The 125,161-nt window shown below is 50.4% G+C and overlaps 1 protein-coding gene across 1 annotated transcript; it reads left to right on the top strand.

Annotated features, from left to right (window-relative positions):
* The first annotated feature begins 2,333 nt into the window (after positions 1-2,333).
* On the top strand, positions 2,334-92,330 carry ZBTB7C (zinc finger and BTB domain containing 7C). The gene is made up of 3 exons (XM_051642521.1): positions 2,334-2,387; positions 84,725-85,918; positions 91,694-92,330. The coding sequence occupies exons 2-3, from the start codon at positions 84,741-84,743 to the stop codon at positions 92,328-92,330; spliced, it is 1,815 nt and encodes a 604-aa protein (XP_051498481.1). The 5' UTR covers positions 2,334-2,387; positions 84,725-84,740.
* Positions 92,331-125,161: the final 32,831 nt, after the last annotated feature.

Genomic DNA, 125,161 nt, shown 5'->3' on the forward strand with positions numbered 1-125,161 from the left:
AGGGGAGAAGCGAGAAGGCTCCGTGCAAACATCTGGAGCTGCTGCTTGTACAAATCCTGGTGCAGAAATAATATAAAGGAGCCACAAAGGGACTTGTGGGACAACTGGTCTTGGAAGTGAAATCAGCACTGCCAGCTTCTCACCCATATCACCTGCAGCTGCCTCTTAAGAGAGCTTTACTGGGTTTTTTTATATATCATAGAATCCCAGACTGGTTTGGGTTGGGGAGGGACTTGGGACAAGGGCAGGGAGGGAGAGGACAAGGGGGGATGGATTAAAACTGGAAGAGGGAGATTGAGGTGAGACATGAGGAGGAAATTCTTTGGTGTGAGGGTGGTGAGACCCTGGCCCAGGTTGCCCAGGGAAGCTGTGGCTGCCCCATCCCTGGCAGTGTTGAAGGGCAGGTTGGATGGGGCTTGGAGCAACCTGGTCTGCTGGGAGGTGTCCCTGCCCATGCAGGGGGGCTTGGAACTGGGTGATCTTTAAGGTCCCTTCCAACCCAAACCAGTCTGGGATTTCCCAGCTGAGGGTGTAGTTTTTTTGAAGAAAGCTCAGTTGAAGTTTCCTACACCCTTTTTGGGCGAAAAAAGCTCTATTTAGGGTACCTGTTTTTCCACAGTATCCCTGAGGAGGACCTGTGCTTTGCCTGGGTTGTCCCTCACCTCCAGCATGACTGGAATGCAGCAGTGAGGTTGTCAAAAATCCCACCTCTGCTTTCCAGAAGGAAGAGTTTCCATTAAACCTCAGGGAAATGACTGGTCTTGTTAACTAGCCTAGAAGTAATGAAGCACAGCAGGGTTGCTGGAGAGGTTTGGGCCCTGCCTTTGTAAGGCTTCATTGTTTCTTGTAAATGAGAGAAATCATTTAAGGAAACAAAGGAAGAAAGAATTTCTGGAAATGAAAGGACGGGATGAACGGGATGATTTGCTCACCCTGGGTTTAATAGGAGCAGCGCAGTGAACAATTGCACGGTCGACCTCAGAAATCTATCCATGGTAACGAGTCACAGGAGAGAAAAATAGTCAGGCTGCCACTAGCTTGGTGTTAAAGTTATATTTTCCATTTTTTTTCCACAGTTGTGGGCCAGTCAGGGACTTTCCATGAGCAACCAGCATGGAAGAAATCACCTCCTGCTTTGTAGCAGCTCCCGCTGCTGAGCAATGAAAGGTCTGATGCTGGTTGTGGCTTTTGTGGGTGTTGGTCCCAGTTTCCAGTGGGATGATTCTGGGGCAGACCCTGCCAGCCAGTGGACCAGGGCTATGGGTGGGTGAGGTCCCCCTGTCCCATCCATCCCACAGCCAGGGCTTGCTTGTGATAGGGTCTGGGGGAGGAACCTGGTCTTTGGTTCTGTTGCCTCTACAAGGTGCTGGATGTTAAATCCTGGAGTAGGTTTGGGGGTCTGTGCAAGTCCTGCATGATCCCTGCAGCTCTGGTCATGTCCTGCAAGAGTTTGGAAGATGGAAAGACACTGCTAGGCTCTGGAGTTCATCCAGAAAGAAAGAAATCCTGGGCCTTGGGGCACCATCGTCTGTTCCTCAAAAGACATTTTTGGAAGGGATCACTGTGCTTTTGTTCTTCCATTAGGCAAGTGAGGAGAGAACATTGTTTTCCTCCCCTCATCCGTTCCCCTTATAGGGGAAGAAGAAGGAGGACTTGGCCACCGTGAGCTGAGCATCTCAGGGGACCTCCAAAAACAAAGGGTCACGTGGAGAAAAGTGCCGTCATCCTGTCCCTGTCACCCTCTCTCCTCCCTTCATGCTGCTCTTGGCACGGTCCTGCCTGCCACGTGTCACTGCCAGCTGGCCAGGAGCATGGAGGGGTGTTCCTAGGCTTCCTCCTTGGAAACCCAGCAAGCTTCTCTTTATCTCCAGGTTTATCACTTCCTGTAGACTTGGCAAGACAACCCTGGAGTTTGCCTTCTGCCAGGGAGGTGTGTTCGCTCCGGGACGTCGTTGACACCGTGTCCACGTGTGATGGCTTGGATAAAACAAGCCTCCTGAGGGACATCATTTGGATGTTCCTGGATATGGACCAAAGCTCTCTGGATGCATCCATCCTGGTGTAGTTGCTCTCCCATGTGCTTCAGGCTTCCATCCCTGTTCTGCAGAGGATGCCTGTTGGTTGGAGAACATCTCCCCAGGCATGGTCTGCGTCACCCTCACATTAGCTCCCCATGCAGGAACACTGGGCCAACACCTGGAGCTGGGATGGGTTTTTATGAAATTAGAGGTTTTCTAGGTTTTTTTACAAAAGACTGGACTAAAACCAGCCTGTCTTGCTTTGTCCAGGCTCCAAGGCTGACCCTGCTGAGAGCCCTTGAGATACTGAACTCCCCAGGAGAAGAGACCACTTGACTGCACTCAGCACCTTTCAGGATCAAGCCCTAGGTAATTCTTCTCCTCTTCTGCTTGGCTTGTGGGTGAAATTTGATGTTCTGGGCTATGCAGACCACCTGGAAAGATATTCCTAGTTGTCCATCCTGTGAACCCAAGGATTTTTTTCCCCCTGAAGGTTGTCACTCTGTAGGTTCACAATACAATAACCACCAGTGTTCCCTCAAAAATAAAAGTGTATCTACTTTGCTTCCAAAAGAGGAATCATGGAATGGTTTGGGTGGGAAGGGACCTTTCAAAGCCATCCAGTCCAACCCCCTGCAGTGAGCAGGGATATTTTCAACTAGATCAGGTTGCTCAGAGGCTTATCCAATCCGACCTGGAATGTTTCCTGGGATGGTGCATCTCCCACCTCTCTGGGCAACCTGAATTTGCTGGATCACTCTTCTGGCAGTGGTCACCAGCTTCTCTGCTTGGGAAGTTCTCCTGGACTTAACTTGCAGAAAACTTAAAAAAGAAACCAAAACAAGAAGGGTTTTCATTCCCATCAGAAGTAACCAAAGGCTTGAAAATACAGGTGTTTGTTGGTGAGGGTGTCTGTTCAGGTCAGACTTTTGAGAAGGGCTCAAAACCTAGAGCTGCAGGACCTTCCTTTTGAAAATGATGCCACAGAAGGAGAAATTGTGAACATCCTCATGCTCATCAGCTGCATTCTCTCCTTCAAACCTGGCCTTGTTGTTGGGCCTTTAAAAAACTGCCTCATCATTTTTAAATATTTGCTCCCGGGTGGACACATGGAAACCAAAGAGCTTTAGAACCAAGTAGTGTCCTGCTCTGCATCCTTGTGGAGATGCAGTGTCAAATCCAAGGGGAGCATGGGCAGGATTTGCCCCAAGATTTGTTCTTCTGGCCCAGTAGGACCAACTTAAACTCAAAGCATGAGCTTGAGAAATGAGTATCTGATTTGAAGGGGAGTAAGGAGGAAGCCAGCCGGATGCTGTGGATGTTACTCTGAAGGACCGAGGGTGAAGGATTTCCTGTAGGGTTGGCTTCCTGAGGGAGGTTTTATTCCTTTGCCCATAAAAATTCCAGTTCCCTCTGCTGGATTTTTTTTCTCCCAAAAAAAACAGTTACCCCACTGATTTTGGCAGAGGTTAAAGCCCAACTCTCTAGGGTGGAGTCAGGGTGGATGGTGTGTGGCTGGAGCATCTTCTCTCTCTGAGGGAAGAGAGGACCATTCTCCATCCCTTGCAGCTCTCTATGGTGACATTTTTGGGAGGCAGACCTGAGGACTTTGGTATGTTTCCTGTTTTGACAATCTCAAATCCTCTCTGCACAACATTGTGCAGGGAGTTTTTTTTAAAAAAATAGAATTCATCCCGTATCCTTCTCTCTTTTGGATGTTGTGGTGGGTGGTGGGGAGCTAAGCTCACCTTCTCAGTGGGGAGGGAGAAGACATGGATGAAGAAACAGGCTCAGGATATTCAAGAGAGGAAAATGAAGGATCATAGAATAATGGAATGCTTTGGGTTGGAAGGGACCTTAAAGACCATCCAGTTCCATCCCCCTGCATGGGCAGGGACACCTCCCACCAGACCAGGTTGCTCCAAGCCCCATCCAACCTGTCCTTCAACACTGCCAGGGATGGGGCAGCCACAGCTTCTCTGGGCAACGTGGGCCAGGGTCTCACCACCCTCACAGCAAAGAATTTCCTCCTCATGTCTCACCTCAATCTCCCTCTTACAGTTTTAATCCATCCCCCTTGTTCTCTCACTCCCTGCCCTTGAAAAAACTCCCTCCCCAGCTTTCCTCTAGGCCCCCTAGAATGAGAAGAAAGAAAGAAGTTCAGCATCAGGGCTGAGGTGGGATATTTTCCCCCATCCTCTTTGGATGTGTTGGGATGGGTGCTTCCTCAGTGCTGAAGCTCATATGCTCTGTGTTTAAACCCCTGCTGTCAAAGCTTGGACAGTAACTACAACAAAACTGTCAGGGATCAACTGGATGTTTTCCAGTTGACCAGAGTGTAAATCCTGAGGAAGGAAATAAGCCACCAAACATCCACCAGCCGTGGGTCTGCGTCCCCCATCACAGAGTCACAGAGTGGTCAGGGTTGAAAGGGATCTCTGGAGATCATCTAATTCAACCCCCCTGCTAGATCAGGGTCACCTGCAGCAAATCCCGCAGGAACATGTCTGGGTGGGTTTGGAATGTTTCCAGAGGAGACTCCACAGCCTCTCTGGGCAGCCTGTCCCAGGGCTCTCATAGTAAAGAAGTTTTTCCTTATGTTTAACTTGAACCTCCTGTGCTCCAGTGTGTGCCCATTGCCCCTTGTCCTGTCACTGGACACTGTGGAAAAGAGACTGGTCCCATCTCCTGACACCCCCTGTAGATATTTATAAGCACTGATGAGATCCCCCCTCAGTCTCACCTTCTCCAGGCTGAACAGCCCCAGCTCTCTCAGCCTTTCCTCATGGGACAGTTTCTCTAGTCCCCTCATTATCTTTGTGGCCCTGAGCTGGACTCTCCAATAGTTCCTTGTCCTTTATGAACTGGGGAGCCCAGAATTGGATGCAGGATTCCAGATGTGACCTCACTAGGGCAGAATAGATAGGGAGGAGAACTTCCTTTGACCTGCTGGCCACACTCTTCATAATACCCCCCAGGATGGCATTGGCCTTCTTGGCCACAAGGGCACAGTGCTGGCTCATGGTCATCCTCCTGTCCACCAGGACCCCCAGGTCCCTTTCTTCTACCCTGCTCTCCAGCAGGTCAACCCCCAGCCTGTACTGGTACGTGGGGTTGTTCTTCCCCAGATGCAAGACTCTACACTTGCCCTTGTTGAACTTCATCAAGTTTCTCCCTGCTCAGCTCTCCAGGTGTTGGCTGTTGGTGGCAGGTCCTACCAGCACCTGAAACTTGGTGGCTGTTCTGGGCAGTCAGCTGCCTGCCTCAACATCCTGAAACCTTCTGCAAGCAACGTACTCTCCCCAATCAATTTTTGTGCCAATAAAAACAGGATCAGATCCACATTTGATCTGGGTCAGCGATTAGGAAGATCAAGAGGTTGCTTCAGGTGAACATGCTGGGAGAGCAAACATCTGCCTGCTGAGGAGCTTGGGTTGGAGGCTCCTCCTAAGCCCTTGCAACACATCTTCAGCCCAGGGCTGGGCTTTGCTGCTCTGAATTTGGAGTATTTGAAGAGGCAACCCTGCCTGGGGAGCATCGAAGGGAACGTGTCGCCCCATCCCTTGCAAAGTGCCCCCGAGGTTTCGGTGGGGCCCGTTGCTCTTCGGTGTGTTGGAACTTGAAAAGAAGGGTAGAGAAAGGCAAGATGTTCTGGGAGAGGTGCCAGAAAGGCTCTGAATTATCAAGAGATCCATATCTGGGTAACGGATTTATGCTGTTATAAAAAATCTTCTAAGAGAAAAGGCAGAATTTGCAGGGTCTGGATCGGAATCATCCTAAGAACCAGAGCTCTCCTTTGGACATATTATTGCTTTTATTATGATCATTTTAATAATAATAATCCCACAATTTCTCCCCATCGAGCCATATAGAAGGATTTTATTTGTGTATGAAGTGGAAATGAACCTGAAACAATCAACATCATTTTTTTACAGACGTTGGAAAAGGTGCAACTATCCATCAGCTGAAGGCTTGGGGAGAAAATAATTAGAAATCACACAACCATAGCAAAGGAAGATTAGGGATAAAATTAGAAGCTAGAAAGTTGTTTTTAAATCAGGTTGGAATCCAGGCAGGTTGTTTTATTGTGCTGTGATAGTTTGGAGAATGCAAGTTGAGAGGTGTGAAGTGCCTGTGTTGGGTTGTTTTTACTATGGAAAATTATCTAGGAGATGATTTTTAGGGAAATCCGTAGAGAATGGAAGGGTGGTGATTCTTCATCTCTCCTCTGCTCTCATGAGAACCCACCTGGAGTGATGTTTCCCATTCTGGACAGCACAAGAAGAACATGGAGCTGTTGGAGAGAGCCTAGAGGAGGCCACAGAGATGCTGGGAGGGCTGGAGCAGCTCTGCTCTGGAGACAGGCTGGGAGAGCTGGGGTGTTCAGCCTGGAGAAGAGAAGGCTCCAGGGAGACCTTAGAGCACCTTCCAGTGCCTGAAGGGGCTCCAGGAAAGCTGGGGAGGGGCTTGGGACAAGGGCAGGGAGGGATGGGATGAGGGGGAAAGGATTAAAATTGGAAGAAGGGGGATTTAGGTTAGACATGAGGAGGAAATTCTTCACCATGTGGGTAGGGAGGTGCTGGCCCAGGTTGCCCAGGGAAGCTGTGGCTGCCCCATCCCTGGCAGTGTTGAAGGGCAGGTTGGATGGGGCTTGGAGCAACCTGGGCTGGTGGGAGGTGTCCCTGCCCATGCGGGGGTTGGGAATGGATAATCTTTAAGTTGCCTTCCAACCCAAACCAGTCTGGGATTCTTTGAAAACCAGCATGAGAGATACTGAGCTGCTGGAGGAGCTGGGTTGGGTGCTGGGTTCTTCCTCCCACTCCCTGGGAACGTTCTGTAAGTTTGGTTTGCTCCCATTGTTTTTTCCCATGGTTGTAATGACCAAATGCTCATGTTGCATCCATAAACTGTGGTGGGATGGCCAGGGTGGGTGCAAAAGGGTTTGTACCTGTTACTGGGGTGGCTGCAAGTTGGAGCTGCAGTTGTCCCAGGACCTGAGCTGGCTTTTTGGGGCCAGACAGCAACATTAGATGAGGCACAGCCCATGCAGCTCTATCACCTCTTGCATCTGCTGGAGTTTCTTATGCATGAACAGGTGTGAATCCTCTATCAGAGAAGGCCATGGAGATGATCAGAGACCTGGTGGTGGGAGCTGGGATGATGGTTGAGATGCTGAGGTTATTCAGGGCATTCCTGGTTTGTTTTTTCAGGGATGTTAGATTTCTAGCTGGCATTTGGGTGTGTGCTGAAGGTGGGTCAGGCAAGACCTGGCTGTGATCCTTCTGTTGTCCTGATGCTTTTGTGTCCATAGCTGAGGTGTATGTGCTGTGTGTCCATCAGAGATCTGGGCTGAACATGGTGGGGAAATGTGGGATAAATGGGAGTTGTTTTGGAAGGACAAAGCAGCTTGAAGCACCTGGGACAATGAGATGGGAAGGTGGGATTATTCTTTCTTAAAACAGGTTGCCCGGAGAGGTGGGAGATGCCCCATCTCTGGAAGCCTCCTAGATCAGGTTGGATGGGGCTCTGAGCAATGTGGTCTAGTTGCTCTTGTCCTTCCAACCCAAACCTTCTGATGATTTGATGATCCTATCAAGACCTGACTGTGATTCCTACTGTTGTCCTGATTCTTCTGTGTCCACAGCTGAGATGTGGCTGCTGTGTTTCTATCTAGCAGCAGCCCACCAGTGCTCTGGGCTGGGCATGCTGGGGAAGTGTAGGATAAACAGGTGTATTTTGGAAGGACAACAAGAGTGGCTTGAGGCACCCAGGACAGTCTGTGAGATGGGTTTATTCTTTCCTTCTTGAAACTGTGCAGAGGTCTCTAAGTGGCCCTCTGGATCTGCTCATCTTGGCCTCACTTAGAGGGCCAGGTATCTTGGCCTGAAGGTCTGGGAAAGCCTCTCCATGCTCTAGCTTCCAAAACACAAGGATCTGAGCTACTTCATCCTCCCAGGAGTGCAGCAACCACTGTGGCTGGTGCTGTGGATTTCCCTGGTCCTCCAGACCTGCAGGCCCTTCACGTGGAGGTCTTCACTCTTGATGGGCTCAGTTTCTCTGCCTTTCTTGGATCTTTGGGGAAACAGAGGTGGAGAAACACGTTGTGACTGATGCGACAAGCCCTTGGCACAGCTGGGATAAACCTTGGCCTCCCAGGTCACTGCCTGGTCCTCTAATCTTGTGGTCTCCCTGACAGTTTCATGAAGGCCCACAAAGACCTTCAGCTCTTGAATGTGAGCCAAACCAGGATAGTCCCAGCAGATCCCTTAGTCCCAAGCCCTTTTCTGACCTAGGGTGGTTGTTTCTTTTGTCCCTTGCAAGGAGAGGAAAAAGTTAATTGCATATGTTTTTTTTTCCCTTCTCTTGTTGATTTTCAATTGGAAGAGAGGAAATCGAGGTGCCCACCCCACCCTGAGGGGACTGCACAAATCTGTCAGCCCTTGGTGGGTGGGGGCAGGCAGCTGGGCTGCATGAAGGAAGTCACCCAGGGTAGGGAAGGGCTTGGGGACATGGGTGGGGGGGACCTGGCTGCCTGCCCGGGGCTGCAGGCAGGGGAGGGATGATGTCCTCAGGCTGTGTTTGGAGAGCTCAGGCTGTGACGTTCTCTGCAGAGCCACAGGGACTTGGGATGGATTCATCTCACCCAGGGCTGGAAGGAAATGATCTGCTGCAAAGCCTGGTGTGGGGTTAGAAAAAAATGAGCTCTGGGGTGAGGAAGGAGATCTTGTGAGACCCCACCTGGGGTAGGGTGTCTAATTCTGGAGGCCCCAACGGAAGAAGGATGTGGAACTCCTCAGAAAATTCCTGACAAGACCACCAAGATGCTGGGAGGGCTGGAGCAGCTCTGCTCTGGAGACAGGCTGGGAGAGTTGGGGTGTTCAGCCTGGAGAAGAGAAGGCTCCAGGGAGACCTTAGAGCACCTTCCAGTGCCTGAAGGGGCTCCAGGAGAGCTGGGGAGGGGCTTGGGACAAGGGCAGGGAGTGAAAGGACAAGGGGGAATTATTCTAAACTGAAAGAGGTGAGAGCCTGGCCCAGGTTGCCCAGGGAAGCTGTGGCTGCCCCATCCCTGACAGTGTTGAAGGGCAGGTTGGATGGGGCTTGGAGCAACCTGGGCTGGTGGGAGGTGTCCCTGCCCATGCAGGGGGGTTGGGACTGGATGAGCTTTAAGGTCCCTTCCTACTCAGACCATTCTAGGATTCTATGATTTTATGACTCTTCTCCAGGGTTGGAATAAAAGACCTGCTTCAGAGCCTGGTTTGGGGTTAGAAAAATGAGCTCTGGGGTGAGGAAGCAGATCTCAGACCTTCTCCTGTGTGACCTGGGTCCTTCACTACACCAAAGTTACCAGGTTCCTCCTGGCTTTGCTGGAGGACCACGCTGGGTTGGTGTTGGGTTTCTTGCATCTTCCCCATCCCAGCAGAGAAAGGAGGATAGGAAGCAGACTGAGATGATTTGGAAACCTGGATTCTCCTGGCTTCTCTGTCTGTGTTTCCGTGTGGTCTGTGCTCCAAATGGGTTGGGCTGATGTCATGGCAAGACTTCCTTTCACAGGCAGTGGCCTTGGGTGCTGTCATCCTGCAGTTGATTTGATGGTGTGCAGATGGCTTTGCTGTTTCCTGCCCATCTGAGGCTGGTTGGCTCTGCTGGCCAAGCAGAGGTGTCTCCAAGGTCTGGTTGAGTGGCAGCAGGAGCAGAGGCAAGTTCTCCATGATGACCCAACCTTGTGTGGGTGTTTTGGTGCTGCTTCTGAATTAATGCTCAAAGGAATAAGAGAAAGACCCAACATTTTCAGCTTCTTTGGGAGCTGATTGCAATAAAAATGAAGTCTCATGTGGTGAAACCAGGAGGTCAGAGTGAAGTAGAATCACTGACGTTGAAAAGACTTTTAAGATCATCCAGCCCAGCCATCCCCCCAGCTCTGCCAAGGCCACCCCTGCCCCATGTCCCTCAGCACCACATCTACATGGCTTGGAAACCCCTCCAGGGATGGGGACTCCAGCCCTGCCCTGGGCAGCCTGGGCCAGGGCCTGACAACCCTTTTGGGGGAGAAAAAGTGCCCTTCCTTCAGGGAAGATGTGGTGTCTGGGTTGGAAGGGACTCTCCCTGCCCCCTCCAGCACAGCTCTGGTGCAGGAGGCTCATCTGGCTTTATCAAGGTGGGTTCCTTTACCTCCTGTCTGGGATTCACCATCTGCTGGAGCTTTTCATATCACTTCATTCTCCCTCCCTCCATCCCACACCCCTGGCCCAGATGTGTTTGTTTAAGTGGCTTTAATTAACTTACATTTTCCTCTCCCTGACAGCTCCTTGAGGTTTTGGTAGCTGTTTTCTGTCCTACCACAGTTGTCACTGACATGTTGCACTTTCCCTGCAGACTGACCTTCAAACCTACCCTGGTGGGGTTTGGGGTTTTTTTCCTCCCTGCTCTGCAGAATTATTTTAACACACTGGAAGGAAATGGTTTCCATCTGAGCCTTGTTACACACACTCAGTGGATGATTAGGTGTGATTTTCCTGATCCCTGCTGGTATCTACCAAGGATTTTGAGCCAGGAAGCCAGAGGGGTGTAAGATGATGGTTTAGGTCAGATAGATTTATCTTCACGAGTGACAAGACAGATGTCTCTGGAGTGGCATGGCTACAGGTGTTATCATTTGGGTGTCTCCTCAAGGGTGAAGGTTAATGTCTTGCCACTACTGATCCATCACAGTGTTATCCACAGGATTTATGGGTCTTCTTGTGCCTTCCCAGGGCTCAGAGCAATGTACCTGCTCCCTGGCTGTAGCAGCAGTAGAGGTCACATCAGCAGACCCTTCCTCTCCTGGGGCCTTTTTACTTTTAGACCAAATGTTAGGAACAATCTCTGCTTGTTACTGTGGAGTTTTGAACTTCCCTGGTGAAGGGAGGTGGGATGGGTGGGGACAAGCACCATGTTTGAGTGATAGAACCATAGAAGATGCTGAGCTGGAAGGGACCCATCAGGATCATCGAGTCCATCTCTTTTCCCTGTGTAGGGCACCCCAAGAATCACCCCATGTGCCTGAGAGCATCATCCAAATGCTTCTTGAGCTCAGGCAGGTTTGGTGCTGTGACCACTTCCCTGGGGAGCTGGTTCCAGTGCTCAGCCACCCTCTGGGTGAAAAACTTTTCCTGATATCCAACCTAAACCTCCCCTGATCCAGCTTCCTGCCATTTCCCCCAGTCCTGTCACTGGTCACAGGAGTGAAGAGACCAGGACCTGCCCCATCTCATCCCTTCATGAGGAAGCCACAGAGTGCAGATCATCCAGTTCCCACCCCCCTGCATGGGCAGGGACACCTCCCACCAGCCCAGGTTGCTCCAAGCCCCATCCAACCTGCCCTTCAACACTGCCAGGGATGGGGCAGCCACAGCTTCCCTGGGCAACCTGGGCCAGGGTCTCACCACCCTCACAGCACAGAATTTCCTCCTCATGTCTCACCAAAATCTCCCTCTTCCAGTTTTAATCCATCCCCCCTCATCCCATCCCTCCATGCCCTTGTCCCAAAGCCCCTCCCCAGCTTTCCTGGAGCCCCTTCAGGCACTGGAAGGTGCTCTAAGGTCTCCCTGGAGCCTTCTCTTCTCCAGGCTGAACACCCCAACTCTCCCAGCCTGGCTCCAGAGCAGAGCTGCTCCAGCCCTGCCAGCATCTCCGTGGCCTCCTCTGGACTCTCTCCAGCAGCTCCATGTCCTTCCTGTGTTGTCCAAAACAACCAACAGCCAGCCATGGCTTTTCTGGGCAACCTGGGCCAGTGTCTCACCACCCTGAGAGTGAAGAATTTCCTCCTAATGTCACACCTAAACTTCCCCTCTTATTTTAAAATCTTATTTTATTCTATTTTATTTTGCCTGTTCTTTCTAGAAATTACTTCATATCAGGGTCACACACAGAAGGGATCCCCTTGCATTTTCTGCCCTGTCCTTGTCTTCTCTCTTCCTTTTGGTATCAACTGCATTGCTCTGCTGGGCAGGGCTTTGTGTGATCTTCAGTCCATGTTTGACTCTGAGGTGGTTGTAGGTGGCTGCAGAAGCACTTAGAGTGGTGTGCAGGGACCAAAACATGACCTAACACCTTTTGTTCTAGCAGTTAAGTATCTAAGGATGCTAATTTTAGAAAGGGAATTGAGCTGGAGTTGCCACAAGTAGTGGATGAAGCCTTGATGTTCCCTTCAGCAGAAAAGTGTTGAGCCAACAAAGATCTCTAGAAGGTTTATCCTGACAAGGAGGTTTTATTTTTTGGCCCTGTATTTTGGAAAGGCTCCTGATGAACCATGTGGCCCATGTGTGAACAGAGCTCCAGAGTTGGAAGCCTCACCCCACAAACCCACCAAGCTCTCACCTCCAAGGCAGACTATGAGCACAGCTTTGGACAAGTAGGTCTCTTCTCTAAGAAAACATGAAAGTGAGTGGTGTGCTTGGAGAGTAGAGGGATCCAGGAGGGACACTGTGTGTGTTCATAAGTGGGTTGTAGGACACTCAGAGAAGCTGGGTTATAGAAAAGGACATTCCTAAAAGCTTGATCCCAGATTTCTCAGGTAGCTTCTCCTTCACATACCTCTGTATTTGCAGTGATTTCTGTCTCTGGTGATCTTAGGAGGCCACATCAGTAGATGGCTTCTGGCAGGGGGAGAGGGACAGGTCCTTTGATGTACAGGAGGGATGGACCACCCCGTGTATGCTGCAGCTGAGGAGAAAGGCAAGGCCTGTTGATGTTGGCCATGGCATGAATCTCACTTCTACAGGAAAGCTGGGGAGGGGCTTGGGACACGAGCAGGGAGGGATGGGATGAGGGGAATGGATTAAAACTGGAAAAGGGGAGACTGAGGTGAGACATGAGGAGGAAATTCTTTGGTGTGAGGGTGGTGAGACCCTGGCCCAGGTTGCCCAGGGAAGCTGTGGCTGCCCCATCCCTGGCAGTGTTGAAGGGCAGGTTGGATGGGGCTTGGAGCAACCTGGGCTGGTGGGAGGTGTCCCTGCCCATGCAGGGGGGTAGGAACTGGATGATCTTGAAGGTCCCTTCCAACCCATACCATGGGTTCTGTGATTCTTCTGGGGCATTTTTCACTTGTGTTTTGCCCTCAGCCTTGCTGCAGGGTTGGGCTGGCCAGGCTCTTGGAGTGCTCTGGAGTGATTCTGCTGATGGGATCTGACCTGGTGGCTTTGCATGTTTTAAGTAAATTAAACCCAGCTGGGAGGAAAATTCAGGAACCTTAAGAGCACCGTGGCTCCCTGGTCTGCACTGTAATTACAGCAGCAACTGCCTAGAAGTTCTACTTTCTGGTTTCTTTTTAAATAACATCTGAGCTACCCTTTGATCAACTGCTTCATCCCTAGTCCTGCCTGTCCTCTTCCCTCTGCTGGGTTTAAGTCTTGCTTCTTCATCAAGCTTCCATCTTCATAGAATTATAGACTGGTTTGGGTTGGAAAGGGCCTTCAAGATCACCCAGATCCAACCCCCCTGCATGGGCAGGGACACCTCCCACCAGCCCAGGCTGCTCCAAGCCCCATCCAACCTGCCCTTCAACACTGCCAGGGATGGGGCAGCCACAGCTTCTCTGGGCAACCTGGGCCAGGGTCTCACCACCCTCACACCAAAGAATTTCCTCCTCATGTCTAATCTAAACCTCCCCTCTTCATGGGTGACTTCTCCAGGATTCTGCCCTATCTGAGGCAACACAGCAAGGCTCAGGCTCTGAAGTTCATTAGTTGCTAGAAACGAGGTTTTTAGCTGAGCAGAACATTTTCTGGAGAGGTGGGATTCATCTGTCTGTGTTTAAGGGGGTATCAGGATGGTAGCCACCTCTTTCCCACTTGCCTGGGCTGACTTGACCATTGATGGAGAACAGTAAGCAGAATTTCAGTGGTGTGGTTTCTCTTCTCCTTAGGTAGATACCTAGTTATGATCTGCTGGATCCTGCTGTAGCTTCTCTCCTTTGCTGATAGACTCTAGCTAACTAGAGGGTGGGGCCTACAGGAAAGCTGGGAAGGGACATTTTACAAGGGCTTGTAGTGAGAGGACAAAGAGTAATGGATTAAAACTGGCAGAGGGGAGATCTAGGTGAGACATGAAGAGAAAATTCTTTGCTGTGAGGGTGGTGAGACCCTGGCCCAGGTTGCCCAGGGAAGCTGTGGCTGCCCCATCCCTGGCAGTGTTGAAGGGCAGGTTGGATGGGGCTTGGAGCAACCTGGGCTGGTGGGAGGTGTCCCTGCCCATGCACGGGGGTAGGAACTGGATGATCTTTGAGTTCCCTTCCAACTCAAACCACTTTATGATTGTATGAACTAGCCCCATCTAGCTCACTAGCATTTCTCTGCAGGGACACAAGGGGTCTATGACCCTGGCTGTCTCCTTCCCACCACACATTACACTATTTCAACAGAAATCCAAATAGCTGGAAGGAGAATTATTCCCAGAAGGCAGCATAGGTTTTGCTCACCCATTGTTGTGTGGTCTGGTGTTGCAGCATGGCCTGGTTCTCTGATTGCACTGCAGGTCCTGACACACCGTGGTCAGATGTCTTCTTACCTACCTTTGTGCACCTCCAGAAGGGATGGGGCCACCCCATTCAACCCACCTGACCAAGGAGCATTGCTAAAAGCAGCTGTAACTTCATTTTTTAGGTGGCAAAGGAGCCAGTATGTCATTTCATTGCCACTAGGACACCTCAGACACTCAGGCTGGGCTGAAAAGGAAGCAGTTCATAGTTTTCTTCTGATCTTCACTGAAGCCAGGGTTGACCCTCCTTTGTGGCTGGTGTTTTCCTGCAGCTCCATGTTTTACCTGCCAGTATTAATCCTGCTAGAAAACAGTTCTGGCACCTTCTTGGCTCACTAATGTGTCTGGTGAGGTCAAAGACTCTTGAGAGCAGATGAAGGAAATGAAGAGAATCCTCCAGGAGGAGCCTGGAGCAGTCACCCAGGCATGAGGAGACATGTGAGATGAGCTCTTCCCAAGACTTAAATTCATTCATTAAAGCTGAATCACAACCAAGTTTTATGACGTTTGGTTTTCAAAGATCCCAAGAAGATGAAAAAAACAAACCCCAAACAAACCAGAAAACAACCAAAAAGGTTGCAAGTTCCTAGGGATTTTAAAGTTAATCTGTGATGGGGATTTCTTGAAGGTGCTGTGATGGAGCCTGTAGCAGCATCTGCTTTCCAGATGAGCAGAGGGGCTTGCAAACAACGCTTTGGAAGCAAGCTCCAAGATAGTTTGAAAACTAGAGAGCAGATTCCATTTGGTGATTGATTCATGGCATGGATTTGCTTTTCAGCTGTTCCTTCCTCTTCCTGTGTCTAATTTCTCCTCCTCAGTGATAGGGTGCAGGTGGCACCCAGATGCTGGAACCATCATGGAGGTGTTTATGGAAGATGCCTAGAGAAGCTGTGGCTGCCCCATCCCTGGCAGTGTTGAAGGGCAGGTTGGATGGGGCTTGGAGCAACCTGGGCTGGTGGGAGGTGTCCCTGCCCATGCAGGGGGTTGGATCTAGATGATTTTGAAGGTCCCTTCCAACCCAAACCAGTTTCTATGGTGCAGGACTGGCCATGCATCACAGCAGAGTCCTGAGAGCTCAAAGCTGGAGGACATCTAATGCAAATGGGGTTTTCTTTGAAGCTGTTGAAACTTAGATCAGGAGTTGGAGGTGGCCTCCAGTGGAAGACAAATATATGAAACAAGATAAAAGTATGAACAGGCTGCCCAGGACAGGGGTGGAGTCCCCATCCCTGGAAAGGTTTCCAAGCCGTGTAGATGTGGTGCTGAGGGACATGGGGCAGGGGTGGCCTTGGCAGGGCTGGGGTGATGGCTGGACTGGATGATCTTAAAGGTCTTTTCCAACCAAAACTTATCTTTGATTCTATGAACTTGATGTCTAATATTCTGTTACAGCCAGTAGATGTTTGGTCAGTGGAGTCTGGAGAGTGTTTCACACCCTGAAGTAGATACTGATGCTTGAGTAACTGAAGAGCTCTTGCAGACCCCCCAGTCTGGGCTGACTGCACCCCCATGGACTGATACAAGAGCTGGGACAGCCACCATACGTGTAGTTCATGATTCAGCTGCTAGACCTCTGTGCCCACTTTTACCCTAAGACATGTTGTGCTTTTGCTAAGAAAGGCTGGAGCAGATGATCCTTGAGGTCCTTCTGTGATTCTGTGATGTTGCTCATTCTCCAGCTGTCAGTCAAGAGGGATGCAGGTCCAGGGTTGTGTCTGGCAAAGTCACACTCAGGTCTTGGATAAGTTAGGGAGTCTTAACATGATGATGGGAACCCAAGTTTGGGCAACTCCATCCAGGATGTGCAGGTGGGCACCGAAATCTGGCTGTCAGATCAGGGCTGCACTTCAGAGGAGCTAAGTTCTAACTGATCAGGGCTCAATTATCAAAGGACTCATCTGGGGATGGTCCACTGGGAGTATGTGAGTGCTTGTTCTGTTGAGGGTAGGGTTGTCCCCAGTGTAGACGCCTTGGAGAATGGCTGTTTCTTCATGTGGGGTTGACCTCAAGAGCAGGACAAGCATTCCCATGCCTGGGAATGGTCCTTCCCAGCTCCACAGCTCACCTTGCTAAAGAGTGGCAGAAGCTCCTCTTCTAGAGACACGTGGTGGGAGGAACCCACCCACAAGTGAGCTGATGTGGCATATCAGTGATGTATTCAAGGAGGGTAATTAGAAACCTCAACGTCATATCCAGGAGGGTGTGTTGGTGTCATCTAGAAACCACCCCAAGAAGCTAAAAGGGACTTTGTGGCTGAGGGGGAAGCCATGGAGAAGCCTGTTTGCTTTGTAGCTTTTCATCCCACGTGTGTTTTGGGAAGAGGAGAATGAAGCCCAGGCTGCTCTCTGCAGTACCCATCCTGGTTTGGAAACTGCTACAAGGGCACCAGAGCATCCTCCCTGGTTGCTTGGCTCAGAGGGTGGACCATGAATGTGGTTGTCCAGAGACATTGTTCTTCAGGCCCCCTGTTCATAGAATCATTTTGGTTGGAAAAGGCCTCTCAGAGCATCCAGTCCAACCATTCCCCCAGCCCTGCCCAGGCCACCCCTGCCCCATGTCCCTCAGCACCACATCTACACGGCTTGGAAACCCCTCCAGGGATGGGGACTCCAGCCCTGCCCTGGGCAGCCTGGGCAACCCATTCATGGCAAGGGATGAGTGAGGCTGTAATTGAGGTGCAGCCTTTGCTTAACCCAGAAACTCCTCATCCCATGAGGACCCTCCTGAACCTCCATCAGTGATTTTTTTGGTAGATGTTGCCTTGCAAACCATTGCCTCCTAGGGTTCCTCTTGCCACGGGATGAAGCCACAGTGCAGGACTCTGCCTGGAGAGAGAAGGAGACAACTTTAAGTAGAAGTTCAAGCTGAAGCCAGGGTCGCTCAAGGGAGCCCCAACGTCGGGAGGAGGTTGAGCATTGACCTTAGCAGAGCTGATGAGCTCTGGCCTGAAGCCAGGACACTGCAGGATTTTTCCAGCCTTCCCTGGGAATTTTGCCCAAAATGAAGAGGAAGGTTCTCACCCACGTGGGCATGTTGGGAGTGGGTGGCATGAAGCTCTTTGCCCCCCTGGCTGATCACTTTTGGCTGTTGAGCAGCAAACGAGCCATTAAGTCCTCAGCGGTGGTGGTTACTCAGCAGCTAATGATCTGAACTGGGGTCAGGGCTAAGGAAGGAGGTCACATTTAAGTGCAGAAGGTCAGAGCAGCTGGATGCTCTCAAAAGCAGGTGGACTCATTAGCTGCAGAGAAGTCACCTTCTTGGAGCTGATTATGGCCCTGGAGCTTGGCCAGCCTGCACAGCTTCAGTCACCGGGCTGGGACCATCTTGTGCTCCCCCCACTGCTCCTCTGCCTACATGTCCTCCTACTCGTGGAAGCTCAGAAAGGAAAAATACAGGCCACCACAAAGGTTACCTGCTGTGGTTTTTCTGTTCCTTGAGGGTGCACACACAGCAATTATCTTCTGGATGAGGGGATGGAGGGCACCCTTAGTCAGTTTGCAGCTGACGCCAAGTTGGGCAGGAGTGCTGATCTGCCTGAGGGTCAGAGGCTCTGCAGAGGGACCTGGATAGCCCGTATCCATGGGCCAGGGACAATTGTGTGAGGTTCACCAAGGCCAAGTGCTGGGTCCTGCCCTTGGGTCACAGCAACCCCAGGCAACACTCCAGGCTTGGGGAAGAGTGGCTGGAAAGTGCCCAGAGAAGGACCTGGGGGTGATGGTTGAGAGCAGCTGAATATGAGGCAGTGTGTGCCCAGGTGGGCATGAAGGCCACCAGCATCCTGGCTTGTGTCAGCACTGGGGTGGGCAGCAGGAGCAGGGCAGGGATGGTCCCCCTGTGCTGGGCCCTGGGGAGGGGGCAGCTGGAATCCTGGGGTCAGGTCTGGGCCCCTCAGGACAAGAAGGAGATGGAGGGGCTGGAGCGTGTCCAGAGAAGGGCAAGGGAGCTGGGGAAGGGGCTGGAGCACAAGTGTGAGGAGGAGCAGCTGAGGGAGCTGGGGGTGTCCAGCCTGGAGCAAAGGAGGCTGAGGGGAGACCTGCTGGCTCTGCAGCTGCCTGAGAGGAGGTTGGAGCCAGGGGGGTCGGGCTCTGCTCCCCAGGAACAAGGGATGGGACAAGAGGAGATGGGCTCCAGTGGTGCCAGGGGAGGAGATATTAGGAAATTCTTTGCTGTGAGGGTGGTGAGACCCTGGCCCAGGTTGCCCAGGGAAGCTGTGGCTGCCCCATCCCTGGCAGTGTTGAAGGGCAGGTTGGATGGGGCTTGGAGCAACCTGGTCTGGTGGGAGGTGTCCCTGCCCATGCAGGGGGGGTTGGTACTGGATGATCTTTAAGGTCCCTTCCAACCCAAACCAGTCTGGGGTTCTGTGATTTGCAAGTGGTGGCCAGGAGCTTCTGCAGAACTTTGTTTTACCAAAGTTTTTCCCAAGGTAAGAGGGGTGGAGGACTTGGATGGGCAGAGCTGTGGGGATGTCAGCCCCCTGCACCCTTCACACCATGCCCCTCTGAGCCCCATCAGCTGCAGGACCTGAATTTTTTTCAGGAACCACTGTGAGTGCCACCAAATGACCACTGAGCTACCACTGACAGGAGCAATGGGTAATCCCAAAGGGATCAAGATGTAACGTTTAGCTGAGGGGAGGGTGTGGAATGGGTGAAGGAGCCAGTGCTGCTTGGATGGGATCTGTTTCTGGACTGTCCATCTCCCAGCTGTCAGAGGAGGAGATGTGATACAGTGGGAGGATGGGTTGGTTTTGCACCTCCATGGCAGTGTGTTGCTAGGTGATCTTGGGAGGGTGAAGAGCAGAGAAACCACTTCACTGACCATGGAAAAACAGTTGGGAGGAGAGCAGGAGCAGGCCTGGTTCAGTGGCTTCTCATCATCCCAGCAGGAGGTTTCTCCAGAAGTTCAGTTCTGGATCTGATGAAGATTTTTGTTCCTCTCTGTTGTTCCTTAGGAGATGGTCAGAGGAGCAAAGGGAGCATCTCCAGAGATTTGAAACGAGAACAAGGGGACTGGTGAGTATGTGTTTGGGTGTGCTGGTGGCTTTGTGGGGAGAACTGGTGGCTTTGTGGGGAGAACTGGTAGCTTTGTGGGGAGAAGTGATGGCTTTGTGGGGAGAACTGGTGGTTTTGTGGGAAGAAGCGATGGCTTTGTGGGGAGAAGTGATGGCTTTGTGGGGAGAACTGGTGGCTCCTCACAAGCAGGACATGAGTTGAGGAGTATGAAGTGGCTTCCTTAATGTCTTTCTGGCATCTTGGGGGTCTGGTCCTGCCCTTCAGATACTGGGGACTCCTGTGGGAGAGGAGATAGTTTGTGGTGTGATGGATCAGCACAAATCAGTATAATTCCACCACGAGCGTCTGCTGTTGTTGAGGCCCAAACTGCTGGTTGCTCCTTCTGGAAATCTATAGAAGATGCTCTCAAAAATGTATGTTCCTGGTGCTGCAGTGGTGGGAAGAGCAGGCAGCGGGTATCTGCTGGCAGCTGCCCAGGAGTGCAGTGGGGGGACAATATTTGTTGATGCCTGGAGTGCTTCTGGTTTTTGTTGTGCTTGGCCCTGTTGCAGACCCAGTCATGGGACTACGATCTGGGTGACATTTCAAGGTCCTCTCCAGACCTGTTTTCTGCAGCTGTCAGGCAGGAGGTTGGGACTTTGGTGTTTGCCTGGAGGTCTGGAACAGGAAGAAAGGAACAGCCTTTTTACATTGTTGTTTTAGCTTTGGATGTGCCAGAGTTGGTGATGCTGAACTGAGTTATCTTGTGTTGCAGCCAGTGGGAGGGCTTGGTCTTTTCACACCATCTTCTCATGAACCACTGCCTGGTTTGCACTGGGCAAACCCTTAGCAGAGCTATGCTGGGAGTCCCCACGGGTCCCCATCCATCAGGGACCAGATCCCCACGTCTCTTTCCTGGTCCCTGCACTGCACACGTTATGGGTGCTGTGGAGCACCTCAGTGCTAAGTTATCATGGAATCATCAAACGTCTGGGTGGGAAGGGACCTTTCAAAGCCATCCAGTCCAACCCCCCTGCAGTGAGCAGGGACATCCGCACCTAAACCAGGTTGCTCAGAGCCCCATCCAACCTGATCTGGAATGTTTCCAGGGATGGGGCATCTCCCACCTCTCTGGGCAACCTGGGCCAGGGTCTCACCACCCTCACAGCAAAGAATTTCTTCCTTATATCTAGTCTTGGGTTTGTGCTGTAGCCTGGACTACATGGGCCTGCAGGAGCTATAGTGGTGATGGGTGGGTCTTGGGGAGATGAGGACTCACCTCAGCTCCTTAGAGTGTAGGTATGAACTTAGATGAAGGGAGAAGGTGACCCAGGCAGACACGAGAAGGGGCTTTGAGAAGGACTTTTCTTCAGACATCTCATAGAATCATAGAATCCCAGAATGGTTTGGGTTGGGAGGGACCTTAAAGATCATCCAGTTCCAACCCCCTGCATGGGCAGGAACACCTCCCACCAGCCCAGGTTGCTCCAAGCCCCATCCAACCTGCCCTTCAACACTGCCAGGGATGGGGCAGCCACAGCTTCCCTGGACAACCTGGGCCAGGGTCTCACCACCCTCACACTAAATAGTTTCTTCTAAGTGTCTCACCTAAATCTGTCCTCTTCCAGTTTGAAACCATTCCCCCATATCCTCTTACTCCCTGCCCTTGTCAGAAGTTCCTTCCCAGCTTTCCTGGGGGGAAAACAGCACAAGATGTCCTTCAGAGTGAGCATGGGCATTTTTAACCCGTATTACATCTGCTCTGCTTTGGACACCCACCTAGAAGCCTCTTCCTTTCCTCTGGCTGCAAGAGGAGCCCAGGTGAGGGGACAGTGTGTCTGTAGTGTCACCTCCTGGCAAGGCAGGTGGGGAGGATGCTAAGACCCAGCTTCCCCCAGCACCCTTCTGAGCAGACAAGCCTGGAAGCAATGCTTCGTTCCCAGGGATCAACACTGACTCCAAAACAGGTCTAATCAGGGCTGGGAGCAGAGACCAAACTCCTCTCTGGTTCTCACACCTCCCACTCCCTCCTTTTTGTCTCTCTACAATCAGCTAGAAAATAAACTCAGCTTGTTTTTCTCAGGAGCTGCCAGGACTTTTCTGTAAACAAGGGGGCCTGGAAAACCACTGACCTTGATCTCCAGCCTGGAGGTGTTGGACTGTGCCCCCCCACCTCAGCAGCCCTTGCATTCATATGTTCCCAAAATCCACCTGTGTTCCCCCTCCATGCACCCCAATCCCTGCATCCCTGGTGGAGATGGAGATACCCCTGGGGACCTGGAGCTCAGGGTGGTTTAAAACATGGACTTTCCTGATTCACACCAGCAGGAGGGTTGTTCCCTTGAGCTCCTAAGATACTGGAGTGATTCAGCTTCTTAAATGTCCATTTGCATCACCCTTAGCATTCATTAATTGGCTCCTCAGCATATTTGAGTTGGAGCGTATCTAATGATCTTGTGAACTCTCCATCAGACTCCATTCCCATCTCCTCACTCCTGCACCAGCTGCCTTGTGTTGACTGTGCCTGAAGTTTACAAAGAGATTTGGTTTCTCCTCCAGTTTTCCTTCTTTTTTCCTTTTTGTCTCTCTCAAAGGAACAGTTTGGGGGGCTCCTTCCAGTTTGTGTAGATGTGGCTGTGACATCCTCTTTCTGTTGACTTGGGAGGGATGGGTCCCATCCTTGTCCTGGCTCCTCTTCTGCCAGAAACCCCACGCAAAGCAAAACCCCTCATTTGCCAGAAAGAAGTAGAACTGTGACCTCAACTCAAAAGAATTTCCTTTCCCAACCTGCAGACTGATCAACCATCACGTTGTTGGAGCTTGGAGGACACAAAATTGTGACCTGTCAGCACCTCCCTGCTCACGGCTTAGACAAAAACCTTGGCTGTCTTGGTTAGGATGGTTCGGAAGGCTCCTCAAAAGCTTCCTGAGCAGATGGATAATCTGTACCTGTGATGGGAGGGATGCTCAGCACCCCTGCCAACCAGGCTTGTGTTCATCTCCCCAGATCCTCAGCATCGTGGAGGAGGTGGATGGGATGGGAGATGAGATCCCTGTGGATCAGGTTTGCTTTTTGAGCTAATCCCACTGGAATCAGGGGCTGCAGTCTGAGATGTCTCCCCTCTTCCCAGGCTCTGGAGCTGCTGCTGGATGTTTTGCTGATGTTGGGAGAGACTCTTTGTGCCAAATCAGCTTCTTCCTTTTTATAGAGCTTGAGAACTGATCTTCCTGGTGGAACACTGGGATTATGAAGACACTGATGGATGGTTTTAGCTGGGATTGAAGACATACCAGGTTGTAGCTCTGGGGCAGGCAAGGGGAGGCATAAAAAAAAGGACCTGTCCCTCATCCAAACATCTCCCTATGTCATCAGAACATTCCATCCTACAGACATCTTTTGCTTCTAGGGTATAAGACACTCAAGGCAAATTCAAGCAGCTTCAACCCATTTAGGAGCTTTTCAGGCCTCACCCTGAATTTTATTTACCTCTGAATTTTGAGATCACCCTTTGAAACAGCTTTCCTAGTTCTAACCTGTCAAGAGGAGATTGAGAAGAGGACATTAAGGTCCTAAAATAGCAGCCTGCTACTTGTGGAAAAAACATGTCAGTGCAATGTCTAAAGGACAAAAGCATTTAATTTTGTAGTAAAATGTGTTCACTTTTGCAGGGATACGTTTTGACTTTACATCCTTGCCCTGAGTATTTTTGGGCAGGGGTCACCTGTGGGTTAGTGAGCTCACAGTGTCACCAGGGAGAACAGAAAGTGGATTTAGTATCATAGAATCCAAGAATCATTTTGGTTGGAAAAGACCTTGAAGATCAATCAGTCCAACCATTAACCTGACTCTGCTGACTCCACTGCTAAACCTCAGCACCACATCTACACAGCTTTTAAACACATGCAGGGGTGGTGATGCAGCCACTTCCCTGGGCAGCCTGGCCCGGGGCCTGACAACCCTTTCAGGGAAGAAGTTTCTCCCAAGATCCAATCCAAGCCTCCCCTGGCACAACTTGAGGCCATTTCTTCTCATCCTGTCACTTCTTACTAGGGAGAAATTATGGAACAAGAGCAATTCGTTCTGGTTAACAGGTGGAGCAGATGGATGCTGGGTGGTGTAAAGTGACCCACCAAAGTCCATGTACTTTCATCAGAGGCAAAGACCTGGTTATCTGAGACATTTGCAGTGGTCTGAAAGCTTAGAAAAAAGCTTTAAGAAAAGCATATAATTTTCCTTCTCCAGCAGATGTGACAGGGCTCCAAGTTAATGACATCTCACCAGTTTCTGTGCCCATGCCCTGATCATAGAATCCCAGACTGGTTTGGGTTGGAAGGGACCTTCAAGATCATCCTGTTCCAGCCTCCCTGCATGGGCAGGGACACCTCCCACCAGCCCAGGTTGCTCCAAGCCCCATCCAACCTGCCCTTCAACACTGCCAGGGATGGGGCAGCCACAGCTTCTCTGGGCAACCTGGGCCAGGGTCTCACCACCCTCACAGCAAAGAATTTCCTCCTCATGTCTCACCTCAATCTCCCTCTTCCAGTTTTAATCCATCCCCCCTCATCCCATCCCTCCCTGCCCTTGTCCCAAGCCCCTCCCCAACTTTCCTGGAGCCCCTTCAGGCCCTGGAAGGTGCTCTAAGGTCTCCCTGGAGCCTTCTCTTCTCCAGGCTGAACACCCCAGCTCTCCCAGCCTGTCTCCAGAGCAGAGCTGCTCCAGCCCTCCCAGCATCTCCGTGGCCTCCTCTGGACTCTCTCCAGCAGCTCCATGTCCTTCCTGTGCTGGGGACCCCAGCCCTGGCCCCAGCCCTGCAGGGGGGTCTCAGCAGAGCAGAGCAGAGGGGACAATCCCCTCCCTGGCCCTGCTGGCCACACTGCTGGGGATGCAGCTTCTTGATGGGTGCTTCTTTTGATTTTGTTACTTTCCCTCCTTTGCAGATTCACATAATGACATTCATGGTCAGACACACACACACACAAAATACTTTATAGAAAGAAAACTGTTCTGGCTTCAACCAGCTCTCACTTCCTGCTGTGGTTGCCTCCAGACCCTGTCTCACCCAGGGTGAAATGAAAAGGGGAGTTAATGTAGCGGGGTCGTTTCTCGTTGCTGAATTGGTCAGTCAATTTCTGCAGCTTTTTCAGTGGCTTGGCAGACCCCTGGGTAATATTCTCCCTGAATAGAGCCTCGAGTTTTTTCAGCTGGATTGCTGGGAATGGCTGTTTCATCCCTTGCATCCGAGATTTCAACCCATCAGACGTGAAGCAGGTCAAGACTCTCCAGCCATTGTGCGCGTCGGAGCGAAGAGAAAAGAATCTGCTCGATAAAAAGGAAAGACTTAAAAGAAATGTTTCTTTAGACCTGCAACTTTCAAGTCCCACAAAGCATCAAAGACCCCCTCGTGTAGACTTTGAAAAGCATTGCCTAATATTTGGTGGAAATGAATAAAAAAGCAGCCCAAGTGCCTGGAAACTAATTTAGGAGTGCACCTTGCACTGTCTTGTCCCCACTGGATTAGAGTTGCTAACAAAAGGTGTATAAAAAAGCAACAACCAACCAGATTATATTTGGAGAGCAACTTTTCTGCCTTGAAATGCCCCCTTTTTTTTTTCCTGGTAAGACTCACTTCTGAAAAAATGAAATGCAGCCCGTGCTGCAAACACCAAGTCTCAAATGAAGCTCAGGAGGTTTCCCACCGTTCCTTTCCCCATCGTAGCCTTTTGTTCCTTCCTGCTGAAAGAACTTCTTGCAGGACACCACCTGCCCGTGGAGTTTAGTGATGTTATGGGGAAAAAAAACCCCAAAACCCAACTTGTTTGTGAGGTCTTTGCTTTTGCCTTCTGGGATCCCACCTGGAGTGCAGCTGTGTCCAGTTCTAGAGTCCCCAACATACAAAGGACATAGAGCTCAAGTGTGTCCAGAGGAGGCCATGAAGATGATCAGAGGGCTGGAGCACCTCCCCTGTGAAGACAGGCTGAGGAAGTTTGGGTTGTTCAGCCTAGAGAAGAGGAGGCTCCGTGGTGACCAACATCTGAAGTGGGCTACAAGAAAGCTGGGGTGGGGCTTCTTACACAGGTGTTCAGTGAGAGGACAAGGGGCAATGGTCTGGAGCTTAAAGAGGGGAGATGCAGGTTGGACATTAGGAAAAAGTTCTTTCCTGGGAGGGTGGTGAGACGATGGAACAGGTTACCCAGGGAGGTTGTGGATGCCCCCTTCCTGGCAGTGTTGAAGGGCAGGTTGGATGGGGCTTGGAGCAACCTGGGCTGGTGGGAGGTGTCCCTGCCCATGCAGGGGGATTGGAACTAGATGATCTTTAAGGTCCCTTCCAACCCCAAAAATTCTATGGTTCCAGCAAAACCACCTTTGGGTAGAGTTGGAATGGGTCTGTTGATGACCTGTTGCTCCTCTCAGCAGGAGCTGGGAGCCTGGTACCATGCTGAAGGTACCACTTGTGGTTCTGGTGTCACCAGGGATGCTTAAGGTGTGTTTCGGAGTTTGAGAAGTTTCTTGGCAGCTCTTGGTTTCTTAGATGCAATGGTTCCTCATACAGTGGTCTCCACAGTCAACAAGGTCTCCACAGCCAACAAGGCTCCATCACTTGGTTTCCTAGGTCCAGTGGTTCTTCATGTGATGGTCTCCAAAGCCAACAAGGCTCCTGGGAGACTTGGGAGCTGCAAAGTGTCTGTGGACTCAACTTCTGCCTTGTATTGCGAGATGCTGGGTCAGGTCCTAATGTGGCTGAGGGAGGTCCACCCGTTTGGGACTGGTGGTATTGGAGTCATGGCTCTGGGAGCATGAGATTAAACTGAGAGGAGGTTTTCCTCACTGGGATAACCTATTCCGAAGCAGGTCTTTCACCTGAGAATCAAACCCTGTTGCATGCAGGATTTCTCCAGACCCCACGAAGTGATGGGAGATGAGGACAGATGAGCATCCACAAAGAAGTTCTGTCAAGAAGGGCTCTGCTGTCCTCCTGTGTCTGTCCCTGCTGCCCCTGCTTGTCACATGGAGCTCCAGTTTTACCATCTTGTGGAGAAGCAGTTAAATTTCAGTGCTTTCTTACCTTCTTCTCCCCCAGGCCATGGTTAATTGAGGCCAGGAGGGCCTGGGTAACGTTGACAAGATGAAAGGGATGTCAGTGGGTCAGCAGGGCTGGATAGGGGTGGGAGGGATGGAGATGATGGGAGTGGGGAGGCTTTTTTCCCCATCCCTGGCCTGGGGGTGATTAAAACCACAGCTTTGCATCCGAATGAATTAAAACTTCCATTAAACCCCTGGACTGGAGCTGTTGTTGCTGTGGGACCTTCTGGGGTGGGAGGATGATGAGATATTGGAATGGGGAGGGTGTCTTTGAGTCACTGCAAGGCTGGAGTTTGGAGGTATTTTAGGAAAATGTTGGGTTTCCTCACTGGAGCTCAGCCCAACAGCCCTGTTTGTGGGGAGGTGGTAGATGCCCCATCCCTGGAAACATTCCAGGTCGTGTTGGATGGGGCTCTGAGTGACCTGATCTAGTTGCAGATGTCCCTGCTCACAGCAGAGGGGGTTGGACTGGGTGGCCTTGAAAGGTCTCTTCCTACCCAAACCATTTCATTATTCTAACCAGCATTTCTCCACCATGTCCCTCATCAAAAGGGTGTGCTCAGGGTGCTGATGGTCTCAACCACAAAGCCCAGTTAGATGAGGCACAGAAAGTGGTGTAGAGGAGGTGACACACCAGCTCCCAGCTTTTCCACTGCCTTTTCCCCTAACTCTGGAGAACATCTCCTGCTGGAGAAGCAGTCAGAAAAGAGGACCATTTTCTGTGGAAAGGGCACTTGGCAGCAAGGGGAGGTTCATGTCCTGCCTTAATGATCCGTCAGCATCTGGGGACTTCTCAGCCTTGTGCTGGGTTTTATGATCCATGTCACTTCTCTTGTAATTTTTATTGCTACCTTTTAATTTTTTGATACCTCGTTGGCCAGAGGTGGCTCTGCTCACACTGTCACCTTGTGGCTTGACCTCTTTTTAAAGCAGGGGCAGAGAGGACGTGGGCTCATCAGCTTCTCAGTGATGTGACACCTCTGCCTGCACCAGCCATGCAGTGATGCCAAGGGCAGCTACATCTGGCTGGGTGACCCCCCCTGGACAACCTCTTAAACGTGGGCTTGGACAAAGGGTCACCCTGAAATCTGTGCACCAGCAGAGGTGGGAGGAGGAGCTTGGTCTGGGTCTTCTCTTGCTGTGTGGTGGCTGTTGAGTTCATGGTGTTGCTTTGCTGCCCTGATCTTCAAGCAGAGCATGGCAGGATGTGATCTTTTCCTCTGCAGAACATCTCAATCAAGGGGCCTCTGGTCCATGCTTGGGTTCTCAGGACATTGTAGAGCTGGGTAAGCAGGCAGGGACTGCTGCTGCTGCTGGCCCTGGTTTCTTCTAGCTACAAGACCAGATGATGTTTGCTTCTCTTCTGCTCATGTCACCTTTGCTGTCGTCCTTTTTCTGGTTTGCTGCCTGTTGTGGAGGGAAATAAAATGTCCTCTAACGTCACCCTGATAGATAAAGGTAGTAAAATATGGAAAACTATGAGGTTCCTCTGGAAAAACTGAACATTTCAGAAGCACAGGGGATCATCCTCCCTCTTCTGAACAGAAGCCCTGAAGTCCTGTCCCCACAGGTCTGCTGGTGCTCTTGTCTCAGAATAGCTCTGGATAAGATCCTAGAATCCCAGAATAGTTTGGGTTGGATGGGACCTTAAAGATCATCTAGTTCCCTGTCAGGGGAAGGAAAGGGAAAGGATTTATGTAGCTTGACTGGGAAGCAAACTTTGTGTTCATGGGGTGACTTGTGTTAAGGAGAGACTTGGGCTGGACTGGTTGACATGTTGGTGTGAAGGGACAGCAGCCCTGGGTGACTCCTGGAGCTCACTCCAGGCCAGCTGGTAACACAGTGCCATTTAGGAGGAGTTTTGCTCCTTGCTGCTCGATGTTCCTGCCTGGTTCTTCAGGGCAGATCCAACCCCCCTAGGGCAACCTTCAGCTGTCTCCATCCTCCCGGAAAGAAGATGTGACACAACCTCCGTGGAGTGGTTTATTCCTGGTGACAAGTGCAACTTCCCCAGTGACCTTTCACACCACCAAACTGAGGCAAGGAGGTGCTGGTCCCCTCCCAGGCAGGCTGAGAGCAGGGCTGTCAGAGTCAGGGAGCTTGCAGGCCGTGAAGAGAACTTCTCCCTGCAGTACCCAAAGGACCCAAGTGTGGGTTCGAAAGGTTTCGAAGCCCTGTCAGCTCCTGTTTGGAGCTGCTGCTCTGAAGGGAGATCCTGCCAAGAGGGGTCACAGGCTGAAACAAGCTGAATTTGAAATTATTGTGGTTTGAAATGATCTTCTGGGTTTGTCAGCTCTGACAGAATTTCACTCATAAAAATGCAGCCAGGAGCTTGGGGTGCTTCGGGTTGGGCAACCATCCAGCCAAAGATGGGCATGCAGGCAGGTGACCCAGCTGGACCCTGTACTTTCTCCAGCAAGGCAGTGCTCCAGTCATCTGCAGCAAGGGAGAAAGTGCTGGGGCCACAGGAAAAGAGGGGACAAGATCATCAGGCTCTGCATTCAGTTTGCCGTGGTTTGTGCTGAGGTCACTCTGATGGCAGCAGAGTGGTGGAGATACCTCCCTCTATGTTATAGGCTTACAGGATCACAGACTGGTTTGGGTTGGAAGGGGCATTAAAGATCATCCAGTCCAAACCCCCTGCATGGGCAGGGACACCTCCCACCAGCCCAGGTTGCTCCAAGCCCCATCCAACCTGCCCTTCAACACTGCCAGGGATGGGGCAGCCACAGCCTCCCTGGGCAACCTGGGCCAGGCTCTCACCACCCTCACACCAAACAATTTCGTCCTCATGTCTCACCTCAATCTCCCTCTTCCAGTTTTAATCCATCCCCCTCATCCCATCCCTCCCTGCCCTTGTCCCAAGCCCCTCCCCAGCTTTCCTGGAGCCCCTTCAGGCCCTGGAAGGTGCTCTAAGGTCTCCCTGGAGCCTTCTCTTCTCCAGGCTGAACAGCCCAACTCTCCCAGCCTGTCTCCAGAGCAGAGCTGCTCCAGCCCTCCCAGCATCTCCGGGGCCTCCTCTGGACTCTCTCCAGCAGCTCCATGTCCTTCCTGTGCTGGGGACCCCAGCCCTGGCCCCAGCCCTGCAGGGGGGTCTCAGCAGAGCAGAGCAGAGGGGACAATCCCCTCCCTGGCCCTGCTGGCCACGCTGCTGGGGATGCAGCCCAGGACACGGGGGGTTTCTGGGCTCCAGCGCACGGTGCCGGCTCATGGGGAGCTTCTCATCACCCAGCACCCCCAAGGCCTGCTGCTCAGGCTCTTCTTGATCCATTCTCCACCCAACCTGTACTTGTGCTTGAGATTGCCCTTAGTCTTTCACAGTTCCAGACTGTGGGCATCCTTCCCCACGCACATCCCTCTCCCTTCTTCTCAACAGATCTGACGGGGCCTCCATTGACTTCCACAGCACAAGGTGAAGCTTGCTGTGTTTGTCTGCCATCCACACCTCCTTTAAAACATGACCAGCTCATGGATTCTCTTGCGGAAGGTGGATTCTTCATCAAAACCCTTTTTAATGGAAATTGGAGTATAAATAGCAGCAGAACCTGGCAAAAAAAAAAAAAAAAAAAAAAAAGGGAGAATGTTTCTTGGTATGAAAAATATCCCTGGCAACCATGAGCCAGTTTATTCTTGTGGAGTGGAGACAATCCAACTACCTCCCTTTTGTTTTGCACTTCACAGATCTTGTTACATTCACACCTGAAATCTTTCACAGAAAATTCTGCCTCAGTTCTTCCCCTTTTGCCCTGGGAACTGGTAGATTTGAAGTGGTTTCATCCTACCAAAATTGGAAGAGGGAGATTTAGGTGAGACATGAGGAGGAAATTCTTTGGTGTGAGGGTGGTGAGACCCTGGCCCAGGTTGCCCAGAGAAGCTGTGGCTGCCCCATCCCTGAAGTGTTGAAGGGCAGGTTGGACGGGGCTTGGAGCAACCTGGGCTGCTGGGAGGTGTCCCTGCCCATGCAGGGGGTTGGAACTAGATGGTCTTGAAGGTCCCTTCCAACACAGACCATTCCATGATTCTATGATTCCATGGTCATGCTCATCATGTCTAGCTCCCTTCTCCTTGCAGAACCACCTAAAGCTAAACCATATGACTGAAAGCATCATCCAGATGCTCTTTAAACTCTGGCAGGTTTGCTGCCATGACGACGTCCCTGGGGAACCTGTTCCAGTGACTGACCACCCTGTGACTGAAGAACCTTTTCCCAATGTCCAATCTGAATTTCCCCCTGATGCAGCTTCATTCCATGATCACAGAACATCATAGAATCCCAGACTGGTTTGGGTTGGAAGGGATGTCAAAGATCATCTAGTTCCAACCCTCTGCATGGGCAGGGACACCTCCCACCAGCCCAGGCTGCTCCAAGCCCCATCCAACCTGCCCTTCAACACTGCCAGGGATGGGGCAGCCACAGCTTCTCTGGGCAACCTGGGCCAGGCTCTCACCACCCTCACAGCAAAGAATTTCCTCCTAACACCCCATCTCAATCTCCCCTCTTTTAGCTTAAAGCTGTTCCTCCTTGTCCTGTCATGCCTTGGCTTTGGCCATGGGGCTGTCACCTTGCTGGGTGGCAGAGCTCATGCCCCACATCCCGAGTGCCAAGTGGGTCCCCTGCAGCCCCCAGCTCCCCATGGCTTTGGGTGGGAAGGATGCAGAAGCACAGAGAAGGAAGTGGCTCTGTGGGAAGCTCCTCTGCAAGGCCTTGGGCTTCCCTGGAGGCTCCAGGCTGCTGGGACTGGGCTCTGTGGAGCTCGAGGAGCAGCTGGCTGCTGGGTTAGGAAAGAAACAGGACATTTTGGGAGGCAGGAAAGAGGTCATTTATCCTGTTGCTGCTCATCCTTGCTAAGTCATTGTTTCCATGAAAAGTTTAGCACTCAGCTTCTTCATGAATGAACCCAGTGTTTGTGCCTCCAAAAATAACTTGGTCTGGTGAAAAATGAGAGTTGCTTTCACCTGCTGCCTGGTCTGCCATGCTTGCTTTCTTCTCATTTTCTTCCCTTTGCATCCATCCTTCCTGGGTTGTCCCCATGGAGTGGGGCTGGAGCCCAGGGGCTGGAAAAATGGAACAGTTTAGGTTGGAAGGCACCTTCCAATATAAGCAGGGACATCTGCACCTAGACCAGGTTACTCAGAGCCCTGAGCTAGAATGTTTCCAGACATCTCCTACCTCTCTGGACAACCTGGGCCAGGGTCTCCCCACCCTCACAGGAAGGAATTTCACCCCAGGGACTGCTTCATGAGCATAGCAGAGCCCTCCTATGAAACCTGCAGACACCTCCCATGATTTGCTGGGCTGGGACCACAGAGGCTTTCACAATCCAAAGAGGATGGGAAATACTCAAGGAGAAGTTTGGAGAGGGGTAAATGCCTCAGTTGCATGGCTGGAGGGACATCCAGGAGGACAAAGGGTGGAACTGGGAGATCCAGGTAGAGCTGGGAGGCTTTGGGTGAGGGGCAATGGGGATGGAGTGTGACCTTGCTGCTGGGATGGGACTGAGAAGTTTTCCAGTCATGGCAGGGAAGGAAACCTTCTTCCAGAGGGCTGAAGCACCTCTTCTCTGGAGACAGGCTCAGAATTTTGGAAGGGGCCTTAGACCTCCTTCTTCAGAGTTCAAAACAACTCTGTGCAAACTGTGGTTGATAAGAGCACCTTCCTTTAGGCCCAGCTGGGCTTTGGTGCATCTGCTTGTTGGTGTTGGGCTGTTTAGGGCAGTTGATGCACCTTGGAATTGGTCAAAACCCGTAATGCCAGGTTGCTTGAGCTCTTCAGATCATTGCTGGTGGTCTCCATGAGGCTCTGCTCCTTGGGATCCTGCCAGCAGGGAGAGCAGCCTTGAAACTCTTCCCAGAGTAGGAAAGAAACGAAGAGAAGAGCAGATATTCCTAAGAGTCATCTGGATGGTCATGGAATCCCAGAATGGCTGGGGTTGGAAGGGATCTCTGAAAATCATCTAGTCCAACCCACCTGCCAGAGCAGGATCACCTAAAGCAGGTTGCACAAGACGCTGTCCAGATGGGTCTGGAAAGTCTCCAGAGAAGGAGACTCCACAGCCTCTCTGGGCAGCCTGTCCCAGGGCTCTGTCACCCTCAGAGTAAGACACTTTTCCTGATGTTTAGCTTGAACCTCTTGTGTTCCTCTTGTGGTCCATTTGGTACTCCCCAAAAGGCTGGTGAGGTGGCAGAACATCAAGGAATGCTGTGAAAGAGGGAAGTGGAGTAATCAAAGTAGAAGTTCAAGAGTATCTTCCAAGGCTTGGAGACCTAGGAGCAATGCTGTGACTGTGGAGAAGGAGGAACAGAGGGACACGTTGGTGTGACAAATGGGTGGAAATAAATTGGTGTATAAACCCTGTGATGTTTGTTTCCCTCATCTGAAGGTGACCGCTGTGATTGGGCCTGGTCAGGATGATATTAATGATGTTTGCTGAGTTCCTGCATTTTTTCAGACCCATCTCAGTGTTGGATGGCCCTGCTTATCAGCTGTCCTTCTCTGTAATGTCTCCTGGTGAAAGGAAAGGTGGACAGAAAGGGGGAGAGATGCTGATTTTCTGACCTCTGGGTACATTGTTTGGTGCCTCTTTTCTCCTACAGCCCAGGAGCACTGGATAGGGAGAGGGTGGCTGAAGGGAGTAGAGAGCAGAGCAGAGGTGGACCTACTGGGTCACCTTGTCTCAGATGTCTCCAATTCAGCAGTGTCACCCCAACTCTGACCTGGTGTAGGCTGCAAGAATCCCCAGAGCCCATCATCCTCCTGGGGCTCTTCCCAAGGGCTTCTTTTCCCACAAGGAGTCTTCATGTCTCCCCCCTCTGCATCTCACCCAACTACAGAACAAAGTCCTCCCTGTTAACGAAGCTCATTAGTCCACTCCAGGTGGGGGAGTGGACATGCAGATCCCCTCTACATCTCTCCTTCCCTCCTCCTGACTGGTTTAGCCATTGCTGCCCCAGCCTTCAACTGGGACAATGCCAGGTGTGAGGAGGTGTCACAATGAGGTGCCACCTGGCAGGTCCCCACCATGAGCAGGTGCTGTCTTCAAGGTGGTGGAGAAATACAGACTGCCATCACCTCCTGGTGGGATTTGGAGGCAGCTGGGGGCAGATGCTGCCCCAGTTTTTGGTTCCTACTCCTCTGCTGAGCTGTCTCATCACAGCCACCAACTTTCTAGCTTGAGCAGCCTCCAGGAGTAGGTTGTGTATGTGACTTGGGTGTTTGAAGAGGTCAGACTTGGTGTTGAAGTGGCTTGGAGTTGCCCCCATGTCCTGCTGTGGTTGTGGCTGATCATGGAATCACAGAATGGTTTGGGTGGGAAGGGACCTTTCAAGGTCATCTAGAGCAACCCACCTGCAGTGAGCAGGGACCCCCCTGATGGGGGTACCTCTGGCCCATGCTGGTCTGCTGTGGGATATGAGCCCTGCTGCCCTTCCCTGGGGACCCACCACAGCCTGGAGCAGCTGATGTTTGGGTGTGGGGTGGAAGTCCCAGCTCACCTGACCAAGCCACCCCACCACCATCACATTGGGTTTGAGGGCTGAGCTGCCATCTCCTCCACAGGGAGCTGAGCGTGACCCAGGTGCAGAAGCCTTTAGAAAATCCAAGTACTGCAAAACAGCTTTTCAACCTGGAGTCCATCTCTCCTGATTACACTCCCCAAAGCAAATACTTTTCATTTCCCACATCTTGACCTAAAGACCTGTCCCGGCAGGAGAAGATCAGGTAGAAATCACGATGCTCTCCTGCTTCTGTAAAGCTCCTGATTGCCTTTTTGTTTCCTCCCTGACTTTCTCTGTTCCCATTATCTCATGATGGGGGAGTTTTTTTAAATAACCAGCTTTGGGAACAGCAAGGCCATGGAGATAAGAGCCATCTCCTGCGTGCAGAGATTCATTACCTGCTCCCATCAAAGCCAGGAGAGAAACCAGCCTGGATTTTCTTTTCCTTTTTGTTAATAAAAATAAAATGCAAGGCCAGGATTTTTTTATTATTATTTATTTTAGTGAAATCAAAGCACTGAAAGACTTGAGAAAGTGTGGGGGCTACAAACCAGAAAAGCCTCATTAAATGAGAACTTGTTGAGGAGAACAAACTGGAATGTCATGATAGAAAGTGTCACCAACTCATTTTCGTTCCGCTGGGTCTGTCCTGGGCTTTGGCTGCACATGATGAATGAGTCAGTCCATCCTCCTCCTCCTCCTTTTAAGGGGGGGAAGAGGAAATATGCAAGTAGAATTTCAACCTGTTGAAAAAATCTAGTCCCTCTGCAGTGGTCAGAGCTTGGGGGAGTTTTGAGGGTGCTGGGATTTGGATCCTCATAGAGCCAAAACCTTGGCCTCCTTGGGTGACCGATGTGACTCAGCACCCGGGTCTTGCACGTCTTCCTGAATGTCAAGTCTTGATCCCACCCATTGATTGAAATCTGGGCCACCTGGGGGGTCTCTGTTGCTGAACTGTGCTGCAATGGGGTGCTCACACCAACCCTTAGACAACCCCCTGCTTCAGCAGCAACACCTGGTGGTGGTGCCAACCTGCCCAATGCACCGGCTGACATGGCTTGGAAGACAAAAAAGCCTTTGTCTGCTCCAGTTATTTCATTATTTTTATTCCCCCCCCCAGCTCCCCTTTCTTCTAAGTAATTTGCTCTGGCTGCCAGGGGGGATGTTCTGCCCCATCAAGTGTTACTTGAAGCTGAGGAGAAAGACACTGGCTGAGCAGGGAGCTGGGGTGGGGGTGAGGACGAAGGTGGGAGTGGAGGTAATAGCTCTTTTGGAGGGATGGAGGGTTTGTTGTGTTCCCCTCCTGGCCCCAGCTGCTCTTGGAATCAGGGCCAAGGAGGAGCTGGGATCCTTTCTAACCAACGTAGGAGAGACAGAATAAGCAACCAAAATTGTTGGCTTTTTGGGGAGATGGATTCAAACTGGAGCCCAGGAAGTTCCACCTCAACACGAGGAGAAACTTCTTTCCTGTGAGGATGACAGAGCCCTGGGACAGGCTGCCCAGAGAGGCTGTGGAGTCTCCTTCTCTGGAGATTTTCAAGACCTGTCTGGATGCCTTTCTGAGTGATCTGCTCTAGTTTTTTTTTGTACTACTCTGGCAGGGAGGTTGGACTCGATGATCTTCAGAGGTCCCTTCCAACTCCTGTCATGCTGTGATTCTGTGATTCTCGAGCTGCTGACAGCTGGGGTGATGCCATATGGGGATGGTGATCCTGGGTTCCAGGCCTGTGGTTGGTACCCATCATGTCTTCCCAGTAGCATTCACAGCCAAGCCCTCAGGTTGTCTTTTCTGAATGAGCAGTACCTTGCATCTGGGCAGCCCAACAAAGTGACTTCAGCTTCCTTGAAGAAGGCTCACCCATCAGTTTGGATCATAGAATCCCAGACTGGTTTGGGTTGGAAGGGACCTGAAAGATCATCTGGTTCCAGCCCCCCTGCATGGGCAGGGACACCTCCCACCAGACCAGGTTGCTCCAAGCCCCATCCAACCTGCCCTTCAACACTGCCAGGGATGGGGCAGCCACAGCTTCTCTGGGCAACCTGGGCCAGGGTCTCACCACCCTCACAGCAAAGAATTTCCTCCTCATGTCCAACCTAAATCTCCCCTATTCAAATTTGAATCTATTTGCTCTTGTCCTTTCACCCCAAGTCCTTGTCAAAAGTCCCTCCCCATCTTTCCTGGAGCCCCTTTAGGTACTGGAAGGTGATTTTAAACCCAACTGGCTTTTATTATCTTTTTTTTTGGCCCAAGTTGGAAACATTTTGTAATGTCCCACATTAGATAAGACTTTGATTTAATGCCTTATCTCCTGACTTCACCTTCAGCAATAACAATGTATTCTGATCTTCTGCTCAGGTGTTGATGGATGGGGCCTGATCGGGTTAAACATCTGAGATCTGAATTGTTGATCCCTTTCTGGCCCTGAAGCAAGAGCAGTCAGAGGAGCCCTTGAGGAACGTTGTGAGCAGCAGGTTCTCCATCACTGCTTGGTGGCAAAGTCAAATGGAAACGTGAGGCCAAGGGGCTGAGGTGCCCTTAGCCAGGGTTTGTCTCCAGGTCTGAAGTTTTAGGACACATGCAACGATGAGAAGCCCTCTGCAAATTCTAGCAGATAGAAAAAGGAGGCTGGAGGTTAAATTCTTCCATTAGTGGGTTTCAGGAGGACAAAAAGACATAAGGACAAGAAAGTTTTGCTTTTTTGTAAGGCTTTTTCCAAGAGACCATTGTCCACCTCCACTGGGTGGTTGCATCTGGAGCTGAGTTACCCTTTGGGCTTGTCTTAGGCTGGGATTAGGGAGCAAACCTTCCATGTCCCTCTTCAGGGGCCCAGTGGGGTCCTCCAGAATTGGACACAGTCCTTCAGGTGGGGTTTCACCAGAGCAGAGGAGGAGTAGTGTCCAGTTCTGGAGCCCCCAACACAGGAAGGACATGGAGCTCCTCGAGCGTGTCCAGAGGAGGCCACGAAGATGATCAGAGAGCTGGAGCAGCTCTGCTCTGGAGACAGGCTGAGGAATTTGCTTCCAGATAAGAAAAAGCTGAATCCTGGGGCTGGGATTGAGCCTTGAGAAACCCCCCTGGAAACAGCCCAGTTCCTCTCTGCTGGTTCTTCATTGGGGTCAGCTCTGAACCCCCTGCAGATGGACTTTCTTCTTGGAAATGCTCATTTTTTAATCATGGTCAGAAATAAAACACCCTGCAAAGGCCCATGTATATGATCTCCAGGCAATTATCTTCATTAACCAACCTTGTCATCTCCTCAAAGAACAAAATCAGCTTTTGTTTGACACGCAGAACCTCTCTGAGGAGCATTAACTCTGTTCCTGTCCAGTTTTCTTCTGGCTGACTCTCAGGAGGGTTCCCATTATTTCACCCATGACTGATGGCAACCAAGCCAACCTGTTCACCAGACCTTCCCTCTTGCCCCTTTTCCAGATGGGTGCAGCTGTCAGGATTTTCCCTGCTGTTCCAAAATTTCTTAAAAATGAACATCAGAGAGCTTCTCAGCCAGCTGTTGGAGAGCTCTTGGGAGCAAGTTCTCCAAGCCTGCTGATTTCAAATTGTTTATCTCTAGTAGATGCTGTTTAACAACCTCCTTGGTTACTAATGGACTGGAACGTACTTCATCCTCCTCGTGTGATACAAGCATCTCATCTTGCTCCTTTCCAAATGTGGAGCAGAAATATTAATTGAACATTTCTGCCTTTTTCTGCATCATTACTTTTCCCCCCCAGCTGAGGCTGCTACTGATTTCTTCCAAGGCATGGTCATATTTCCAGGATTACTTCCCATCCTTTTCCATATGCAACTGAACATCTCATTACCTTTGTGGCTGCACACAGAGCAGAGGGTTGGGCTGTGCTCGCCCTGGTGCTGGGAGATCCCTTCCTTTCTTCTTTTTTGACACACTTAGGACCCTGGAAGGTGGCTGAGGAGCAGAAATTGTTCTCCCTGCCCTGCTTTGCTCTGCGTTGATTAAGGAGGAGTTATTCTGGAGCATCACAGAGCTGTGAAATGGCTTGGGTTGGGAGGGATCTTAAAGAACATCTAGTTCCAACCTCCCCTGCTCTTAGCCCCTCCATTGCTGCTGATTCAGCAAGGTGAGGGGCCATGAAGGGGCTCTGACCTGCAGTTGCACCTAGGGTGGGGCAATCCCAGGCACAAATCCAGGTTGGGAGGAGAATGGATCAAGAAGAGCCTGAGCAGCAGGCCTTGGGGGTGCTGGGTGATGAGAAGCTCCCCATGAGCCGGCACCGTGCGCTGGAGCCCAGAAACCCCCCGTGTCCTGGGCTGCATCCCCAGCAGCGTGGCCAGCAGGGCCAGGGAGGGGATTGTCCCCTCTGCTCTGCTCTGCTGAGACCCCCCTGCAGGGCTGGGGCCAGGGCTGGGGTCCCCAGCACAGGAAGGACATGGAGCTGCTGGAGAGAGTCCAGAGGAGGCCCCGGAGATGCTGGGAGGGCTGGAGCAGCTCTGCTCTGGAGCCAGGCTGGGAGAGTTGGGGTGTTCAGGCTGGAGAAGAGAAGGCTCCAGGGAGACCTTAGAGCACCTTCCAGTGCCTGAAGGGGCTCCAGGAAAGCTGGGGAGGGGCTTGGGACAAAGGCAGGGAGGGATGGGATGAGGGGAATGGATGAAAACTGGAGGAGGGGAGATTTAGGTGAGACATGAGGAGGAAATTCTTTGGTGTGAGGGTGGTGAGACCCTGGCCCAGGTTGCCCAGAGAAGCTGTGGCTGCCCCATCCCTGGCAGTGTTGAAGGGCAGGTTGGATGGGGCTTGGAGCAACCTGATCTGGTGGGAGGTGTCCCTGCCCATGCAGGGATGGGGCAGCCACAGCTTCTCTGGGGAGCCTGGGCCAGTGTCTCACGACCTTTACCTTAAGAATTTCATCCTAATGTCCAGCCTCAATCTTGAATAATAGAATGACTATTTGGAGGAACAGGCAAAGGAGGCAAAACATTGTAAAGTCTGGGACACCAAGGGATGGGGCTGCTTGGGGAGCGAAGATGCCAGGCGGAGAGGAAGTTCTCAAAGGTAGATGGATTGATCGTTTTCAAGATTGTGTGCAGCTCAGGTCCTCCCTCCATGGAAAGCAGAGGGAATAAAAGCTTGGCTTTTGCTGAGGAGAAGAATGACCCCCCAGTGTCCATTTTCCTGCGGGAAGAATGGCTGGATTCAGCAGTGGTTGCCTTTTTTCCCTCGGTCCTGCTGCAACGCTCGGTTGCGTGGCCGGACGGATAATGAAGCTGCTGAAAAGTGGTTCCTGAGAGAGCTGAGATCATTATACCTGAGGCTCTTTGTGAGCTTTCCCATCGAAAGGGGCATTTCTCAGAAGGTTGTGGTCATGACATAAACAGTCTCATTTCAGATGAAATTTCCTCTGGCAAAGTCCTCAGCCTGGGAGCAGTTTTAAAAGACGTTACCGAGGAGGTAAATCAGGTCAGCAGCACGTACGAGGTCTGTTTTCTTCCAGGTAGGAGAAGTAAAATGGTTCATTTGCCTCTCACTATTAATGTGATGTTCAGCAAGGAGCTGTGGCCTGATCCACAGCTTTTAAAAGGAAGTGACATTTGTTTTTCCACCTCCATCAGGCAGCTTCTGCTGAATCATTTATTCCTGGAGAATTTCCGAGATAGTGGAAGTGAAAGCAGGTGGTCTGGGCAGAGGGTTGTCAACACCTGGAGGCTGGTGTGGTGGTTATGGTGGGCAATTTTCCTTGGTCATCCCTAGCCCATCCATGGGTGGGATGGTGTGAGCAGACCCAGCAAGGATTTGTGGCTCATTTGCAAAATAATAACCTGTGGAGAAATCGGGGTGTAGGGAATGTGTTTCAAAAGGAACTGGCCTGGGGCTGGGGCAAAAGTGGTTGGAGTAGAAGTCAGGCTGAAATCTGCAGCCACCACTGGAGGCTGGGCCTCTGCTGGTGCTCTTCACCTCCTCCTTTTCATCCCCCAGCAGGTGGTATTTGTGTCACTTAGGTTTTTTACCTCCCATCTTAAGTTTGCTCTGGGGCACTGGGAAGGTTTTTTTGCATTGGGGGTGGGAAAGTAGATGTTCAGAAGCCCCAGGTGGTCTGAAGCTCCTTGGAGGTCTTCATCTCACCCAGCTTCAGCTGCCCTGGGGTGGTGGGAGAGGTACCTCCAGTGAAACTCTGTGCTAGCCCATCAAATTCTGCAAAGTTGGAGGGGAGAACTTAATGTTCTCCACAGCTCCCTGCACGGTGGTTGTAGAGAGGCAAGTGCTGGTCACTTCCCCCAAGTAACAAGGAAGAGGATGAGAGGAAATGGCCTCAAGTTGTAGCAGGGGAGGTTTAGGCTGGATATTAGGGAAAATTGCTTCACAGAAAAGGTTGTTGAGCATTGGAACAGACTGCCCAGGGCAGGGCTGGAGTCCCCATCCCTGGAAGGGTTTCCAAGCCGTGTAGATGTGGTGCTGAGGGCCATGGGGCAGGGGTGGCCTGGGCAGGGCTGGGGGAATGGCTGGACTGGATCATCCTAAAGGTCTTTTCTAACCTAAAGGATTCTATGATTCTATGACTCTTTGATCCACATTTTGCCTTTAATTATGAACATCCATTTGTGTTTAGGATTCATCCTACCATTGTTTCTTTCTAATTGTCCTGGCCCAGTCCCAGCCCTGCACAAACACCAGCTGAAGTGGACTCCAAAATCTTTCCCAAAGAAAACAAAGGGAGGACTGAAGCATTAAACCTGAACAAAGTGACCTGGCTGCATCTGTCATCTAACCAAGTGATCAAGGGATACATCAAGTGTTTGTGTAGGCATGGGTACAAGGAGGAAGATGTGTAGATGTGTTGCAGACTTTATTTGCCCAGGGGAGAAGGAAGTGGTGTCATTCCCTCCTTGCTGGTTGTTTCAGGGCCAAGATGAAGTTCCTGGCCCCTGATCTTCAGTGTTGGGAAAGGCTGTTATCTCAGATCTCTTGGCTATGGTTTTATTTTTGGACATTGAGGAGGATTTAATGGGTTGAGCATTACAGCACCTCTCTAAGGACATGTCACCATGCCTGCCATGTCCTAATCTGCTGCCCTTGGCTCTCTCTTCCACCAAGCAAGAGACTGCACAGGCAGAAGCTCTTCTTGGTTTCATCTTCTTTTATTAGACTGAGAATAAAACCTAGTAGGGAAAGGTGATGTTTTCCTAGGAAAATACAGCTTTAATTCAGAATTTCTGTGGAAGTTGGGTGGTAGTATTGATCTGCCTGAGGGTGGGAGGCTCTGCAGAGGGACCTGAAAGGCTGGATCCATTGATCCATGGAGCCAGTGGTGTGAGGTTCAGCAAGGCCAAGAGCTGGGTCCTGCCCTTGGGTCACAACAACCCCAGGCAACACTCCAGGCTTGAGGAAGAGTGGCTGGAAAGTGCCCAGAGGAAAAGGACCTGGGGGTGTTGGTTGAGAGCAGCTGAACATGAGCCAGGGTGTGCCCAGGTGGGCAAGAAGGCCACCAGCATCCTGGCTTGTGTCAGCACTGGGGTGGCCAGCAGGAGCAGGGCAGGGATGGTCCCCCTGTGCTGGGCCCTGGGGAGGGGGCAGCTGGAATCCTGGGGTCAGGTCTGGGCCCCTCAGGACAAGAAGGAGATGGAGGGGCTGGAGCGTGTCCAGAGAAGGGCAAGGGAGCTGGGGAAGGGGCTGGAGCACAAGTGTGAGGAGGAGCAGCTGAGGGAGCTGGGGGTGTCCAGCCTGGAGCAAAGGAGGCTGAGGGGAGACCTGCTGGCTCTGCAGCTGCCTGAGAGGAGGTTGGAGCCAGGGGGGTCGGGCTCTGCTCCCCAGGAACAAGGGATGGGACAAGAGGAGATGGGCTGCAGTGGTGCCAGGGGAGGCTGAGATGGGATCTTGGGCAGCATTTCTTGCTGGCAAGGGTTGTCAGGCCCTGGCCCAGGCTGCCCAGGGCAGGGCTGGAGTCCCCATCCCTGGAGGGGTTTCCAAGCCGTGTAGATGTGGTGCTGAGGGACATGGGGCAGGGGTGGCCTTGGCAGGGCTGGGGGAACGGCTGGGCTGGATGCTCTGAGACGCCTTTTCTAACCCAAACAATTCCATGACTCTGTGTCTCTCTGAATCTACACACACAGATGTGCACACCTGTACAACATCATCTTGGCTGCATCCAGCCCTGATCCTCCATAGAAATCAATCCTTCATTTCTCAACAAAATCTCTGGGTAGCAGAAATGATCTTGTTGCCACTGAAGACACTGGAGCCTCAGTGAGTTCCACCCTCCACCTTAGGCAAAGCCCTGGAGATCCTTGAGAATTGATCTGAATTATGACCATTAAGGTTCCCAATGTGAGATCACTGGGACTCGAGCTCGATTCTTGCAGCAAAGCACTTGATTGACACTGGCTTTCACTGGTTGGCCTTATAGGTTTTTTGGTTTGTTGTTTGGGTTTAATCTGGAAGCCTGGACCAGCATATCTGCCTCATCCATGGGGTGGGATTCAGCCTCTTGCTGGAAACCACAGAATCATAGAATGTTTGGGGTTTTGAAGGACATCCTGTCCAGCCCCCTCTGCAGTGCAAAAAGGGACTTTTTTGATTAGACCCAATTGCTCAGATCCTTGGCAAGCCTGACCTTGAATGACTCCAGGGATGGGGCCTCCACCACATCTCTGGGCAACCTGAGCAAACCACTTCTCATCTTCTCATCTCATGGGGGTACTAGCAAGGAAATCCCCTTCTCATCTCACCCATTCACTCTTTCCCAATGTCCACCTTTTAAAGATGAAAAACCAGCAGCTCTTACCCAAACTGGGAGCACATAGACCTTGTAAAACCAGATGGGTTGTTTCTCCATCCTCCTTCCTCCTGACCTGGGGCACCTCAACGATGAGGGTGGGCATCAAGGTTGTGGCTTCACATCCTTTCCCTCAACTTAATTTTTTTGCCTTTAAAACATGTGGAAGCACTTTGGGAAGGCTTAACTTTATTGCCTGGAGAACAACGTTGAAGTTCAGGCGGATTCTTAGCAAAATTAACCTGCACTAAATCACTCCCCTCCTCTTTTTTTAAATTTATTTTGTTGGCTTTTACTAACAGGCTTGGGCAGTAAAATTGGGAAGTTTGAAGAAGAAAATGAAAAAAAAAAAAACAACTCAGGGTCGAAAGGAAAAATTGAAAAAATGCCAAAAATACAGTTTTTTAATGATTCATTAAAACCCACAAACCCCAAGAGGTGTAGAAAGCAAAACTGTGTCAAAATTTGTCTTGCCCATGAAAATCTTTAAATGTGGTGATCATTTTTAAAAGCTGAGAGGGTTGGGGGTGTTCAGCCTGGAGAAGAGAAGGCTCCAGGGAGACCTTAGAGCACCTTCCAGTGCCTGAAGGGGCTCCAGGAAAGCTGGGGAGGGGCTTGGGACAAGGGCAGGGAGGGAGAGGACAAGGGGGATGGATGAAAACTGGAGGAGGGGAGACTGAGGTGAGACATGAGGAGGAAATTCTTTGGTGTGAGGGTGGTGAGACCTTGGCCCAGGTTGCCCAGAGAAGCTGTGGCTGCCCCATCTCTGGCAGTGTTGAAGGGCAGGTTGGATGGGGCTTGGAGCAACCTGGTCTGGTGGGAGGTGTCTCTGCCCATGCAGGGGGGCTGGAACTAGATGATCTTTAAGGTCCCTTCCAACCCAAACCAGTCTATTATTTATTTTGCTGATTGGCCAGGCATCTCTCATGTCCTCTTTCTTCTGGAAGGCTTTCAGTTCAATCGAGACATAATTAGAGCTTTCCTGACCTGGTACCAGGAATCTTTACAACATCTTCTCTTATTTTTTTTTACTAGGTGTTTCCTGTTGTGCTTGGGAACTGAGGTGGGGTCTGGTACAACTCTTTCTTGTCTTCTCCTGTTATTCTTACTTCACACCCTGTTGGGAGTAGTTTAGCTTCACTTCCTTCGTAGTCTAAACGTCTCTGAATGTCGATCAAAGATTGGGAACCAGTGTCACATGGAGAATGGGAAATAATTTTTAGGATTTGGTGGGCACCTATTGGTCTACAGTGGTTTTGAACTGAAAGTCGTTGCTGAGATGTTTCATTTGTCACTGTCCTGTCACCGTCCATTAACCCCAGCCCTGCCAAGGCCACCCCTGCCCCGTGTCCCTCAGCACCACATCTACACAGCTTGGAAACCCCTCCAGGGATGGGGACTCCAGCCCTGCCCTGGGCAGCCTGGGCCAGGGCCTGACAACCCTTGCCAGCAAGAAATGCTGCCCAAGATCCCATCTCAGCCTCCCCTGGCACCACTGCAGCCCATCTCCTCTTGTCCCATCCCTTGTTCCTGGGGAGCAGAGCCCGACCCCCCTGGCTCCAACCTCCTCTCAGGCAGCTGCAGAGCCAGCAGGTCTCCCCTCAGCCTCCTTTGCTCCAGGCTGGACACCCCCAGCTCCCTCAGCTGCTCCTCCTCACACTTGTGCTCCAGCCCCTTCCCCAGCTCCCTTGCCCTTCTCTGGACACGCTCCAGCCCCTCAGTGATGTTGGGGCAATTTCCAGAAATGCATCTGGTGAAGCAGCACCGTGAACTTTGTTAACATGGGATGGAAGTCATTGTTTCTTCACAAGGTTGGCTTTGGTGCATTGATGGGAACAAGCCATTTTGATGGGAAGAAGCCAAAACAGTTTTTTAGGTAAATGAAGAATCACTCTGTTTTCTGCTGGGGATGGGGATGGGTGGTTGGATGGGTGCCCCCAACCCACAGGTGGATGCCAGCTGGGGGAATACCAGGAAAAGCAGTGGGTGGCAGTTGGTGTTCCTCTCCACGCTGGCTTGGCAGGCGCTGGATGCTGCCCAAGTTTGATTTCACCCTTATCTGGGGCCAGACATATTGTTCACACCAACTTCATTTACTGATTTACCCAGACACTCCTTAGAAACCTAGCAGTCAGAGGAGTTGCAGATAGTGGTTTGGGTGTGGGGATGGAAGCAGCCTTTTTGTTTTGTTTTGTTTTGTTCTTTCCTACAGACCAAGAAAGTGTGTAAGAAAAGTTTCAAAAGTAACTTCGCTCTCAGCATGGAGCAATTCCAAGCTGTGTCTGGGAGTGCCAGGTTGCTCCAGGCTATCTTACACTTGATTTTACCTCGTGCTTCAGAAAGATTTCCCTTGTATAAACAATTTTGCTGGTGATTTGGAGTTGGGTATTTTTTTCATGTGCTTCTTTAAAGACGTGTAACATATAACTCGGTGTCCAGCTCCTCTCTTTGGATTTATTGTCTTAACAAAAAAATCTCTATTTCCTCATGGTCGTAATACCTGTGCCAGAAAGGAACTAGTCTTTTATGAAATGGTCAGAGATAGGTCTGCTTATTTTGGGGCAGAATGTTGAGAAGGAGGTGATCCTTAGTTCACTCTATGAGGAGAAGAGGAGGGACCTGTTATTTATTGCTCAACACAACGGCCAGCCCTTCAGGGTTGCATGCGAACTGGGCTCAGCGGGGTTAGGCTGCTTGTGGAGGTGGCATGTTCTGCTGAGCCAGGTGACTCCTCTGCTAGGGCCATCCTTGTGGACAGGGACTGTAAGAGGTGGGTGCCAGACAGGGTCATTGTCCACATGGGTGCAGCTGAGGTAGCCAGGAGGTGGCTTCCAAAACCAGGGGGTGGGGCTTTGAAGCCTCATGTAGGGCACTTGAGAAGGGTTTCAAAGTCAGTTGTTTGTTGGATTGGGTACTCAGTTTGTCACCTGGGAAACACAGTCAGTGGGGACTTGGGTAAGCAAACCCCCCTTTGAAGACACCTTGCCTCCATCTTCTTGCTTACTGGGGTCACAGAATCATCAGAGTTGGAAGGGACCTCTAGAGATCATCTAGTCCATTTGTCATTCCTGCCCAAAACCTGATTTTTTTTATTTATTTTTTTTTTTAAAGTTAAATTCTATCCAGTTCTTTTCAAAACAAAGTTCTTATCCACCCCACCCTCCCCCCACAGGTTTACCTTGTCTCAGCTAAACGGGTGGATGGTTTTCAGGGGAAGTGGAGCAGATCGGTAGGAAAGTCACTGTAGGAATCAGCGCCCGGTCAGGGGTCACCGCTTACACCAGGGAAGGGCTGGAGTGGAAAAGAGAAAGGATGCAATAAATCTGCTGTAAGAAAAATGAGATTAGCACGCCCCCAAAAAAAGCAACAACCACAAGAAAACACAGCAACCCCCCAGGTTTGTTGTGGTTTTTTTCCCCCCAAAGAACTCGATGTGCTCATTTCAAAAGCAAAGATAAAAAAAAGATGCCGGTAAAAATCGGTCCATGTCCCACGTGTTGTTTAGACCTTTAAGAGCACAGGTGGACGAGGAGGGCTCCCTGCCAAATACTTTTGGTTGAGAGGGAGTGGTGGGAGTGAATTCTCCTCACTGCTCCTAGAAAGGCTGAACTTCCCGTGCACAAATCAATGACACTCTCCTGGGCTTCAGGCGCCCACGGAACCACGCTGCCTGATTCCCCGCGCAGCCGAGGGCACGACCAGGGTGGGCACCCGCAGCAGGAAGGTGAGTCAGATGCTCTACTTTCAGCTTTTGAAAGATGTGAAATTTTTGTTTGTTTTTTTTAAAATTGATTTTCCCTCCTTTTAGGGTTTTTGTGGTTGATTGAGGTGGGGGGGGGGGGGGGAGGGTGCTTGAATTTCGTGTTGGTGGTAGGAGTCTTTGGCGCATCGTAGCGATCCTCCGTGCTCATCTGTCTCCATGTACAGGCTTTTGAATTGTTGTTTCAACTCCAACCCCTGATTCTGATTTCTTTGCTTGTTATCTTGAATCTTTACCAAGACCTGAGATTTTTGCTGTGGATCAACAACTGTACGATACAACCTCTCAATTTGTGGGTTTGTTTTGGGGGGGTTTTGTGAGTCCGGCTTAGTTATTTGGTTGTTTGCTTAGATAGGAAATACCAGTATGAAAACACATCTGCAAACATCTGCTGGGTAGGCAGGAGGGCTCTGATGATTGAGGCAGGTGATTAATATTTAGAATAGATTAGAATAGAATAGATCTTTTAAATATTTATTAGCATTTGGTTTGAAGTAGGTTTTTTTTTTTGTTGTTCTTGGCATAAAACTTGCAGGGGGGGGTGTGGAAAAAATCCCCAACTCTCCTCTGAAATGGTTAAAAAGTCTCAACAGATTTAATTCTGGCAGAGAAATGATGATTAAAGGCAGGCTGGGAAGGGTGGTTGGGATGAGGCTGCCACTCAGTGCAGGGTTAAGCCCAGCTCAAGCCAACCTGCTCCTCGCTGCCCGTGCTGCAATCGGGGATGGCACCGGGAAAGCGATTTATCACAGAATCTTAGGGGTTGGAAGGGACCTCGAAAGATCATCTAGTCCAACCCCCCTTTATCTGCAGCTCCCTCCCCCAGAGTTTGGTTTTAAATCTCAGGAACTTTTTGTTTCTTCACTAGCAAAAGGGACACACAGCAGGATGATATGTTACACCCGGTAGAAGCTTGAATATTTTTTAACGGCTCCTTCTTGAGATGAAATGCTGTGTCAGCAGCACAACCCCCCTCTCCGGCTCCCCCTGGTCCTGCGAGGTAATTCCCAGAGCTAAAACAACAGCCGTGGTTTTGTTTAAGGTTGGGCTGAATGAAAACAGGAGGGGAGGAATGTGCTCAGCAGAGGAGGAACCGGAGCTCAGTCATCCCACCGTTGCTTTCCGGAGCGTGTCGGGTGGAAGGAAACACTTGGCGCGGTCGTGTGGGAACCTGCAGCTTGTTCTGCCCTTGGAAAGGGGATGTGGCAGCCACCTTCCACTTAAGCCAGGTACAATATTTGGGGGAATGAGGTTAGGTGGGACTTCCCTCTCCTTTCTGCTTGGTGGAATTGGATGGAGGTTTCTCCTCCTGGGAGGATTTGGAGGTCGGGAGAAGCTGGGTCTATCTGAATCCCAGTCACAGGGAATGGATGTGGTGAGTCCAGGTGCACCAGTCCTTGGTGCCCTCAACATCTCCCACACTCCACACCAGAGACATAACCTTTTATGGGCTTCTTTACCTGTATCCTGGTGTTCCCACCCCAGGACAGCCCGGCAAATAAAACCTGGAGAACGAGATGAGATGCTGTGATGTCTTTCCCTGATCTTCCAACACCTCCCGTCGCTGCCACCACCACAAAAAGGACATTTCAAACCCCTGCTCTGGAGCAGGCAGCATTGAACACCCATTTCATGGTTGTGCTTGATGCTGTTTACTTCAGGTGCCAGGAGATGAGGAGTCAGAGCCGGCATGTTTGAGCACTGAGCCAACGTTATCCATACAAACCTGGGATTTTCCAGCCAGCCCGGGGCTGTCCAGCACCTAATTCCCTTCACCTCCTTTGAAATTCCTCCCCTAATTAATAAATAAGTGGCAAGTTTCACTGACATAATTTCAGAGCTATTGCTCTTAATTAAGTCACAAGCTCTTAAAATAGTTTCCAGACACCAAAATCTTCCCTCCCCAGCTCGTCCTCCTGCTCTTATTCCCATTAAGTGCCATCCTTGGAATGGCTTTCTTGATCTGGAAGTAATTAGAAAAGGTGAAAGATCTCAGACCACATCCAAATGGGGTGTCATCAAGTATGGGTGATCCTAGGAAATGGGGCAACCATGGGAGGGCTTAACCCTGTCTGTGTCCTCCTTGGATGTGAAGGCAGCATCACACCAGGTCCAATCCATGCGTAGATATTTTTAGATGTATATATAAAAATACTATATATATATATATAAAAGTACATATAGTTAATATATTTGCATAATGTATAATAAACATTATAATGTCCAATATTGAATGCTATTATTATATAATGATATATTATAGTAAATATTATCCACTCCTCTATTACCATATGGTGGTGAGGAAGGGGCACCCAGCTCCACCACGTTGTGGGTCAGGTCAGGAAGGTTTAGCCACAGGTTTTCTTTTCTTTCAGTGATGAATAGAGGGAGGGGATCCAGGGCTGGGATGTTTCTGCCAAGAATGATTTGGAGGCCTCTTTCCATTAGTCAGAGCTTTTTGGTTCCTTCCTGGAAGCCTGAGAGGAGCCTCGTGCCCGACGGCAACGTTGCTCACAGGTCTACATGGTTTCCATGTGTGGCTCCTGGGAGCAGCTTGACTTGATTCTGGATTTATTTCTTGCTCCTGGTGGATGGCTTTGTTCCTTGTTCCTCAAAAAAAATGTTCCTCGGCCCTCAAAAAGATGTCCCTGTCCCTAAGGGATGGGTGCATGGTGGTGGTCACAAGTGCTTTTTTGGAGGGGTGAAGGAGGTCACATCCCAGATGATTATTATTACAAGGGGCTTGATGTGCTTGGCATCTGCAGAAGAGAAGGAGGAGGAGGAGGAGGGGGTGTCCCACACCATGATGGCTCTGCACCATCTCCACATGGGTCTGGGCAGGCACATGGATGTTGAGGCCATCAAACCACTTGCACCTCCTGTGGTGTGGGGAGAGGCAGCAACCCAGCCTTGCTGTCCCTTGCTCTGCCTCACAGGGAACCAGTTTGGGAAGTGCCTCTTTGTCGTGGATGAGCCAGCCCAGGAGCAGGTAGGAGACCACTTTGGATTGAGATCCCAGCACCCCTGGGAGGAGGCAGGGTGGAGGGATGGAGACCAGCCAGATTCCTAACTATGCAAACAACCCACACCCATGTTCGGTGTTTATCCCTGCCGAGCCCGTCACTATGGTATCTGGGCACCTTTTGCCAAGATGAGTTGAAGCTGATGGAGCAGATCCTCTGTCAAACCCCAGGCTCTCTAGGCATGTGCCTGGGAGGTCTCTTAGATCAGCTGGATCTTCTAGAGTTACTGTTGCTGGGAGAATCCCAGTCGTTTTGCTGTTGCCTTTGGACCTCCTGCTGCCGCCTGTGGTCCCTGACCACCTCCTGTCTACCATGAGGCTTCTGAGGTCCTCAAAGCACCTTCACCACTGCTGTGGGGTTTCCATGCCCCTTGTGCTGGAACTGCTGCTTTGATGCCAAATTTGGGCCCTTCTCCCTGGTGTGACTCTGGGCTGCTAGGGAGTGATTCTAAGGCTGGTGTTGCCTTCAAGGACATGTAGGATTGGGCTGGGGGTCCAGCTGGTGGTCTGTCATGTTCATGTTCTCTATCACTTGTTCTCCTGTGGTTTGGGGCAAGTTGCTCCATCTGCTACCAGCAAAATGGAGGTAGGAATATGTGATGGAAACTAGAGAAGAGAGGAGGTGTTGCTTGATGTTGCTTTTATGGAAGAGGCAACCTTTGTCATGGACAGGAGAGAGGTCTCAGGCCCTCCAAAGTTCTACGTGGCTTTGAGAGCTGCAAGGGTACTTGAGAACATCTGATCATCCCAGGGCAGAAAAAAAGGTGATTTACATCCAGGCCCAAGCTTGGTTCAATTCTGGCCACTTCTGCCCTCCTAGGCCTGCCTGAAGAGACATTCCAGTGATTAGCACCTCTGTGCCTTAATTTCCCTGGATGTAAAATAAGTCAGGAGTCACCTTCCATGGGACTTGGTCTGGTATTGGGAGGATCTTGAGATTTCCCTGGATGTAAAATTCATAGAATCATAGAATGGTTTGAATTGGAAGGGACCTTAAAGATCATCTAGTTCCAACCCCCCAAGTCAGGAGTCACGTTCCATGGAGCTCAGATTACTTTTGAGAGGTCTTGGAGATTTCCCTGAGGCAGGAATCACCTTCCATGGCTCTTGGTCTTGAGAGGACTTGGAGATGCTTTGGATATAGGGCAGTAAAATGAATGCCAAGTGGGATGTTGAAAGAGGATTGAAGATTTGATGCTTGTGGCTGCAGACGAACAGGCAGGTTGCAAGATTCCAGCCCTTCCATCGTGCACAAGCACTTTCCAAACAGTTTTGTTGCAATTAATTAGGGTGTAATTAAAGCCCAACGACAGTGCTAACTAAGGGCAAAATCTTGTGAAACAAATAGTGTTTCAGCTGATTTTGTAATTGCCCCAGGTTCCTCAGATACAAATTAGACTGTCAGGGCTCCTGATTTATGGCAGAACCAGATACACACAAATAACTCAAGGCAAGAGCTCCTTGCATGGGTTGCAGGTGTGGAGGTCCATGCCTCACTGGTTCTCCTTGTGGGTGACCTCTGAAGCCTGTGGTTCTCCTTGAAGTGTGGGTTTTCCTTGATGTGTGGGTCCTCCTTGGTGTGAGGGTTCTTCTTGAACTGTCCCATGGTCAGCCGGATATTGCTGGCACCAGCTGGACCTCTCTGCTGCATCCCCAAGGCTTCTCTTGGGGTTGCCTCACCAGGGAAGTGGCAGTGCTGCCCTGGGTCCATCCTGAGCAGAGGGACACAGCTGGTGGCAATCACAGAATCCCAGACTGCTTTGGGTTAAAAGGGACCTTAAAGATCATCCAGTTTCAACCCCCCTGCATGGGCAGGGACACCTCCCACCAGCCCAGGTTGCTCCAAGCCCCATCCAACCTGCCCTTCAACACTGCCAGGGATGGGGCAGCCACAGCTTCTCTGGGCAACCTGGGCCAGGGTCTCCCCACCCTCACAGCAAAGAATTTCCTCCTGATGCCTCACCTAAATCTCTCCTCTTCCAGTTTTAATCCATTACCTCTTGTCCTCTTGCTGCAAGCCCATGTAAAAAGTCTCTCCCCAAACAAAGCACCAGCAGGGCTGTGGTGGGCAGAGCGATCTCAATCTCAGGGCCATGAGGATGATCAGAGGGCTAGAGCAGCTCTGCTGTAAGGACAGATTGAGAGAGTTGGGGTTGGGGTTGTTCAGCCTGGAGAAGAGAAGGCTCCAGGGAGACCTTGCTGGGACCTTTGAGTACTTCAAAGGGGCCTAGAAGAAAGATGGGGACAGACTTTTTAGCAAGGTCTGTTGTGATAGGACAAGGGGTGATGGGTTTAAACTGGAAGAGGGAGATTGAGGTGAGACATGAGGAGGAAATTCTTTGCTGTGAGGGTGGTGAGACCCTGGCCCAGGTTGCCCAGGGAAGCTGTGGCTGCCCCATCCCTGGCAGTGTTGAAGGGCAGGTTGGATGGGGCTTGGAGCAGCCTGGGCTGGTGGGAGGTGTCCCTGCCCATGCAGGGGGGTTGGGACTGCATGATCTTTAAGCTCCCCTCCAACCCAAACTAGCCTGTGTTCGTGTGATTCATCCGTGGTGGTCCAGCCTATGGGACAACTTATGGATGCTTATTGCTCTGATGGAGCAATTTAGCCCTTGGGTTCCAACTTCTTCATGCTTGCAGAAAATCCCTGTGGGATTGAGGAGGCAAGGCCTGGCTTTGCTGTGTCACAGGCAGGTTGTGCTGCCTGATCCTTCTCACGCTACCTGGTAGGGCTGAGATAAATCACCCCAGAGCAGGGTGACTCAGCTGGAGAAGGTGACCTGCAAAGGGAATACAAAGTGGTTGTGACCTTATCTGCTTCTCTGAGGAGGACCAGGCGTTTTGTTTTAGAGATTTGTTTCCTCCCCTCCTGTTTCCAGCCTTATTGGGAATCTCAGTCTTTGTTTTCATGCAGGAAGTTCCTTTTCCAGATTAGAGAACTGGAGTGGATGTTTTCTCACCTTTAACTAAAAGGGGTGAAGCTGTGACTTTTGAGCAAAGAAATCCTGCCTTGCAAGGGTTTGAGAGTCATTTGAGTTAATGCAGTTCAAGAAATGCCAACAAAAACCCCCAAGAACCCACATGTCCCTGCCTGGAGTTTAAAAATAAGTGAGATATGCTCCTGAAAAAGTCAATTCTTATAATTAACTCCCTTTCTGTTAATTTCTTTCCCACCAAATGCTGGGGTCTGGACTGAGAGTCTCTGTCTGCTGGGGTCCCAGTGCCAACATGAGCCTGCTTGGTCACACCAAGGAGGATTCAGCCATGGAGGGATCCAGTGTAGGTGTGGTGCCAGGGCCCTGGTTTAGTGGTGGCACTGCTGGGTTAATAGTTGGACTTGATGGTCTTAAAGGTCTTTTCCAACCTCTTTTCCTAATCTCTCCTCTCCTCTCCTCTCCTCTCCTCTCCTCTCCTCTCCTCTCCTCTCCTCTCCTCTCCTCTCCTCTCCTTTCTTCCCCCCCCCATCCCTCCCCTCCCTTCCTTTCCCCTCTCTCCCCTCTCCCCTTTCCCCTCTCCCCCCTCTCCCCTCTCCCCCCTCTCTTCTCTCCCCTCTTACCATCCACCACAAAATCCCACAGTGCTCATGAACATCCTTTCCTGTGGATCACGGGTGCCTTTCTGGTGTCCCTGAAAAGCCCACCAGCCCACCTGCAACTTAGGGTTGAGCATCTTCCCCTGGGCAGGTTTGGGCGCTGGGTACCAGTCGCCTTCCCCCAGCACATCCCACCATCCTCTGCTCTGAATTCCAAACCCTGAGCCAGCGAGAAGGAGCCAGGACACTGATTAATTTCAGCCCGTGCTGCTCTTATCCTGGTTTTAAAGTAATTGTCTCTCTTGTCCACAATTTTCTCTCCTTCCATTTCACTGCATATTTATGAGGTTTTTTCTGCAAGTATCTGCAGCCACATTAAACCAATTTACTCCTTGAAATGTCTGACCTTTGATCTACCAGCCACTGCCTTTCAGAGCCAGAGAAAGAGCTTTTAATAAGGTGTCAGATGAAAGGCTGGCTGCAGAACTTCTCCCTTGCAACCCCCAGCTCTTCTGAAGAACATGTCAGATGAATCAATTATTGCCCAATAATTGTTACCTGCGTTTTGGTGTTAAACAAGGGGAGTGTTTTTTGCCTCTTTTCCTCCTCGCTTGCTCATCTCCCACTGGACAAAACCCATCAGGCAAATACACAGATAGAACTAATATTTCTCAGGCATCATCTCCAGAGTCCAGCTCAGAGCCACAGAATTGATGGAGGCAGTGGAACATCTCCCTGATGAGGAAAGGCTGAGGGAGCTGGGTCTCTTGAGCTTGGAGCAGAGGAGACTGAGGGGTGACCTCATCCATGGTTACAGACACGTTCAGGGCAGTGTCAGGAGGACAGAGCCAGGCTTTGTTCAGTGGTGTCCAGTGACAGGACAAGGGGCAGTGGGTGCCAACTGGAGCACAAGAGGTTCCATGTGAGTATCAGGAAGAACTTCTTTCCTGTGAGGATGACAGAGCCCTGGGACAGGCTGCCCAGAGAAGCTGTGGAGTCTCCTTGGCTGGAGACATTCAAACCCTCCTGGACACGTTCCTGTGTGATGTGCTCTGGGTGACCCTGCTCTGGCAGGGGGGTTGGGCTGGTTGATCTTTCCAGGTCCCTACCAACCCCTAAGGTTCTGTCATTCAGTGAACCTTTTTGGAGCAGGTTCTGATCTTGGCAGACATTTTTTATGTTTTTTTGCAGAGGCTTTAGGTTATCTGAGAGCATCTTGTCTTTGGAGTCCCAGCCATGTGCTGTGTCTCCTCAGCCTCTCCACCATCCTCTGCAGCAGGCAGAGGAGGGGTTGGTGGGTTGCATAGGGTGGTTTGGGCTGTTTTCCAGGCAAGGGCAGTGAGGCAGTGGGGTGTTGTGACTTGTCCAGCACAGCAAGGTTTGAAGCAACCACACCAAGGACCACCTTCCTTCCTATCACCTCCTGGTGTCCTTGTGCATCAGGGCTGGATACTCATGTATGGTAACTGGAGAGCAGGCATCCCATCCTGCTCCAGGGGTGATGTCTCACCTCCTAACCCATGGAAAGGACAAAGTGGGGAGAGAACCCCATTCAGTGGGCTCTCTACACTGCAAGACTGGGCAGCTCCCATCCCATGGCTGCATCCAACCACACTGGCTACCTTTTATTTCAGGTTCTTATCATGTGTCTGAAGTGACCAGTAAGTGATCTCTTACTGCTATGGAGCCATCAAGCTCTCAGGGGTTTGCTGAGAAAAACAAAAGCCCAAGCTGCTGTTGAAATAAGGACATGCAGACAGAGCTGGTGGGATGAAAAGTAGCTCCCTTGAGGTCTCCACTGCCTCTGGGCACAAGACACTGCTGCCCTGAACCCCAAGAAGTCAGTAGCATCTCAAACAGCGTCTTGGACCCCATTTGGTCAGGCTGCGGGCTCTGCACCTGGTTTGGACTGCTTTAGGGGATGATGGAGAACATTGTTCAGGTCCTCATGGAAGCCAGTCCATCCGTGAGGCCCCAGAAGTACAGGAATCATATAATTGTTTTGTTTGGAGAAGACCTTTAGGATCATCAAGTCCAACCATTCCCCCAGCCCTGCCAAGGCCACCCCTGCCCCATGTCCCTCAGCACCACATCTACACGGCTTGGAAACCCCTCCAGGGATGGGGACTCCAGCCCTGCCCTGGGCAGCCTGGGCCAGGGCCTGACAACCCTTGCCAGCAAGAAATGCTGCCCAAGATCCCATCTCAGCCTCCCCTGGCACCACTGCAGCCCATCTCCTCTTGTCCCATCCCTTGTTCCTGGGGAGCAGAGCCCGACCCCCCTGGCTCCATCCTCCTCTCAGGCAGCTGCAGAGCCAGAAGGTCACCCCTGAGGAGGACCCATTGCTCAGGCAACGGGGCTTTACTCATGCTTTGGGGAGAGGTCTTCCTGTCACTCCCAACCTCTCCCCTGGTAGGAACATCAACCCTGCTTCTGCTGAACTCAACAGCAAAGCTGGGTTTCAAGGGGGGTGAAACAGGCTGGCGAAGTTTAGTCACAGCAGTTAAAGTTCCTGTCACCTGCGAGGTTCTCTGATCTGTCACTCTGAAACAAAGTCTTGCCCAGGATCTCCGTTTCACTCCTTGTGACATCCCACCAGGGCAGGAGCAGGCACAGGTCCATCCTGAAAGTGGCCTTGGCCACACACTTTGGCATTCATGTATTATTTCTTTTCCCTGATGTTTTTTATCTCTTACATCATTACTCAACAGCACCAGCCTTTCACAAAGCCATGAAGAAGCGCTGAAAAAGAAAAGAGCCAGCACAGGTCCTCCTCTTTCTCTTCTTTAATCTTCTTGGGATGACTTCTCACTTGCCATATGGAGAGGAACGTGCTCCTGACATTCCCAGCCTGCAAAAAAAACTGCAGCGTTGAGCAGAAGCAAAGTCTCGAGTTTCCAGGGAAGGAGAAACCATCTGCATCCCTTTTTAGCACATCTGTGCTGATTTGGCTCTGCCAAGACTTGGTTGCAAGTCTGTAGGGTTCATCTTCAGAAAGGCTGGTCTTAATTGCTGTTGAAAAGGGAAGTGCTAAAAGCTGGGTGAGGAAGAGGTGAAGAAGAGCAGGGAAGTTGGGGAGATATGATGGGCTGATAGTTCTTTCCATCACTCTGAAAAGTATTAACAACATTAGTGGTTCAGGTTGTTACTGTAGGAGACCATCTGTAGGCTTTGCCTACCATGAATGGGGAGGGGAGCTGGAAGGGAACGTCACTGGGGATGTTTCCAAGCACATCCCAAATTTGAGATGAGATTCAGATGGTCCTGAAGACCTTCATGGACCTTAACTGCATTAAAAATGTACCAAACCCGATCTCATCCTTTGCCGGGTCAACTGTGTTTTGGGTAGAGGCACCTCATCTGCCTTCTAGCTTTAATACTGTGCCTTCATCTCTGCTTTCTCAAGGCAAAAAAAGGCATGACCAGGGGCACATTTTATCCAGGACTCTTTCCAAGTTGAACTTCAGAGGGGAGATTAGCCTGGAATAAGACAGGGTTGGGGACAGGGATCTGTTGTTAGTCCTGGCCATGGAAAGCCATGCTACTCTGTTGACCTAGAAATCCTGTCCTGGAAGACCCCGTGGAGACTTTTACCTTGTCCTGGGGTTTCTCAGGAATCAGCACTTTTTTTTTTTTTCACACCTTCTGCCAAGGAAAGCCCTGAAATCATGGGTTGATTCTCCTTAAATTGCTGTTGTCATTTCTACCTTCGTCTTCGACATTTGACATGCCAGGCAGGAGCATCCTAGCTGAGATGCTCCACATTTTTTTCCAACCCTAAATCCATGGATGCTCAGCTTGTGGCCCCCACCACACCCCAAATTCAAGCCTTTTTGACCTTCAGTTTTCCTCCCTGGGAGAAGGAATTCATACTCCCTGTAGTATCTTGCATTTGTTCATAGCCCAAATCTCATTCGCTGCCTCCATGAGGGCACAGTTGCTGTGTGGCTGAGCCTACACATTCACCCTTCCAGTCACCCCAGGGGTGACTTTGGGTTGGGACAACTGGGATTTTGCCACGACTTGGGTGGGAACATCCCATCTTGAAGGTCCCTTCCAAAACAAACCACTCTATGATCCTGTGGACCACACCAGGATCCAGCCCTAGGGTGGCAAGAGGTCGAGGCCGTCACGATGATGCCTCAGATGCCTCCCTACAAACCCCTCCATCCCATAATTTCCAGGTTGGCTGTGCTGTCTCTGCAAAGGTAGATTTGGTTTCTATTCCTAAGGGGATAATAGCACAGGAAGCCTGGTTGCAGAATGGCCTGAACCCAATTACTGCTGTCGCTGGGCTACAGCAACCGCTTCCCTGCAATTATCCCCCGGTGCAGCTCAGCCCTCTGTGGTTTATTCTTAGTAACAGAGCCCCGGGCAAGGTCGGGGGTGGGGGAGTTGAGGGGGGTGGGAGGAGGGGGTTGGTCCCTGCAGCTGAAAGTTCCCTGTTGGGGATGGCAAAGCCACCTCTGTGAAGGAGTCGGTGGGGGTGACATAGGATCTAGGTGCCCCCAGGCCAGGTGGAGGTGGCTGTGAGGTTGGCAGCGAGGTGGTGCCTTGTTTTGTCCTTGTTTTGTCCTGGGGAGGGGTCCTGGTGACCCTCATGGGGGGACATCAGCTGCTGAGGGGGCTGTAACAATCGGCCCCATTTTCCTGGGGGGACATAAAATCCCCAATCCGGTCAAGAGGTGGTTTAGTGGCGGAATTGGCAGGGTTACATTTGTGCTTGGACTTGGTGATTGATCTTCAGGGTCTTTTCCAACATAAACAATTCTATAATTCCAGGGAATGCCCCAACCCTGGAAGTGTTGAAGGGCAGGTTGGATGGGGCTTGGAGCAGCCTGGGCTGGTGGGAGGTGTCCCTGCCCATGCAGGGGGGCTGGAACTGGATGGTCTCTAAGGTCCTTTCCAACTCAGACCATTCTGGGATTCTAAGATTGAAGACCAGACATGATGCTTGGCCTTGCTCCCGGTATAAAACAGGTTGTATGGAAGCTCTGCTGGTTTGCACCCACTGGGAGTTGGCCCTTCCAGTTTAGCAAAGCAATGTGGGGAACATAGAGGCAGGAGATGCAGGGGGTGGTCTGAGGATTGAGATTTGGGTAACCCAGGGTGAGTTTCTTTTCCCTGCATGTCTGTAGGAAGCCCCTTGGCTTCTTTACCCTTCAGCTGGATATCCATAAACACACCTAATACCCTGCCACAGGGAAACAGCAAGAAGAAACACATTCCAGCCAGGGAGATGCTCAAAGCCAACCTACCCAAACCCCTCTAAAAACTTGGAAGACCCTTCCTCAACCCCTTTCAGTTGAAAAGAGATGTCAAGGGATGCTTAAAGGGCAGGAATAAAACCTTTCTCGGGAGAAAAACCCAGCTTTCTGGGCTGTTTCAAACAAAGTTTTCCGTTTCCTAAAGGCAGCAGACAATGCCTCCCTCAATTCTCCCCCTGCTGTCATTAAAAGTCGAGTGTGTTGTCTGGCTACAGTCTTTTTTTTTTTTTTTTTTTTTGCCCTACCTTAAGAGCTCTAATCTTTTTAGGACCATTTCTGGCCGTTATCCGCAGGCATTCGAAAGCCTGCTCCTCCACCGCCGAGTGAAATACAATCCCTGTCTTGGGCGAGCTTCCCCCTCCCCTTTGTCTTCTGCCAAGACAGAAGGAAAATAAGCACTTAACAAAACTGCCAGCTCTGAATTTTCTCTCCTCCCTCCCTTTCCCCCTTTCTCCCCCCCTCCCAGGCCCTGTTCCATCTCCCCTCTTTGCCACTATCATTTGTCGTGAGTTGTTCCTCCCGGTGCCACCACCCGCCTGTTGCAGGGAGATGGTGAAGGAGCCTTTTATTGTTTGCTGAACAATTCCCTGCAATTTGCTGCTCTCTATTTCTTTTGGGCTCCTTTAATCCTTTATTTTTTTCTCCTTTTTTTTCTTTTTTTGCACTTGCTGCTGCTTATTTTTAGCTCGCGCGCCGTTCTGCTTTCTGCCCAAAACTGTTTATGTTTTGAAAAGCCCCTCTTGGCTGCTGATGGTACCTTTTTTTTTTGGACCATCCCTGGTTAACAGCAAATCCTTCCCTGCCCTCTCCTTCTGCCAGTGCCATGCCAGGCTGGATGTTGGGTGTAACGAGCTGCCATCCTCAGCTTGCACTGTTTTGCCCTTGGGAGATCTGCTCCAGCCCTCCCTGGACACCCACGTTCTCTTAGTGCCTAAATGATTTGTATAGAATCACAGGATCCCAGACTGGTTTGGCTTTGAAGGAACATTAAAGATCACCTAGATCCAACCCCTCAGGGACACCTCCCACCACACCGGGTTGCTCCAAGCCCACTCCAACCTGCCCTTCAACACTGCCAGGGATGGGGCAGCCACAGCTTCTCTGGTCAACCTGGGCCAGGGTCTCCCCACCCTCACAGCACAGAATTTCCTCCTCATGTCTCACCTCAATCTCCCCTCCTCCAGTTTTCATCCATCCCCCTTGTCCTCTCCCTCCCTGTCCTTGTCCCAAGTCCCTCCCCAGCTTTCCTGGAGCCCCTTCAGGCACTGGAAGGTGCTCTAAGGTCTCCCTGGAGCCTTCTCTTCTCCAGGCTGAACACCCCAACTCTCCCAGCCTGTCTCCAGAGCAGAGCTGCTCCAGCCTTCCCATCATCTTGTTGGCCTCCTCTGAACTTGCACCAACAGCTCCATGTCCTTCTCCATGGCTGTTTTGCTTTTGTCCAATGAAAGTCCCTGGAATGCCAAGCTTCCAGCAATACCACCAGCCCAGATCCTACTATCCCAGCACCTTTGGGTGATTTACACTGTGCTGGTGCAACCCAAAATCTGGTTTTGGTTCTGCCAAAATGCTGCTGGTGACAGGCTAAGCCAACTGGCTGCTGGGCTGCTGCCACCAACAATGAAGTTCATGATGTACCAACTACCTGGCTTGGGAAGCCTACGTGGCCCCCATCTGGAACCCCCCTGAGCTTTCAGCTGCCTCTAGTCTTCATATAAAACTGAGCCTTAGTTGGGTGCCAACTGATCATCTAGATAAGGTGGTGAGTTGGCATTTTGGAAGAGCTAACTCTAGATTTTGGCTCTACCATGGGCTTCCTCCATGGCTTTCAGCACATCACCAGGTATCTCTGTTCCTCATCTGTACAAACAAGTCAATCTCTCTTCTTTATTTTTTTGTCTCCCACTGTTTACTCAGAGCATTTAGGGATTCATTGTTCCTTCCTTGGTCTTGCTTATATTGTGCTTGTAAAGGGGGGAGCATCCTCCTTGTAGCTATAAAACACTTGTGCAGCAGAAGTGGTCACTGCAATTAGTAAAAGTGATGATAATCATTAAAATAATAAAATGCTACATTTATAAAACAATCATTATAATGATTATCATCATCATCATCCCTCTACCTTGCACAGTAGAAACTCATTTTAAAACATTCCGAGCAAATAATAGTAGTAGATATTTTTATTTCCTTGCCTGGCAGGACTCTGCTTTGCTCCTGATCTACAGCTGGAGAATTGAAATCCTTCCCTTCTCCTGCCCACGATCAGGATTCAGAAATTCAAGCAGGGATGTGTTTTTTAATCCAGACAAACATCTCCTGGGCTGCCCCAACTGCCTGCCCTGAAGGCAAATAACCCCGTCCAGTGTAACCTCCTTGTTCTCAGGCCATCCAAACTGTCCCTGCTGTGTCAGCTGGGATGATATTTTTAATTTAATATTTAATTTCTGCCTAGTGGTCCTGTCTTCTCCCTTGTTAATACTGCAGCCAGCATTCCTCCTTAGGAGCACTGGTGATCCCTTGGGAACGCTTTCAACCTCCCTTTTTTAGGCATGGTAACTCTCCTAAGTCCATCCTTCACACAGACACAAAGCTGGTAGCATCAGCTCTGCCTTTTTCCTGCCATCACCCAGAAACTATATTTATTTAATCATCATCTCTTTTATATTTTTGTTATTTTGGGGTTGGTTTTGTTTTGTTGTTTTTTTTTAAATTTTTAAATAATTTCTGTTGGAAAAGCAACTTGAATTTCCTGACCTCGGAATTCTTAGGAATAGGTTTGGAGACACACTCTCCTTTGGGGGCTTTTTTGGGTTTTTGCTCTAAAATCTGCTGGTGGCTGGAGGTGCAGCCCTGGAGCCACATCTTTAATTACTGTTTTCTTGAGCATCACAGCAATTGGGGTGGGGGGGGAAATGGGATCTCTGTTAATAACCAACTGCTCTCACTTCGGACCAGCAAAAAAACAGTTATTTCTGCTGTCTGCTGAGAACAAACTGATTTTCTCTGTTGTCTGTCAACATGGGATGAGTTCTTGCTCCTGTTTCCCTTTAATAAGTGCTATTTTGTTTCCATTATTACTCAATATTAAAATCTTTTCCCCATGACTTTACCAGAAGTAGATTTACAGCTATGGAAATAAACTTGGGCGTGATGAGATCTTGTCATTTCATTATCTCCAAAGCGCCTCGCATGACTTTGTAGTTATCAAAATGTAATCAGACATTTAGGTTGATTATTTATTTTTTTTTCCCATCCTCTCTTGTTTGTGGGGTGTTGCTTCTTTTTAAGATGAAAAGCAAGAAATCTGTGCTTAACAGAAGTCAGATGACAACTGTTTTTGGCTTTCCCCTGCCTTCATCCAGAGGAAGGGTTGAAAATAATCCCCGTGCGCCGCGATCGGCCCGGAGTGATGTTCGTGTTGAGACACATCTTTGGGGTTGTGTTGGGTTTTTTTTTTTGTCATGCACATGGAAAAATCTCACCGTTTCCTGGTTGGAGGTACGTTATTTACCAATTCTTCCGCGGGGCTGGATGTTAATTGTCATCAGAGGCTCTGGGTGTGGGCGAGTCATTGTATAATGCCCACACCCTTCGGGTGGCTTAGGGTGCGGCCTTGTCTTTGCCTCACCGTGCAGTTTTCAGAGGTATTATTACCCAAAAAGTAACACACCCTTCCGTGCTGGGTTGTTTTTATTAGGGATCACGCTGAACCAGAGCTCCCAGCACCTGGCAGAGCCTCCGTTGGATGTGGGACTGGTAATTTAGGCTTGCCTGGGCTTCCCCACTGGGATTCCCTGCAGAGGAGCTCTCATCTCTGATGCTCTGCAGTGGGAATGGGTCAGTTGGGGCATCTCGATGGGCATGTTGGCATTTAACATGGTTGGAGACTACCAGGGATTTAGGCTGATCTTACCTAGGCTGAGGTCCTACATGGTGCTTACCTGGGTGGAGCTTTCCATGATGAGTAGTGGTAGGAGGTGGAGAAGTGGGAAAGGTGAATGTTCCTGTTGGGACCAGATGAAGGAAGGTACCCCTTTGCAGAGGACTTTTTACAAGGATATAGAGTGGTAGGATGAGGGGGAATGGTTTAAATCTGAAAGAGGAGAGATTTAGATGAGATCTTAGGAAGAAATTCTTTGCTGTGAGGGTGGTGAGACCCTGGCCCAGGTTGCCCAGAGAAGCTGTGGCTGCCCCATCCCTGGCAGTGTTGAAGGGCAGGTTGGATGGGGCTTGGAGCAACCTGGTCTGGTGGGAGGTGTCCCTGCCCGTGCAGGGGGTTGGAACTGAATGATCTTCAAGGATCTTTCCAACCCAGACCAGTCTGGGATTCTATGACCTGTAGCCTGAGCCCTGCTTTAGGGACTGTGGTTGGACTTGCTCTGTATGAGGGCTTTTGAGTTTCAGCTGGGCTGTTGTAGCTTTGCCACCTGATTTCTATTCTGTCCCACCTCAGTTTACCACCTCTGTGAAATGAGGATCATGGTAACTACCCAACTGCTTCTTCCACATGGAACACGATCCTGATGATGACCAATTATAATCAGTTCCTTCTCCAAATGAAGCCTTGCCTTGCAATCTCTCTAGGAAAAGGCTTTCCCATAAAGGAACCCACTCCATACATCCCATATGACCTTTCCCATAAGCACACTGAACATCACATCTTCCCCATACATCTCCTTCCGGGGCTGTTTAGTCTGGAGAAGAGAAGGCTGAGAGGGGACCTGATGAATGTCTCTCAATCTCTGCAGGGTGGGTGTCAAGAATGGACCAGTCTCTGTTCAGTGGTGCCTGTGACAGGACGAGGGGAAACGGCACCAAGTGACAACACAGGAAGTTCCACCTCACCAGGAGGAGAAACTTCTTTCCTGTGAGGGTGACAGAGCCCTGGGACAGGCTGCCCAGAGAGGTTGTGGAGTCTCCTTCTCCGGAGACTTTCCAAACCCATCTGGACACGTTCCTGTGTGACCTGCCCTGGGTGTTCCTGCTGCAGCAGGGGGGTTGGACTCGATGATCTCCAGAGGTCCCTTCCAACCCCTGTGATTCTGTGATTCTCTGATTCCACCCCGGCACAACCCCCATGGTGGCTTTTCCACCATGTCCATCTGGCCAATCTTCAGGACCACCCAAAGTATCAGTGGTGAGCTCCCCATCCATGGTGACCCCTTTGTTGACATCTACTTCACTGCCATCTTCTCCAGCCCCCCAGTTCTCCCTCCCTGAAGGATTTTATGACTGGTTCTTGCCTGAAGTAGGAGCCTGTATTTCAATGAGACACATCCAAGGCAAACTCACCAAGAAGTCTCACCTTTCCCCGTGCCACATGATTGAATAGGGGGGCAAAGATGCAACCCCCTTATTAGACAAATCCAATTTTTCCATCTCAAATAGGAGCCAGGGATGTTTTAATGATTGGGCTCATTAGATGGACTTTCCACTTAAAGTGTCTGTCTGGCAATTAAGGTTGGGAAAAGCATGACTGATGACCACACCTTCGGTGACTTAATGGGGAGTCTGAAGGCTGATCTTATTATCACACTGATACAGTCTGTGATAAAAAAGAATTTAAGATACTCTCCAGAGATTTATTTGCCCATTAGGAAGCTGCCAGGAGAAGGTTAAGGGAACTCGTAAGGTCAAAGCTGAACAGAAATTTTAAAAAAGCACTAAATGCTTGGGATCTGGGTGGGCAGAAACCAGAGGACACAGTTTCTGCTCTTTGCTGCTCTGCTGACCTCTGATGTGGCCTTTACCAAGTCACTTTGTTCTTGGGGTTTTTTTTCCCAGTGTGGTTGGTCATCATCTTGAGTGGACAGCCATGGTAGCCCTGCTGATAGCATGACTGGGACAAGTCCCTGCTGCCAGAGGTGCCGGTGGAAAAAAATCATGGAAGGAAACACGTCCAGACAGGAGGAAAATGATGGTGTTTAGGGCAGGGAACTGAAAAAGAATACAGAAGAATTTCCATTCTCCTCTGAGAACATTTTTATGGGTCCTCAGTGGTTCCCTAACCTATTTTGTCCTCTTTAAAATGTGACCTGCTGTAATATTTTACTGAAACCTCATGCTTAATGGACTGGAGCTTATTACGGAGCTCACTGTTCTTGGCTTCCAACCTCCTGTTGGGCACCATCTTCCTGCCATTAGCTTCCCATAGCTTGGCAGTGATGTTGATGGTGCCGACGGGTTGAACGCCCCAAGATTCAGGAGCCGGCGCCTTCAGCTGCGTACTTGGCTTTAGCTTCCTTAAGTGCAGCTGGGAGAGAGGATTCAACCAGATTTTAGCACCAAGTGAAGTTTTTGATGGCAAAAGAGCTACCGTGTGTGTGGGTCAGGCTGGTCAGATGGGTGGAGGAAGGGTGGAAAAGGGAAGTGCTTCATTCCAGCATCTTGGAAGCAAAAGTCGCGACTTCGGCAGCGTCGTTTGTTTGCCTCAGCATTTCCTGGGTTTTTCATTAAACAGATGCCCAGAATTGAGGGAAAACATTTGTTTTTCAGGCCGAGCAGGGCATGTTTTTTAAACTTTTTGAAGGAGGAGCCCTTCTCACTCCCACCTTCCAGCTCCCTTGAACCGGAGCAGCCTCCTCCTTTGCTCCGCATCCTTTGCGAGGGGGTAGCACCAGTTCCAGCCCCATGAAGAGGGCAAAGATTCCCAGACTTCTCTCAATCATCCCTTTGTGCCAAATTAGAGTGTTGGGAAGCAAAAAGCCCCCGCTCCCCAGTATATTACTTAAAATTGTGTGAAAACAAAATCATAGAATATGAAGGCCTTGAATCCTTTTGAAGTTGACTCCTTTGACCTTTGAGGCCCTGCATAATTTTCCCTTCTCCTCTCTCCTCCTCTTTGTTGTTCCTTGCACTCCTGTAATCTTCTCTCCTGCCTGCTTCATCTCCTCCCACTCTGCTCCCTGGATCCACTTCTTTGTGCCCTGTGTTTGAAGCAGCCTCCTCTCCCCCTGCAAACCTTCCTCCCAGCTCGTCTCTGTGATGAACCTCTCTTAAATCACCAATTCCCTCCTACCCACCCAGTTTTCTCCAGCTGACATTCTACCTGGGCTCATTCCACCCCCTGAATTGCTTTTTCCTCCCTTCCATTGGGAGATGTTAAATGAGGAGACCTGCCTTCATCTTCTAGCTGGCCAAGTGTAATACGTCCACCCATAGCTTTCAAGCAGGGGATGGGCTCTCTTCCCTCACTCTGGACAGAGGGAGGACTCCACCCTCCCTTACTAAGAACTGTGTGACCTTCGTGAGCTGAAGCCACATCATGGCCAACCCCAGTGTCTTCTCTGTTGCTTCATGCGCTCCCCATGGTTGGTCACTGGGGATGTGTGTTCCTACACCCTCCAACAGTGGGATCCCCACATCCCATGGGCCAGGGTCTCACCAGCCTCACAGCAAAGAATTTCTTCCTAATGTCCAACTGAAATCTCCCCTCTTCCAGTTTTAATCCCTTCCCCCTCATCCCATCCCTCATGCCCTTGTCCCAAGTCCCTCCCCAGCTTTCCTGGAGCCCCTTCAGGCACTGGAAGGTGCTCTAAGGTCTCCCTGGAGCCTTCTCTTCTCCAGGCTGAACACCCCAACTCTCCCAGCCTGTCTCCAGAGCAGAGCTGCTCCAGCCCTCTCATCATCTACATGGCTTCCTCTGGACTCTCTCCAGCAGCTCCATGTCCTTCTTATGTTGGGGGCTCCAGAACTGGACCCAGGACTGCAGCAGCGTTCTCCTGAGAGTGGAGTAGAGGGGGACAATCCCCTCCCTCTGGTACGTACAGTGGTTTGGGTGGGAAGGGACCTTTCAAGGCCATCCAGTCCAACCCCCTGCAGGGACCAGCAGTTTTCTTTCTAAAGAGTAAATGTAGCCGTGACTAAAGGATGTGAAGACATGCGCACACACATGTTTCATGGAGATATTTAGAGAGTGCTGGTATTGATGGGGACGCAAAATTCACAGAACCACAGCATGTCAGGGGTTGGAAGGGACCTCTGAAGATCATCGAATCCAACCCCCCTGCCAGAGCAGGACCAAAAACTAGGGCAGATCCCTCAGAAAGGCATTCAGACAGGTCTTGAAAGTCTCCAGGGAAGGAAACTCCACAACTTCTCTGGGCAGCCTGTCCCAGGGCTCTGTCACCCTCACAGGAAAGAAGTTTCTCCTCATGTTGAGGTGGAACTTCCTGGGCTCCAGTTTGAATCCATTGCCCCTGGTCCTGTCACAGGGCACAAGTGACAAGAGCTTGTCCCTGCCTTCTTGATGCCCTCATGTATTTATAGACATTAATTAGGTCCCCCCTCAGTCTTCTCCTCTCTAGACTGAACAGCCCCAGGTCTCTCAGCCTGTCCTGATCAGACAGATGTTCCAGTCCCTTCATCATCCTTATAGCCCTTTGTTGGACTCTCTCCAGTAGATCCCTGTCCCTCTGGAACTGAGGAGCCCAGAACTGGACACAACACTCCAAGTGAGGTTTCACCAGGGCTGAGTAGAGGGGCAGGAGAACCTCCCTGGACACCTCCTAGTCACCCCAAGATACCATATGTGGGCAACATTTTCTTCCTTATTCCCAGGCAGGAGGAATATGGATTTGGTCCTGGGGCAGGGAAACATTCACCATGATTTTACGAGGACTTGAGCTCCTGCTGCAGCAAACGTGGGAGCTGAGAAAGGGCAGCAGTGGTTCCTTTCTTGAAGAACCTCTCTCCTTTCTTGCCAGGGTGCAGTTCATTTTTCCACTGACACATCTCTTGACAAACCCCTGACGAGAACGTGGCGTGGGGAGCCAAGTGGTTGTGTTGTCATGGCAAAGACTAGGGAAAGAAGAGCAAGATTTCAATCGTGGCTGCTCAGAGGGTTGGAGAGAAAATGGCCCAAAGCCAGAAGTCATGTAGGCATGGCTGATACCGTCTTCAGTTGTTGCCAAGTGTGGGCTGGTTGGTAGCTTCTGTGAAATGGGCTGCGTTGTCTTGGTCCAAGTCTTGGTGGGCATGGTTCCACATCCCAGCAACCAGCCGTGCGGTTGACACTTCTGCTGACAGTCTGAGCAGAAAGATGAGTTGGCCCTGAAGATGCAACAAAATTCAAAAAAGAAGTCTGAAGAACTTTACTGCTAGAGAAGTGCTACCTTCTAGCTGGGAAGCAAGGAGAGCAAGTGACCACAGAAAGCCCAGCACCCGAACACACGAGGGAGGTGACGTGTTTCATTTATGCAGCAGATGGCTTTAGGTTGCTCCTCTCAGGAGGAGGTCCCTTGTGTGCCTGTGGTTGTGTGATTTCACCCCCTTGTGCCTCAGCTCCCTGTCTGCAAAAACCAGAGCGTGGAGTCAGGGACTGGTTTTGGTGGCAGGGATCTTTGGAGGCTCTTGACTTCCCACCCTAGGTCAGGCTCACGCCTTCATGTGGGTGAGTTTTGAGTATCTCCAAGGGGTACAAACCCCAACGTCTCTCTGGCTTCATGGTTCAAGGCTTGACCAGCCTCTTGCTACGAAATGTTTTTCTTCCATCTGATCTAAACTTCTTTTTTGTGCTCTGAGGGGAACCTGACTCCATCTCCTCTGTAGTTACACCTTAGGTGGGTAGATGAACAAAATTGGACTCCCCCTTAACCCCTTCTTCTCCAGTTTGAACAAACCTGTTCTTACCTGGTGTGCTCCAGCCACCTAACCATCTTGGTGTACCTCCAGAGTGACAGTGTCTGTCTGGAGAGACCCAGGTGGACACAGTTGTGGTCTCACAAGTGCCAGATCAAAGGGAAGGATCATCCCAACAACCTCCAGGCAACGTGTTTGCTAAAGCAAGTCTGTATGAGTCTGGCCATTTTGACTGCAAGGACATACTGCTGACTCCTGGTCACCTCATTGACCACCAGGGCCAAGTCTTTTTCTACAAGGTGGCTTTCTAGCCAAACACAGGTGGTTCTTACTTCCTACCAACGTAGTATGGATGGAAAGTGCCCCTTGGCAGAGTCAAAGGGTGAGGAGTAGGCAATCCCTGGAGATACAGGGGCTGGAGGATCAGACAGAGCTTGGCCATGTTGTGTGTTCCTGGCTACAGCAACACTTGGCTCAACCTTCCTGTTTGAAGGACCTGAAGCCATTTAATGACTGAGAGATGAGGCTGTAGGAGCAAGAAAGCACCTGGAGAAAGCCTGAGGATGCACTGAAGCCCTTTGATTCTGGTCACAGGACTGTTCTTGTTCAGGGGAGGTGCAGCTTGTGTAGCCATTGCTGATGTGATACCTGCCCCATGAATATAAAAGGAAGATTTCTGTCTCCACCAGCCACTGCCCACCCATCACCTTCCACAAGCCTGGAAGCAAAAAGAGGAATAAAAAGGAGTAACAAGAAAATAAAGCAACCTTGCAGCCAGAAAGTTCTCCTCCATCTTGGAGGATACTAGGAACAGTTTCTTCACAGGAGTGGTGAGGCCTTGGAACAGGCTGCCCAGGGAGGTGGTGGAGGCACCATCCCAGGAGGTGTTCAAAAAACAGGTGGACATGGTTCTTGGGGAGATGGTTTAGTGGCTGGGGGTTGTAGGGTGGATGGTTGGACTTGATGATCTTGAAGGTCTTTTCCAATTTTGATGATTCTATGATTCTATAATAAGTAATGAATAAGCTTGATTGTGGAGAAACCCACATGCTTCACTGCCACCCATCCAGTCTGGATTTGGAGTGGGTGTGAGATCTTGGGGATGGGTTATCTGCCTGGAGCAGGAGGGCATTGTCCCCTGTCATTATATCACTGTCCCCACCACTCACCCTGCAAAGGGTGTGGAGAGGAGGATGCATTTGCTTACATAGTCCCTTGGTGTGAAGGGTCAGATGGCAGGGGGGAATGTGTGGACATCCAGGGGGACCTGTGCCATCTCTGGCTGTGTGTGAAGAGGGGTGGCATTCATCTTTTGGAAGGCACTGGTGAGTGAGAGTGCAGGACAGCCTCCACTTCTCCTCATTCAACCCACCAAGTCTTCGTGGAAACATCAAATGGTTTTGGTTGGAAAGGGCCTTTCAAGACCATCCAGTCCAACCCCCTGCAGTGAGCAGGGACATCTGCATCTAGATCAGGTTGCTCCTGAGCTGGGATGTTTCCAGGGATGGGGCATCTCCCACGTCTCTGGGCAACCTGGGCCAGGGTCTCACCACCCTCACACCAAAGAATTTCCTCCTCATGTCTCACCTCAATCTCCCTCTTCCAGTTTTAATCCATTCCCCTCATCCCATCCCTCCCTGCCCTTGTCCCAAGTCCCTCCCCAGCTTTCCTGGAGCCCCTTCAGGCACTGGAAGGTGCTCTAAGGTCTCCCTGGAGCCTCCTCTTCTCCAGGCTGAACACCCCAACTCTCCCAGCCTGTCTCCAGAGCAGAGCTGCTCCAGCCCTTGGACCATTTTCATGGTCTTTATACCAGTTCCATGGCTTATCACAGGTTGCAGGAGGCACGTGCAGTGTGGCTTGAGTGTTGATTGATAGTGCTGGGCCATTAGCAATCCAGTAGAAGGACATCCCTCATAAAAGCCTCATTCTTCTGCAGTGGCATTTGGAGCAGAGGAAAATTCAGAGGACCAGGGTCATTTTCTGTGCCTGGAGATTTACACCCACCCTTCCTGCTCCTGAGAAAGTTGCCCTGCTCCAAATATAAATCAGACCATGCTCTTTTAGATGCTTTCTACACTTGCAAGGAGTCACCTGAGGTGGTAGAAGAGATCCACTACTGGGTTGTGGGGCTCAGTGCTGCTGGGGTTGAGGGGATACAGCCCCAGGTCCTTTTCCTGATGGTTTCACCATGGAAGAGACTTTTTTTTTTCTTTACAAGCTTGGACAAGGAGTTGTTTGGTTTGATACTGGTTCAAACTTTCTTTTTAAGCCAAATAGGAGAAATGCAGGAGAGGAAACCACACTCTGTTCCTTGGCACACACAAGATTCAAGGAGCTCTGGAAGTTTAAATGGATCATCTTTTCCTCTCTCATGGGCTTTTTCTAGGGTCTTGGTGGAGCTCCTGGGCTTCTAAAGTCCTATAGCCCATGTCTGCATGTCAAATGGCAGCAGCTCCCATTGAGCTCTGACTCTGCAAGAACATTTGGAAGAGGGAACCAAACCCAGCTCATGACCTACCTGAGCGAGCCTAACTCCAAGTCCATGACTCAGGGAAAAGCTTTGGGATTTTTTGGCCATCCAGCCTCCTTTAAAACCCTTCCTGGTCCTCCTAGCCTGGCGATGCAGATGTCTTTCCTGCCTTCTTTCTTCATTCTCCATGCTTTGCATCTCCTGAGCCAGCTCAGCCTTCCACAGCCATGGAGGGAGACTTCAAATCCCCCCTTTCCCCATCCACAAAGGCCACCAGCAGCCACCTGGGCAAGGCAAGCAGCCCTCCTCACTGCCTCCCACACCCACATCTGCTCTCCACTCCCACATCATCATTCCCTTATAATTAAACCTCCTTTTTTTTTCCCCCCAACTGGAAAGATTCTACCATAAACAAGGGTTTTCTCCTCACCATAACTGCCCTCAGCAGAGGGCAAAGAGCTACAATAACTCAGGGCTTTGTTCTGGGTGCAGGGTTCCTGTGTCCTCAGGTATGCCAACAATGTGAGGGCACCTCCCCTCCACCCAACTGCAGCTCAGGGCAGGGTTTGCAAACACAGGCAGTGGTCAAAAAAAAAGGCTTTTAAGTGCATTTCTAAAGATTTTGAAGTACTGACTTGGAAAAGGAAAGTGCCCGACGTGCCACCGACATTTCATCCAGCCCTGGTGTGGGGCTTTGAAGTGTGGTCTTGGCGAGCTGCTGGGTTCCTGCTCCTTCCTAGGAAGGGCTGAATGAAGATAAAAATGTGTATTTAAAAAAACCCAACCAAACAACAACAAAACAACCACCTAAAAATGCAAGACATGGTGTTCAGGCTTTTTTTTTTTTTTTTTTGGTGAGCGTCTTCAGGGGCAAATGGGGAGAAGAAATGCAAATGCTGCATTTTGCTCCTGGGAGGCATCTCTGAAGCTGGATTAGAAGTGCCAGAGATGGGAGGTGGGGTGGGTGGATGGAGAGGTAGATCTTTCCAAATGTCTGCTTTTATTGTGGTCCCTTAACTAAAGAATTTTCCTCTCCAAGAAAGAATTGACTGTAATACATTTAAGCAGAGACTGGCATTTTTTGCTGTGAATCATGGAATGGTTTGGGTTGGAAGGGACCTGCACGATCATCCAGTTCCAACCCCTGCATAGGCAGGGACACCTCCCACCAGACCGGGCTGCTCCAAGCCCCATCCAACCTGCCCTTCAACACTGCCAGGGATGGGGCAGCCACAGCTGCTCTGGGCAACCTGGGCCAGGGTCTCACCACCCTCACAGCAAAGAGTTTCTTCCTCATGTCTCACCTAAATCTCCCCTCTCCCAGTTTTAATCCATTCCCCCTTATCCCATCATTTCATACCCTTGTAAAAGCCCCTCTCCAGGAGATACAAAAAGGTCACACCTAGAGTATTGTGTCCAGTTTTGGGCACCTCAATTCAAGAGAGATCTCCAGGGGCTGGAGGGAGGACAGAGGAGGGCAAGGAAGCTGGGGAAGGGCCTGGAGAATCAATCTGATGAGGAACACTTGAAGGAGCTGGGAATGTTTAGTTTGAGGAAGAGGAGGCTGAGGGGAGACCTCATCAGTCTCTGCAACTACCTGAAAGGTCATTGCAGAGAGGTTGGTGCTGGTCTCTTCTCACAGGTAATTAGTGACAGAACAAGAGGGAATGGCTTCAAGCTGCACCAGGGCAGGTTCAGGCTGGACATTAGGGACAATTTCTTCACAGAAAAAGTGGTCAGACACTGGAGTAGGCTGCCCAGGGAGGTGGTGGAGTCACCATCCCTGGATGTGTTGAAGGGTTGTTTGGATGTGGTGTTGGTGGAGATGGTTTAGGGGAGAACTTTGTAGAGCAGGGATGATGGTTGGACTTTGTGATCCCAAGGGGCTTTTGCAGCCTGAATGGTTCTGTGATTCTATGATGGGCAAAGTGGGGAGGAAATGCTGATGTTTTCCCACCCAGGACAAAACCTATGGCCTGAAAGAGTGTGAGTGATTCCACATTTCTGCTGCTGCTCGTCAGGATGTTTCCCAAACAACCCCTCCCAGAGCTTTCTCCAGTCCTTTGCCCAGGAGGTGGGACACCCCGGTGAGGGTGCAGAGAAGCAGCCGTGTGCTCCCCTGTTGTGTGAGGTGCCTGAATTTAATTTTCTTCTTATTTTTTTGGGTGTGAGATAGTGAGAGCAAAGCAGCTGCTCCAGGAGACACTCTCTGTCTAGGAGCTGAGAGCCAAAACCTCCCTCAGTAAGACTATGTCACACTGCACCTCGAGGCTGATCTGGAACATCCCACAGGTTCACCTGGAAGTTGTAGCATTTGAACTAGACTTGACCTAGTTAGATTTGTACCATTCCCCTCTAAGCAGATGCAGTCAGAGCTGTCCAGATGTTGCCTCATGCATCCAGCTGTTCCAATGGGAAGATGATGCCTCTCTCCTGGAGGTTCCTGCTGCTGGAACCGTCCTCTCAGAGCACCAGCCAAGTTGCCTTCACCCAGCTGCCCAGAACAGTTGGAAGAAACTGGGTTGCTACTGTGTTCCCAGCAGATACTGGGATTTTCAGACAAAACGGCCTCCAAGGCAGAGCTGTGAGGAGTAGTTACCTCTGGCCTGACAGTGGATGAGAAGCTGGGAGGCCATTTCTTAGTCCTCTGTCACATGTTGGACCAGGAGAGAGCATCTGTCCTCAGTCCTCACGTGCTGCACATTGGCACATTTAGTTCTTTGTGTGAAAGGGGATCAGCCACCTTGATATGAGCTCCATGTTGTGGGTTTTTCCTAACCCAGCAGCCAGCTGCTCCTCGAGCTCCACAGAGCCCGGTCCCAGCAGCCTGGAGCCTCCAGGGAAGCCCAAGGCCTTGCAGAGGAGCTTCCCACAGAGCCACTTCCTTCTCTGTGCCTCTGCATCCTTCCCACCCAAAGCCATGGGGAGCTGGGGGCTGCAGGGGACCCCACTTGGCACTGGGGATGTGGGGCATGAGCTCTGCCACCCAGCAAGGTGACAGCCCCATGGCCAAAGCCAAGGCATGACAGGACAAGGAGGAACAGCTTTAAGCTAAAAGAGGGGAGATTGAGATGGGGTGTTAGGAGGAAATTCTTTGGTGTGAGGGTGGTGAGAGCCTGGCCCAGGTTGCCCAGGGAAGCTGTGGCTGCCCCATCCCTGGCAGTGTTGAAGGGCAGGTTGGATGGGGCTTGGAGCAACCTGGGCTGGTGGGAGGTGTCCCTGCCCATGGCAGGGGAGTTGGAACTAGATGGTCTTTAAGGTCCCTTCCAACCCAAACTGTTCTATGAAATAAGAACACACTTTACCCAGCAAACCCCCCAAAAAAGCATCAAATCCATCTGTTCAGCTGCAGCAAGGCCAAGTTCTGACTGTAGCCAGTGCCCTGTAATTCAAAGACTCTTTTGGCCAACCCCTTGGAGTCAGGACATGTGAGCAGCTTCTTTGGAAAATGTTTCCTTGTAAAGCCTTTGTGAACTGGTGCAGACATGGATGTTCTGCTTATATCACACATGTCATTTCATCTGACACGGTAATGAAAGCACAAGGACTTGAAATTGTGACAGTAAATGGAGTTGTTAGGGGGGGGAAAAAAAACACCAAAAATATAAAACCCAAATATATATATTTATAAAAAAAAAAATAAAAAGAAAAACCAAACCAAACAAACTCAGCCCATCATCCCGAATGTCTCTTCACGTCATGGGAGAGATGCAGACAGATTCCAAACACCATCAGCATTTCTGGGTTCCAGTTGGAAACTGCCTGAGGTCCAGGACAGGCCAAAACAAACAGGCCAGACTCTCTCTCTGTACCTGGCAGGGCTGTGTTTTCTCCTCCTTCTCCGTCTTTTTTTGCTTCCATTTGAAGGGTCATCCCTCTCAAATCCCTGAGAGGGGTGAGGTTGGGGATTTTTCCTGCTTCCTTGGACTGATTTCATGGCTGGTGGCGTGATGTAGCCCTGATCACCACCACCCCCACCCCCCTTCCCAGGCCCAGAGCTGAGTTCTGACTCGAGCTCTGGTTATTTTTGAACGCTGTGGGTTTGTGAAGCTGCTCTGAAGGGTCAGTTGCCAATTCCATTAGAAGCCTCATTTACAACTCAGCTGTTTTAAATCGAATCAGGCTGTGAGCTTGGCCTGTGCCCATAGTCAGCTGTGATCTAGGACTTGCCTTGCTGGGGGACCTGAAGCTTCAAACCCCCTCCTCGCTTGCAGAAGCATCGGTTGAAAAATTCATCCTGTTCCTCTCCCATTTATTTTTCTTCCATACTGAGACATCTAAGCAGTAGATGTTTGTCTTGCCCTTCTTCCTCCTCCTGGGGAGGGTGCAGATGGGGTTGGGTTTTTTTGTTGTTGTTCTGTTGGTTCTCCACCAGCTTTGACTATATTTACCAAGCTGGGTATATGGGTGGACTCCACTGAATGGTGGAGATTGCTCAGGTGGGTGAGACTTTGCAGGATCAGGGCTGAGCTGAGAGCTCAGCTGCTCTTTACATTTCAAGCAGGTGAGCAGAGAAACCAGGGGCTGTTGCTCAGATACAGATGATATCTGAATCCAACCCCTGCTCTTCAGTTCAATTGCTCAGTAACCTTGAGAGCTGGATTAAATGGTCCCCTGAAGATAAAGAGGGTCCTTGGGCCACACTGTAAGGTTGTGCTCATATATTACATGTGTTCTTCAGAGAGCTCATTAGTTGGTTGGTTTACATACAAGAAGTCTGGATGAAACTCATCCCCCTCCCCTGAGTGTCCTTTACTGGAGCCCAGCAGCATTTCCTCTAGAAATGCCCAGCTCAAGGGTTAGAGATGTGATGGACCTTGTTGGTGTTTCAGCATGGTGGAGTCAAGTGATTCAGAGAAGCATTGGCTGGCAGAAAAATGATCATAGAATCATTGAATGGTTTGGCTTGGAAGGGATTTTTGAAGGTCATCTAGTCCAACCCCCCTGCAGTGAGCGGGGAGGGTGGTGAGAGCCTGGCCCAGGTTGCCCAGGGAAGCTGTGGCTGCCCCATCCCTGGCAGTGTTGAAGGGCAGGTTGGATGGGGCTTGGAGCAACCTGGGCTGGTGGGAGGTGTCCCTGCCCATGGCAGGAACTAGATGACCTTTAAGGTCCTTTCCAACCCAAACTATTTTATCATTCTGATCTTCAACTAGATTGGGTTGCTCAGGTTTCTACCCATGATAGAAGCACAGATGATAGGGTGGTGGTGCTGGAGGGCAAGATGCTCTGCTCCCATGACCATCTCTCTGAAAGCCACTTCATGTGCACATGGGAGCTATTCTGGCCCAGCAGTAGCAGAGGAACTTGTGTGCTTAGAGCTCCAGGACTTAAATGGCAGTTAAAAACAAATGAGACTGCGAAGGCTCTCACGAGACCCAAGCAGAAGATAACATTTTGGGTGATGTCAGAGGAGAAAAGACCAATCTGAGGTACTTCTCTCCTAAATACCCGTGGGACTGGGAACCTAACGAACGCCGACACCGTGTAAGTGGTGGAGGGCAGGTGGGAGGTAAAAGCTGAGGCCAAGCTTGAGTTATGGGCCTTGGCCTAAAGCAAACTGAGTTTTAGAGACAAGGTTGTCCTTGGGAGAGGTAGGATGAGGATCCTGCCACTGCCTTGGTGTGAAGCTGCTGATGCTTTGACCATGTGGTGGATCCAGTAGTGGGCATGTCTTGGCCAGCTCTCCTGGGTGGGGAGCTCTTCCTGGCTGGCTGATGTTTGGAGAGGTGGTGGGGACCAGCAAGAAGGGATGTGCACAACTGGGGATGCCCAGCAATGCTGCAGGGAAGCTGAGGAAGGTCTGGAGGAACAACCCTGCCCGGGCAGGGGGGTGGAGCACGTCCTCTGCCAAGGCCACCACCGAGCTGAGCCTGCCCGTACCTGCTCCCAAGCCGATATTAAGCCTGCTCAAACACTGCACCACCTTCTCCTCCCATTGTGTTCTGCACCCCACACCCAGCACCAAAATAGAGATAAGCCCCCCTTCCCCACCCTCCTGCTGTGACTCAGGCTGGCAAGGAGCCTCACATCTGCTTCTCATCTAACACTCTTCCCCGCTCTGACCCTTTCCTTTTCACTCCCTTCGGTGGGTTTCTCTCCAGGGACAAGGCTTGGGGAGGGGGGGTAGTGAGGAGTGGGGGAGGAAGAAAAAGAAAGGGAGCTGGATCCTTCACCCTTTGCTTTTGCTGCTTTTTTTTTTTTTTATGGAGCACCCCAAAAATAGAAGTTCCTTCCTTCTGGAGCTGTGGTTTTGTGAGGGCTGGTGACAGCCCTGCCCGGATTCGCGTCCAAATCCCTTGCAATCCTGTCCACTCCAGAGGGACACCAGCCAAACCAGTTTTCCATGGTTAAGCTGGGCATATTTTTCCACCATGGGGTTTTGGTTTGGGGTTTTTTTGTTGTTGTTGTTGCTGGGGTGGTTTGTTGGGGTTTTTTTATGTGTGTGTGTGTGTGTGTGTGAGGAAGCAAACCCACCCAGCGTGCGCACGTCGTTCCGTCGGAGCCTTATTTTCATTTCTTTCCCTTTCCCTGGCTCCGAGGAAAAGCAGAGTGAGAGGGAGCAAAGGGACCTGGCTCTTCTCCCAGCTGAGCTCAGGATGGGAGGGAATAACTTTTGGGGGGGGTTATTTTTAAAGCTGTGCTGGAAAGAGGTACCCACCATCGATGGGCTCATGGCGTTGTAATGTGCAACAGTAGGAATGGATCATATATATATTTTCATTATATTTTACTTTTTATATATACGTCTGTCTGTCTGTCTATCTATCTATCTATCCATCTATCTATCTATCTAATCTGTATCTGTATCTACTTAAATATCTCTCTCTATATATATATGTGTATATATATATGTATAGCAGGGGCTAAGAAGCTTGTACAAGATGGGGGATATTAGAGGAGAGCAGCAGAAATGCCACCAACAATCATAGAAACACAGACTGGTTTGGGTTGGAAGGCACCTTAAAGATCACCCAGTTCCAACCCCCCTGCTATGAGCAGGGACACCTCCCACCAGCCCAGGTTGCTCCAAGCCCCATCCAACCTGCCCTTCAACACTGCCAGGTATGGGGCAGCCACAGCTTCTCTGGGCAACCTGGGCCAGGGTCTCACCACCCTCACAGCAAAGAATTTACTCCTCATGTCTCACCTCAATCTCCCCTCTTCCAGTTTTAATCCATTCCCCCCAGACAATGTCAGGTACCTCGTAGACCCTCATCTAGATCATGTCAGAGATGCTGGAGGAACCAGCAACTTGATGTTCAGCCAGGCCAGCTCCTGTGTAGGTGCATCTCTGGTGGGAATTTTCCTCTCACTCTTCTTTTTTTTTGCCTCTTTTTAAGCTTTGTGGGTTTTATTGGTTTGTTGGGGGCATGACTGGTGTGAGTTTCCATCAGAGTGGGGTGGTTGCACAGGGTGACTGGAAACTCTTCTGGTTCCCTTGACATATCCCCCCCTCCCAGTAGGCTTCTCTACACACACAGAAAAGCGTAACGTGTACCCATGTGTGTCCATGTAGATGCATAAGGAGGGGAGACATTCAGCCAGGATTGTTCCTTTACCAGTGACACCACATTTAAAAGTCCTCCAAATCCTGGAGCATGGCCAGGAGAACCTCAAGGCTTATGTGGAGTCACGTAGAGAGGGACTGCTGAGGGTGTCCAAGAAAAAGCCCCATAATTAACTGGATGTTGGGCATCTCCAGTCTTGCAGAAGCCACAGCAGAGAGGAACAGAAGGGACTTGATGCCCAAAGCATTATCCCCTCCAGTTCCTGTCCTCCAAGAAGCTGCTTGGGTGGGTCAGATGTGACCACCTTCTAAAGCCCCCTCCTGCAGTCCCCACCTAGACACTGTGGTTAATGAATCTGCTCCTGCTTTGTGCATTGATGGAGCCCTCAAAACATCATCTGGAGCCAGGCTGGGCCTTCAACATTGCTCCACTAATTGTTTCTCTTCATTTGACCATTTATCACTGGGCTCCCCCTTTGCCAAAACCTGCTCAGCACATCAGATGGGGCTTGTCATGCAGCATTCAAGCTGCCACCCAGACGTGACCCAAAGCTCCTGATTTTGGAGATTTATATAAACTCAGATATTGGGAAGTGTGCTGGGTAATTAAAAGAACCCAGAAAGAAGAAACCAAGGAGAGAACATGGCCCTTCAATTATAAGAGGTATTGAAGTCTGCTGTGGTCCTGCCAGAGCTCCTGTTTGGATTTTTCTGGGTCCCAAGAGCTGGTTCAAGGAAATAATAGAGCCATGGACTTGGTTCTGGTGGTGTGGTGGCATCTGCCAAGCATTGGTCCTGCAGCAGGCTCACCCAGAGGCAAGGTGCTGATCCACCAGACTTCCTACCAGTGTCTGGGAGCTTGTTCTAAAATGGTGTTCAGGTCTAGCCAGGGTGGGAGACCTTGGGGTACATCTAAGGTGATGCTGGGGCTTTTTGGATACCTGGTGGTTGCCACGATGGGTGATGAGGGAGAGGAGCTCAATCTGTTCATCATCACCTGCCAATGGAGGGGCCAACCCAAGCAACAAGGAACTGAGGCCAGGAAAAATGGCCTTGATTTCAATCCCCCACGGGCTGGGGTTGGTCACGGAGAAGCAGCAAATTCTCAGTGCAACCAGTAGCACCCAAGCATTCAGCTTACTGGGGAAGGATCGGATTCATCATTTGCCATTTCGCCAGGTTGTATCTGTACCTAAACCAAGTTGCTGAAGATCAAGGTGACCTGTGTAGGCCAGGGGTGGCTGGAGCAGGGGTGGACTTTGAGGGACACTTTGAGGTCTTGAGGGACACATCGTATTTGCTGCAGGATGTAACTAGGCTTTAAAAATGGCCCAGGTTGGATCCACGCTCTGGGAATCTCTGTGCAAATACATGAAAATGTACAAAGATTAAAATATAGACAAATCAAATCCAGAAATATTAAACATAGAAAATTCTTTAATAAAAAGATTAAGATATCAAAGTTTATGGAAGTACCTAAAGAGACATGTTCAAATATACCAATATTCAAATGAAATATGCAAATGCTGCATGTGATGGTTGATGATGCTACAAGTCAACATGCAAGTCAAGGCCAAAATTTCCATCTCCCAGCTAAGGCTCAGGTTGTGAAGTGTTGTCCCTCTGGATGGAGCAGCTGGGAAGGGGATGACCCCAGCCCTGCTGTAGCCCTGACCCAGGAGCTCCATGTTCCACGAGTCTGGACTCTCCTTGGCTGCCTTTATCTCCTCCAGCTTTGCAGGGCATTGGCACTGGAGATGAGGAAGGAGATGGAAGAGGGAAGTGCTGATGTGGAGCCCTCACAGGTCTCCTGTTTCTGGTTTTGAGCAATAGTGAAACCCAGGGACAGGATCCTGTCCCACCTTGGGGCTGGCACATCTTTCCCAAGGCTCCTCCAAGCTGTGGCTCTTCTCCATTTCCACTCATACAAACTGATGTAGGCAATGGGCATGGAGTTGTTGGAAGTGGGTCCAGAGGAGACCATGAAGATGATCCCAGGGCTGGAGCAGCTCTGCTCTGGAGACAGGCTGGGAGAGTTGGGGTGTTCAGCCTGGAGAAGAGAAGGCTCCAGGGAGACCTTAGAGCACCTTTCAGTGCCTGAAGGGGCTCCAGGAAAGCTGGGGAGGGGCTTGGGACAAGGGCAGGGAGGGATGGGATGAGGGGGATGGATTAAAACTGGAAGAGGGGAGATTTAGTTGGACATTAGGAAGAAATTCTTTGGTGTGAGGGTGGTGAGACCCTGGCCCAGGTTGCCCAGGGATGCTGTTGGAGTGTGATTTATAATATTCTGTGGCCTGTGGCTTGTTTCTGGGTTGTATCACCCATGGTCAGGCAGGCAGTGAGGTTCAACCATGACAGCTGGAGCTCCTGCCTGCACCTGCCTACACATCTCCATCGTGCTGGCATGGTGCTCACCACCCCATGCCAAAAAAAACACAACACCGTCCTGCCCAAAACCAGAAGGATTTTCCCCAAAAAAAGAGTACAAAACTCAGCTCCCAGGATCATTCTTTTCTAAATGGGGCTTTTCATGGCAAGAAAGTCATGAAGGAGTTTCAAGCCTGCCCATAAATCCAACATTTCAAGATGTCATCTGCAAAATACATGTATTTTTGGTGCCCTCCACCCTTCTCCACCACCACCCCCCCCCCATGTTTCTTCTTACAATGCTGTGATTTTCTCTCATGACATGGGATTTGTTTTGTTCTGTTTAACTCCATAACAACCTTCTCCTGTGTGTGTCTGTGTGTGCACTGGTGGCATTTGTCCCCCCTCAGATGCTATTTTTAGGCCCTGTTATTGTCACAGATCCCACCCTTGGCTTGGGAAGGGGAAGGAGAGGGAGGAAGGAAACCATCAACCTCAGCAGCCTGTGGCCATCCACCTCCCCAGGGGGCATGGGAGCCAGAAGGTCATTTCTCAGGCTCATTGAGCTCCAGAGCTGTCAAAACACCCTATGAGTTAAAAGAAATATGCAAATGTATGCAAATGAGCAGGCTGCTTCTCTTCCTCCCTTCCCCCCCCCCCTCCCCAACATTTAAATGACATGAATCACCTTCAATGTTGCTGGCATCCTGGAAAGTTATTGGCTTCTCCAGGGCTGCATCTTGAGAGGAGCAGGAGGGAGAAAGAAAGGAAAAGGATCCCATTCCCACCAAACAGCAGCTGCACATCATTCTAGTTTATAATCATGTCCCTCCTGATCTCCTAATTCCTTATTGATTTGTTTGTTTGTTTTGTTTTCTTGATGTCAAGTGAATAATCCACGAATTCTAGAGGTTGGAGTTTAGTGTCCAGAAGGATCATAGAATGATAGAATCATTAAGGTTGGAAGGGAGCTCAAAGACCATCAAGCTCCAACCCCCTGCCATGAGCAGGGAACCCAACCACTAAACCAGGTTGCACAAAACCTTCTCCAACCTGGCCTTAAAAACCTCCAGGGATGGGGCATCAACAACCTCCCTGGGCAACCCATTCCAGTTCCAACAGACTTACTGAAAAAAATTTGTCAGGGTAGTCAAATATTCTGCTTTCCTGATCTTTTGCACTTGAGGTGATCGGGTGATTAAATCACAGAATCCCAGCATGTCAGGGGTTGGAAGGGACCTGCAAAGATCATCAAGTCCAACCCCCCTGCCAGAGCAGGACCAAAAAAACTAGGGCAGGTCACTCAGAGAGGCATCCAGACAGGTCTTGAAAGTCTCCAGAGAAGGAGCCTCCACAGCCTCTCTGGGCAGCCTGTCCCAGGGCTCTGTCATCCTCACAGGAAAGAAGTTTCTCCTCATGTTGAGCTGGAACTTTACAGGTTTGAGTTTGACCAAAAGAAATTGGTAGGACAAGCCATTGCTTCATGTGAGGAGCTTCTTTACCAGGGATGCTCCTTCCAAACAAAACAAAAGTAGGAGCTAAACACAACAAAAGAAATTTAATTGCTCACATTTGTTATTAAGCCCTAAAAAGGAAGTTGTCTTTTCCTCCCTGGCTCATGGGTTACCGATGATCTGACGTTCCACTTGGGAAAAGCATCAGATTGATTTTCATGTATGGGTGATTGTCAAGGCAGGTTTGGGATGGAGCTGGTGGGGCTGGTAGAGGAGAGTAGCTGGTTAACATGGTTAAGCCCAGCATGCTGTAAGGAACCAGTTTGTCTCAGACAACAGGGATAATTAGCATGGAGCTAATGAGCAAACCGGGGGATGTGGGGCTGGAGCGTCGTCCCTTGGCCGAAAGTCTCGGTGGCTGGAGCTGAGGGGGGACTCAGAGAGGTGTCATTCCTGGTTCCTCTCCCCATCTTTGGGCATGGGGAGGTAGCTGGAGAGGACTTCTAGTGGGTGGGCTGCTGCCTTCCAGCCCACCTTCAGGAGCTCAGGGATGACTTGCCCCCCATCCTGGAGTTGTTCCCTCCAGGCCATAGCCCTTCCTGGGGTGTTCCCCATCTAGGCAGCACCATTTGGGATCCTATTCTATGATCTTGGGAAGATCACAGAAGAGAAGGTCATTCTGTTCTATGTTCTTATGGTTGGATGAGATGTTGTGCAACCTGGTCTAGAGGGTTCAGTTCCCTGCTCATGGCAGGGGGGTTGGAACTTGATGATCTTTAAGGTCCCTTCCAGCCTTCATGATTCTGTGATTCTTCCCAAGGTATTTGCTCGCCAGCTCCCCCACAGCGAGTGTTCAGCAGGGCTGAGGAGGTGTGGGGGAGATATCTGCAAGGTCTCAGCTGGAGATTGACCTTGTGGAGGAAGGAGGAGGGAGATGACATTCCTCTTCCCACGGGAACGTTTGCTGCAGAGTCTCGTCCCCTCTGCAGTCCCCCAGCCTCCTCCAAGGGTCACAGGTTTGCTGACCAAGGTGAAGCAAGGATTTCCCTGGACAACCTCCATCAGACCAGGCTCTTTCCATCCCCACAGGATGGTGGCAGGGGTAGGGTGGGAGTCAGCCCCATGCAGTGTGACAGACCAGGTCCCCACAGCTGGTGGGAAGGAGGTTTGGAGTCAGCACAGCCGGAAACTGAGCAGGGAGGGACACCCAAGATGTGGTGATGGATCCCAGTAGAGATACAGAGGTGGCACAGGGTGGGACTGGGAACCTGCCTGATGGTGTCTGCCTTGAGAAAAGGGCTGGAGCAGGGCTGCAGTTTTACTTACATGTATCCTGGGCTCTTTTGGAGATCAACTGCTGGGCTGGGAATTGTCAACCTGCAGCAGGGCCACAAGTGTGTCCTGGGCTCTCCACAGGGCTGGTGCAAAGTCATTCCAACTGTTTGATGTATCCTGTGTGCATGATGGGATTCATTATTCCTTGCCTGCTGGAGGAAGTCACTCTCCTTTTCTGGGATTTCTCATGTGGAAGGGCTGCTGGAACCATGTGGAAAGAGGAAACATCTCACAGATAAAAAAAGAGCAAGAAAAAAATGTAACCAGTTTTCCTTTTGGGTGTGGACTTTTTGCTTCTGGATTTCCCTTTGAAGGTGGAGCTGCTCTGGGAGGGGAAGGTGTCTGCCAGATGTAGAGGGCATTTGATACCCTGCTAACAAGTCCAAACAGGATTGGGAAGGGAGCAAGCTCAGCTTGTGGGTGAAAATAGCAGGCAGCCTTCTGGCCAAGCTGTTGTCTCCTGGTGGGGTTCCTGCTTGTGTTTCTCTTGGTGGTTAGGTGGCACACAACTCCTTGCTTGGCTGCCCCATTCCCAGGTCCCTCAGGCAAACAACCCTGTGTGGGTTGTCCACACACTGAGGAGACATGGTCTAGTTTCCAGGCATGAAGAAGCAAGAGGACACAGAAGTGGAGACCTGCTGGCTCTTAAAAACTACTGTCCTGCTGCAGCAAGCATCTGTGACCAGCAGTCCCACCGGTTTGGGACATCCAGTTGTACCAGTCCCAAAAGCAATTGTGTAGATGAGATGGGTGCTCCCTGGCTGGTCTTGTTATGCCATGTAGGTGCTGGCACTTGGCAGCATGATGCAAGAGAACATCACCCATTCCTGACATAGCTCCTGGCAGGGGAAATCCAACATGTGCCTGGAAAGATGTTGGCTCTGGGAAGATGTGAAAGAAACGTGATAAGGAAGGGAATGGTTGCACAAGCTTCCCAGGGTAGGGTTGTGAAAAAGAAGAGGGAGTTGATAGTGGTTCTGAAAAGGTGAATGGGGTGGGAACAAGGAAGAGAAGGATGGAGACAAAGAAGGAGACAAATGTGGAGGGAAAAAGAAGTTAAATCATAGAGGACCTGGAAGGAGGTGAAGGTGACTAGAGATGCACTAGGGTAGCACAAGCAGGAGGAGATTACAGAGGTCCAAGTGTGGCAAGGGAGAAGATAGTGAGAGAAGGCAGAGTTATTTTGACATTATTGATTTGCTCCAGGGAGAACTTCTAGCAGCCTTCCAGTACCTGAAGGGACTACTAAAAAGCTGGGGAGGGACTTCTGACAAGGGCAGGGAGTTATAGGATGAGGGGGGACAGTTTCAAGCTAAAACAGGGGAGACTGAGGGGAGATATTGGGAACAGATTCCTTGCTGTGAGGGTGGTGAGACCCTGGCCCAGGCTGCCCAGAGAAGCTGTGGCTGCCCCATCCCTGGCAGTGTTGAAGGGCAGGTTGGATGGGGCTTGGAGCAACCTGGGCTGGTGGGAGGTGTCCCTGCCCATGCAGGGGGGTTGGAACTGGATGATCTTAAGGTCCCTTCCAACCCAAACTAGTCTGGCATTCCATGATCAGGACAATCCACTCATTCCTCACTGTCTGTGTTTTGTCCTAGGGCACTAAATGAGAATATGGCCAATGGCATTGAAGATCTTATCGGGATCCCATTCCCAAACCACAGCAGTGAAGTCCTGTGTGGTTTAAACGAGCAGCGGCACGATGGTCTCCTCTGTGATGTCATCCTCATCGTGCAGGACCAGGAGTACAGGACCCATCGGTCGGTCCTGGCTGCCTGCAGCAAGTACTTCAAAAAACTCTTCACCACAGGCACTTTAACAGACCAGCCCTATGTTTACGAGATTGACTTTGTCAAGCCTGAAGCACTTTCTGCCATCCTGGAGTTTGCCTACACCTCAACCCTCACCATCACCACCTCCAACGTCAAGCACATCCTCAGCGCTGCCAAGATGCTGGAGATCCAGTGCATCATCAACGTCTGCCTTGAAATCATGGAGCCTGACAGAGAGGCAGAGGAGGAAGATGACAAAGAGGACGAAGACGATGACGAAGATGAAGACGAGGAGGAAGAGGAAGAGGAGGAAGAAGAAGTAGAAGATTTTGTCAATCAGGAGAACCTAACTGATGTCCAAGAAGTAAGCTGCCACCAAAGCCCTTCTAAGTCTGATCTTACCGAAGAAGCATATACAGAAGCACCTAAAGACTTTCCAAGTCACTACCAGGCCAGTAACTCCTCTGGACACTTGGGTGTGATACGAGACTTCTCCATTGAGTCCTTACTAAGAGAAAACTTGTACCCGAAGGCCAACATCCCAGAAAGGAGGCCACCTCTCTCTCCTTTCACCCCTAGCTTCTTCCCCCATCTCTGGAACGGCGATTTTAGCTCTTTCTCCCAGCTCGAGGGGCCACCAGTAGACAACGGCCCCTTGGATCTGGTGATCAAAAAGAGGAAGATCAAGGAAGAGGAGGAGAAGGAAGACCTGCCTCCACCTCCTTTCCCTAATGACTTCTTCAAGGACATGTTTACCAGCACCCCAGCAGCTCCCTTAGGGCACATCAAGGCAGAGACTGACTACAGCGCTTATCTCAACTTCCTGAGCGCAACCCAGTTTGGAGGAGTTTTTCCTCCATGGCCCTTGGAGGAAGAGAGGAAGATGAAGCCCAAGGCATCCCAACAGTGTCCCATCTGTAACAAAATCATCATGGGAGCTGGCAAGCTGCCCAGGCACATGAGGACCCACACGGGAGAGAAGCCCTATATGTGCAATATCTGTGAAGTCCGGTTCACCAGGTGGGCGGTGGTTACCTCTGCTGTGCGTGGCCATCAGGGGAAGGGTGGGTGGTGGTGGTGGTTGGAGGGGCCACGTCATGACCTGATTTCTAAGCTAAACATCTCTCTGCTACTAAAAAAAAAATAGTAGCAAAGGAAGCAGGGCATGATCTTTCTCCCTTTGGAAGAGAAGGGAGGAAGGGAGGGTGGAGGAAGAACACGAACCTATTGATTTTGGTGGGTTGTGGGTCGTATCCACAGCTCACTGGATCCATCCCCTCACCGGACAAGAGCTTAAATAAGTAACAGGATATTTTCAACCCCACCATAGTTCACCACAGTTGAACCAGAGGGAGCTGGAAAACAGCTGGTCAAGCAGCCAAGGAGGCTTCATCTCTAATGTGCTGGGAGCTGCGTTGAGGTGGGAGGGCCATTTAGCTGCGGGATGTAATTAGTTTGGGTTTGCACATTTTGGCAGAACTGTGGACCAGAACCAAGTTCCATGTGTTTAGACATGACAGTGTCTGGGCTTTCTGAGGCTGGAGCAGTCCTAATTGTTTTACAGTGGAAGCCAGGTGGGGGTTGGTCTTTCCTCCCTAGGAACAAGGGATGGGACAAGAGGAGATGGGCTGCAGTGGTGCCAGGGGAGGCTGAGATGGGATCTTGGGCAGCATTTCTTGCTGGCAAGGGTTGTCAGGGCCTGGCCCAGGCTGCCCAGGGCAGGGCTGGAGTCCCCATCCCTGGAGGGGTTTCCAAGCCCTGTAGATGTGGTGCTGAGGGCCATGGGGCAGGGGTGGCCTTGGCAGGGCTGGGGGAATGGTTGGGCTGGATGACCTTAAAGGTCTTTTCCAACATAAATGATTCTGTGATTCATCGCCCTGAACGTTGTCTGCACCAGAGCCTGGCACCAACCAGTCAGTAGAAAGAGATCATCACCCTCAGAGAAGCAGATGAAGAAAAGGGATGAGCAAAGGTGTCATCCCTGACCACAGAGGAAACCTGTGGTGCTTGGCTTAGGGTACCTAACTTTCAGGTGTCTCAAGACAGGCTGGGAGAGTTGGGGTGTTCAGCCTGGAGAAGAGAAGGCTCCAGGGAGACCTTAGAGCACCTTCCAGTGCCTGAAGGGGCTCCAGGAAAGCTGGGGAGGGGCTTGGGACAAGGGCAGGAAGGGATGGGTTGAGGGGGAATGGCTTAAATATGGAAGAGGGGAGATTTAGGTGGGAGATTAGGGAGAAATTTACTGTGAGGGTGGTGGAAGAGGTTTCCCTGAGAAGCTGTGGCTGCCCCATCCCTGGCAGTGTTGAAGGGCAGGTTGGATGGGGCTTGGAGCAACCTTTTCTGGTGGCAGGTGTCACTGCCCATGCAGGGGGTTGGAACTGGATGATCTTGAAGGTCCCTTCCAACCCAAACCAGTCTGGGGTTCTGTGATCACCAACACCTTCCCTGTAATGGGAACACTAGAGCTGAGCCCTCCCAGAGGGCTCCCAAAGTCTTTTCTAAGCATGGGCAGCATCATTGGCTTGGTTTGGGGAAACTGAGGCACAGAGGAATATTGCTACTGACTCAGAGTTACTGCATAGGTTAGCAGGAGGGTTCAGGTGGGATTTCAGATAACCATATCCCTAATCCTCAGAGATTAAATCACCTTCTTGGAGATTCAAAGCTCCACACATGGATGGTCTGGTGTGGCCCATTACTAACCGAAATAGCTTCTACATCCCCCCCATGTTCTCAACAGCTTCTAAATGCAAAGGACAGGGGTGAGGAGAACTTCAACCCATGAAAATAATCACAAAGAGAATTCAGACTGACCCAATGGTGCCATTGCCCATCATCACTCAGGAAAATGAAGCTGGTTTCTTGGGTCACCCTGCACAGAGCTGGAGGCTGGAGGGGTTTTTGGCTTCTTTACCACCCTGAGCAAAGTGGAAATTTCCAAGCCTTGGTTTCTTTTTCAATGCATTTGGAAGGATTTTGAACAGGGTGCAGTGGTTTTGGCTTTCCTTGATGGGTGGAGGAGGTTTTTTTACCCTGTTTTCAGCATTAGAGAGCTCTCCTTCAGGGGAAAGTGTATTTAAGCAACGTGGAGTGATTGGGATGGAGACAGGGATTTCTGCTGGGGTTTCCTGAAATCCACCACTTGTATAATGTGTTTTGCTCTCAGGGCTAATCATAGAACCATAGAATCACATTGTTTTGGGTTGGAAGGGACCTTCAAAATCATCTAGATCCAAACCCCCTGCATGGGCAGGGACACCTCCCACCAGCCCAGGCTGCTCCAAGCCCCATCCAACCTGCCCTTCAACACTGCCAGGGATGGGGCAGCCACAGCTTCTCTGGGCAACCTGGGCCAGGGTCTCACCACCCTCACAGCACAGAATTTCCTCCTCATGTCCAACCTAAATCTTCCCTCTGCCAGTTTTAATCCCTTCCCCCTCATTCCGTCCCTCCCTGCCCTTGTCCCAAGCCCCTCCCCAGCTTTCCTGGAGCCCCTTCAGGCCCTGGAAGGGGCTCTAAGGTCTCCCTGGAGCCTTCTCTTCTCCAGGCTGAACACCCCAACTCTCCCAGCCTGGCTCCAGAGCAGAGCTGCTCCAGCCCTCCCAGCATCTCTGGGGCCTCCTCTGGACTCTCTTCAACAGCTCCATGTCCTTCCTGTGCTGGGAGCTCCAGAAGTGGACATAGTTACTCCAGATGGGGTCTCAGGAGAGCAGAGCAGAGGGGGAGAATCATCTCATGCTTCCCCAAATCATCAGGCTCACACCCACGGCCGTGAGTGGTGCATTCACCAGGGAGATGCAAACCCAAACATTCCCCTCTCGAGGTCCCCCTGGGATGAGTGTGCCATGGAGCAGAGGTTCCCAAATGGGATTTCTAGATAAATCAGTCCTTCCCATTATTTTCCTGCTCAAGGAACTGTGGAGGAGCTGATTCACTGTGGGAAATGTATTTTCCCAGGATGGGGAGTGCCCCAACCTTCCCATCAGATCCCTTCCCCTTCACTTCAGTGGGATCCCACATCCCATGGTGAGGACCCCAATGTGCACCTGGACCTGCTGCTTCCCTCTCCCAGAGACATCTGATCCCAGGAAGCAGGACTTCATTTGAAAGCTCATTAATTTTTTGTTCCTTAAACAAAAGCTGCTCAGCTTTCCCCTGCTAAAATGCTGGAGAAAACTGCAAATATTCCAGCTTTTCCAGCAAGACAGCCCTCAAGTGTTCAAGGAGAAACTGTTCCAGCCAGAAAGGTTAACATTATTTATTCCCATTATTTGTGTTGTGACAGCTCCCAGAGCCCTAATCGCTCTCCTAATGCAATTCCATTAAGGTTATTCACACACCCGGAGCAGGGTTCTCCTTCAAAGAGCTTTTCCAGCCCAGCTCCATTCCCACAAAACCTCCCTCGGGTGCTTCACCCTCCCCCTAATCTCAGAGCTTCTCCAGGTAGAGCCATAAAACCTTTCGTCCATCCCAGGGAGCTGCTGCTGGAGCAGAGAGGATTGAGTTTCTCCCCGTCGATGGGTAATAATCCCCGTATTTACATTCAACAATCCCGACGCGCTCCGTGTTTGTTCAGAAAAGCAATCCCGTTAGGATAAACATGACATATAGAGGTTGAAATTCTATTAGAGGTGGGGCTGGTAGCTCTGCTTTTTATTAACATTTCCCAGCACTTCACAGAACCAGCCCCTGCCTTCATCTGCTCACCACCTACCTGACTGGGATGATCTTTTCCACGCTGCTTTGTCACCAGGGAAACGTGTTCAAATCTTGGGATAACAGCATCTTGGAATATTGCAGAGTTGGGGTTTGGCCCTGGGCAGGGGCACCAAAAACTGTTTCCAGAGGCAAAAGGGCAGGGTGGCAGGAACTAGGGCAAAGGCAGGACCTTGCAACTTGTGAGAGCTTGACCTGCTGGTGTCAATATATTTTTGGGGTGGTTGTTGTTTGGGTTTATTTTTATGCTCTGATGTTCTATATGTAATAATAATGACATGACTCCATATATTCCCCAAGCTGGGAAGATAATTCTTGCTGCTTCTAGATGTTCCCTTTATAAAAAGCAGTGTGGCCAGCAGGGCCAGGGAGGGGATTGTCCCCTCTGCTCTGCTCTGCTGAGACCCCCCTGCAGGGCTGGGGCCAGGGCTGGGGTCCCCAGCACAGGAAGGACATGGAGCTGCTGGAGAGAGTCCAGAGGAGGCCCCGGAGATGCTGGGAGGGCTGGAGCAGCTCTGCTCTGGAGACAGGCTGGGAGAGTTGGGGTGTTCAGCCTGGAGAAGAGAAGGCTCCAGGGAGACCTTAGAGCACCTTCCAGTGCCTGAAGGGGCTCCAGGAAAGCTGGGGAGGGACCTGGAACAAGGGCAGGAAGAGAGAGGACAAGGGGGAATGGTTTTAAGATGAAAGAGGAGAGACTGAGACTGGAGAGAAGGAATACATTTTTTATGCTGAGGGTGAGGAGACCCTGGCTCAGGTTGCCCAGAGAGGTGGGAGATGCCCCATCCCTGGAAACATCCCAGCTCAGGTTGGACGGGGCTCTGAGCAACCTGATCTAGGTGCAGATGTCCCTGCTCACTGCAGGGGGCTGGACTGGATGGCTTTGAAAGGTCCCTTCCCACACAAACCAGTCTGTGATTCTATGAAAAAACTAAACTGCATTTGTCGAGAAGTGCTGCTGGGATGGGCATGATGCAATTCCATGGTTGTCTTGAGAAACCTTCTCCAAAATGTGTTTGAGGCTGGATGTGCACGTGGTGGCCTTGGAGAAGCTGGCAGGGGAGGACAGTGGGTGCAAAGCTGCCAGGGTGCTGCCTCTACCTCTGTCTGCCTTGCCCTCAGCCCTGCTCCTGCTTCAAAGGAAATCTCCTGAGACACCCAGTGGTCACTGCGAGGATAAAAGGAAAGGGAAAACCAGCTCCAGGAAGGATGTTTTTTGAGGAGCATTGCCCCACAAACTGGGCTGATTTCCTTGTCTGCGGGCACTAATATGGATGTACTGATTTAGATGTTACTTCATGGGTTTCATCTTCATTCCAGAGGAGTTTTTTTCCTCTGATTTAGGCTGGTTTGGAATCTTTGGGATGGGCTGGAAACTCCTGACATGGAGGCTTGGATCTGCTCAATATTCAGACGCTGTCGTCCCGGGAAGGAGGATTGGATACAAATCCCAAACTGCAAGAGCATCCATCCATTGGGGCAGTTCTGTGGGTGGGAGCCCTGGGATGAGCTCTCCACATTCCTGTTGCCTTTCCCTTTCCTGATCCAAGGGGCAATCCCAACTTTGTCCTTTCCAGACCACTCCATCTGACCCAAGAGCTTTACTGTGTCCAGTGCTGGGGTCCCCAGCACAGGAAGGACATGGAGCTGCTGGAGAGAGTCCAGAGGAGGCCCCGGAGATGCTGGGAGGGCTGGAGCAGCTCTGCTCTGGAGCCAGGCTGGGAGAGTTGGGGTGTTCAGCCTGGAGAAGAGAAGGCTCCAGGGAGACCTTAGAGCACCTTCCAGTGCCTGAAGGGGCTGCAGGAAAGCTGGGGAGGGGCTTGGGACAAGGGCAGGGAGGGATGGGACGAGAGGGAACAGTTCCAAAGTAGAGCAGAGTAGATTTAGATTGGTCATTAGGAAGAAGTCCTTTACAGGGAGGGTGGTGGAGGCCCCATCCCTGCAGACATCCAAGGTCAGGCTCGACAGGGCTGCGAGCAACCTGGTCTAGTTAAAACCATCCCTGTGCACTGCAGGAGGGGCTGGACTAGATGACCCTTCAATGTCCCCTTCCAACCCCGTGATGATTCTATGATTCCTTTCCAGGCAGGACAAGCTGAAGATCCACATGCGGAAGCACACGGGGGAGCGGCCCTACCTGTGCATCCACTGCAACGCCAAGTTTGTCCACAACTACGACCTGAAGAACCACATGCGCATCCACACGGGCGTCCGGCCCTACCAGTGCGAGTTCTGCTACAAGAGCTTCACCCGCTCCGACCACCTCCACCGCCACATCAAGCGCCAGAGCTGCCGCATCGCCCGGCCCCGCCGGGGACGCAAACCCGCCGCCTGGAGAGCCGCCGGCTTGCTCTTTGCTCCCGCTGCTCCGCCGGTGGAGAAGGGCTTCATGATGCCACCCACCTTGCAGGAGATGAGCAGCCACCTCGGCGGCGCGGCCATGTGCCTTCCGGGCCCCAGCCCCAAGCATTTCTTGGGTGGGACCAAGAACGCCTTCAGCCTGCAAGAGCTGGAGAGCCAGTTTGAAGAAACCCAGATGAAGCTCTTCAGGCGAGCCCAGCTGGACATGGAGAGGAATGCGGGCATCTTCGCCTTCGCCTTGGGCCATAATGAAAACCTTGCTGCCCAACCCTTCTTCCCCCTTCCTGACCCTTGGAGCACGGGCTTCAGTGGCTTGGCAGGGCTTGGCCACGTGGCTCCCATCTCGGAGGCGAGCAACTAACCCCGTGCCCAGTCCCACCATGGGTCCCGTCCCTTCCCAACAGGGCAGCCGGCTCCCTCGGGGTCCCTGCCTGCCGTTTCTCATCACCTGGCTCCCAAGAAGCTCTCCAGCCCCCCCCCCCCCCCCAACCATGGTCTGTGTGGGGCGTGGGGCACAGCACCCTCTCTGGGGCGAGGGGGTGGGCGGAACCGTGGTCACCAGCACTTTAGACTCTGTGATGCGTTTGGCCTTGGGGCGGTGGGGCACTCGCTGCCCCCTCCAACCACCCACCACACGTGGCTCCATCCAGGAAGGCCCGGCCAGAACTGCTGCTCTCTTCAGCGCTCCAGGAGATGTCACTTGCCTTAGTCCATGGCACAGCCATCACCACGAGATGGCTCTTCTGTGGGGAGATGTTCCCCGTGTTCCACCTGCAGGGCCTGCTGGACACCCAACAAGCCACCCAGACTTGTTTTGCTGTCTTACATTCCTTGGCCTTTTTGGTCAAAAAGGACTATATATTGTTTCTTTTATTTTTAATTAATTCCCATGTCTGGCAACAAAATTTCTTCTACAAGAGATATAGGGGGAGAAGGTCAAGCAGCCACGTTGGGATGGGGACCATCCAGTCATTGCCTTTCTCAGCAGTAGGTTAGGTTTGCAGGATGAGTTGGGGCCCGAAGGAAATACATCAATAAATAAAAAAGAGATCAAAACCACCCAAGAGCAGCGTGGAAAAGGAGGGGTTTTTTTACTTCATAATGGTTCTTTGGCCATTTCCAAATTTCAGAAGGAGAACCAAAGCCTATTTTGGGTATTTCAACACAATAGTTCCTTGAAGAGGTGAAGGAACATTTTTTGAAGGATCAAAAAAAACCGATCTGGAGGTTGTTGTTGGTTGTTTTTTTTCATAAACCCTTGGTTTGCAAAAATAAACCACATGGGAATTTTGAGTCGTTTCAAACCAAAGAATCAGAATTCTGAAATGTCTGGGGTTTTGTCCTTCATTCCCCCTAATCCCTATAAACATCTGGATGGCAAAAATGTACAAAACTTGGGGACTTGAGCATCCCCGAATCTGCGGCATCGATGGGGAAAAAATGGGGTGTGCAAATATCCCTGCTGCTTGTCTCCAGGGGTCTCTGTGGAAATGAAGTCCACTGAAGTTGTCTTGCAGATGAGATTGTCTACTTGCAAGCAAGTAGAAATGCTGTTTTGGCACCATTTGTTGGTTCAAAAGATGAGGTTGTAACGTATGATGGGGTGCTCCGAGCTGAAGGTCGCCCGTGGTGGCCACCAGGTCTGGGGACCTCCCCATCATCCTTGCTGACCTTATCTAATAGTTCTTCTGAGGCCAAAAAACTGGCTGATTGGCTGGAATTGCCCCACAAACCTCCTTAAGCCCCAAAAGACATGAGCTGCTCTTGAGGATAAAGGCTTTTGATGACCCATCTGTCTCTGATGGCTCCTCTTAGACCTGGTGGGGGACCCCAACCGGCTAAGATGGTTTGCAGCAGGTACCCCAGGAAGCTGGTTTTACAGGAACCCAGCTCTCCAAAATGTAAATGCAACAAATTAGGGCTTTTTCTCATTTAATTGTTACCTTTCAACATCAGCAGAATGGAAAGGAGAGAGAGAGGACCACGGGTTCATGAATTTTTTTGCTTTGCCCATCGATGGTGCCACTCCGGCTGGATGAGGATCTCCCCACTGGAGCACAGGGGAGAGACACAAGGGCTCCAGGATCCCCAGCATAAAAGCACGAAGGCCTTCTGCTCTGCAACCATCCATAGCAGAACAATCCCAAGGAGCTGCCCAACTCTGGCTTCCTCCTCCAGAAACAAACCCACAAAGACTCCACCCACAACAAACCGATGGAGGGAAAAAAAAAAAGAGACAGCTTCTTAAAACTGCATCAGACTCTTTTTTTAAAAAAGCTCTTATCAACTTCTTACACAAGTGACATTTTGCAGATGACCAGTTCCTTCAGGTGGTCTTTTGTCTACAGTTTGGAGTCATTGTAAAGTATCCAAAGATGCTGAGTACTGTATCATCTACAAGGACTTGAAGCAAGGTGGTTTCCTTCTCTGTCTCAATTTCTTGGGCTGGGTTTGGGTTAGGTTGGTTGTTTTGATTGTGGTATTTTTTTTCCTCTTTGTCTAGGGGAAGGGGGGGAAAAAACCTTTGCAATTTTTCTATTTATAACTATTTTTATGTGATTGCTTTGTGTACAAAACAACGGGGGTCAAAAGAATTAATCAAGACAAAAAAATGGAGGGAGAAACACACACACACCAAGAAATTTGCCTTAGTTACTCACGGGACAATCACCCTTAACTTTCGTCGATGCTAAAAAGTGGATGGAAAGAAAAAAACAGAAGAGACTAGATCCTTTTATGTATTTATTAAACTGTATTAATTGATGCTCTTAAATTATTAGCAGGACTTGGTCCTCTTGCCTGTGGGCACGCTGAGAAAGTGAAGCTGCTGCAGATTCTCTCTCCTCGGGCCACCGTGGCCATCCCCGTGGCCTCAGGTCGACAGATGGTTGGTGGGCACACAAATTTGGTGCTTTCCAAAGGCACCTTGTGGAAAGCCAAAGTTAATTAAGCATTAATTAAGCATCTGGTTGGTACGGGCTTGGGCCTGAGGGGGCTGTTGGTGTTTGGATGCTGATTAAGGAGTTAAGGTTGATTTTCCCACCTTGCGCTGCGTTGGGTTGGATGGAGCTGGGTGCTGGTGGAGATCAGGTCTTGGGATGGGGAGGGAGGACTAGAGCAAACCCTCTTTCTTCTCATTCCCATGTTGCATGGTGACTCCAGGCCACAGGTATCCACGTGGGAGCCTGGCTAAGCGTGGAGGTGCCTTCCCTGGGCTCTGCTCCCCTTCCCCAGCCAGGATGGGGGTGAGGAGCACCAAGCTTCAAGCTGGAAGGACACAGGGCTCTCTCCCAGCTCATGGTGCCTTGGGTTCTTGTCCATCTTCTCACCATGGCTCTTAGGGCCTGGCTGCAGCAGGTACTGATGATCACAGGGCTGCATCCAAAGAAGCATGGCCAGCAGGCTGGGGGAGGTGATCCAGCACAGGAAAGACATGGACCTGCTGGAATGAGTCTAGAGGAGACCATGAAGATGGTCAGAGGACTAGAACATGTCTGCTGTGAGGACCGGCTGAGAGAGTTGTGGTTGTTCAGCCTGGAGAAGAGAAGGCTCCAGGGAGACCTTATTGTGGCCTTTCAATACTTCAAAGGGGCCTAGAAGAAAGATGGGGACAGACATTTTAGCAGGGCCTGTTGTGATAGGACACGGGGTGATGGGTTTAACCTGGAAGAGGGGAGATACAGTCTAGATATAAGAAATGTTTTACAATGAGGGTGGTGAGACATTGACCCAGGTTGTCTAGAGAGATGGTGGGAGATGCCCCATCCCTGGAAACATCCCAGCTCAGGTTGGATGGGGCTCTGAGCAACCTGGTCTAGGTGCAGATGTCCCTGCTCACTGCAGGGGGGTTGGACTAGGTGGCCTTGGAAGGTCCCTTCCCACCCAAACCATTTGGTGAGTCCAAGAACACAGCTGGCACAAAGGCAGACCCTGTAATTCTTGTTGCCACTCAAGAGTTGCAGAATTTCCCTGTTCTTTTTGAAAGAGGTGAGAAACCCTGGGAAACAAGTTCCATGTATGAATGGTGGGACTCATCCCACGTCGTTCAGCCACTTGGATGTGAAGTAACAGACACCTTGTGCACATGGAGACACCCACATGTTGACAGGTTAATTTGGGGTGTTCTGACCTGCAACGTGATTTCCAGCTTCCCTCTGAAGCCATCCTGGCTCTGGAGGGAGGCAGCTACTGCTGGAGTGTGATTCACCCCACCTACGCTGGACCTCCCAAGGGTGGGATGAATCACCTTCAACAGCACCTTGTCTATCTCCTACCTACCAGCATGGTTTGGAAAAACTGCCTTCCTTTCCCACAGGGATGGTGAGATAAGTTTAACCACTGGGAGGGATGTTCCCAGCACTGCAACTCCTTCTTCTCTGCTCAGCTGATGGGACATCAGGTCCCTGGCAGGAGAATGGGATGCTGGCACAACGCAGGGACCATCCCAAGCTTGGTTGGCTTGACTTCTTCATGGTTTGTTTTAGCTGTGTGCTACAAACCCTGGGAATGCAACAGGAAACAAGAGTCCAAGTCCATCATCCCAAGCCTGGAGACCAGGGGTTGGACTCATTGGACAAATACCCCACTGCAACCCCTCTCACAGCCATTGGTTATTTTCCTTCCCTCATGCTTCACAGCATCAGGTCCTTGGGCAGGAGTTCTGGACCTGCAGGCACAGCCCCACCCTGGGGCTTGAGAAGATGGAAATGATTGCCCCATCCCTGGAGGTTTTTAAGGCCAGGTTGGACGAGGTTTTGTGCAACCTGGTCTAGTGGTTCCCTGCTCATGGCAGGGGGGTTGGAACTTGATGGTCTTTGAGGTCCCTTCCAGCCTTCATGAGTCTACGATCCATCCCCTTCCCAAGGCAGGAGGTCAATCATTGAGCATCTGCTCCTTGTCCCTGGCAGCACCAGCACCTGCCACACAAACCGTGTTTCTGAGCACCAAAAATACAAAATTAAGACAAATTCAATTGCTTTTCAGCTACTGAAACATCTTCTCAGCAGGTTTTTGGTTGGTTGGTTTCTCGTTTTATAAATCTCGTGGCTTTTTAACCCCATTTTTGCCTCGTTTTTCTGGTTTGCTTAGAATGCCAACAAAAATGAGTAACACAGATATTTGCAAGGGGAGGGTGAAAAGCTGGGAATTGCTTGGAGGACCTGGGCACTAATCAGACACATGGGAATGACAGGAAGAAACCAGCTTCAGTAAATGCTTGTTAGCAACAACATATGGCTCCACTCTTGCTCCTAAACAGCTGCTGTTATCTGCTGGATCATCCAGACCACAGGAGGGGGGGGTGGAGATGGTGCTGGGGTGATGCTGCTCACACAAAAAAGGAGCATCTCCTGTGTCTCAGCAGCGTGGAGCTGGCTGGGCAACTCCTGGCTCCAAACATTTTTTGCTGCAAGAGCCCCTTCTTCCAGTTGTGCAGGAGAAACAAAATGGCAAAAAAATAAACCACATTTAAAAAAAAAAAAAAAAAAAGGGACAGAAAGAATCTGCACTTTAGGAGGTGAGAAGTCTGCAGAAACAAGTGAGTAATTTCTTAAAATAGCCTTCTAAAAATGCTACAAACCCTGAAAAACATGGTCCTCAGGAGGCCTCCCAGTGACACCAGTGGGGCAGGAAATGCTGCCCCATCTCTTCTCCGCTCCTGCCCTGCCCACAACCCTGAGGGACTCACCGTGCTCCTCATCCTGGGCATTTTCACACCTATTTTTGGAGGGGGTTGGTGCTTTTATTTACAGTCCAGGTGCCCTGAAGATAGTGTGGTTGCAGAGGAAAAGTTTCAGGGAGAAAATGATCCCAGACCCCAACCTTCTCATTTCAAGAACACGTGTCCTGCAGCGGGATGCCCCTGGTTGGGTTTTTAGGGTTTGTCACCACCTTTTGGCACCTCAAACAGGCTGCACCTCCTGGGTGTGCACATGACTTTCTTTCCAAGCCAAAAAAGAGAAGAAAGAAGAAAAAAACCGTTCCTGTGGAAGATACACCCACTCTCCTTGTGTAGCCCAAGTGAACGTGGCCCCATCCCACCTCTCAGTCCCACCTTGGGATCCCCAGCACCCAGGAGAGAAGATACCTGTGGCTTGGAAATGCCTATTTTTATTTTTATTTTTAATTTTCCCTTGTTTTCCTGTGTTGAACCAATGGTTTAGTTGACTTGCACTAATTGCTGTAGGGCAGGCTACTGTTAGGTTGTGTTTGCTTTGGTCTCCTGTTTGGTTGCAGCTCCTCGTGGCTAAGGAAGTGTCAAGACCTGTACACCCACCTGCTGCACATTTGACACCCCTGGAGAAAGAAATAAACTCTTACCTGAAACAGTGAGTGGCTCGTGTGTCCTTAATGCTCCTGTGGGGCTGGGGGATGAGGAAGTTCCAGCATCCAGTGATGGTGATGGACCACACACCTCGTGATGGCCCTTCAGGGTCACCCTTTGTGTGGCATCTGGGTTGTCACCATCAGGGCTGAGGAGCAACCCCTGGTGATGTTGGAGACCCCAGCAGGAAAGTTGAAGGAAGGAAGGAAGGAAGAAAATGATGCCACTGCAGTAACTTGGGAGGTTTGGTCAAAGTCCTGCAGGTGATGACAAACAACAACAGTGGCTGAAAAAGGATATTCAGGGCTTGGGGTTTGGATGTGGGCGCCCAAAAATGGGATTCAGCTGCCTGGTCTGGCAGGGGTTCATCAAGAAGTGCCCTAAGTGTGGCCCCTTTATCTGTTGGTGCATGTTGTCCTTGCTCTGGTCAAGCCTGAACTATGTCCTGAAGCCCTCAAAGGTCCCTGCTTGTCATACTTCACATCTAAGATGTAGCTGAGGAAAAATACAGATAATAGTGGGGAAAAGGAAGGAAGGAAGGAAGGAAGGAAGGAAGGAAGGAAGGAAGGAAGGAAGGAAGGAAGGAAGGAAGGAAGGAAGGAAGGAAGGAAGGAAGGAAGGAAGGAAGGAAGGAAGGAAGGAAGGAAGGAAGGAAGGAAGGAAGGAAGGAAGGAAAGAAAAAGAAAAAGAAAGAAAGAAAGAAAGAAAGAAAGAAAGAAAGAAAGAAAGAAAGAAAGAAAGAAAGAAAGAAAGAAAGAAAGAAAGAAAGAAAGAAAGAAAGAAAGAAAGAAAGAAAGAAAGAAAGAAGAAAGAAAGAAAGAAAGAAAAAGAAAGAAAGAAAGAAAGAAAGAAAGAAAGAAAGAAAGAAAGAAAGAAAGAAAGAAAGAAAGAAAGAAAGAAAGAAAAGAAAGAAAGAAAGAAAGAAAGAAAGAAAGAAAGAAAGAAAGAAAGAAAGAAAGAAAGAAAAGAAAGAAAGAAAGAAAGAAAGAAAGAAAGAAAGAAAGAAAGAAAGAAAGAAAGAAAGAAAGAAAGAAAGAAAGAGAAAGAAAGAAAGGAAAGAGAGAAAGAGAGAAAGAAAGAAAGAAAGAAAGAAAGAAAGAAAGAAAGAAAGAAAGAAAGAAAGAAAGAAAGAAAGAAAGAAAGAAAGAAAGAAAGGAAAGAGAGAAAGAGAGAAAGAAAGAAAGAAAGAAAGAAAGAAAGAAAAAGAAAGAAAGAAAGAAAGAAAGAAAGAAAGAAAGAAAGAAAGAAAGAAAGAAAGAAAGAAAGAAAGAAAGAAAGAAAGAAAGAAAGAAAGAAAGAAAGAAAGAAAGAAAGGAAAGAAAGAAAAGAAAAAGAAAGAAAGAAAGAAAGAAAGAAAGAAAGAAAGAAAGAAAGAAAGAAAGAAAGAAAGAAAGAAAGAAAGAAAGAAAGAAAGAAAGAAAGAAAGAAAGAAAGAAGAAAGGAAAGAAAGAAAGAAGAAAGAAAGGAAAGAGAAGCACCATCTGGGGTTTTTTCTCCCTGTTTCGGCTCCATCTGCTTCCTGCAGCTCGCAGACACGCTCAAACTCGCACTGCCCTCGTGTGGTGGCACCGTGCTGGGGACTTCTGTAGAACGGTTTGGGTTGGAAAGGACCTGAAAGATCATCCAGTTCCAACCCCCTGCACGGGCAGGGACACCTCCCACCAGCCCAGGCTGCTCCAAGCCCCATCCAACCTGCCCTTCAACACTGCCAGGGATGGAGCAGCCACAGCTTCTCTGGGCAACCTGGGCCAGGGTCTCACCACCCTCACACCAAAGAATTTCCTCCTCATGTCTCACCTCAATCTCCCTCTCCCAGTTTTAATCCATCCCCCCTCATCCCATCCCTCCCTGCCCTTGTCCCAAGCCCCTCCCCAGCTTTCCTGGAGCCCCTTCAGGCACTGGAAGGTGCTCTAAGGTCTCCCTGGAGCCTTCTCTTCTCCAGGCTGAACACCCCAGCTCTCCCAGCCTGTCTCCAGAGCAGAGCTGCTCCAGCCCTCCCAGCATCTCCGGGGCCTCCTCTGGACTCTGTCCAGCAGCTCCATGTCCTTCCCGTGCTGGGGACCCCAGCCCTGGCCCCAGCCCTGCAGGGGGGTCTCAGCAGAGCAGAGCAGAGGGGACAATCCCCTCCCTGGCCCTGCTGGCCACGCTGCTGGGGATGCAGCCCAGGACACGGGGGGGTTTCTGGGCTCCAGCGCACGGTGCCGGCTCATGGGGAGCTTCTCATCACCCAGCACCCCCAAGGCCTGCTCCTCAGGGCTGCTCCTGGTTCATTCTCCACCCAACCCCTATCAGTGCTGGGGATTGACCTGAGCCAGGAGCAGAAGGGGCAATCTGAGCACATAGGAGCAGGTATGGTTTGGAGAGGCCTGGAGATGGGGGTGTTGGGGACTGATGCTCAGCAGGTACAGGAGCCCACATGGGAGAGCAGCTCCTTTCCTACCGACCCCATGATGAAAAGCAGCTAAAAATGAAGCTGGAGGATGTTGAGAGGGTTTTGGAGGGCAGCACTGCCCCTTTGTGATGTGTGTGTGCAAAATTGATTATTAAATGAGATTTAAAGGACACCAATAAGCTTTGAAAATATCATGATGGAAACCTGAAGGTGACAGGGGTTGTTTCTGCACACCAGGAGCATCTCCTGCTTGAATGGCAGCAGCAGGATGGATGAAGGAAAGGGATTCAGCTCATCAAGGTGAGACACCCTCAGCAGAGATGCCACCATCTCAGCTGGTCATCAACACTCCTCCTAGTGCCCAGGGGAGAGCATTCCCTCTTCAGGTAAACACCTGAAATGGGATGGGATGGCAGAGTTCCCTGTCTGATTCAGCAGAGCAGAAGCAGGATATTCTAGGTGTGCCCACAGCTCGTTATGTACCACATGAAGAGCTAAGGAGGGCCACCACCAGCTGAAGCTCCACAGGTTCAGCCCAGAGCACTGAAAAAGGGCACTAGGTGGAGCTGAGCTCCTCCTCAATCCCCCAGGAAGGGGATGGTGGGGTCTGCACCTTCTTCAGCCCTCACCGTGGGGTGAACCAGATTTCTCCTGCATCCTTGGTAGCTCAGCCACATCCAGGTGACAGAAGACACCTGCATCATGCAACAGGTTAGTTAAAATGCTTAAAGAGCCACTTTTTGTCTTGCAAAAATGATTCATTTATCTGGATAAACTAGAGCCTTGGCCTCAAAGCAGGGGATTTAAGCCAGGGCTGGAGGCCTCCTGGTACATTTAAAACACCATTTTGTGTCTTCTCCCACTAAGCCACCCCGGGCACCCTATGATTCCCAGTGTTCAGGAAGGAGGTTCAGGCTTCTTGAGGGAAGGCAGCTCATTTTCCTGCCTCAGCTCCTCTCTTTGTCCAATGAAGATGATGACTTTACCCATCTTTTTGGGGAGGATTATGGCTTCATCTGAGACTTTACTGCTCCCTGACAAGGGAGCCTGGTGAGAGAAGGGTGCTGGAGCAGCTCTCCTGTGAGGACATGTTGAGAGTTGGGGTGTTCAGCCTGGAGAAGAGAAGGCTCCAGGGAGACCTTAGAGCACCTTCCAGTGCCTGAAGGGGCTCCAGGAAAGCTGGGGAGGGGCTTGGGACAAGGGCAGGGAGGGATGGGATGAGGGGGATGGATTAAAACTGGAAGAGGGGAGATTGAGGTGAGACATGAGGAGGAAATTCTTTGGTGTGAGGGTGTTGAGACCCTGGCCCAGGTTGCCCAGAGAAGCTGTGGCTGCCCCATCCCTGGCAGTGTTGAAGGGCAGGTTGGATGGGGCTTGGAGCAACCTGGGCTGCTGGGAGGTGTCCCTGCCCATGCAGGGGGTTGGAACTGGGTGATCTTTCAGGTCCCTTCCAACCCAAACCCTTCTGTGATTCTGTAGTAAAAGAACTTTAGTCCAACCTCCACCCTGTCCTCTGCTTCAGCTCAGGACTTCTCTGAAGGGTTACAAAGTGCTCTTTCAGGGTTGCATGCCCAAGGGGCTGCCCTGGGAGCCATGCAGGTGGGACAGTTTGCATTTTGATCTCCCCTTCTGTGAATCAAAGGATCCCAGCAGGCAGTTTTGTCTTGCATGGAGGGAAGCAGAAGTCCCTGCAACACGTTGAACGTGTACCGACCTGCCCTGCCCCTGGGAGAGAGACAAAATCCAGCCATGCAAGCCTTGAGGCAACAAGACAAACCTGCAGTTGTCTCTGGTGGTGCAGGACCAAAGCTTAAGAGGTTCTACATGTGCATGTTCTCTGGTATCTTCATAATTCATCGTGGTACATCTGGAAGAAGCTTCCGGCAATATCTTGTTGTTATTGTCCTTAAAAATAGGGTGCAGAAGGAAAGGTTTATGAGAGATCATTTGGTTTATTGGCTCTTCTGCAGCAGAATTAATTGCAGCCATATTTATTGCTTGGGCAAGTAAAGATGATGTAGATAAGGGAATGTCTTTGTTTAGGGCAATGAATAATTTATGTTGTAAATTCACCAGAACCTTGAAATTTGAAGGACTGATTTTTTTTTCTGCCTTCTGTGTCCAGGCAGTGAGATGGAGCCTTAACCCTTGTGTGTGACTGAAGTTTTCTGACTTTCCTGTCACTGTCATCATCTGCTCAACTCTTCTGCAACATGAAATGTGGAATTTTCCTCTGTAGGGTGGTTTGGGCTACCTGAGGGCTTGGCATCCAGGCTGCTCCTGCGTGCGGTGGTCAGAGGTGTCTCCAAGGAGTATCTCATCCTGTCCTGTGACAGAAGTTTAATGCAGAATAAGACATAAAACTGACTACAGAGGAAGCTTTGACAAACAGCTTTGGTGGCTTATTTCCCATCTGCCAAGACAGGCCTTTATGTGTCAAACCCATAACTTCTAGTTGAGCTGGAAGAGATGTTTTTTTTAGAAAGACACCCTGAAGAACATAAACTAAAAACCTCCCAAATGTTACTAGAAAGTGGCAGCTTCTCTCAAAGTGACTTTCTGCTGGGCTGTAAGATCCCATGAATTGTGTCCCAGGAAATCCCTGATACAGAAAGGTTTGGGTTGGAAGGGACCTTAAAGATCACCAGGTTCCAACCCCCCTGCTATGAGCAGGGACACCTCCCACCAGCCCAGGCTGCACAAGCTTCATCCAACCTGGCCTTGAACACCTCCAAGGAGGGGGCTTCCACAACCTCCCTGGACATCCTATTCCACTACCTTCCTACCCTCATGGTGAAGAATTTCTTCCCAATATCTAATCTAAATCTCCCCTCTTTCAATTTGAACCATTAACCCTTGTCCTGGCACTGCCCTCTCTAGAGACAAGTCCCTCCCCAGCTTTCCTGGAGCCCCTTCAGGCACTGGAAGGTGCTCTAGGGTCTCCCTGGAGCCTTCTCTTCTCCAGGCTGAACACATTCATAATATGTAATAATAAATATAAATACAAATAATATAATAAATATCTGCTCTACCTCTTTTTCTAAGAGGACACATCTGTTGCCAAGACTTATCTGGGGTGGGCACCATGACCTGCCCACCTCCCTGAGAAGCTGCACCACTCTGCAGATGGCACGTGTCCTGCTTCTTGGGCTGGGAACTGGATCCTTTCATCAGCCTTTGCCTTGGAGATGGAGGGCATGTGCTGATTGATCAGTCCTGCCTCCTTTTCTTCTGAGGCAGAGCTGGAGGCTCTTGAGAGTCCCATGCCTTGGTGTCCTGTGGATGGTCTCTTGTTTCAAAACAAGGAGGGGGTGGAAGGGAGAGATAGGGTAAGTTTGAAGTTGTAGCTTCAAAGACAAGCTGGGATGGTAGCCTGTGCCAGCTTATGAGAGGGAAACCAGGGATGGTTTTGATTTGGAGAGAAGGTAGAACACATGGTGAGACTGAATAGCCATGTCCTGTCATAGCTGTCTTCTAATCAAAGAAAGGACATTTGTGGGGGATGCTGGACAGTGGAAATTATTATGTCTAGGGTGAAAATAACATCCATTTCTTTCAGTTAACTGGAGAGCTGTCTATAAATCCTTCTGCCTTGGAGAGACCCTGTCAGAGTGATGCTAAGTTGGATCCTTTACATGACACACCAGCCTCTCCACCTCTGCAGAGAGGAGTCTGGTACCTAACTTGGGTTAGAAAGGGGACCTGGGGCAGGGAGAAATCTCTTGTGGCCTAATCCTGCCTGCACAGGAGCTAAACCAATTCCAGTGGCAGAGTGGATGTCCAGGTTTCCCTGTCTGAAGGGAGGTCCCCAGCAGACTTCTGCTGGACTTTGTACCATTGGATGTGGGCAGAAGTCCCTTCAGAGGGTGGAAAAACAGGTGGACAGGCATTTGGAGGCAACATCTATTTTTCAGAGGTGGTGTCAAGTGAGCAGGTCACAGGATGGCAGATGAAACTCAGGCTTGAGGAACAAGTGCTGAACATGGTGAGTGGGGAAATGATGCCACTGCAGTAACTTGGGAGGTTTGGTCAAAGTCCTGCAGGTGATGACAAACAACAACAGTGGCTGAAAAAGGATATTCAGGGCTTGGGGTTTGGATGTGGGCGCCCAAAAATGGGATTCAGCTGCCTGGTCTGGCAGGGGTTCATCAAGAAGTGCCCTAAGTGTGGCCCCTTTATCTGTTGGTGCATGTTGTCCTTGCTCTGGTCAAGCCTGAACTATGTCCTGAAGCCCTCAAAGGTCCCTGCTTGTCATACTTCACATCTAAGATGTAGCTGAGGAAAAATACAGATAACAGTGGGGGAAGGAAGGAAGGAAGGAAGGAAGGAAGGAAGGAAGGAAGGAAGGAAGGAAGGAAGGAAGGAAGGAAGGAAGGAAGGAAGGAAGGAAGGAAGGAAGGAAGGAAGGAAGGAAGGAAGGAAGGAAGGAAGGAAGGAAGGAAGGAAGGAAGGAAGGAAGGAAGGAAGGAAGGAAGGAAAAGGGAATCTCACTGGTTTTTAGTTTGTTTTTTTAAAGTTCAAGCTTCCAGGTCTCGCTTCCTTGGAGAACCAAGGAAGGCACAAGTTTCTACCCCGTCCTTCTTTGACCCTGCCTCCAATTTGCAGGTCAGCATTCATCCAGCAGTTGAATTTTCAGCTGTCACAGAGGCAGAGAGGAGGTAAAAAAACAAAGCCTGATGACTCAAAAGCCACCTGTGGATCATCCAGTGCCAGCCAGAGATGGAGGCTGCTGGGTGAGTAATTGGCACTGGCAGAAGTGACCAACCAGGAAGGCAGCAGTGGTGAGAGTTGTGAGACAGATGGTGAGATGGTCTCTAGCTTGTGCTGGAAAATTCTGGGACAGGAGGGGTACTTCATCAGCTGCTGAGGTGTCTTAGCCCTCAGCTTCCCTTATCTTCTGTGGATGGGAAGGGTTAAACACCTGGGCACTGGGTCCTCCAGGAGGATACACCTCCCTGGTGAAGAAGCTCTGAGGCCAAAGTTTAGCATTTTGGTGAACACCAAACTCTGAACTGGGTTGCCTCCCAAATCTGCTAACCTCATCCATCCTGTTCATCCATGGTGTTCCCTCTTCTTCCCTGCCTCAGTTTCTCCTGCAGTGGTTTTTAACTCCCATTTACTCTTCAAACCCAACAACTACTCCCCCCTTGGCTACAAGAACAGCCAAGACTGGGTTATCATGGTTAGAAATTGGTGCCTCACAACTTTTCAAGTCAAAGAGACTTTAGAAGAGTCAGGGAGCAGGATTGGTTTGGTTGCATCAAACCTTGTTGCAGAAAATACCGTCCTGTGGCTCTTGGAGGTTGATGATTCCCTGAGCTTGATTATAGGCCTCCAAGAAACAAAGTTGAAGACCAGCCTGAAAAACTCAGATTCAAAAGGAAAAAAAATTATAAAAGTTCACAAAACACAGATTAGTCCTTAAAAAAACCAAAACCCAAAACCAAATCAAAACCCAAAACTGTCTCAAAATTTGTTTTGCTCATGAAAATCTTTAAATATGATGAGTTTTTACAGGCTGAGAGAGTTGGGGTGTTCAGCCTGGAGAAGAGAAGGCTCCAGGGAGAGCTGAGAGCACCTTCCAGTGCCTGAAGGGGCTCCAGGAAAGCTGGGGAGGGGCTTGGGACAAGGGCAGGGAGGGACGGGATGAGGGGGGATGGATTAAAACTGGAAGAGGGGAGATTGAGGTGAGACATGAGGAGGAAATTCTTTGGTGTGAGGGTGGTGAGACCCTGGCCCAGGCTGCCCAGGGAAGCTGTGGCTGCCCCATCCCTGGCAGTGTTGAGGGGCAGGTTGGATGGGGCTTGGAGCAACCTGGGCTGGTGGGAGGTGTCCCTGCCCATGCAGGGGGGTTGGAACTGGATGATCTTTAAGGTCCCTTCCAACCCAAACCAGTCTATGTGGAAACTAGCAGAAGGTCTGGGCAGTGCTGGACACAATCATGCTCCTGTAGGGCCCAGGCTAGTGCTAGAGCTGGCCAGCACCTGAGCTTGGATCAGGTTGTAAGGCAAGAAGAGGCATGGATCATCAGAGATAAAAGGGTGAAAATCCCTGCCTACCTTGTCTCAGCAGACTGTGGTTTACACAGGGGCTCTGGGCCAGCAGGAGGACCATGCCAGCTTACTGCAGGATTAGATTTTTGGTGTAGGAAGGGACATTCCACAGCAGGCATTGGCCACAGGAGATACCAGACACACCCCCTGAGTCACCACTCCTTGGGGTTATGATTTCTTTCTTCTTCCCCAAGTCTGAATTAATTTCCAAGGCAAATCATGACACTCCATTCTGGTACAAACTGTCTCAGGTTCACATGCTCCTTAGTATAGCTTAGACCTTTCTCCTCCTTCATTGTCTCTCTGCCCACTCAGCCATGGAGTGGGGTCCACCAAGGCTGCCACTTGTTTGCATCCATCCAAGGCTCTTCAATCAGGGGAGAGGGCTCAGCACATCTGTGCTGTAGGACTTGAGGGACAGAACTTCAGCCCCTGCCACCAATGGCCAACAAGGTGGTTACACCATGAGTATAACATCTTAGCTGGGAGGTTGCAACAAATCCCTAAAGTTATTCCAGGCATTAAGAAATTAAAAAAAAAAAAAAAAAGATGGAGTTATAATTATGTTGTGTGGTATCATATTAATTCACAGCATGTAATTTTGGTCCAACCACTTTTCCCAGCTTGGACTCTGGACCAAAAAACATGGCCTAGGTCATAGATTCATAGAATAGTTTTGGTTGGAGGCACCTTCAAGATCATCTAGTTCCAGCCCCCCTGCATGGGCAGGGACACCCCCCACCAGCCCAGGTTGCTCCAAGCCCCATCCAACCTGCCCTTCAACACTGCCAGGGATGGGGCAGCCACAGCTTCTCTGGGCAGCCTGGGCCAGGGTCTCACCACCCTCACAGTGAAGAATTTCCTCCTCACGTCTCACCTAAATTTCTCCCTTTCCAGTTTGAAACTATTCCACATGCCATCACTCCATGCTCTTATAAAAAGTACAGCCAGGCCATATGAACTTTGGAGCCATCTTAAGCTGTATCCTGATTGCCCTTCTCCTGGTGACTCCAGAACTTCCACTAAAGTTTACCCCCAAGCATAAGCAAGCTCAGTCAACCACTAGTTCAACCACTAACCTAGCATCTCCAACCCTTTACTGTGTTGTATTGGTCCTCAGCTGGAATTCCCATGTGCTTTAACAGTGTCTCTGGATTGTCAGAACAGACTTTGGGGTGCCCATCAGAAAGGGGGCTGGCTACAGCCTCTAACACCACCCATCCTTGTCCTTCTGCCTCAATACTTAGTGCCCACCTGGAACCCTCTGAAGTAGCCAAGATGTTGATGATGGTTGGACTTGATGATCTTGAAGGTATTTTCCAACTTTAATGATTTAATTATCCTATGAATTCCCAAATTGAGGTCTGGTAAGGAAGCCATTTGGGTTACATCAGGACCAGGCTGCACAGTGAGATGTTGTGTTTTGTTTTGTTTTCCAACACTGAAAAGGAGACAAAGAGACCAAGTTTGGTTTTGATTACATCAGTGATGACATCATTTCAGTTCTCTGCCAAACATTTCTTTCTTTCTTCTCCCTAAACATAATTCCCCATTTTCCTGACAGCAAAAACTGTAGACAAACCAACAGTTCCAAATCCTCCCAGGTTCCTCAAGGCTCCCAACACTTCATACCTCAGCATGGTGCTGTAATTAGAAACCTCAAAGCAAATTAGAAGTAATTTTATTGAAACAAACAACAACAACTTGGAACCACTTGAAAAAGAGGCTGGTTTTCTGGTTGGTGGGGTTTGTTTTTGAAGGTTAACAAACTTGTACAAAGACTTGACAAACCTTTTTGTTGGATTGTTGCTACCAAAAAGGGAATCTAGCCCCTGCGCCCTGTTTCTTGGTCCCTTTAGTCCTGTTTGGCTGTTGCTGGATGTGATGGAAATGGAGAAGGAAGGAGGGACCAGACAGACCTGGAGCTCTAAGAAATATTCAAAGCCAGGTTGAATGGGGCTCTGAGCAACCTGATCTAGTGGGAGGTGTCCCTGCCAACACAGAGGGGTGGATCAAGATGATCTTTAAGGTCCCTTCCAACCCAAACCTTTCCATGATTATATGATTACTGGAAAAGGCACCCCCACTTTCATAGAATCCTGGAATGGTGAAGGTTGGAAGGACCTTAAAGATCATCAGGTTCCAACCCCCTGCATGGGCAGGGACACCTCCCACCAGCCCAGGTTGCTCCAAGCCCCATCCAACCTGCCCTTCAACACTGCCAGGGATGGGGCAGCCACAGCTTCTCTGGGCAACCTGGGACAGCACCTCCCTACCCACATGGTGAAGAATTTCCTCCTCATGTCTTAACTAAATCCCCCTTCTTCCAATTTTAATCCATTCCCCCTCATCCCATCCCTCCCTGCCCTTGTCCCAAGTCCCTCCCTAGCTTTCCTGGAGCCCCTTCAGGCACTGGAAGGTGCTCTAAGGTCTCCCTGGATCCTTCTCTTCTCCAGGCTGAACAGCCCCAAGTTCCTCAGCTTGTATTCTGATGCAGATTAAACTAAAATCAACAACTGCAGGAGGAAAATCCCAAAAGGTTTCATCTGCAAAACACCAGCCCAGTGAAGACCTAACTCCAGCCCTTTGGGTTTTTCATCTGTAGGAAAAGTTGGGGTGCAAAGGGAGTGGTTGGGTGCTGCCCAGAGTCGTAACCACAGTGGTTGATGTTTCAGTGCTCAGTCACCTCTGCTTTCTGGCTGTTACCTCCTCTCACTCAACTGATTTTTAACTCACTTGGCATTTTCTGTGCGTGCGAGATGTTCAGGTAGATCCCTCGTGCCACCTGTGTGTGTGGAAATAAAAGGCCAGCTAAGAACAGATGAGAGATGAGGCATTAGGTGAGGTTTAATCCTCCCTAATCCCATTTCTAAACCTGGTAGTTGGAGGTAGGATTAGAGTTATTAAGATGTAGACACTAAAGCATATATTTAACAATTACTGGCTCTTTGGGAAGGGGGGGATGTGTAGGAGCTGCAAGTGCCCAGTGGCTCCTCCATCTCCTGCAGGATGGAGCTGCTGTCAGTGACACAGGCAGCAGGCACAGCTTGCTCTTTGTTGGCACAGCAAAATGGGGGTTACTCTGGGTAGAAGCAGAAGAACATTTGAAATCATAGAGGTTGGAAGGGACCTCTGAAGATCATCAAGTCCAACCCCCCTGCTGCAGCAGGAACACCCAGGGCAGGTCACACAGGAACGTGTCCAGATGGGTCTTGAGTCTCCAGAGAAGAAGACTCCACAGCCTCTCTGGGCAGCCTGTCCCAGGGCTCTGTCACCCTCACAGGAAAGAAGTTTCTCCTCATGTTGAAGTGGAACTTCAAATCACCTCACAGGACCTCTTTGCAGCCCTCTAGGAGCATCCAGACATGACACTAGGTAAATATAAACAAAATACAGGCTGAAAAAAGCTACAGCCAGTGTTTCTTGGCCTTTTCCTGAACAAGCAGTAACAGAACTGTACAATAATTTAAAAAGCTGGAAAAGTTGAACACTGAAGAGCAGCAGATGAAGGCAACAATTGGCAAGTAACAATGTTGTGCAACAGCAGCAGGGAAGGGAATTCCAGAGCTCTTGGCCCAAACCCTGTCCTGAGCGTGCCATGCAGTTTTCCCAGCTCAGCTGGACACTATGGTGTTACACCAGACAGACATCTGCCAGACAGACATCCTGGGAGTCACCAGATTTGAATTTGAATTCTTCAGTCTGTCTCACCAGTGTAGGTGGCTGCCTTGGGAGAGCTGAAGTTTCACCTCGGGATTGTGCTGAAGATGTTTGGAACAGCAAGGAGGTTGGTTTTTTCCCTCTTTATTAAATAAAACTTTCTGCCCCGGCTTGTTGTCTGGTATGCATTCATCTACTGAAGGACAGTTCCAGGTCTAAGAAGGATGCCAGGTCTGCTTGGAAGCAGAAGGAGAAGATGCCAAAGCCTGGGGGAAGCTCAGTCTGATCCCGGGACCGTGTAGATGAAGATGGGATGTCCCAGGAAACAGCCCAACACAAGCAGCTCCCGTGTCCATGCTCTTCAGCTCCCACAGACCCTGGCAAAGGCTTGGCCGTGGGCCAGTTGCACTCTTCCAGACAAACCTTGGGCATGGTTTGGGATTTAGGTCAGGCCAGGGATCATTTGCAACAACAGTTGCTCATGTGCCCGCCCTGTTTTGAAAGCCGAAAGTCTAGTCCTCTGGGTGTTGCTCGTTCCGTGCCAGTTGGAATCTCTGGCTCTGGCCAGCTGGTGTGGTAGGTAACACCATGGGCCCTCACATGGTCTTTTGGATGCCTGGGGCCAGGTTTCAGATCTAAAGCATCCTGAGGCATCCAAAAATCAAGAGGCTCACTTTATAGCCAGTGCAGAAAAATAGGAACTCCAGGGAGTTCTTCATCCCACCCTCACCAACAAGGGATGGGACAAGAGGAGATGGGCTCCAGTGGTGCCAGGGGAGGCTGAGATGGGATCTTGGGCAGCATTTCTTGCTGGCAAGGGTTGTCAGGCCCTGGCCCAGGCTGCCCAGGGCAGGGCTGGAGTCCCCATCCCTGGAGGGGTTTCCAAGCTGTGTAGATGTGGTGCTGAGGGACATGGGGCAGGGGTGGCCTTGGCAGGGCTGGGGGAACGGTTGGGCTGGATGATCTTAGAGGTCTCTTCCAACCAAAATGAGTCTATGATTCTAAAACAAGTTCTAAGGTAGGTCAGATGAACAGTCCTCCAGAGGGGCCTCTTTTCCTGGTGACTGTACAAAGCTTAGTGTGACTAACTTAGACTTTGCCATCTAACATGTGGTGAAGAGCATCTGCCCATCTGTCTGCAGGAATAAAGGGCTGGTGTTGGAGGGAGCTTCAAGGCACCCCCCCAAAAGACACTACAGATCTAGCCTCTAAATCCCACAAATGCCTATTCTTGGGTACATTATGAAGCAAAAGCATGCTCCAAAAAATCTTTCCTGGGACTCTAAATATACCAGTATGGCCAGAGAGGCTGGACCCACTTCTCTGATCTCCTTTCTCCTGGCTTTGTTATTGTCCTGGACAGTGGCCATGCAATGACATGGAGATCATAGAATCACAGAACTATTCAGGCTGGAAAAGCCCCTTGGGATCACCGAGTCCAACCATCATCCCTGCTCTACAAAGTCCTCCCCTAAACCATCTTGACCAACACCACATCCAAACGACCCTTCAGCACATCCAGGGATGGTGACTCCACCACCTCCCTGGGCAGCCTGTTCCAGTGTCTGACCACTCTTTCTGTGAAGGAATTTTTCCTAATGTCCAGTCTAAACCTGCCCTGTTGCATCTTGAAGCCCTTCCCTCTTGTTCTGTCACTAATTACCTGTGAGAAGAGACCAGCACCAACTTCTCTACAATGACCTTTCAGGTAGTTGTAGAGACTGATGAGATCAATGCCTTATCTGAGTGACCTGATGGCCTCACCATCATTTCCAGCTGAGACTGTAATGGGGCCATGTCACAGCTTTGAGTCCTATCAGCTGCTGTTAAGTCATCGTGCTCAAAAAAGGGCAAAAAGTCAGGAGAGGGGCACAGCAGGATCCCTTCCTGGAGACAATCTTATCTGTCTGGAACGGTAAATGGTGCTGGGACGGTTCTCTTGCTCCTTTCCATTCTGTCACCCTTTTGCTGAGAAGAGAAACTGATGATCTGTTTCAAAGGAGATGGTTTTTTTCCAAGCCACTACCCTTCATTTTTAAATGCATGCCAAGTGTAAAATGTCATGGCTTATCTTCTGGCTTTATCTAGCAGCAGGAGACCATTATCTACTCACATTACCTGTTAAATAAGTGCAAACTACCTAAAACTGCAGCATTGCAGGTGCCTGGGGGATGGATGGAAGCCTGAGCTGATATCAGGCATGGGCTTTGATAAAAATGTTCTAAGTGGTTTGGTTGGTTTTTGGTTTTTTTAAAGAGGCAGAGTAAGTTAATCAAATTGTGTCTTCATCTGAGAACATTGTACCTGCCACTGACACAAATAACCTCCCAGATGATGATTGAAAGAGGATCCAGGGGGAAAATAACTCTCCCCTGTAATTTTGTTCACTTGGTGAGTTTGGCAGCATGTCACTGTGTCTAGACAGTTTCATGGGGAGGCTGACAAGCAGCTGGCTGGCACTGACATGAGGTAGGAGAGATGCTCCATGTGCTCTTCCTTCAGAACAACTGGAGAAGAAATAAAGCAGAATGGCCAGCAGGTCAAGGGAGGTGATTCTCTCCCTCTACTCTGGTTTTGTCAGACCCCAGCTGCAGCACTGTGTACAGTTCTGGAGGACAGAACACAAAAAGGACATGGAGCTGCTGGAGAGAGTCCAGAGGAGGCCCCGGAGATGATGAGAGGGCTGGAGCAGCTCTGCTCTGGAGACAGGCTGGGAGAGTTGGGGTGTTCAGCCTGGAGAAGAGAAGGCTCCAGGGAGACCTTAGAGCACCTTCCAGTGCCTGAAGGGGCTCCAGGAAAGCTGGGGAGGGGCTTGGGACAAGGGCAGGGAGGGGTGGGATGAGGGGGATGGATTAAAACTGGAAGAGGGAGATTGAGGTGAGACATGAGGAGAAAATTCTTTGGTGTGAGGGTGGTGAGACCCTGGCCCAGGTTGCCCAGAGAAGCTGTGGCTGCCCCATCCCTGGCAGTGTTGAAGGGCAGGTTGGATGGGGCTTGGAGCAACCTGGGCTGCTGGGACGTGTCCCTGCCCATGCAGGGGGTTGGAACTAGATGATCTTGAAGGTCCCTTCCAACCCAAACCAGTCTGAGATTTTATAATTCTGTGATTCTATGAAATAACAGGAACATGAGCTGAAGGATGAGACGATAAAAACTAGGATCATCAGGAAGAAGGCCAAGCACATTTGCTGTCATTTCTTTCTCAAAACATTTCCAGGAGTGGGCTGTTCATACATGGAGTATCATAGATGCCCAGCAGTAGAGTCATAAGGCTTTGTGCTGGGCACTTTTCTTTGTCAGTGACTCCTTGACTCAAAGCCTGCTCAAGGCATGTTTCCCTTGTGTTTCTTAAGGGTTGAAAGAGTTCAGGCTGACATTCTCTGGCTCTCTTCCTCCCCACACACCTGTAATGCCAAGTTGGGCACATTGCAAAATCCACCCAGGACCTGGGTAAGCAACTCTGTGTTGCTCTGGTTGCAGCAAACCCTGAGCTATTGTGTTCAATCATAAAATCCCAGAATGGTTTGAGTTGGAAGAGACCTTCAAGATCATCTAGTTCCAACCCCCCTGCATGGGCAGGGACACCTCCCACCAGCCCAGGTTGCTCCAAGCCCCATCCAACCTGCCCTTCAACACTGCCAGGGATGGGGCAGCCACAGCTTCTCTGGGCAACCTGGGCCAGTGTCTCACCACCCTCTGATTCAACTCTGATTAAATTCTAGACACACCCTGGAAAGGGCTTTCCAGATAATTCTTTTGTTTCCTTTAACTTAATCAGGGCTTTCTTCTCACTGGTGGGCCAGTGGGAAGCAAAGCTTCATCCACAAAATTTACCAGTAATAATTGCACCCAATTCCAGGTCCTTCGAGGCTTTGTGCAATGAGAGGGCCACCCATCAGGACCACTTGAGGCCTCACAGGGCCAAAATGATCAGTCTCTGTCTTGCCAAAGCACAAAGATCTGTCACCTGTGTTAGCTAAGGGGAAGGTTCTAGTTACACTCAACACAGCTAAGGTGGAAGCTTCACACAATGAGTCCTCGGATTCCAAAAAACAACTGCCAGAATGTCCCTGAAATCCTTACCATCAGATTTAGCTTCCACGTTCGTGCAAGGTACTTGCTTCAAAGGAAGACACAATGTCCTTGGAACATCTCTAATATCACTTCTTGCCAGTGCTTGAGGTGCAAACTCCTTTTATGTTTTGCTTTAATCTTCAAGGCAGTGGATGGAGAACATGACATTGCGTCTGGGAGATGTTACTGGTTGTCTTCAGTCGCTGCAGATTACAAATCCCCACAGGTGGCTCCTTGGATAGACTTGGAGAGGGATTTATCTTGGGATAAATCCAGCACTACTACTGGACATCAGCGTCTTTCAGTTGTTTCTTGCTCTTTGCAGATATTTTGCTTCTATTTCAGTCACTGCTTCTGTTTGGTTTTGTGCAGGACATCAGTTTCAGCCATGTTCTCTAAGGCTTTCATCTTCTGTAGCTCTGCTGCAGATTTCACTTCTGCTCTGCCTGATCCTTCCATCTCCTTTCAGATCCCTCATCCTACCTGAGCTTCACTGGTCAAGATGGGTACAGAGGACTCAGGTCTCTGCTCAGGCTGACCTGATGAAAGGTTAGGTTATAGGACAGTGAGTAACTTCCATTTGAGACTAAAAGTTATTTGCAATTATCAGAGAACATTTTGCTTTAGGCATCAAGCACACACGAGTGTGGTCCCTCCTTCCCCCCCCCTCCAGCTTTTTAACAAACTCTAAGAGGATTTGACACAATAGAAAGCCAAAAAATGAATTCTAATAATGAAAACATTAAAATTATATATATATAAAAATATTATATGTTTCTCACCTAATTATAATAAGAATTTTAAGTGGCAGTACTTGAGGAACAACATTTTGGGGTGCTGTGCAGCAGCTCTGGAAGTCTGACTCAGAAATATCTTTGTAATACTTTGTGGGGATACAGCTTTTCTCCTTTAAAAAGTGCAAGTTACAGCCAACTTCTACGACAAGGGATTCATTTCAGGATCTTTGGCTCGACTATCCCTGTTCCTTGCTGTGACAAAGATCAACAGGCTGATTCAGGTTCTGCATCTGACTCTTGCAGCCTGTGTGCTCTGCTTCCCTTATCTCTGCTGCTTAAAACTCCATGATCTTGGAGATGTTTGCTTGAGATGGTGTCAAACTGGTCTGGAGAAGCTAACTCAGCTAGGTCTAGCTAACGCAGCTTCAGGTCTAGTTTGCTCACCTCCATCAGCAGACGAGCTGCTCTATTTCCATTCTCACTAGTCAAAACGACTCTTCAAGGGTTGAAGAGCTCAGCATTGTCTATCCATCCTTCACCTGTAAACACTGAGGGCTGAAAACTCAGCAGCTCTCCTTGGGCTGGGTCTTTTCCTACTGCCATGGTTCATAAATACTGATAAATCACTTTTCTAGAGGGAGCTGCATAGCCCAGTAAACGTAGTGTCTCAGACTGGGGGTTGTAAGGCAGCTGCCTCCAGGAAGCAAGGTTGCACACCTCACTTTCAAGAGGCAGGGACTGCATTTTTGGAAAGCAGGGACTTTCAAAAGCAGGTCACTGTTGGAAACACTGGGAGGAGAGATTCCTGGTTTTACACAGTAGAGGAAATGGGGCCTGTGAATCCATAAGTGGAAGGCAAGTAAATAAAGGCACAGAAGTGTAAATGTATTCAAGGACTGCTGGTGGTTTCAGTGTCCACACTTCAAAAAGGAAGTTAGGGAAGTAAAGAGGATTTGGGATAAGCACTAAAGTTGGGAAACCCTCCTTGTGGTGAAAGACCACAGAAAGTCCCTCTAGTTTGTTTAAGAAAATGACTGAGGTGCAACATGTTCCTCTTCACCAAATACTTAAAAGCAGTAAAGATTTAATAGAATCCCAGACTGGTTTGGTTTGGAAGGGACTTAAAGATCATCCAGTTCCAACCCCCCTGCATGGGCAGGGACACCTCCCACCAGCCCAGGCTGCTCCAAGCCCCATCCAACCTGCCCTTCAACACTGCCAGGGATGGGGCAGCCACAGCTGCTCTGGGCAACCTGGGCCAGGGTCTCACCACCCTCACAGCCAAGAATTTCCTCCTCATGTCTCACCTCAATCTCCCTCTTCCAGTTTTAATTCAGTGGTGAGGCCCTGGCCCAGGTTAAACTGAGAGAGGGGAGATTTAGGTTGGATATCAGGAAGAAATTCTTCACTCTAAGGGTGGTGAGGAGCTGGAATGGGTTGCCCAGGGAGGTTGTTGATGCCCCATCCCTGGAGGTTTTTAAGGCCAGGTTGGAGGAGGTTTTGTGCAGCCTGGTCTAGTGGTTGGGTTCCCTGCTCATGGCAGGGGGGTTGGAACTTGATGGTCTTTGAGGTCTACGATTCTATGATTCACTTGATCCATTCTGTCCACCAGAACAGCAATATCTTTTAAAATGCCATTGTCATAACCCCCTGGTTTGTGAAAGCACAAAGAAAATGTTCCAGATCTGTAAACAGAGCTTTGTAAACCCAAAAATCAGAGAAAGCAAAATTTTACCCCAAAGGATTCCCAACACTCCATCAACTAATCCAGACAATATACACAGAGATGACTTCCAACTCGGCTCCCAATCCTGCACAGATGGTGTAGAAAACTGGGGTAAATCTCATTGAGACTAATCTATACAAACATATGCTTAATTAGCATAGTGCCTCTTACACAGTGTAAACCAGCAACAGACTGTATTGCAATAACTGATCACAACCTAAATTGGTTTATTTTGAGCCTTCCTAGAAAGGCATCAACTAGTTTTTATTATTATTACTATTCTTACTAGCAGTATTATTCTTATTCTTATGCTTACTCTTATGCTTACTCTTATTCTTTATTATTATTATTTCTTCTTCTTCTTCTTCTTCTTCTTCTTCTTCTTCTTATTATTATTATTATTATTATTATTATTATTATTATTATTATTATTATTATTATTTTCTTTTTAGTATTTTTAGGCTTTTTAGTCTTTATTTTGCAGCTTTCCCTGGCGTGCAGGAATTTCAGCTTGCTGGAAAAAGCAAACAGAATAAAAGGAATAAAGGCAAGAGGAAAACTCCTCATACCAAGGTTTGCATTTAGGCTGAATTTTGTTCCTCTGGCTGCTCCTGCTGCCTTCAGCTGGTTTCTTTGCTGCATGGATTTCAACATGTCCTCAAAACATTGCTGGACCAGCAAATTCAGCAACCAAGCTCTTGTCCCCTGGGCCTACTCACAAATTGCACTTGTTTATTTCACGCAATAAAGATAAACTTGTGTAAATCTCTTTGTAAACAAGGCTATTTCACTTGAATGATGGCTTCTTTTGGGCTCAGCATAAATGTGTTTCTAATCAACTTCAAGGGATCCCAAATAAAGGATGTGGGCAGATGAATGGAGCAGTGTTTGGAAAAACAAGCAAGGACAAAGGGATAAGCTGAGAAAAAAAGGCAGCAGGAAATGCTTCTGATCTATGAAAATCAGGAGGAGGGGAAATAAAAGCCAGTTCCAGTGAGTAGTGATGACTGAGAGTGGACATCCCCTGGTGATGTGGAGGGGGCACAACCAAAGGGTTCCACAGAAGGGAGCAGCAAAGTGCTGGTGGACCTGAGGGAGGTGACAGAATCACAGCATGGTTCTGTTTGGAAAAGACCTTTAAGATCATCAAGTCCAACCATAACCTAACTCTGCTGACCATTAATCCAACTCTCCCAAGTCCAGTGCTTAAACCATGTTCCTCAGCACCACATCTACACACCTCTTAAACACCTCCAGGCATGGAGACTCACCCACCGACCTGGGCAGCCTGGGCCAGGGCTTAATTACCCTTTCAGTGAAGAAATGTTTTCCTGCCAAACCATCTCAGAGGCTCCACAGTCTGCTCAAGGGCAACCTCCCCTGCCAGCCCAGCACAATTAACAACTGCTTTGAGGTCAAGCAGTGTAAGACACAACTGTTCTTTGGTGGTGATGACCACACCTGAAGGTAGGTGTAAAACCCAGGCTTTGAAGTCAGAAGACAGGATGAAATCAAGTTCATGGGGTATGTTTTTCTGGCCTGTGTCAGCACTGGTGTGGCCAGCAGGAGCAGGGCAGGGATGGTCCCTCTGTGCTGGGCCCTGGGGAGGGGGCACCTAGAATCCTGGGGTCAGGTCTGGGCCCCTCAGGACAAGAAGAACATGGAGGGGCTGGAGCGTGTCCAGAGAAGGGCAAGGGAGCTGGGGAAGGGGCTGGAGCACAAGTGTGAGGAGGAGCAGCTGAGGGAGCTGGGGGTGTCCAGCCTGGAGCAAAGGAGGCTGAGGGGAGACCTGCTGGCTCTGCAGCTGCCTGAGAGGAGGTTGGAGCCAGGGGGGTCGGGCTCTGCTCCCCAGGAACAAGGGATGGGACAAGAGGAGATGGGCTCCAGTGGTGCCAGGGGAGGCTGAGATGGGATCTTGGGCAGCATTTCTTGCTGGCAAGGGTTGTCAGGCCCTGGCCCAGGCTGCCCAGGGCAGGGCTGGAGTCCCCATCCCTGGAGGGATTCAAGAAACATGTAGATGTGTCACTTCAGGACATGCTCTAGTGGACAAGATTGGAGGGGGTTTTCTTGTGGGGGGGTTATTTGGTGGAGCGTGTGTGGTGATTGTGTTTGTTTAGGGTTTTGTTGTGTATGGGTTTGGTTTTTTTTGGGTGGTGTGTTGTGTACTCGGATTTGGTTTTTTTTGTTGTTGTTTTTTGGGGTATTTTCTTTTTTGTGCTGATGGTTGGACTGGGTCATCTCAGAGGTCCTTTCCAACTGTGACGATTCTGTGATCCTGCAAAAACCAGATCTTGGCTTTTAGTGCCTTATTTTGAACTGGTTCTTTCCAAATTCCACCTTGACAAGGGGTAGAAGACAGACCCAGCAGGCTCACATCAGGGCTTGTCATTGATTTTGTGGTGCACTCTGGGACTCTTTCCCCCTTTTTTACTTGGTTTGCTTCCTTTGCCATCTCCCAGCAGCCCGGTCTGAAGCTTCAGTGACTGATGCAACATTGCAAACCCACTTCAGCATTTCAGAAGAGGGTGGTGGGCAGATCTGAGGTTCAGCATCTCAGGGAAACGTCACTGCTGCAAAGATAAACAGGAGAGCATGAATATGAAAGGCCTTTTTATGTGTTTGGCTGTTACTCCCAGACTTAAGTCCCAGCTGCTTTTTTTTTCTTGGAAGTTTGAGGATTAATTGGTCCTTTGCACCTATTTGATCTACTACTAGGACTGAGTAGAAGTTCCTCTTCATTTGGGATGGTTTCATGCCTCATGCCATAGGTTCCTTTGAATTGTTGATGTTAAAGCTGTTCTCTGGTCACTTCCTTTTAATGCCTGTTTGGACACTAACCCAGCAGTTGGTCATCTTGAAATCCAGCTGCCATGCTCCTCGTTACGTGATGGCAAAGGCACCGTGTGGTGTTTTCTTTAACCCTCTTTCTGCTGCCACCAGAACTGATAGAGTGTGAAGCTGCTCACAGACTTCATAGAATATCAGAAGCGGGTTTAGACCATATTTCACACCTTGAAGCTGAGGGAGACACAATCTCTGTCCTAGAGAGATGGTTTCAAGCTGTTAACTACATGGGGAAAGTGGCCAGCAGGGCCAGGGAGGGGATTGTCCCCTCTGCTCTGCTCTGCTGAGACCCCCCTGCAGGGCTGGGGCCAGGGCTGGGGTCCCCAGCACAGGAAGGACATGGAGCTGCTGGAGAGAGTCCAGAGGAGGCCCCGGAGATGCTGGGAGGGCTGGAGCAGCTCTGCTCTGGAGACAGGCTGGGAGAGCTGGGCTGTTCAGCCTGGAGAAGAGAAGGCTCCAGGGAGACCTTAGAGCACCTTCCAGTGCCTGAAGGGGCTCCAGGAAAGCTGGGGAGGGGCTTGGGACAAGGGCAGGGAGGGATGGGATGAGGGGGGATGGATTAAAACTGGAAGAGGGAGATTTAGGTTGGACGTGAGGAAGAAATTCTTTGTTGTGAGGGTGGTGAGACCCTGGCCCAGGTTGCCCAGAGAAGCTGTGGCTGCCCCATCCCTGGCAGTGTTGAAGGGCAGGTAGGATGGGGCTTGGAGCAACCTGGTCTGGTGGGGGGTGTCCCTGCCCATGCAGGGGCATTGGAACTAGAAGATCTTTGAGGTCCTTTCCCACCCAAACCAGTCTGTGATCCCATGCTCTTGCCAGTGCTGCCCTGTTGGTCCCTGTGCCAGGCAATCCTGTAGTGACAGAGAAATGCTTCTTGCTGCCATTTGGCCATGAAATAACATGGCATGAAAGCCAAGCTGGTCCCTCTCAGAGTTTCCAGCCCCAGCTCCTTTGTACACAATGCTCTCTTTCATAACCTTTTGAAGATTTGGGGGAGATCAAAGCTATCTTTGCTTTCAGTTTGGTGAGAAAAGGACACGCTGAAAAGGCACTTCCAGTAAGCAGGGAAGAGGAGCTGGAGGAGAAGACAAAGAACTATTTAAGAGCTTCAACAGGATGAGCTAAGACACCTGGGAACATTTAGCAGTGGTTCTCCATGGATTTATGGTCATTTTTGTCACACGTTATTTCCTGGCTGATCTTCTACTATCACAACTCTCTTCAGAGCTCTTCCTTGTTTGCTTCCCCCCCCCCTACCTTCTTCAGTTTGACAGATCATTTTGACCTATCAGTAATAAGGACCTGGAGACAATCCTGATCTGCTCTCCTCCAAGCCCTGCCCTTCCTGCCATGGCTCTTCACACTCATCCCCAACTTCTCCTTGTGATAGCTGATAGTGTCAGGTCGTTTAGAAATCCTGGGTGTCTTTGAAGTTGTCTGATACTGGTGGTGTCATTCTTCTACCTCACAGAGGATTTGGTCACAGCCTCTGGGAAGTTAACAGGGCAGCTTATTCCTTTTGCTTCTCAGATCATCTCCAGCAGACAAGTGACAGGGAAATCCCACTCTGCTGTTTCTCTCTCCACAAAAGAACCCTGTTTGTGAGGATGTGGATCCCTCTGGCTTGTGTTAACACACCTTGTGAGAGATGCTGCTCTTCTCCCACTGTTCAAAGCCAGGTGGGACTGTCAACGATCTGTACCTAACCACTCATGTCCCCTCTGGGCTGAGCTGCCCTGTTTATAGTGTCCAGCTTTGGTATCAGGGATTGAGTTTTGCTCTTTCTTTCTTTTTACCAAACCAGGTCCTATTTCCACAGATGCAGCTGTGTGGCCAGGAGCCCTTTCTTGAGTGATGTTGAAGTTGCAGATGCACATCTCACCTGGCTTCTCCAGGGCAACCAAGCTCCTCAGGTAACTTCTGGGCTCTGATTTGCAGCCCTGATGATGCTTTCTCTGAGCTGGCACGTGTGCTGGAGCCCAGAAACCCCCCGTGTCCTGGGCTGCATCCCCAGCAGCGTGGCCAGCAGGGCCAGGGAGGGGATTGTCCCCTCTGCTCTGCTCTGCTGAGACCCCCCTGCAGGGCTGGGGCCAGGGCTGGGGTCCCCAGCACAGGAAGGACATGGAGCTGCTGGAGAGAGTCCAGAGGAGGCCCCGGAGATGCTGGGAGGGCTGGAGCAGCTCTGCTCTGGAGACAGGCTGGGAGAGCTGGGCTGTTCAGCCTGGAGAAGAGAAGGCTCCAGGGAGACCTTAGAGCACCTTCCAGTGCCTGAAGGGGCTCCAGGAAAGCTGGGGAGGGGCTTGGGACAAGGGCAGGGAGGGATGGGATGGATTAGAACTGGAAGAGGGGAGATTTAGGTTGGACATGAGGAGGAAATTCTTTGCTGTGAGGGTGGTGAGACCCTGGCCCAGGCTGCCCAGAGAAGCTGTGGCTGCCCCATCCCTGGCAGTGTTGAAGGGCAGGTTGGATGGGGCTTGGAGCAACCTGGGCTGGTGGGAGGTGTCCCTGCCCATGCAGGGGGGTTGGAACTAGAAGATCTTTAAGGTCCCTTCCAACCCAAACCATTCTATGATTCTACGATTCTTCCATGTGCTGTGCTTCTCCTGCCACTTGTGATTTCCTTCCCTAAAGAAAGGAACTTTATGCAATTGATGCCTTTCCTTTTTCTCAGCCCCCCAATATCATCGTGTAAACCTCCTGACCCATTTCAACCAAAGCTAGGGGAGATGTGGAGCTTTTGGAAACACAAGGTTTGTCAAGTCTCAGGGCAAACAGCAACTGCAGTGAGAAAGAAAAACCTTGTTAATGCTGCACCAGGGAGAAAGGCAGGGAAATCTCACCCTTACCAGCACTGTTTGGCTTCCTTGGCAGGAGGCAGAGGGTGGGAAGCTGGCCAGGCTGAGCCCTGGACCAGCCATGGCATGTGCTGCTCCGTGCCTGGACAACAAGCCAAGAGAAGGAGGCTGGGGACACCAAAGGGAGCTTTGGATCCATCCAAACTCAGCCCTAGGGGTAGCAGAAAAGAGGGGGGGTTGTGGATTTATTGCAGTGGAGAGGTGAAGGGAATGTCTGACATGGATCCACAGAAAAACTGAGCTTCATTAAGTTGCTGCTGCTGAAGAAAATTCTCTCTGGAGGCAGCAAAACCTCCTCAAACCAAGTGCTGGGCTGGCTGAAGAGCCTGTGGCTGCTTCCAGGTACAAGACGCCTGGAATAGCTCCTCACCTTTCAGAAACATGAAGGTCATCTGTTAGCAGCTCTGCAGTGGGTGTCTTCCCCATTTTGTGTTCATTTTGTGCCCAGCTTGAAGCTCAAACGGATGGAACTGAGGAGGGAAATAAAAATACCATTAAAAATCCCACATGAATAAGCTGCATGTTGGCTTCAAGCTGGGAAAATCCAAGCACAGACAGGGCAAGCGGGAGATTTCTGTGAGTCCACATCTATCATTCTGTTACATGATGGGAGAGGTGCTTCACCTGGCTCCTGAGAATCCCAAGCCTGCTGAGATGGGAAACGTGCCTGACGTGCTGAATCATAACACCCACATCACGGACTGCGGCAACCGTTTAGTCTGGAGGGATCATAGAATCCCAGACTGGTTTGGGTTGGAAGGGGCCTTAAAGATCACCCAGATCCAACCCCCCTGCATGGGCAGGGACACCTCCCACCAGCCCAGGTTGCTCCAAGCCCCATCCAACCTGCCCTTCAACACTGCCAGGGATGGGGCAGCCACAGCTTCTCTGGGCAACCTGGGCCAGGGTCTCACCACCCTCACAACAAAGAATTTCCTCCTCATGTCTCACCTCAATCTCCCTCTTCCAGTTTTAATCCATCCCCCCTCATCCCGTCCCTCCCTGCCCTTGTCCCAAGCCCCTCCCCAGCTTTCCTGGAGCCCCTTCAGGCACTGGAAGGTGCTCTAAGGTCTCCCTGGAGCCTTCTCTTCTCCAGGCTGAACACCCCAACTCTCCCAGCCTGGCTCCAGAGCAGAGCTGCTCCAGCCCTCCCAGCATCTCCGGGGCCTCCTCTGGACTCTCTCCAGGATTATGTCTCTGGAAAGCAAGCTCTTACATGGGAGAGTTGGGACCTCAGGTATAAGAGGTCTCAATTGCAAGGCAGTTGAGAAATATGGAGAGGGGAATAAGGAAAAGCATCAAAAAAGGGAAGCAAAAAAACAGAGCACCATGGAGTTTTTCAGACAGAGACCCCAATAAACTCCCGTGTTGTGTCTTCCCACTCAACCTGACGGGCATCACCACAAAGACCTCTAATGGATGAAGCAGTGATGGCTTTTTTGTTTGTTTGTTTGTTTCTTTGTTTTCGTTTTTTGTTTGTTTGTTTGTTTGTTTAAGCCAACAGGTCCCTGGCTGCAGAGCTGTGGGCAACAAGCTCTCATTTAGTTTTGGGGTGTCTGGGCGCTTGCTTAAGCTCAGGAATCCAGCTGCGTTGTTACCCCTATTACCCCACAGGTGACTAGAGCTGTGAAGAGTGGGCTGAAGGCAGTGGCAGAAGCAAAACTTAACCACCCCATGAGGGGGGAAAGCTGCTCTTGGAAGAGTCACCCTCCCGGAGCGGGGCAGCCCCGAGGCCGTGCGGGAAGCAGCGGGAAGGCTTTGGGGTGGCCTTGGGAACCACCAGCAGGGCAGCAGCTGCCCAGGGCCTGTCCCAGGATGAAGCTCTGGGTGACGGCAGGAGACAAAGCCTCATGGAAGTGTCATGGTGAGGGTCCAGAGGAGGCCCCGGAGATGCTGGGAGGGCTGGAGCAGCTCTGCTCTGGAGCCAGGCTGGGAGAGTTGGGGTGTTCAGCCTGGAGAAGAGAAGGCTCCAGGGAGACCTTAGAGCACCTTCCAGTGCCTGAAGGGGCTCCAGGAAAGCTGGGGAGGGGCTTGGGACAAGGGCAGGGAGGGATGGGATGAGGGGGGATGGATTAAAACTGGAAGAGGGGAGACTGAGTTGGGATATTAGGAAGAAATTCTTTGCTGTGAGGGTGGTGAGACCCTGGCCCAGGCTGCCCAGAGAAGCTGTGGCTGCCCCATCCCTGGCAGTGTTGAAGGGCAGGTTGGATGGGGCTTGGAGCAACCTGGGCTGCTGGGAGGTGTCCCTGCCCATGCAGGTGGGTGGGACTGGATGATCTTTAAGCTCCCCTCCAACCCACAGGGTGTTTCTATGACGAAGGGGCGCCAGCAGCAGCCGGCCCCCCCGTTATCCCGGTTTCCAGCCCGCCCGGGTGGGTCCCTCACGCCACTTCTGGCGGGAAGCCGCGCACTACTTTTCTCAGCTCCCGCCCGCGCGGAAGGCGACGGGGAGCGCGGCGCCCGGGGGCGCGCAGTGCGGCTGCGCGCGCGGGTGGCCCGAACCCCCGCGCGGCGGGGCCGGGATTGACAGCC

The sequence above is a fragment of the Apus apus genome, chromosome Z, assembly GCF_020740795.1.
Source record: "Apus apus isolate bApuApu2 chromosome Z, bApuApu2.pri.cur, whole genome shotgun sequence".
Taxonomy (NCBI): Eukaryota; Metazoa; Chordata; class Aves; order Apodiformes; family Apodidae; genus Apus; species Apus apus.

Bases quoted from the DNA above. Each gene is read 5' to 3' on its own strand.
- ZBTB7C (XM_051642521.1), top strand. From the start codon at position 84,741: ATGGCCAATGGCATTGAAGATCTTATCGGGATCCCATTCCCAAACCAC. The intron at 85,919-91,693 runs GTGGGCGGTGGT...ATTCCTTTCCAG, and splicing joins TGTGAAGTCCGGTTCACCAG to GCAGGACAAGCTGAAGATCC.